This window comes from Saccopteryx bilineata, chromosome 2 (genome assembly GCF_036850765.1).
Source record: "Saccopteryx bilineata isolate mSacBil1 chromosome 2, mSacBil1_pri_phased_curated, whole genome shotgun sequence".
NCBI classification, from domain to species: Eukaryota; Metazoa; Chordata; class Mammalia; order Chiroptera; family Emballonuridae; genus Saccopteryx; species Saccopteryx bilineata.
Window position 1 is genome coordinate 120,313,540 of NC_089491.1, and position 144,179 is coordinate 120,457,718.

The 144,179-nt window shown below is 40.6% G+C and overlaps 2 protein-coding genes across 6 annotated transcripts; one reads left to right on the forward strand and one right to left on the reverse strand.

Annotated features, from left to right (window-relative positions):
• Positions 1-29,207: 29,207 nt before the first annotated feature.
• UBE2N (ubiquitin conjugating enzyme E2 N) lies at positions 29,208-79,177 on the forward strand. 4 transcript variants are annotated; one of them, XM_066257757.1, is made up of 4 exons: positions 29,247-29,566; positions 74,935-75,181; positions 75,365-75,505; positions 76,599-79,177. In XM_066257757.1, exons 1-4 carry the CDS (start codon positions 29,537-29,539, stop codon positions 76,637-76,639), a joined length of 459 nt encoding a protein of 152 aa, XP_066113854.1. In that variant the 5' UTR covers positions 29,247-29,536; the 3' UTR covers positions 76,640-79,177. The 4 variants fall into 4 exon arrangements, with proteins under 4 accessions (XP_066113850.1, XP_066113852.1, XP_066113854.1 ...); XM_066257753.1 differs by lacking the exons at positions 74,935-75,181; positions 75,365-75,505; positions 76,599-79,177 and adding exons at positions 37,684-37,834; positions 56,893-57,742 and having other exon boundaries at positions 29,208-29,566; XM_066257755.1 differs by lacking the exons at positions 74,935-75,181; positions 75,365-75,505; positions 76,599-79,177 and adding exons at positions 37,684-37,834; positions 56,972-57,742 and having other exon boundaries at positions 29,208-29,566.
• Positions 79,178-87,259: 8,082 nt separating this feature from the next.
• Positions 87,260-102,880, reverse strand: NUDT4 (nudix hydrolase 4). Of its 2 annotated transcripts, none has more exons than XM_066257759.1 (5): positions 102,750-102,880; positions 94,564-94,674; positions 92,869-92,913; positions 90,373-90,457; positions 87,260-90,087 (listed from the first exon to the last, which is right to left on the reverse strand). In XM_066257759.1, exons 1-5 carry the CDS (start codon positions 102,846-102,848, stop codon positions 89,885-89,887), a joined length of 543 nt encoding a protein of 180 aa, XP_066113856.1. In that variant the 5' UTR covers positions 102,849-102,880; the 3' UTR covers positions 87,260-89,884. The 2 variants fall into 2 exon arrangements, with proteins under 2 accessions (XP_066113856.1, XP_066113855.1); XM_066257758.1 differs by having other exon boundaries at positions 90,373-90,460.
• Positions 102,881-144,179: the final 41,299 nt, after the last annotated feature.

Genomic DNA, 144,179 nt, shown 5'->3' on the forward strand with positions numbered 1-144,179 from the left:
AAGGAGAGGGGGAGGGTAGAAAAGGAGATGGGTGCTTCTCCTGTGTGCCCTGACGGGGAATCAAACCCAGGACTTCCACATGCCAGGCCAATGCTCTACCGCTGAGCCAGCCGGCCAGGGCCCATGGGTTTTTCTATGTGCAATATCATGTCATCAGCAAATAATGACAGTTGTACTTCCTTCTTTTTAATTTAGATGTTTTTTGTTTCTCCTTCCTGTCTGATTGCCAGGACTTTGAGTACTATGTTGAATAAGAATCATGAAAGTGGACCTCCCTGTCTTGTTCCTGATCTTAAGGGAAAAAATTTTAGTTTTTTCCCATTGAGTCCTATGCTGGTTGTAGGTTTGTCATATATGACCTTTATTATGGTGAGGTATGATCTCTTTATTCCCACTTTGCTGAGAGTTTTTTTTTTTTTATCATAAATGAGTGCTGTGTTTTATCAAAAGCTTTTTTTGCATCTTTTGATATGATCATGTGATTTTTATCCTTTATTTTGTTTACGTGATATATTACATTTATTGATTTGTGAGTTTTGTACCAGCCTTGCATCCCTGGCATAAATCTCACTTGATCATAGTGTATGATTAATTTAGTATATTGCTGGATTCAGTTTGCTAATATTTTGTTGAGAGCTTTAGCATTTATATTCATCAGGGATATTGGCCTATAATTTTCTTCCTTTGTGGTGTCTTTATCTGGTTTTGGAATTAATATAATGTTGGCCTCATAAAATGAGCTTGAGAATCTTCCCTCCTCTTGAAGTTTTTGGAATAGTTTGAAAAGGATAGATGTTAGTTCTTTGAATTTGCTAGAGAAGCCATCTGGTCCAGGATTTTTGTTTGCTAGGAGGGTTTTTCTGTTTTTGTTTTTGTTTTTGCTTTGCTTGTTTGTTTGTTTAGAGAGAGACTGAAAAGTTAACTTTTGAAAAGCTAAACAAGATTGATGGACCTTTAACCAGATTTATCAAGAAAAAAAGAGAGAGGACCCAAATACATAGAATCAGAAATGAAAGAGAAGTGACAACTAACATCACAGATATACAAAAGATTGTAAGAAAATACTAAGAACATGTCTGAAAGACAGACAGACAAGAAGGGAGCAAGATAAGAAGCATCAACTCATATTTGCGGCACGTTAGCTGTTCATTGATTGTTTTTCATACGTGCCTTGAACAAGGGGCTCCAGCTGAGCCAGTGACTCCACGCTCAAGCTGGTGAGCCTGCACTCAAGCTGGCTCAAGCCTTGGAGGCTTGAGTACAAAACAAAAACCTTGGAGTTTTGAACCTGGGACCACAGTGTTCCGGGTCAGCGTCCTAGCTACTGCACCACCACCAGTCAGGGGAGAGTTTTAACTTTTTTATTACTGCTTTAGTTTCATTAATTGTAATTAGTCATTCAGGTTTTCTGATTCTTCCTAATTCAGTTTTAGAAGATTGTATGTTTCTAGGAATTTATCTATTTCTCCCAGGTTGTCCAATTTGTTGGCATATAGTTGTTCTTAGTATTTTCTTACAATCTTTTGTATATCCGTGATGTTAGTTGTCACTTCTCTTTTATTTCTGATTTTATGTATTTGGGTCCTCTATCTTTTTTTCTTGATAAATCTGGTTAAAGGTTCATCAATCTTGTTTAACTTTTCAAAAAAAACCCAGTTCTTGGTTTCATTGACATTTTGTATTGTTTTTTAGTCTCTATGTAATTTATTTCTACTTGGATCTTTATTATTGCCTTCCTCTTACTTACTCTGGGCTGGTTTATTGTTCTTTTTATAGTTCTTTTAGTTGTACGATTGGATTGTTTGAGATCTTCTTTGCTTCTTGAAGTAGAAATTTAATGCTATGAACTTCCCCCTCAAGACTGCTTTTGCTGTTTCTCATAGATTTTGGTTGTTGTGTGTTCATTTTCATTTGTTTTCAGTTAATTTTTTATTCCTTCCTTGATCTCGTTAACCTATTTTTTATATTGATTTTTTTTTTTTTTTTTTTTTTTTTTGAGAGAGAGGAAAGGAGAGGTCAAGAGAAAGACAGAAACATCGATCTGTTTCTGTATGTGCTCTGACCGGGGATCAAACTGGCAACCTCTGTGCTTCAGGATATTGCTCTAACCAATGAGCTATCTGGTCAGGGCTGTTAACCCATTTTTGTATAATAACATACTATTTAGCCTCCATGTGTTTGAATATTTTTAGTTTTTTTATTGTAATTGATTTCTAGTTTCATGCCATTATGGTCACAGAAGATACTTGATATGATTTCAATCTTCTTGAATTTGTTAAGACTTATTTTGTGCCCTAACATGTGGCCTATCTTTGAGAATGTTCCATGTGCACTTGAGAAGAGTGTATGTTCTGCTACTCTGGGATGAAGTGTTCTGTAAATATCAATTAAATCCATCTGATCCACTGTGTTTAAAGTCGCTATTGCCGGCCCTGGCCGGTTGGCTCAGCGGTAGAGCGTCGGCCTAGCGTGCGGAGGACCCGGGTTCGATTCCCGGCCAGGGCACACAGGAGAAGCGTCCATTTGCTTCTCCACCCCTCCGCCGCGATTTCCTCTCTGTCTTTCTCTTCCCCTCCCGCAGCCAAGGCTCCATTGGAGCAAAGATGGCCCGGGCGCTGGGGATGGCTCTGTGGCCTCTGCCTCAGGCGCTAGAGTGGCTCTGGTCGCAACATGGCGACACCCAGGGTGGGCAGAGCATCGCCCCCTGGTGGGCAGAGCATCACCCCTGGTGGGCGTGCCGGGTGGATCCCGGTCGGGCGCATGCGGGAGTCTGTCTAACTGTCTCTCCCTATTTCCAGCTTCAGAAAAATGAAAAACAAAACAAAACAAAAAAAAAAACGCTATTGCCTTGTTGATTTTTTGTCTGGAAGATGTATTCGCTGATATCAGTGGGCTGTTAAAAATCCCTACTATACTTGCATTGCTGTCAATCTGTCTGTTAATGTCCATCAAGATTTTCTTTATATATTTAGGTACTCTTACGTTGATGCATATATGCTTGCAAGGGTTATATCCTCTTGTTGGATTGATTCCTTTAGTATTATGTGTCTTTGTCTCTTGTTATGGCCTTTGTTTTTTTTTATATATAAATAAATTTTTATTTTAATGGGGTGACATCAATAAATCAGGGTACATATATTCAAAGAAAACATTTCCAGGTTATCTTGTCATTTAGTTCTGTTGCATACCCATCACCCAAAGAGAGATCGTCCTCTGTCACCCTCTATCCAGTTTTCTTTGTACCCCTCCCCTCCCACTCTTCTACCTCCCCTCCCCCCACCCCCCCATAACCACCCCACTCCTGTCCATGTCTCTTAGTCTCGTTTTTATGTCCCACCAATGTATGGAATCCTGCAGTTCTTGTTTTTTTCTGATTCACTTATTTCACTCCACATAATGTTATCAAGATTCCACCATTCTGCTGCAAGCGATCTGATGTCATCATTTCTTCTAGCTGAATAGTATACCATGTTGTATATGTGCCCCATCTTCTTTACCCAGTCTTCTATTTTTTTTACAGTGATTAAAAGCCTTTAAGCAAACTCTTGGCCAATACAGCAAGAATCCATAAAAGAGTAGTGTCCTTAAGATGTTCACCAAGTCCAAGTTGGCCCCTGCACCATGCCAAATTCCTGAAAAATGCAACCCAACCACAGTTCAGTCTGTTAGGAGCTGTCACAGGGAGCAGGAGTTCAGGAAAAGTCCACATCCAGGAAAAGTCCACATGGCACTGGAATTGTTGTCACCATTCTATACTTTGCAGCTCATGTCCAAGTCCCAATGACCGCTGCTTCTAGCTGGTAATGATTCAGGTAGACTGGAAAAGCCATTTGCAGCATGCGTGGATATGGAGCTTCTGTTCTCCTCTGCCTGGAGAGATGAGACCAGGTTGCTTTTCCCTGGAGCTCTGCGACTGTGGCATGGTAAAGAGAACCTTGGGATACACTAAACTGGGTGGCAAAGGTAGATTCATAATAGAAGTTGGCAAAAGGGGGAAAGAGAGCTCTAAATTAGGAGTAGGTCCCAGCCTGAAATATGAGTGGGGCATTGAGGTAGGAGGGATAAAGGAAACACTATATATTAAGCAAAGCAGCAGAAAATAGGACTATCAACCCCCACAACAGAGATCTTTGAGGGAAGAATAAAAAACCTGACTATTCAGGCAAAACATAGTTAAGTGGGCCTTGTGCAAATGAGATCAGTTTACCTGCTTCTTGGAAGAAATACCCTAGGCTCATCCACAGTGTCATAGATGGGGCTGACGGCCCTGGGCACCTTCAGCCTTCAGTGGCAAACCCCAGCATTCTGGGCAAGGTTAGGTCATAGGTGGCTGGAGCAGGGCTGGAAGAGACTGAACCCTCCCTTAGAGGAGCGAGGGGAAAGCCTACCTTCCAGTGTTCCTGTTTCCTCACAGCAGAGGCATGGAAGCCTGGCAGGCTTTAGCTCAATGACCTTCCTTTCCACTATTGAAGCAGGACCCAGATGGCATCCTATGAGACCCCTTTGGGGCGTTGGAGCCTTTAAGGGTGTATCCTAAAAGCTAGTAGTTCCCCTGATCTCTATTGGGCTTTTTCTGCCTCTAGGTATCATAAAAGCCATGCTCAGAAGATCTCGCTGAGGGGTTTGAGGATCCCATCCGCCTATATAAATCTTTTTCATATATCTGATGCTATTTGGAAAAAGACAAAACAGTGTTATTAGCTGGATCTAATAAAGAAGAAAGTAGTTTGCAGGCAAAAAAGATTTGGTGTCTCCTGTTCATCAGCATTCAAAAGAAATGTAATTTTTTTTTTTTTTAAGTAAGAAACGTGATATGGTAGACCCATAGGAGTTCCAGGATATGACTACCCCCTTTAAAAAATTTTTTTTAAATTGACCTTAAAATGTTTGCTGAGTACACTTTAATAATACCTTCACTTTAAAGATTGTAAGCATGACAAAATACAGTAAATGTTTTTGCTCCATATGCAGGAGCATTTTCAGTTTAGCCAGTTTAGGAAATCCAATAATAGAACAATGCATACAGACAATGAGCTATAACATGCTTAGCAACCTCTCCTGTTCTGACAGAGGTTACTATAGATCCGGAATATGTATCCACTGTAATGTGGACATACGACTGTTTGCCAAATGAAGGTATATGAGTAACAACCATCTGCCAAAGTTGTCCTGGTAGGGGTCCTTGAGGGTTAACTCCAAATGAAGGGGCAGTATAGGTCCCCTTGGACAGGAATTCCCAATCTGCCGTGCTGCTTCCCGAGAAAGTTGAAACTGTTTACACCGGGCTGCAGCGTTCTGGTGATGAATAGTATGAGACTGACTTGCTCGGTCTGTCATGGTTGCTCCATATAATTTTCTTTTGGGTAGCTTGATCAACAAGGGCATTCCTAGGCCCTGGTCGGTTGGCTCAGTGGTAGAGCATTGGCCTGGTGTGCAGGATTCCCGGGTTCGATTCCCAGTCAGAGCACACAGAAGAAGCAACCATCTACTTCTCCACCCCTCCCCCTCTCCTTCCTCTCTGTCTCTCTCTTCCCCTCCCGCAGCCAAGGCTCCACCAGAGCAAAGCCACCCCGGGCACTAAGGATGGCCCCATGGCCTCTGCCTCAGGCGCTAGAATGGCTCTGGTTGCAACAGAGCAACACCCCAGATTGGCAGAGCATCCCCCACCCAGGCATGCCAGGCGGATCCTGGTCAGGCGCATGCGGTAGTCTGTCTGACTGCCTCCCCATTTCCATCTTCAGAAAAATACAAAAAATAAATAAATAAAAGAAAACATACAACAAAAAAAAAAGAAAAAAAGAAAAGAGAGAGAAAAAAAAGGGCATTCCTTTGTGCTAAAGCTCCAGGGAGCATGGAGTGAGCTTGAGTATGTCCTATGAAACATGGATCTCTATGTTGACATATAAGTCTTTGAAGAAGGAGGAACTGCTGAAATAGTTCATCAGCATTTGTCCCTAAGACAGCAGTCTTTATAGTGGAAACACCATAAGTAAATATTTGCTGTCTGTCTATAGATTAAGGGGGGAATATGGCAAATGCTGAAAAGCATGATCTTTGTGCACCTCCCCTCCCCCTAGACCCTCTCTCTCCTCCCCCCACCCTGTTGTCCATGTCTCTGAGTCTCATCTTTATGTCCCACCTATGTATGGAATCATATAGTTCTTAGTTTTTTCTGATTTTCTTCTTTCGCTCAGTATAATGTTATCAAGGCCCATCCATGTTGTTGTAAAAGATCCTATGTCATCATTTTTTATGGCTGAGTAGTATTCCATAGTATATATATACCAAAGCTTTTTAATCCACTCGTCCTCTGATGGACACTAGGACTGTTTCCAGATCTTTGCTATTGTGAACAATGCTGCCATAAACATGGGGGGTGCATTTCTTCTTTTCAAGCAGTGCTATGGTGTTCTTGGGGTATATTTCTAACAGTGGTATAGCTGGGTCAAAAGGCAGTTCAATTTTTAATTTCTTGAGGAATCTCCATACTGTTTTCCACAGTGGCTGCACCAGTCTGCATTCCCACCCGCAGTGCAGGAGGGTTCCCTTTTCTCCACATCCTCGCCAGCACTTATTCTGTGTTGTTTTGTTGATAAGCGCCATTCTGACTGGTGTGAGGTGATATCTCATTGTGGTATTAATTTGCATTTCTCTAATGATTAGTGATGTTGAGCATTTTTTCATATGCCTATTGGCCATCTGTGTGTCCTCTTTGGAGAAGTGTCTATTCATTTCTTTTGCCCATTTTTGGATTGGATTGTTTGTCTTCGTGGTATAAAGTTTTACAAGTTCTTTATAAATTTTGGTTATTAACCCCTTATCAGATGCAATGTCAAATATATTCTCCCATTGTGTAGTTTGTATTTTTATTCTGTTCTTATTGTCTTTAGCTGTGCAGAAGCTTTTTAGTTTGTTAAAGTCCCATTTGTTTATCCTGTTTTTTGTTTCACTTGCCTGTGGAGACATATCAGCAAATATATTGCTGCGAGAGATGTCAGAGAGCTTACTGCCTATGTTTTCTTCTAAGATGCTTATGGTTTCACGGCTTACATTTAAGTCTTTTATCCATTTTGAGTTTATTTTTGTGAGTGGTGTAAGTTGGTGGTCTAGTTTCATTTTTTTGCAGGTAGCTGTCCAATTTTCCCAACACCATTTGTTGAAGAGGCTGTCTTTACTCCATTGTATTTTCTTACCTCCTTTATCAAATATCAGTTGTCCATAGAGCTGTGGGTTTATTTCTGGGTTCTCTGTTCTGTTCTATTGATCTATGTGCCTGTTCTTATGCCAGTACCATGCTGTTTTGAGTACAATGGCCTTATAATATAACTTGATATCCGGAAGTGTGATACCTCCCGCTTTATTCTTCCTTTTCAAGATTGCTGAGGCTATTCGTGTTCTCTTTTGGTTCCATATAAATTTTTGGAATATGTGTTCTATATCTTTGAAGTAAGTCATTGGTATTTTAATCAGTATTGCATTGAATTTATAAATTGCTTTGGGTAATATAGACATTTTAATGATGTTTATTCTTCCTAACCATGAGCACGGTATATGCCTCCATTTATTTGTATCTTCCCTGATTTCTTTTATCAATGTTTTATAATTTTCCGAGTACAAGTCTTTAATCTCCTTGGTTAGATTTATTCCTAGGTACTTTATTTTTTTGGTTGCAATGGTAAAGGGGATTGATTCCTTGATTTCTCTTTCTGACAGTTCATTATTAGTGTATAAAAATGCCTCTGGTTTCTGAGTATTGATTTTATATCCCCCCACCTTGCCGAATTCATTTATCAGGTCTAGTAGTTTTTTTACTGAGACTTTAGAGATTTCTATATACAATATCATATCATCTGCAAATAATGATAGTTTTACTTCTTCTTTTCCAATTTGGATACCTTTTATTTCTTTTTCTTGTCTGATTGCTGTGGCTAGGACTTCCAGAACTATGTTGAATAAGAGTGGTGAAAGGGGGCACCCCTGCCTTGTTCCTGATCTTAAGGGGATTGCTTTTAATTTTAGCCCATTGAGTATGTTGTTGGTTGTGGGTTTGTCATAGATGGTCTTTATCATGTTGAGGTATGTTCCCTGTATTCCCACTTTGCTGAGAGTTTTGTTCATGAATGGGCGCTGTACTTTATCAAATGCTTTTTCTGCATCTATTGAAATTATCATGTGGTTTTTCTCCTTTCTTTTGTTTATGTGATGAATCACATTGATTGATTTGCGAACATTGTACCAACCTTGCCTCCCCAGAATAAATCCCACTTGATCATGGTGTATGATTTTTTTCATATATTGTTGGATCCGGTTTGCTAATATTTTGTTGACGATTTTTGCATCTAAGTTCATCAGGGATATTGGCCTATAATTTTCTTTTTTTGTGTTGTCTTTGCCTGGTTTTGGAATCAGAATTATGTTTGCCTCATAAAAGGAGCTTGGAAGTCTTCCTTCCTCTTGAATTTTTTGAAATATCTTGAGAAGGATAGGAGTTAGTTCTTCTTTGAATATTTGGTAGAATTCACTTGTGAAGCCATCAGGCCCTGGACTTTTCTTTTTTGGGAGTCTTTTTGATAGCTGTTTCAATCTCATTTGTTGTAATTGGTCTGTTTAGGTTTTCTGATTCTTCCAGATTGATTTTTGGAAGATTATATGATTTAAGGAATTTTTCCATTTCATCTAGGTTGTCTAGTTTTTTGGCATACAGTTCTTCATAGTATTTTCTTACAATATTTTGTACTTCTGTTGTGTCAGTTGTTATTTCTCCACTCTCATTTCTAATTTTATTTATTTGAGTCCTTTCTTTTTTTTTCTTGGTGAGTCTCGTTAAAGGTTCATTGATCTTGTTTACCTTTTCAAAGAACCAACTCCTGGTATCATTGATCCTCTGTATTGTTTCTTTAGCCTCTATGTCATTTATTTCTTCTCTGATCTTTATTATTTCCTTCCTTCTACTAGCTCTGGGCTTTACTTGCTGTTCTTTTTCTAGTTCTTTTAGATGCAGGGTTAAGTTGTTTATTTGAGCTTTTTCTAGTTTTTTGAGGTATGTCTGTAATGCTATAAACTTCCCTCTCAGGACTGCTTTTGCTGTGTCCCATAAATTTTGAGTTGATGTATGCTCATTATCGTTTGTTTCTAGGAATTTTAAAATTTCTTCTTTGATCTCAATGTTAACCCATTCATTATTTAATAACGTGCTATTTAGTTTCCAAGTGTTTGAATGTTTTTCAATTTTTCTATTGTGGTTGATTTCTAGTTTAATGCCATTGTGATCAGAGAAGGTGCTCGATATGATTTCAATCTTCTTCAATTTGTTGAGACCGCTTTTGTGCCCTAACATGTGGTCTATTCGAGATAATGTACCATGAGCGCTTGAAAATAATGTATATTCTGCGGCTTTAGGGTGAAAGGTTCTGAAGATATCTATTATAATTGAGTTGATCTAATATGTCCTTTAAGTCTGCTGTTTCTTTGTTAATTTTCTTTCTTGAGGATCTATCTAATGATGTTAATGGGGTATTGAAATCCCCTACTATTATAGTATTGCTGTTGATCTCGCCCTTTAAGTCTATCAAAGTCTGCTTTATATATTTAGGTGCTCCTATATTAGGTGCGTAGATATTTATAATGGTTATATCTTCCTTTTGGATTGCTCCCTTTATCATTATGTAGTGACCTTCTTTATCTCTAACTATGGTCTTTGTTTTAAAGTCCATTTTGTCTGATATAAGCATTGCTACCCCAGCTTTTTTTTCATTTCCATTTGCGTGAAATATTTTTTTCCATCCTTTTATCTTCAGTCTGTGTGCATCTTTTGATTTAAGGTGTGTCTCTTGTAGACAGCATATGTATGGGTCCTGTTTTCTTATCCACGCAGCTACCCTATGTCTCTTGATTGGATCATTTAATCCATTAACATTTAAAGTTATTACTGATATGTAATTGTTTATTGCCATTTTTTTCCTTTAAAGCTGTATGCCTCTTTTGCTATATTCTTTTTTTCCTTTGATCTGTTTACAACAGGTCCCTTAGCATTTCTTGCAGCCTTGGTTTGGTTGCAGTGAAATCCTTGAGTTTTTTTTTTGTCTGTAAAGCTTTTTATTTCTCCTTCAATTTTAAATGATAGCCTTGCTGGATAAAGTAGTCTTGGTTGTAGGTTCTTATTCTGCATTACTTTCAATATTTCTTGCCATTCCCTTCTGGCCTCAAGTGTTTCTGTTGAGAAGTCAGAAGTCATCCTTATGGGGGCTCCTTTGTAGGTGATAGTCTTTTTTTCTCTAGCAGCTTTTAATATTTTCTCTTTATCATTTAGCTTTGGTATTTTAATTATGATGTGTCTTGGTGTTGGTTTCTTTGGGTTTCTCCTTAATGGAGTTCTCTGTGCTTCCTGAACATGTGAAATGTTTTCCTGCCTTAATTGGGGGAAGTTTTCCGCTATGATATGTTTGAACAGAGTCTCTATCCCTTGTTCTTTCTCTTCTTCTTCAGGAACCCCTATGATGCAGATGTTATTTCTCTTCGTGTTGTCACAGAGCTCTCTTAGAGTTTCCTCAGACTTTTTGAGTCTCTTTTCTTTTTTCTGCTCTGCTTCCATGCCTTTATTTATCGTGTCCTCTAACTCGCTGATTCGGTTCTCTGCTTCATCCATCCTGCTTTTAATTTCTTCCATTATATTTTTTATTTCAGATATTGTATTTTTCATTTCTGACTGATTCTTTTTTATTATTTCAATGTCCTTTTTTACATTTGTTATCTCTTTATTTAGGTTTTCATAATGACCATCTATGGTTGTTCTAATATCTTTGAGCATCCTAACAATCGTTATTTTAAACTCTGCATCTGATAATTTGGTTATATCTGATTCACTTAGGTCCTTTTCTGGGGATTTCTCTTGGTTTATTTGTGTTGTATTTCTCTGCTTCTGCATTTTTTCTTCACGGGAGTGGTTGTGATCGTGCGCTCGGCTGCACAAGTGTTTGTGGTCTTGGCCTGTGCTGCGCCCCCCTGTGTGACGTTATGCTTGGTCCTGAGGGCACTAGTGAGCACTTTTGCTCAGCTGCGGGTCTCTGCCTGTTTCCGGGCTTTCGCCCTGCCCTTGCATGAGGAGCCCACTCGAGGAACAGCTGCTAGCCTTGGCTCTACCGCTGGGCAGGACTGCATGCCCAAGCTCAACTCAGTAGCGAAACTCCGCCTCTTCTGGGCCTTTGGCTCCACCCTCGTGGGAGGAGCCGGCTACCAAGTCAGACCGCAAGCCTGGGTTGCACAGGCGGGGCAAGGCTGTGCTCCTCTGCCCTTGCTCAGGGGCTGGTCTCCACCCTTTCCGGGGTTCCCACTCTTTTCCCGGGGGCTGGATTACAGGCTGCTGGCAGCTGAGCTTGACCACTTTTGCACACCCCCTTCTCCCCAGCCTGGCAAGATTGAGCTCACACCTGAGCTCAGTGTTGGCCACCGGGCTTCTGCCCCTGGCAGCAGAACCGCGCTTTTGTCTCCTGCTGCCACCCGCTCTCCGGCGCCCTCAGCCGCGTGGGTGGGGGCGTTGCAACTCGGACCCTAAGACTCACTACTGTTGACCCAAAAGCTCCCTCCTTCTATGCGACTCTGCTCTGAATGCCGTGGGGGAGCTTGTTTGACTGCTCTCCTGCTTCCCTTTGCTGGTCTTGCTGTTTCTGGGGGAAATATTCACTTCAGCTTTGGGAATGACTCTTCCTGGGGGTTAGAGTGGCTATCTCCCAAGATGTTTCTCCCTGTGCCTCCTAGATTACACTCTCTTCCTGTTACTCTGGTCCTCTCCTCTCTCTCCCCATCCCTAGGAGCCCCGGGTGAGTGGTTGTGAGAGAGATGTTCTGCATGGTCCCTTTAAGAAGGATCCTGGGTCTGAGAAATCAGACTCTTTCTCACAAACAGTATCCTGACTTGTTTCCAGCTAAATACTGTCCTTACGCCTCTTCTGGGCTCTGGGGCTGCAGGGTGGGGCTTTGTTCCTGGGGCTCAGGACCCTTTCCCCTCTGCTAAAGTCACTTCCCACCACGCGAGTCTCTCCTTGCTGCCATTCGCTCCAGGGAGCTGGGCAGCCCTCCCCGCTTTTCCGCTTTTCCTACCAGTCTCAGTGTGGCTTCTTCAGTGTTCCTAGGTTGAAGAGTCCTCTTAGTTTAGTCCAAAGTTGGTTTTTCCAGATGATAGTTCATAAAATTAGTTTGTAATCCACTTTGGTTCTGGGAGGTAGATGTTGGTACGTCCGCCTACTCCAGCGCCATCTTGTCTCAGTGCTGAGTCTTTTTCTCAGGGGGAACCCAAGTGAAGATGATTATCCTCTCTGTTGGGCCTTACTCCTTGACAGGATTAATGTCCCCCTCGATCAGCCACGTGTAGAAGAAATGCTTCCTCAGCATCTGTTAATATCCCCAGTGGTACTCATAAGCTGGCCTTTGTTTTGAAGTCATCTTGTCAGATATAAGTATTGCTACCCCTCCATTTTTTCATTTACATGGAATATTTTTTCCATTCCTTCACTTTCAGTCTGTGTGTATCTTTTATTCTGAAGTGGGTCTCTTGTAAGCAGCATAAGTGTGGGTCATGTTTTTGTTGTTGTTGTTGCTGTTGTTAATTGAGAGAGACAGACAGACAGACAGGTAGACAGGGACAGATAGACAGGAAAGGAGAGAGATGAGAAGCATTAACTCATCACTGTGGCACTTTAGTTGTTCATTGATTGCTTTCTCATATGTGCCTTGATCTGGGGGCTCCAGCCAGGCTAGTGACCCCTTGCTCAAGCCAGCAACCTTGGGCTTCAAGCCAGTGAATTTTGGGCTCAAGCCAGTGACCATGGGATCATGTTTATGATCCCATGCTCAAGCTATCACCCCACATTCAATCTGGTCACCCCGTGCTCAAGCCAAACGAACCTGCACTCAAGCTAGTGACCTCAAGTTTCGAGCTGTGTCCTCAACGTACCAGGTAAATGCTTTATCCACTACACCACCACCTGGTCAGGCCAGTCATATTTTCTTATTCATTCCACTATCCTATGTCTTTTGGTTGGAGCATTTAATCTGTTTACATTTAAGGTTATTATTGATATGTACTTATTTATTTCTATTTATTCTTTATACCTACAGTTTTCTCTCTTGGTTTCCTTTTTTCTTTCCTTTTTTTTTTTGACAGAGACAAAGAGAGAGAGAGGGACCGATAGGGACAGACAGACAGGAAGGGTGATGAGAAGCATCAGTTCTTTGCTGTGGCATCTTAGTTGTTCATTGAATGCTTTCTCATATGTGCCTTGACCAGGAGGCTACAGCAGAATGAGTGACCCTTTGCTCAAGCCAGCAACCTTGGGCTTCAAGCCAGCGACGTTGGGGTCACATCTATGATCCCACACTCAAGCCAGCGACCCCACACTCAAACTGATGAGCCTGCACTCAAGCCAGACGAGCCCACACTCAAGCCTGTGATGCCAGAGTTTACAACCTGTCAGGCTCTTTCCTCTTCTTAAAGCAGGCCATTTAACATTTCTTGCAATACTGGTTTGATTGTAATGAACTCTTTTAGCACTTTTTTTTGTCTGGGAAGCTCTTTATTTCACTTTATATTTTAAATAATAGCCTTGCTGGATAGTGTAGTCTTGGTTGAAGATCTTTGCTTTTCCTCACCTTGAATATTTCATACCAATGCCTTCTGGCTTGAAGTATTTCTGTTGAGAAATCAGCTGACAGATTTAGGGGGACTCCTTTGTAGGTAATGTTGCTTTTCTCTTGTGGCTTTTAAGATTCTCTCTTTGTTTTTAGTTTTTGGCTTTTTAATTATGATGTGTCTTTGTTAGGGCCTTTTTAGGTTTATCATGATTGGGATTCTCTGTGCTTCCTGAACTTGTGTGACTTTTTCCTTCATCAGGTTCAGGAAATTTTCAGCCACTATTTCAATTTTTTTATTTTTTTTATTTTTCTGAAGTGAGAAGCCAGGAGGCAAAGAGACAGACTCTGGATCCACTGGGATCCACCCGGCATGCCCACTAGGAGGTGATGCTCTGCCCATCTGGTTTGTTGCTCCATTGTAACCAGAGCCATTTTTTAGCACCTGAGGCGGAGGCCATGGAGCCATTCTCAGTACTCGGGCCAACTTTGCTCCAATGGAGCCTTGGCTGAGGGAGGGGAAGAGAGAGATAGAGAGAAAGGAGAGAGGGAAGGGTGGAGAAGCAGATGGACACTTTTCCTGTGTGCCTCGGCTGTGAATCAAACCCAGGACTTCCACATGTCAGGATGACACTTTACCACTGAGCCAACTGGCCAGGGCCTCACCCACGATTTCTTAAACCAGCTTCTCTATCTCTTGTTCACCTTTTCCTCCTTCTGGTATTCCTATCATGTGGATGTTATGCTTGATGTTGTCCCAGAGGTCCCTTAGACTTCCTTCATTTTTCTTAATTCTCTCTCTCTCTATCTCTCTCTTTTGATACTATTCTTGTGTACTTGCTATTATCTTGTCCTTTAAATTGCTGATTTAATCCTCTGTTTCATCTAACCTGCTGTTGATTTCTTCTAGTGTATTCTTTCAGATATTGTATTCTTAATTTTGGACTGGTTCTTTTTTGTGGTTTCTATGTCCTTTTTTTTTTAATGCTTACTGTCTTTTTGTTTAAGTTTTCACCAAGATCATCCTTGAGCATCTTTATAATCATTGTTTTAAGCTCTGCATCTGGTAATCTAGTTGCTTCCATTTTATTTAATATTTTTTCTGGGGATTTTTCTTATTTTATTTCATTTTTTAAAAAAGACTTTACTTATTGATTTTAGAGAGGAGAGAGAGAGAGAGAGAAATACCATGGGAGAGGAGCAGGTATGAGACTTGACTGGGCAAGCCCAGGGTTTTGAACCAGCAACCTCAATGTTCCAGGTCAACTCTTTATTGACTGTACCACCACATGTGAGGCTGGGGTTTTCTCTTGTTCTCTCATTTGAGGCATATTTCTTTGTCTCCCCATTTGTCTCTGTATATTAGGTAGATATGCTATGACTCCCAAACTTTTCGTGATGTCTTTATGATGATGTCTTGTTGGGCTTAGTGGCATGAACTTACAGATCACTTGAACTCGGTGCTCCTGAATTATATTTCTTGTGGGTTATGTCCACTCTCCTGTTGTAGTTGAGTCTTGAATGCTGTTGGCTGTTTCTTGGGTGAGTTAACTCTTCAGGCTGACTGACTATAATGGTACATCTCGATTACCATTTATGAGACACTGTGCAGGGCTGCCCCTCAAGGTGGAGTTGTTCCCAGAAGAATCTGGTGCCTACCGGAATCTGCCTTTGTGTGTGCTGCTTATTGGCTAGTTGGGCCGATTTCTGATGTAGTCTGAAGCCCACTACTGGTTGTGCTGGTTCTGGGTCCACTTGGGCAGGGTTCAGGTACAGGTCAATGTCAGAGGTTGTGTGTAACTAGCCCTAGGCTATCTGTCTGGAAGCTGTTCCTATAGTTTTTATTTTAAAGTTATTTCATTATTAAGTGTTTTCCTGCTACTTTTAAATTTATTCTATACTCATTCATTTAACAAATACTTATTGAGCACATATTAGATATACAAGACACCAGAACAACAGTTTTATAGATTGTATATCAAATGGGGATGACAGATATTAAGTATATAATTTTGTAATTAATTATTTTATTATCATTATGCTGAGTGTATCAAAAGAAAAGAATGTCATAGAGCATATAACTAGTCTTTTGGCATTTGACTAGTCTATTAGGGTTAAGAAAGGCTTCTCTGAGCATATAAATTTAAGCAGCTATCTGAAGGGTAGAAGTTAGAAAGAGGAAAAGGGTAAGAGGGAATGATCTGTGTGAGGGCCCTAAGACAGGAAGTGGTATGATTCTTTCAAGAATCAAAAATAAGGTCAATATCAATAGAATATGGGGTGCTGGCAAAAACAGTAGAGTTGGTGATGAAAACAGATCTAGTATATGTTTCTTAAGAAATATTTTACACATGTCAGGTAGTAGTGTAAAAGGAGTTTCTGTGTGTCTTTTCTGGAAAAATGTCTATTCATATCCTTTGCCCATTTTAAAATCATCACTATTTGTTTTTTGGTTCTTGAGACCTACCGATGGCCAACAGGCACATGAAAAAAAGTTCAACATCATTAATTATTAGGGAAGTGCAAATCACAACCACAGTGAGATATAACTTCACATCTGTTAAAATGCCTCATATCAAAAAGACAAGAATAACAAGTGTTGGAGAGGATGTGGGAAAAGCAAACCCTATTCACTGCTGGTAAGAATGTACTTTAGTACAGCCACTGTGGAAAACAGTATAGAGAATCCTCAAAAATTAAGAATAGAACTATGATATGATTCAGCTATTTCACTGCTGGGTATTTATCTAAAATGTGGCTAGAATATGTGCATATATCATTATATATATGAAATATTATTCAGTCATAAAAAGCAATGAAATCTTGCCATTTGTGACAATGTGGATGGAACTTGAGGGTACTATGGTAAGTGAAAAAAGTAAGATGGAAAAAGACAAATAAGTATAATGTCATTCATATGCAGAATCTAAAAAAACTTAAAAAAAACTTATAGGTACAGAGAACAGATGTGTGTGGTGGTTACCAGTGGGAAAGGGTTGGGAGGGGGGCAAAATGAGTGAAGGGGGTCAATTGTATGAAAATGGATGGTAACTAGATTTTTGGTGAAGATCACTTTATAGTATATACAGATATTGTATACCTAAAACTTACATGATATTACCTCAAGTAAAGAAAAAAGCTCTCTAAGAGACCACATCTATTTGAAACTTAACCAAAAAAACCCTGTTTTTCTAATAAGCATTGAGTGTTCTCTTTAAGAAGTGTTTGCTTAGCTTTGTTAGAATAAATTTTATATCTTTAATCACATTGTTAAATGACCTCACCAGAAACTGTGAGAAATTTACAGTGGAAACTGCTAGTTATTCCCCAACAGCTATTTCTCTCTTTCCTTCATATTAATAGAACTCATAGTCTTTGACTGAATGTATGGCTATGCGGCATTCAAAAATCCACATTTTCGCCTGACCAGGCGATGGCGCAGTGGATAGAGCATCAGACTGGGATGCAGAGGACCCAGGTTCAAGACCCCGAGGTCGCCAGCTTGAGCGCGGGCTCATTTGGTTTGAGCAAAAAAGCCCACCAACTTGAACCCAAGGTCACTGGCTCCAGCAAGGGGTTACTTGGTCTGTTGAAGGCCCGTGGTCAAGGCACATATGAGAAAGCAATCAATGAACAACTAGGGTGTTGCAACGCGCAATGAAAAACTAATGATTGATGCTTCTCATCTCTCTCCGTTCCTGTCTGTCTGTCCCTGTCTATCCCTCTCTCTGACTCACTCTCTGTCTTTGTAAAAAATAAATAAAATTAAATAATTCAACCTTTAAAAAAAATACACATTTTCCACCTCCCTTGTGATCATAGGTGTGGCCATGTGACTAAGTGCCGGCCAATGAAATGTAAACAAATGTGTCTTGCAGCAGCTTTAGGGCTCTTCCTTAAAGGCAACTGGTATGCACTCCTTGCCCCTTTTACTTTGTCCCTTCTGCATCCTTTCTCCTGGAGTGTGGATGTTCTGTTCAATACCTTAGAACACTAGGATAAGGGCCTTTTCTTTGGAATGAGGATCAGTTCGCAGAAAAGAGGCTGGATCTTTGTGGACCAGAGATCCCAGTTCTGGATATCTTATTTTTGGATTTTTACAATAGAGAGAAGTAAACTTTTATGGTATTTATTTATTTATTTTTTAATTTTATTTATTGATTTGAGAGGGAGAGAGAGAGTGATATCATAGTTGTTTCACTTTAGTTGTTCATCGTCTGTGCCTTGACCAGGTGAGCACTGAGGTTTAGAACCGATAACCTTAGCGTTCCAGGTTGACACTCTATCCACTGTGCCACCACAGGTCAGGCAACTTTTATGGTATTGAAATCAATGTTACTTTGAGCCTCTTTTACTTCTAGTGGAACCTAATCCTAACTGAAATGATAGAATGAAAATAATTCAAATCACAAGTGAGTCAAGAAAAATGTATCCAAAGGATCAGTACTAATTAAAATATAAATGCCTCCCTAATAGTAAGTACAGTACAAACCACAGATTATAAGCTATGTTTCCTTCAAAAACTCTCTTATCAACACTCCAAGTGATTTTTACATTTATGTCCTCTCTCCCCGTAAGGCCTTAGGCTTCCTGCAGGTAGGCCCGTTTTATTTCTCATCGGTGTACTCCTAGAGGTCCAGCGTAATGGTAGGGAGGCAGTAGAGTGCAAAGCTTAACACGTGGATTCTGAGAATCGCTTTACCTAAATTTGAAACTTGACCCCCTCACTTCTTACGTTATTTGGAACAATTTATATACTTAATATTTTTGAGTCTCAGTTTATTTTTTGTCAAAGAAAAATAATAATGATATCTCCTACTTTATTAAATTGTCGGGTAGAGGGTAAGTAGAATGCTTAGTAAAGAACCTGACATGTAGCAAGCACTCAATGCTATCAATAATTGTACATTGTAGGTGCTTAATAAATACTTGTATAATAAATTTTTAATGAATATCTCACCCAAGGAGATTACTTGTTTCTTAGGCTTTAAAATATAATCCTTTTCTTTTGCCTGTCAGGAATAATCTGATAAATGTAATTAAAAATAAATTTAGGCCTGACCTGTGGTGGCGCAGTGGATAAAGCATTGACCTGGAATGCTGAGGTTGCTGGTTCAAAACCCTGGGCTTGCCTGGTCAAGGCACATATGGGAGTTGAAGCTTCCTGCTCCTCCCCCCCTTCTCTCTCTCTCTCTCTCTCTCTCTCCCCCCCTCTAAAAAAATGAATAAATAAATAAAAATAATTTTAAAAAATAAATAAATAAATAAATAAATTTAGCCTGAAAAGTACAGTAATTATTTCTAGCTTTAACTTGGTATATCAATTAGGGTCTCAGCAAAAACAGATGACATACTCAATTGGTATAATCCCAGAGGGGTTATATGCAGAGGGATCTTGATAGAGGTGTGAGCAGAGTCACAAGGAGGAGGAGGAAGAGAAGGAGGAGTATAACCAGAGCTTACTAGCACTGGCTGTTCCTTCTAGGCCAGAAGGGACAAAGAGAAGGAGCAGTTGCTGGGCCCCAGAGGAGAGAATCCTGTAACTGGCTACTTTGAAGGGAGCAGTAATTTTCTGTTGAAGGGCATAGCCAGCCAGAGCTGACTTTGCAAGGAGCAACCTTCACATCCCTCTCTTTGCAGTGCCCTGAAGGGGCTCCTCATGGCCCAAACCAATCAGAAACCAGAGAGCAAGGAATCCCTTTCATGCAAGTGTAGTCCATTCAGATCAACGTTTTGGGCAGAGAGCAGGATGGACAAGGTAAAGAGTGGGTCTGGAGGAGAGAAAGAGAAATAACTGTCACCATGTCAGAGTAAGTGTTGTTATCATGCTTTTGATGTTGTGACTGTAAGACTGGAGATGGGTATAGAATACAATTGGATGTCTTTTATTTATTTTTCCTTAAGTGAGAAGTGGGGGGCAGAGAGACAGACTCCTGTACCCCGACTGGGATCCCCTCGGCCAACCCTCTATGGGGTAATGCTCTGCCCATCTGGGGCTGTTGCTCCATTGCTCAGCAACAGAGCTATTTTAGAGCCTGAGGCCAGGTCATGGAGCCATCCTCAGTGCCAGGGGCCAACTTACTCCAACCAAGCCATGGCTGTGAGAAGGAAAGAGAGAGAGATGAAGAGAGAGAAGGGAGAGGGAGAGGCATGGAGAAGCAGATGATTGCTTCTCCTGTGTGCCCTGATTGGAATCAAACCCGAGACATCCACATGCTGGGCTGATGCTCTATGGCTGAGCCAACTGGCTAGGGCTGGATGTCATTTAAATATAAGCAGTGTAAGCCTCCCCTGTTGATAGAATGTGAACAGAATTCTGATTAACTTCAAATAGTAAATAGCTTTATTGAATATGTTGGTAAATCAAATAGTGAAACAACCTGGGTAGGAAGTTAGAGGCTCACATCACACTTGGAACTTAGGTTATATGTGTTACCTGAATTCATGTGACAATGGTGGTGAGACCACCCCATTTAGAGGGCTTGGAATTGTATTAGGTCTGGAAGCAGAATTAGATTATTTAATAGATGGCTCACTATATTTTTTAATTTGTAAGAGTTATTAGGTACTTGTCCATCAGAAAATTGAAGGACTGGAAAAGAAAATTTAATATTTTAAGTTTATAAGTGCAATTTCAAATGCTTAAATGTATTTAATTTACTTTTACAAAAGGTTCTCTTGAGAGTTTTATTTTATATAGCTGCTAGCCTTATAACTAGAATGATAAGAATTGTAAATTGAACCTGAAAGCATAAGGAAAATGTAGACTTTACTGTTGCTTAAAAAACTGAATGTTAATTAAAAACTAATCTGTGAGTAATCTCCTTGTGCAGGAAAGCTGCCTCAAAGACACCAAAATACTCATATCAGCATAAATATGTTTTTGTTCTCTTCTCTCAGAGATCACACCTGAACCATGCGAACACGGATGGAAGCCAGCAGAGGTAGGCATGGCACCTGACATAGCAGAACACAGGATAGTTAAGCTCAGATCCCACCAAGGCTCAAATAATCGGTGGCACCAAGTATTTAGGAAGAAGGAATGAGGAGCGGGTTGAGACTTATGAAATGTTTGAAAATCAGTGTAAGTTAAGATTAGATCTCAGACTCCCATTGCCATGAGCCCACCCTAGTTAGAAATGGGAATCGTAACTAGAGAGGCTCAGAACTCAGGAACAGCATACCAGGAGGAGGACCAGGGAGAAGTGTTGAACCAAAAACTGGTGATTCCCCCTGGCTCTCTTCCTCTCCCAGCTCCAGATATGCCTCCTGTGTTCTGAGTCTGAATGACCCAATGTTCTTCCATTGAATTCCTTTTCTGTTTAAGTTAGTCTGAGTCAGTTTCTGTGCCTGTAACCAAGAATCCTGAATAAAATTTCATATTTATAATAATTTTACCCATATGTGTCTGCATCTGTTCTCTGTGAGGGGAATTCCATGTCTGATTTGGCTCACCATTTTACCTGCAGATTCTTGCACAATGCCTGGCACTTGGCACTCACTAAATGTTTATTGAATAATTGAGTGGATGAAGCCTCCCTTGTATCTTTTATATACTCTTCACTGTATCTAAATGTTACAGTCGCAGAACTTATCACATCAAATAGATTAATATAAATGTCTGTTTTCCCTGTTAGAAAGTAAGTTCAAGATCAGAGATTCTACCTTGCCCAAATTTAAAACTTAGTTCCTAGGGAGGGTCTATTTCATACAAGGTAGAGAATGAAGGAGACAGGAGGGACAGAACATGTGCCAGGATGATGTTACTGCTGGACACACAGCACAAAGAATATTGTGCTTTCTGCCTTAGAAGGGTGTCTGGTAAACAGATGTGTTAATACAGCGGACATTTGTTAGAACATAATGTGCAAGATGCCCTTTGTGGAGGATGGAAAGACCAGCAGGCAGATGGAGTAGGGAACTGCAGGTGAAAAGGAAACATGATGTGAGTGAAAAGACAACAAGATGTGAAAATTATGTTAGAGTGTAGGTATGATGATCACAGGATATTCGGAGCAATGAGATTGTCCAGGCTGTGATTTGAGGTTGGCTTTGAGATGAAAAGTAAGCAGTAGGTTAAGAAAATGTCAAGTGCTTTTGTGATTAGAGGGTATGAGGAGTAAGTTTTCTGACTAGTGAATTTACGATAATGAACTGGGTCTGCTCATCCTTATCTCTCTTCCTCCTTTCATTCTTTCTGTCCCTTTTCCTCTAAGTGACTGGGTGGCTATGCCTGAAATTGGGGAGCTTGTGAGGGTGTAATTAATTAGTAAACCCAAGTTACTGCTCACTTAGGGCTGTATTCTCCAATCGGCATTATTGGTCATGAAGGCAATATTTTATCTCCATTTCTTTCCATTGTTTATGATTTCAAGAGGGGAAGGGAGTGCTATTTATTGGCAAGGAAAAAGTGAAGATAGAGAATATATAAAATGAAGTCACTTTAACTAAGCTGCTACAATTGTTAACATTATGATGGTTGAGGCATGAGGAAATGGTCTGTTCTTGTTCTAACTAGCCTGGGATATTAAACTTTTTGAATTTTCTTGTCCGGTGTCAGTGCCTGGATATATACATCTGGACATACACCATATCTCCAAATAACCCTCTGATTACTCCCCTGAAGGACTCATGTATTCAGACCACCTGACATCTATTACTCGGACCACAGGATATGGTCAGACCATATCCATCCTCTGGACCTGGCACCTATCATCCAGACTGCCTGACAGCTGACTGATAACCATCCTGAACCAATCCTGGGGATAAGAATGCAGAACTGATAATTGTCAAGAATGTACCTTTTACTGTAAGAACTCTTTTCTTTCTTCTTTGGAACACTTCTGGGTTTTGTTTGGAAACTAAGACCCTTTTCTAAATCTTCATAATTTATTTTTAGGCAAAACCTCCAAACTCTTTTTTCTTTTCTTTTCTTTTCTTTTTTTGGCAAGCATGCGCACACACATGCGTAAGAGAGAGAGAGAGAGAGAGAGAGAGAGAGAGAGAGGCAGACAGACAGGGATAGTGACAGGAAGAAAGAGAGATTAGAAGCATCAACTTGTATTTGTAGCACTTTAGTTGTTCATTGATTACTTCTCATACATGCCTTGAGTGGGGGACAGGCTCCAGCTGAGTCAGTGACCCCTTGCTCAAGCCTTGGGCTTAAGCCAGTAACCTTGGGCTTCAAGCCAGCAACCTTTAGGCTCAAGCCAGTGACCACGGGGTCATGTTTATGATCCCATGCTCCAGCCAGTGACCCTGTGCTCAAGCTGGCCACCTCGGGGTTTCAAATCTGGGTCCTCAGCATCCCAGGTCGATGCTCTGCCCACTGTGCCACCACCTGGTCAGGCTCCAAACTCTTTTTGAGTTCAACATTGGCTTCCTTAAAACCTGGAATACTGAACACTTGGGCCAATTTAAGCCCCAACAATCTAGAATATCTAACACTTGGAGCAAGAGAATTAGAATAGGCAGGAGTAAATAAGAATCAAAAGGATGTAGAAAAACAGGAACAAGAAAGTGTAAGTCAAGGTTATGGCAGCTGTTTTGTTTTTTTGAGCATATCAATGTGGGACAGTGACTCTCAAGCTTCAGCGACTCTGTTGATCCTGTGGAGCTAAAGCTCCCAGATACATGGTGCCTGTGACTGGCACTCAGGAGCTCGGGTGGGGCCCCTGCAGCTGGATGTTTAACCAGCCTCTGAGGTGATTAGCATTCCAAAGTTTGAAAACCTCTGCTCAAGAGTATATTGGATCCCAAATTACTGTACTCAGAAGCAAAACAAAGTTTTCAAAAACATTTTTAATCATACTGGAACCAGGTGGGCAGTTTTCTGCAGAAAGCAAGTGACACAACTGAGAAGCCTATTAGAAAGAGAGGCAGGTGATGGTGTTGGAAGAAAGGTGATGGGAGTGTCCTGGAAAGAAACTTGGGTGGGGCACTGCAGGTGGGAAGGAGTGGGGGAAGGGAGGAAGGAAGGAAGGCAGGCTGGGCAGACTGAGCCACAGGTGGCATTATGCCGCAACTGCAACCCAAGGACACGGAATGCAAACAATTCTCTTGAGAAGAACCTGAAGGGATGGCACACAGAGGCAGGGAAAAGAGCTTTGCTTTCAGAATTCCTGTTTCTGCCAGGCTTCTGGCCAAATGTCTTGAGTCACCATCTCTGGAATCCTGTTTCCACTGGGAACTGACCCAGAGAAAGGAACACCCCCCGCCATTTGCCTTTATAGGAACGTCACAGAATCAATGATGGGCCCTACAGAATGCCTCCAGGGTGAGTGGACTTAAAGGCTCCATGGATGAGAAAACATTCAAAAATGCTGTGCAAAGCATAAAGCAAGTGTTTACCAGCTCTTAGAAGGCAAGTTAGTCTGCAGAAGAAAATAGTGCACTATTTTTATATATAATAGCTATCAATGTCAGCCTATTTTGATTGTATAACAGAATTTTTTTAAGTATTGGTGATAGGAAAAATAATGGATAGTATTAGAACTAATATATCTTTTATGTGTAAAAAAGAAAAAATGTAAATCACTACACTAAGGTGAGCCTCATTACTCTGACTCTCCTGCGTCTCATCTTTCCTGAGGCTTTCAACCTCAAGATCGTGCTCCTATGAGCATGGATGTACCTACTCAGATCCTTCTTACAGGCTGGTGTTGTGTGGGTTAACAGTGTGTAAATGCTCAGCTATTTTCAATGAAGTCACAAATATGAGGTGGCAGGTGTTCCTTTTTTAAAAACATCAGTATGCAATCTTTTCTTCCTCCACACCCACTTCCTCCTTGAGAGTGTTCATGAACCTTCATCTCACAGATAGTTCTGTCTTGATCGCCCACAAAACAATTTTGCTATGTTGCAAGAAACAATAAGACTAGTTGCAAGCAAACACTTCTGCCTGATAGCTATTATAGCTTATGATTTGAAACAGGGCCTCTGTTAAAGGTAACTGATTTCCAAACTGATCTACTCTGTTGTCTCTGAAAAGCATTAGTCGGCTTGTGAGAAAAGCTCTGATGCCATACAGAAAATCAAGTTGAAAAGTTCAGAGATGAACATAAACATCCTACGCTTTCTGTCAACATCTACTTATAAATCATGAAGCTACATCAACCATTCTCAAACAGGTATTTATTTTCAGCCTGCAGTCATTGATTCATTCCCTTGACAAATATTTTTTGTGAGCTCTCATGTCACAGGCCCTAGTGGCCAAGATGGGAGAAATCCATGACTCTGAAGAGCTCAGGTATAAATGTTTCAAGATATTACAATACATACAGTGTTATGCATCTGCTATTATAGGGCAAATTAGGAAACCTGAAATATTAAGGGGTAGGAAATTTACAGGAGGCAGTAAAATAAAAAGTAAAAGATTTGCATAGAGCAAGATTCCTCTAATTCTGCAACAAAGCATTCTTGCTACTGCTTTCTCTATATCATATTTCAAAGGCATTTGTAGTTTGAGTCCGGGAAGGAACAAAGACTGGGAAAAAAACCAAAAAACAATAAAATGGTTGAGAGCAAGGCCTGACAAAGAGCTCAAGAAGATGAATTAGCTAAGAGTTTTGCATAGCACTGTTCAGCTTAGTGAGGCTATAAGTAACTGTTATATATTCAATACGATGGACTAGAATCTTTTTTATAAGTTATCAGTGGTATAATATCAATCTTGATTGGTGTTGAGAGATCTTTGAATATCTCTTAGACTGTTGAAATTCATGAGTTGGACTCTTTTTTTTTTTTTTTACAGAGACAGCTAGATAGTCAGAGAGAGGGATAGACAGGGACAGACAGACAGGAATGGAGAAATGAGAAGCATCAATTATTAGTTTCTCATTGCGCATTGTGATACCTTAGTTGTTCATTGATTGCTTTCTCATATGTGCCTTGACTGCGGGCCTTCAGCAGACCGAGTAACCCCTTGCTCGAGCCAGCGACCTTGAGTCCAAGCTGGTGAGCTTTTGCTCAAAGCAGATGAGCCAGCGCTCAAGCTGGTGAGCTTGGGGTCTCGAACCTGGGTCCTTGGCATTCCAGTCCGATGCTCTATCCACTGCGCCACTGCCTGGTCCGGCTGGACTCTTATTTTATGCTTTGTATAGGTAACTTAATGGTTTAAAGTCCAAAAGGTACAAGAATATAGAGAGAATCTTCCTTTTTCCTCTGTTCTCCAGCTGCCCAGCACCTTTCCCCTGCAGAAATCGATTCAACTAGTTTTGTCAATATCCTTTTTTTATTCATATTTTATGGATATAGTAGGTAGGATTCTAAACCAGCTTTCTAAATTGAGAATAAACCTCATCTTAGCCCTGTGGCAACCTGTCCCTCTGGAATTTATTCTGTTCTGCAAAACTTTCATGAATCAGAAGTTCAGATTTTATTTTCCTGATGAGTATAATATGAGCTGTTCTTAAGGAGGAAAAGAGTGGGAAAAACAACTAAAAGAGCCACGAATACCTCTCTCTCTCTCTCTCTCTCTCTCTCTCTCTCTCTCCCTCTCTCCCTCCCTCCCTCAATCTCTCTCTCTCTCTCTGTATATCTATATATCTATATAACACTATATATCTATATCTATATATCTACATCTATGTATCGATCTATCTATAAAGAGTGTGAATACTCTAACAGAGTGTCACTCCAACCAGTCTCTGCCAAACAAGGTTATACTGTCAAGTTTTAAAAATCTGGTTTCCTAAGGTAACTATATTTGGTTCTATTAAGATTACAAAATAATAGCCTTTGCTATGTCATCTTTTGTATAGATAATTGAAATGTCACAACAATCACAATAAAGTAAATACATTTTATAGAGGAAGAAGATGAAGAACAAGCAACTTTTCAAATCTGGGCCTGGGCTCCAAACACTTCACTCTTTTTTTTTTTTTTTTAGAGAGAGAAAGAGACAGAGAGAGAGAGAGAGAGAGAGAGCCTGAGAGTGCCAGACAGGGAAAGACAGGAAAGGAGAGAGATGAGAAACATCAACTCCTAGTTGCAGCACCTTAAGTATTCATTGATTGCATTCTCATACGTGCCTTGACCTGGGAGGGGGGGGGTTCCAGGTGAGTCTGTGACCCCTTGCTCAAGCCCGTGACTTTGGGCTTCAATCCAGCGACCTTTGGACTCAAGCCAGCAACCATGGGGTCATGTCCATGATCCCACACCCAAGGTGGTGACCTCACGTTAAAGCTGGTGAGCCCGTGCTCAAGCCTGCATCCTCTGGGTTTTGAACCTGGGTCCTCAGAGTTTCAGGTCCATGTTCTATCCAATGTGCTATCACCTGGTCAGGCAAACACCTCACTCTTAACCTGCATGATACTCACTCTCCATTCTGTTGGAGAAGAGCTGAAAGAAGGCACGTGACAATATTTTTTGTCTATGTAGTTTGTTCTTGTTTACTCAAAAATTTTCATTCTCAAATTTTAAGATTCATCAAAATTATCCATGGTGTTTAAATGCAGATACCCAGGCCTCATCACCCATCTTAAGAATTAGGATTTCTGGGAAAAGGGCTCCAGGAATGCTTATTTTAACCAGCACTTAAAATCACAGGCAGATGATTCTCTAGTAGGTGTGTTATAAGCTTACTCTGACAAATATACCTGTGAAACAGTTTATGTTTTCCAAAGTTGGCCACAACCAAAATCTCCTATCACACATACTCTGCTAGTTTTTAGAATCTTGCCATTCCACTTTCAAGAGGTAGAGTCCAGGCCCCCTAACCTTTGTAATTGGGTGAACTTTTGTAACTTTGTTGACCAGTAGGCTATGGTGTGAGGGTTGCTACGTGACTTCAAGGCTAGGCCAAAAAAGATGATTCAGCTTCTGCATCTGGTTTTGCTAGCTAGGACACCAACTCTTGGAACCCAGCCACCCTGCAATGAGGAAGCCTAAGCTGTCCTAGGGAGAGGCCCACGGGAAAGCAGCTAACAGCCAGCACCAACTTGCCAGATACATGAACCATGTTGGAAGTGGGTCTGCCCCCAGCTTGACTGCCCAGACTGAAACAAAGATGTGCCTTCTCTGCCAAGTCCTGCCCAAAATGCAGATCCTAGAACTAAATAAATGACTGTTGTCATTTTAAGCACTAAGTGAGCTTGTTTGTTAAGCAATAATACACTTCGAACTCAATATTCACTCTGCCTTTTTTCCTATCAGGGTGAATTCTCCTGGGTCCTCTCTAAATGTTCTGAAAGTATCCTTGTCCAATGTCATTTACTTTCCCAGATTCTCCTAATTACAGAACCACACAGTTCAGACTTTTGGTTATCTGATATTATTACCTCTGAGATTTGGTCTCTCATCTAGAAAATACTGTTGATAAGAAAGCCTACCTTATACACTTTATAATTGAGATAATACATGTAATCATTTAGCACTGTGCCTAGCACAAAATGTTTTCTGTTATTCTTAGTAGGTTTCTTGCATTCGTATTCCTAATTTCTTTAATGCACTTTTATTTTTTTCTTATAGCTCAATGCTATTTCACAAGCTATTTCCTATGACTGGCATGGTCTTCCCTACCAGGCAGTTAGACTCTTAACCTCATCCTTTAGGACTCCACTTCTCCTTTGGGAAGCCTTTTCTGACTTCTCAAGCAATTAATGCCTCCCTGTGTTCAAATAGCACCTTGGAATACATATTATAGCCCTTAAAACATTGGGTTATAATTAATTATTTGTCTCTCTTCACTGGACTCTATAAGTTCCTGGAAGATAGCATCAGCGTAATCGAATTCTTATCCTATAACATAACACCTGGCGCATCTTCATTCTTCAGTCTATTCTGTACTACTGTGCTAGGAAACACTGTAGTTAAGCAGTTGAGAGGTCCATGGTTTGGCAGTTCTGCCTGGGGTTAAAACAGCTCCACTTTCTTCTGCATAACTTTGGAAAATGTTAGTTAAACCTCTCTGAGCCTCATCTGCGAGGTGGAAATGAAGTAAAATAAAATCTGTAAAAAGCCCACCACAGAGCAATGAATCATCAGGATGTCACGAAATGCTTCCCCAACAACCCCATTTTGGGCACCCTCACTCTAATCCTCCTTTAGTCCCCTCCACCCCCCTCAAGCTATGGGTAGTCTCTCTAAAAAAGAAAGACTACATAGAGTAATCCCTTGGAGAGATTACTAATCTGGGCTCTAATCCTCTCCCTGGTCTTTCCTCTAGCTAGCTTCTCTGAGCCTCAACCATTAGGTCCAGGCAGGCGTTCAGAAACGATTCTTCTTCCCTACTCCACCTTTCCCCAAACCCTTGTGTTTTAGCCTTCCCTAGTTAAAAAGGCCCAATTTATGCAAACTTTAAACATCAAAACTCTCTGGCTAGGGTTTTCTTCGGTAACTTGCGAGACCCAGTTAGTTTTGCTATCAAATTTCGTTCTCTCTCTCAGTGAGAAAGGAGCCGGGGTTTCAACTTGACCACAGACAATCCCTGCAACGCCCGCCAACCTGGCGGAGCGCAGTACAGGAATGTTGAATGAACAAACGAACGAACGAATGAATGGGCTACGTAGGCGGCCGGGCCTCCGTTACGTCGCCCGTGGCGTGGGCGTGGCCTCGGGCAGGAGGCCGGCGGGAACGGACCGCCCAGTCCCACTGTTGCGCGGCAGGCTCGGTTACAAGCGCCGGCGCTCCGCGCCTTCCCGCGCTGGCTCCCCCAATTCCCTGCCCCGTCGCGTTGTGTCACTTCCGCCACCTTCAGGCCGGGGCTGGGGCGGAGAGCGCGGGGGAGGAGGCCAGGTCTGGGGAAGACCGCCCGCGCCCGCGCCCGAGCAGGGACTACATTTCCCGAGGGGCCTCGGCGGCGGCGGCGGCGGGCGCGGCAACGTCCCCCGGAAGTGGAGCCTGGGACTTCCACTCGTGCGTGAGGCGAGCGGAGCCGGAGACTAGACCAGAGGCCGAACTTGGGATCTGACAAGATGGCCGGGCTGCCCCGCAGGATTATCAAGGTAACCGCCCAGGCCGGTCTCTGGCTCCCAGTTCTGCTCTTGCCCCGTCGGCGGGCCGGGCTACGGGGCCCCTCGCTTCCGCTCTCCGTGCTAGGAGGTCGGAGGCAGTGCGGAGAGGGTCTGGCCGCGGCCGGGAGGGAAGTCTGGCGCTGGGGAGGGGGCGCGGGGAGACTTCCGGCCGTGGTGGGGCCGCCCGGCGGCGGAGACCCGGGGCTTTTAGGCGGCCCCTTGAGAGCGGGGAGGGCTTGGCCCGCGCCCTGGTGGAGGGTGGGGTAGTGGTCCTGGGCTCAGGCCTCCGCGGTCTTTTAGACCACCTCCGGCGGAGGCCGCGGTCGCGCGGGAATCGCAGCGGGGCCCGGACTCTGGGCGGGGGTTGTGGCCTGACACGGCCCCTCGGTCCCGGATCCCCCTCTCGACCCGGGCGGGGGTGCGGCAGCCCCAGCCTCAGAATGAATGAACCGGTCGGACGAGGCCGGGCCAGGCCTTGCACCCCGAGAGGGCCGCGCGTCCCGCCGCCGTGGGCACATGCTCGCCCCTGGCATCCGGGGTCCGGGGACGTGGGGCTCCGCGCACCATTGCTTCCGCAGTCTCTTTCGGTAGTTCTCCGTCGTTATCTCCATGAACTGATTTAGTCTGGTTTGCAAACTTGGAGCTGTTTCGGTTCAGGGAAAATAGTTGAATTCATTTCCTCTGAACTGGGGGTTTGTAGGTACGGGGACCTTGTGAAATCTTTTGCGTTTGGATATTGTGATTAGACCGTTTTTCAGCTTCTTATTATTAATATACTTGGAAAAGTACATATGGAACTGTGAAACATTCGGAATCATGGTTTTGTAAGTTCTCAGATGTGTTATTTTACTTGCAACTCACAATAGCAAAGCCTTGAATTTCTTGGTCAGTTATTATGAAGGAAATGAATTGAATTTCTGTTTCTCTGTGTTCAATACAAGGTGGGGCAAAAGTAGGTTTACACTTGTGAGTACGTGAAACAGTTTACTCTTTTGTTATTATTTATTAATCATTGTATTTCCATATGAACAACTGTAAACCTATATTTGCCCCACCCTGTATATAAGGTAAACTGAGTAAATTGCAGCATCACTTTGCTTGGTGTAACCTGGTCAACGTGTATTTATTTACTCTAGTTTGTTTCAAAGTTTGGGGGAGATGCTTACTAAATGAAAGACCTGTTGAAGGATGATATTGGGTAGTGCTTCCTGCATTTGAAATTAAATATATCTGCGATGGGTGGGGGGTGTTTCTGACCTAAAGTTGCTTAATGTAGAGAAACAAGACATGTTAGGAGGTAGAAATTCTAAATAATAATGTGAAACTTCATAGTACAAAGTTTGTTGTACTGTATTATAGATTTGTCTCAGACCTTGTCCAAGGAAGTGCAGTTGCTCGATGCATTGTAAGGGCCTTACTGTGTGCTTTTAGTTTTAACGCAGTCACATAGCTCCAATGGGCATGTTTTTTGAGGCCCCAGTTGAAAATGGGAGGGGGGTGGAGATAGAGCTGTATACCAGATATCCTCAAATTATTTACTGTTGTTCTGGTTATCGGCTAAGTACAGAGCATAATTTTGACATTCAAGGTACTCTCCAAAAATATATAGTGAACTAAAGACAACATATATTTTCTATTTCTGCTTTATTCTGGAGATATTCTGCAGTAATATGAAAGCCTTGGATGGAAAAATAAATTTTGTGAAACCTTATTTAAGGTGATTATGATTTAAGGTAATCAGTTGAGGTCCTCATAAGTCATTTGGCACACAATAATTTAGTTTACATTAGGCATTTACATTTTACTATTGAAACCAAGACAGTGATAACTCCTCATTTTAATTTTGCAGGATTTCGTTGATAGCATCTCTTTAATAAAAGGTTCTGTGATTTAGGTTTTTAGGTTTTATCTTATAAAACTTGGGTGGTTCTGCTTTAATGCCATTTATAGTTTAAAAGAACTGCTTTCTCCAGTTCTTAGGAAGAATTATGCTGATGGTGTTTGTGTGTGCGTGCGCACCTGCCCATGCTTATATTATGTAGATTTTTCCATAATCAGTGAAAATGTCTATTTAAAAGTTTTTTTTTAATTGACTTAGAGAGGAAGAGGGAGGGAGAGAGAGAGAGACAGACAGAGACAGGAACATAAATCTGTTCTTTATATGTGCACTGACCGGGGATTGAATCTGCAACCTCTGCACTTCCATATGAAGCTCTAACCCAGCAAGCTATCTAGCCAGGATGAAGATGTCTATTTTTTAAGTATTAGAAGAAGAAAAAAGTTTGCCTCTTCTCTGACAACCACAGTACAAATTTCTTTGTGGAATATAATGATGGTGGGGTTGAGGGTAACTCTACCATCCTGAATGATAGGAACATACTATCTTTCATTGGACAACTATAATATGCCATCTAGTTCAAAATGCTCATCAGTTCTATTTGCAGAATTCTTTCTAATATTTTATTTATTGATTTTTAGAGAGAGAGGAGTGAGAGAGAGAGAGAAGGGGGGAGGAGCAGGAAGCATTAACTCCCATATGTGCCTTGACCAGGCAAGCCCAAGGTTTCGAACCGGCGACCTCAGTGTCCCAGGTTTACGCTTTATCCCACTGCGCCACCACAGGTCAGGCTATTTGCAGAATTCTTTAACCATTTGATACTTGTGGGAATCTTGTGATGTAGGCAATACATTTAGTATAGAAACCCATTGAAATGACTTTTTTAGGGTCTTAAAACTGGCAAGAGGAAGAATTTGGATCTTGACTCAGTTTGACCTTCCCTAGTCTCTTGTTACTATGAAATAAAATAATGCATTTAAAGGAATTTGAGACCTATAATAAGTACCTATACAAATATAAGACTTATTATTCACTGACCTGTGGTGGTATAGTGGATAAAATGTAAATCCGGAATGTGAGATCCTGGGTTCGGAACCTGGGCTTTGCCTGGTCAGGGCACATAGAAGAGGCAACTGCTACAAGTTGATGCTTCCTACTCCTCCCCTCCTTTCTCTGTCTCTCCTCTCTCTAAGAATCAATTAATAAAATGTGTATATACAGTGTGTCCGTAAAGTCATGGTGCACTTTTTACCGGTCACAGGAAAGCAACAAAAGACGATAGAAATATGAAATCACCAAATAAAAGGAAAACCCTCCCAGTTTCTGTAGGATGATGTGGCAGCATGTGCGCATGCGCAGATGATGACGTAACACTGTGTATACAACGGAGCAGCCCACGGCCATGCCAGTCGAGATGTGGACAGTACAGAGGAAAGTTCAGTGTGTTCTGTGGCTCGCTAAATTCGAATCCGTGCCTAAAGTGCAGTGTGAATATCGGTGTGTTTATAACAAAGCGCCACCACAGAGGAATAACACTACTCGGTGGGATAAGCAGTTGAAGGAAACCAGCAGTTCGGTGGAGAAACCCCGTCTGGTAGGCCATCAGTCAGTGATGAGTCTGTAGAGGCTATATGGGATAGCTACCTAAAAAATCTGTGCATGAGCCTACATCGAACTGCACTGAATAGGTATGAAACTGGGAGAGTTTTCCTTTTATTTGGTGCAGATTTCACATTTCTATCGTCTTTTGTTGCTTTCCTGTGACTGGTCAAAAGTGCACCATGACTTTACGGACACACTGTATATAAAAAAGACAAAAAATAAGAATTACTATTCACCTAGTTGGATTCCTGTTTTCAATCCAGTAGTCAATTCTGTAGGCTCTACTTGCAAAATATATCCTGAATTCAAACACATTTCTTCCATCTCTCTCAAACCAGTGTTCAATTCCATCATTTGTTACCTGGCCTATTTTAATAACTACTGCTTAAAAGGAGACTTTTTAAAATATAGACCATATCACTCCCCTGTCCAGGACTTTACAAAGGTTCTTCATCACAATTAGATTAAAATACTGACTTGTTTCTCCTACCTGTAAGGTCTTTCATGCTACTGGGATCTGCCTACCTCTGAGATTATCTCTTGCATGTCTCTTCTTGCGTTGTTCCACTTCAGCCACACTGTTACTTTGCTATATCCTGTGCACTGAACCTTTTTTTTTTTCCAGTTACAGGGACGGCTTTTCTCCTGTTTATTGCATTGCTTTGTCATAATCAGTTCATGGCTTAGGTGTCATGTCCTCTGGAAGGTTTATCTTAAGAGCCCTAAAACACAGTTTCCCTCTGCCCCTCCCCCTAGCTTCTCCTCATCCTCATATTCCCCTCTCTTCTGTCTAGCACTTTCCACTACTACAGGTTGTATTCTTTACTTTTTATCTCTATTCCTACTAAAGCTCCATGAAGGCAAAGACTTGAGTGATTTGGGTACTGCTCTAATGCCTGGAACATGTTAATAGGCACTGATATATTGATTGGATGAATGGATGTGCCTCAGTCTCTTTGGAAAAAAGTTTTAGGAAAGTTAATCTATATCATAATTTGATATTGTTACTGCTTAGTAGATTCTATTTGAATGATCACTGAGTTAAAAGTTAGTCTCTAATTCTACCCATGAATTCATTAAAAAACAAGTCATTATTTTATTGCCTAGGAAATACATAGACCACAACATTTGAAAGGTTCTAAAGCAGGGGTCCCCAAACTACGGCCTACAGGCCGCATGCTGCCCCCTGAGGCCATTTAACCGGCCCACTGCTCTTCTGGAAAGGGCACCTCTTTCATTGGTGGTCAGTGAGCGGCATCGCTCATGTACAGTACTACTTCCAGTGACGCGGGATGCACGCGTCCCAGCTCTGGAAGCGCGTCATATCACTTGCTACGGCTAGCAGTGACAAATATGGAACTGGACATTGACCATCTCATTAGTCAAAGCAGGCCCATAGTTTGTTTTTTTACTTTAAAATAAGATATGTGTGGTGTGCATAGGGATTTGTTCATAGTTATTTTTATAGTCCGGCCCTCCAACTGTCTGAGGGACAGTGAACTGGCCCCCTGTGTAAAAAGTTTGGGGACCCCTGTTAAAGGGTACATAGAGGAAAATTCAAGACTCTCAACTGACCATCAGCATTCTAGTTCTCCTCCCTAGATAATCAGTTTCTATTGTGTATCTTTCCAGAAAGACCGGAGAGACTTAGTGCATGCATGTATGTTAGGCTTATTCCCTTCCTCATGCAAATACCTTGATCCCCCCAATATATATTTGAGCTGAATCTTTTTTGAGAGAGACAGGAACATCTAGCTGCTACTGTATGTGCCCTAACTGGGGAATCAAACTGGCAACCTCTGCACTCCGGGATGACACTCCAACCAACCAAGCTATTGGACCAGGGCTTAATTTTTTAATTTATTGATTGATTCTTAGAGAGACAGAGAGGAAGGCAGAGTGAGGGGAGGGGAAAGGGAAGCATTCATTTGTTGCTCCACTCAGTCGTGCATTCATTGGTTGCTTCCCGCGTGTGCCCTGACCTGGGATCCAACCTGCAACCTTGTCGTTTCTAGATGATGCTCTTAACCGATTGAGCTAACCTAACTGGTCAGGGCCAAGCTGAGTCATTTTTTTTTTTTTTTTTCATTTTTCTGAAGCTGGAAACAGGGAGAGACAGTCAGACAGACTCCCGCATGCGCCCCACCGGGATCCGCCCGGCACGCCCACCAGGGGCGGTGCTCTGCCCCCCAGGGGGCGATGCTCTGCCCCCCAGGGGGCGATGCTCTGCCCATCCTGGGCGTCGCCATATTGCGACCAGAGCCACTCTAGCGCCTGAGGCAGAGGCCACAGAGCCATGCCCAGCGCCTGGGCCATCTTTGCTCCAATGGAGCCTTGGCTGCGGGAGGGGAAGAGAGAGACAGTGAGGAAAGCGCGGCGGAGGGGTGGAGAAGCAAATGGGCGCTTCTCCTATGTGCCCTGGCCGGGAATCGAACCCGGGTCCTCCGCACGCTAGGCCGACGCTCTACCGCTGAGCCAACCGGCCAGGGCCTGAGTCATTTTTTAAAGGGCGTTTTGTGGAACCTTGTGGTTAGACAAATTGCTTGTTGATAACTTAGATTGTCCCCAAATTTTTGCTATATAAATTGAATTAATAGTCCTATATATAGTGGTATTTTGCATATGTGTGAATTAATACTGAATCTTGGCAGTTCTGTGTTCAATAGATGTTTTAGAACTTTCTTTTCTCTCTCTTCCCTTCTGGACCAGAGCTAGTTTAGTACTAGCTTTGGCTGAGCAATTTTAAAGCTTCAAGTCATATAGGTTAAAAGGTAGCTAAAATAAGAGGTCCTCTCTAATCCCTCTGTCATAAAGAAGAACCAGAGTTATTTTGGGAACAAATAAATGAGGTATTTGTGGCCTTGGTCAAAAACAAATTTATTTCAGCTTTATCTGTTGCATATACAGTGACTTTCCTTTAATTGTCTTAAAATTAATTATGAAAACAGTATAACCTTAGGAAATAGTAGTTAATTTACTCTGAGGAGTTGACTGACTTGAGTAAAAAACCTAGCAAACTAATCTGAGATTAGAATTTCACTAGTCTTTCCTAAAGTTTATTTTTCTGTTCAATGAAGTTTAGTTTCAAATTCTTAAAAACCTAATATGATCTGACTTTGTATTGAGGCTTGAGTTGTATATAATTTTGATTTTAAATATATAGATAGCACTTTTTTCTATCACTTTAAAATTTACTCGTTTAATTATGTATTTTAGTCCATAAGGTAGGTTGTAGTAAGAAAAGTATTCAGAAAACTGAGCCTTTTTTAAGCCCTGAAAATCTTTGGCTTATAATATCCGCCCCCCTTCCTTTAAAAAAAAAAAAAAAAAGACTTGAAAAACTTAACATGATGAGGATGGACTTGTTAAAAATTGTAATTAAAACATCCTTAGGTAACAGATAAACTTATAGTGAAATTTTGTCTAGAAACATTATGGTTCTTAGCCCCTTTGATTGCCCCAATTGTTTTCTGACCTTCCTAGGACATAAAAAATATGTTTTGCATATGACTTCTGGGGATTCTTGTTCTTGACAAGTTTATTTGTGAATTCCTTCCATCTTCCTGGATTTTAGGTTGAGAATCCCTGGACTACTTTTAGTAATGATTATACTTTTTTGCCTAATATGTTCCCTAATGTTTTGATCATGAAATCTGGGCATAATTGAAAGTTAAAAATTAGTAGTCAGTTAAATGTTATTTTTGAGCTCCTCTGTGTCAATCACTTTCTTCAGTTCAAATCAATCAACTCACAATAGAAATTGAGTTTTGTCAAATCATCAATCACTTTCTGAATATCCCCCATGCTGAATGACATAAAAAATGTTATGTGTTTGCTTAGTGGAATTCTTGAGTTTTTTCAGTCTTGTTACCATTTACAACCATAGAGTTTTACACAGTAAAGGACACCATCCTTTTTTTTTCTCTCTGAGTCTGTAGGCCAAAGAAGTCTGATCACTAAGGAGTCCCGACTTGCAAGTCAGTACCTTTGCTTTTTTTCTTATACCTAGTAATTTGTTTTACCTGTGGGTAAATAGGTTTAAGAAAAGAATTTATAGTATAGATTCAAATAGAATATGTTCTGAACATACATTTAAATCTGTTATTGTAAATTATGGATGCATTTGGTTCCAGAAATGAGAAAATAAGGTTAGCATCCAGCTGGGGCTTTGGAAGTTACAGTTGTAGTCAGTCATCAGTTGTGATGTGGGTGCCTGACTACTGTTACATAATTTTACAAACAAAAAAGATTCAAAAGGCATAGTATATGTAGTAATGTGATAATCAAGAAATAAAAATTAGTTTTTTGTGTGTGAAAAATGAATCAGACTGGTATTTTCTTATACAGTTGAAATTTTCTTTGCAAATGTAATGTGTGAAGGATGAAATAATAGGGAGTCACTGAACTTCAGCTAAATCTTAGCAAATTTTAAGAATGCTTCCCAAGTGGAATTTTTATTTTAATGTTAAATATTATCTTTAATTTATGGGTTAGAAAGGCTGTAGGGTCACCATCGCCATATAAACAGTCCTCAGGTTATGAACAAGGTAGGTTCTATAAGTTTGTTCTAGGTTGAATTTGTATGTAAGTTGGAACAAGTTCATTTACCTATTAAATGCCACTTAGATGTTTGTCTTAACATAGTATTTATTTTTACCTTTCTGTGCAGATAAATACTTAAACATGTTCAAATACAACCTTAAACAATCTTGGATGATGCAGAAGATGATGGACTTGCCGGAGAGGATGGGACTGGTGGTAGAGAGTCAGGGTTTGATTCTGCTGCTGAAGTCAGTTTCTTGAAGTAGACATCAAGGGAGGTTTGTACAGAGCTTTTCTTTTTCTCATCATAATGGCCCTGTAGCATCTTAGGCCTTCGGTAATTGTACGGTAAACTTTGGTGACCCTCTCTGTGTCAGGATCTTGCTCTTCTGACTTTGCTATTCCTGTCTCAATGAGACAGAAAACATCAGCTCACTCTTTTTGTTTAAACCTTTTTTGGTTCTAGAGTTTCTAGGTCCCTGTTTTCTTCTCTAAATGCTATCATCTGCTGCTCTAGTTCCAGGAGGTCTTCATTGGTTAGTTGTTGGGCATGGGAGCAAGTAACTCTGACATCATTTTTACTGATATCCAACTGCAGCTGATTACCAGTAGGTCTTGTGGTGCTCCGTCCCTAAGAGCAAGTTGTACCTAAGTTGGGTGTTTGTAACTCAGGGACTTGCTGTGGTCTAAGAGAGTAAGAACCATGGCCCTAGCATATCTGGTGGCAGAAGCCATTAATGTGTGGTTGGAAGAACTGGATAACTGGTTAAGAGCCCTCAGAGAATCAGCAGAAAGAATTCTTTATTAGTCATTCTTTCCAGAGCTCCACCACATCATTCAGAACATTGTATATTTAGTAAAGTCTTTGATAAAGCTTTTCTAAAATCTCCTAAGGGTTCTTAGGCATCGATATTTTTATAATTCTGACTTGGCTTGTAATTCACCTGTTTCTAAATAATTAGAATTCAGCTATAATATAAAGTATTTTAGTTATTAGTTTCAGAATCTGATGTTGAAATATTTTACCTTTTTAAAAAGTTGGCTATTTTCTCGTCAGATTTCTTAACTTCTTTGGTTTTCTTGTTTGTTTTCCTTGTGACAGAGACAGAGAGAGGGACAGATAGGGACAGACAGACAGGAAGGAAGCGATGAGAAGCATCAATTCTTCATTGCAGCATCTTAGTTGTTCATTGATTGCTTTCTCATATGTGCCTTGACAGGGGGTGGAGGGGAGGGCTACAGCAGACTGAGTGACCCCTTGCTCAAGCCAGTGTGACCCTGGGGTCATAGATATGACCCCACATTCAAGCTAGCGACCCAGCACTCAAGCTGATGAGCCCACGCTCAAGCCATACGAGCCTGCGCTCAAGCCAGTGACCTCAGGGTTTCAAACCTGGGTCCTCTTTATTTCAGTCTGATGCTCTATCCACTGTGCCACCGCCTGCTCGGGCTCCTTTAGTTTTCAGTAACTTCACAATATGTCACTGTTGGAAGTTTGGTTTATTTTGGACAAATCAGTTCTTATTTTCAAAGTCTTTACAGTCCAGTAATTGAAGGCGTTGTCATCAAGAGAATACTACTAGAAAAAAATATAACGTTATTTTTGTGTCTTGAGATTGTGGGCACTTTTTATTTCTTTGCGACTTTCTAAGATTTCTTTATAGTTATACTAAGGAAAATTTTGTTCCTGTAAAGTCAGTGTGGTTTTAGTGACCCTTAAGAATTGGGGTCTGTCCCCTACACCTTCTTACTATGGTGCAGCAGCAAAAGAGGCTTACTAAGCTAGTAAGAGCCCAAGGCCAAATTTCTGTCTTTCATAACTCTGATTTGTCTGCCTTTTTATTACTTATTCATAAGACTCATTTCAGTTCAGTTAAATGAACATTTATTGAATGCGTAATATGTATTCAGCACTAAGCCAGGTGAATGAGGTAGGCGTCCATGCTTAGTGGAAAACACAGTTGTGAAACAAGTTACAGTGAGGTGTGTTATCAAAGAAGACATGCATGAGATTTAAGGATGTCTAAGGATTAAAAAAGCTACCTGTTTAAGGAAGTGTTTTTAAATTTGAAGGGGAGGAAGAGTGAGTTTGGGGCAAAAGGAATAGCAAATATATAAAAACTGGGAGGTGGGAGATGGATGAATGAGAATATATATTAATTCATAGCATATACCAAAAATCCAGTGTGTGTGGTGCATAGTATATAGTTATTAGTGTCCCATTAAGAATGACTACTGTTGCCTGACCTGTGGTGGCACAGTGGATAAAGCGTCGACCTGGAAATGCTGAGGTCGCCGGTTCGAAACCCTGGGCTTGCCTGGTCAAGGCACATATGGGAGTTGATGCTTCCAGCTCCTCCCCCACTTCTCTCTCTCTGTCTCTTCTTCTCTCTCTCTCTCTCTCTCTCTCTCTCTCTGTCTCTGTCTCTCCCTCTCCTCTCTAAAAAAAAAAAATGAATAAATAAAAAAAATAAATAAAATAAAATAAAATTTGTTTAAAAAAAAAAAAAAGAATGACTACTGTTTAAGTACAACTTAGGGGAGTTGGCATCAAGTATTGTTGGGCAAACAAAGCATTGTTGCGCTTTGAATTGTTCAATTAATACTTAGTCTTAAATCATTTACCAGAGTGTGGTGTGACAGCTGTTCTTGAAGTGGGATTGGTCATACAGTTTTTATTATGTTAACAATAGACATTTCTTATTGAGCACTTACCATGTACTAGGCACTGTTCTAAGCATGTTACATGCATTGATTAATTTTAACAGCAATTCTGTGATGTGGATACAGTTTATGTCTATATTACAGATATGGAAACCTGCACAGAGAGGTTAAGTAGTTGGTGGAACTGTGATATGATCCCAGGCAATTTGATTCTATAAACTGTGGGTACTGTAGGTAGAATGTGCTAGAACATATCTGTCCCTACATAATAACTGGCAGTGCATGTGTTTTTATACTTTATTATTTGGACCCATGAGATAAAAATGTTCATGTGCAGAGTCTTAAGTGCTTATTTAGGTTTTTTTTTTTTTGTAAATCAGAAGTCTTCTTATTGTAGTTTAATTGGAGGCTTTTGCACAAGTGAGTCCCTGTTAGCAATACAGTTTGCCTTAAGTTGGTATGTCCCTGGTCTGGTAGTATATTCCTCATCTTCCCTCCTGGGTGTCTGGATTTAGGGAAGTTTGGGTTTCTGGTGAGAGGCACTAAAGAGCAGCTATTTCTCTTTCCTGCTGTTTCTTACTTACGCATTTGAGGTATCACTGTGTCAGACCATACTGCTCTTAATGTTCATTTTAAACAAAATTTTTTCATTCAGTAAGCCTAGAAGTAAATTAAAGTTAAGTTGAATTTTGTGTTTTCTACTCAGGGAAGGTATTAATTTCCTCTTTACCATTTGCAGAGAATAAGGAAAAGTGTTTTCCAGTATAACCCCCACTATACTTGCACATATTGTAATTCTTGCTTTGGCTTTTTTTTTTTACAATTGGAGGCACAATGATTTACAGCTATAAAGTTTGAAGCTTTGGCTCTGGCCAGTTTGATCAGTGGTAGAGCATCAGCCTGGCATGTGGATGTCCCGGTTTGATTCCCAGTTAGGACACACAAGAGAAGGGACCATCTGCTTCTCCACCTCTACCCCTTCCCTTTCTCTCTGTTTCCTTCTCTCTCTCTTCACTGGTTCTTGGTTTGAGGACATCGGCCTCCTGGGCACTGAGGATGGCTCCATGAACTTCCACCTCGGGCGTTAAAAATAGCTGGGTTGAGAGCATGGGCCCCAGATGGGGGTTGCCAGGGTGAGGGTGGATCCCAATCAGGGTGCATGTGGGAGTCTGTCTCTCTGTCTCCACTCCTCTCACTTGGAAAAAGAAGAAGAAGAAAAAAGTTTAAAGCTTCTTTAGATGTAAAAGAGGTATTCCCATTTGTGTATATATTTTTTTAGCTACTGCAATGCGTCCATCCTGTCTTTATTGTTGCCCGTCAGATATGGGGTAAACCACAAGTGCTGCAAGCTCCATTCAAGTTTCACCGCTGACTGTGGTTAGAGATCAGTGAATACTTGGCCAAACGTTGCCTATTTCTTATCAGAATCTTTTCCCAGTGTCATTGTGTGGGATGCTGATGTATTGAATGGTAGGAACTAGGAGATACTTTCTATGAACACTTCGTTTTTATTTTTTATTTTTCAAACTATAAGAGAAAGTTTACTTAGAGAGTCACAGAGGTAGAATAAGTGAGTCATAAAAGAAACGGGCTCAGAAAACAAGTTACAGAGGCAAAAGAAGGGGCTCTTGGAGTTTAGAAGATGAAAAGGTAAAGGTAACTCACCTGGGGGTTGGAAAAGGCATAGGTGTGCTTCTGAGAAGGGGAGAGCCTATGAACACTTGTTTTTACTCTGAGTATTACTTCATGATTGTGTATCAGAATTATCTGTTTAATAATTGCTGGCCCCACTTGGTTTTTTATGGTTTGTTTTAAGATCTCCAGATGATTTTAGTGTGCACCTTGCACAATGGCCTCCTATGGACTTAGCTTGTGCACAAAGATGGGTAGAATGTGGGGGATAAAAGTAAAATAATGAAGCCAGTACCTTCTCATATATATATAAAAAACAAAGGCAGTGGTGAGAACACTGAAGATGTGACAGCCTGGGTGGGGGGAACCCTCAAGATTGGTTTAGGGCAGTGGTCAGCAAACTCATTAGTCAACAGAGCCAAATATCAACAGTACAATGATTGAAATTTCTTTTGAGAACCAAATTTTTTAAACTTAAACTATATAAGTAGGTACATTCCTTAGAGAGGTAGCGCCCGCACGTGGTTTGTTTGGGGTTTTTTTTTTGTATTTTTCTGAGGTTGGAAATGGGGAGGCAGTCAGACAGACTCTCACATGTGCCCAACCAGGATCCACCTGGCATGCCCACCGGGGGCGATGCTCTGCCCTTCTGGGGTGTTGCTCTGTTGCAGCCAGGACCATTCTAGCACCGGAGGCAGAGGCCACAGAGCCATCCTCAGCGCCCTGGCCAACTTTGCTCCAATGGAGCCTTGGCTGTGGGAGGGAAAGGGAGAGACAGAGAGGAAGGAGAGGGGGAGGGGTGGAGAAGCAGATGGGCGCTTCTCCTGTGTGCCCTGGCCGGGAATCGAACCTGGGACTCCTGCACACCAGGCTGACGCTCCGCATGTGGTATTTTGTGGAAGAGCCACACTCAAGGGCCAAAGAGCTGCATGTGGCTTGTGAGCCGCGGTTTGCCGACCACTGGTTTAGGGAAAGATTTTTAGAGAGGTAGGATTTGAGTTAAATTTTGGAAGATAAGTAGAAAAGTGGAGTAGGCGAGGACAGTGTCATTCCAGGTTAACATATCAAACTCTGGGAAGATAATTTGAGCAGTGCTAAAACTGAAATATGAGCCAACATGCCTTTGCTTGGGCCACCAACACTTCAAATGTGATCTTTTAACTTGAAACGTTTTTCTTCAGAAGTTTATGAATTCATGTATTCATTACTAAAAATTCAGTTTGTATAATGTTATTTACTGAAAATAATCAAGTAGTACAAATAATTATTTCCCCTTTACCTTTTTTGGATACTCTAATTTTCACTACATAAAATACTTAAATTTTACTGAATATGAAATATTTCATTAATTTTTTTGAGAAATAATTTACATACCAAAAAATTTTACAATTCACTGGTTTTAACATATTAAAGTTGTGCAACCATCACCACTATCTAAACAGAACATTTTCATCAGCCCCAAAAAGCAGCTCTTACCTGTTAATTGTCAAACCTCAACCTCTGGCATCCACTTACTATCTTTCTGTCTATGGATTTGCATATTCTGGATATTTCACATAAAGGCAATCATATACTATATATGGCTTTTTGTGTCTAGCTTCTTTCACTTAGCATGCTTTCAAAGGTAATCAGTATTGTAGTATGGGTCCGCACTTCATTCCTTTGAAAAATTTTTAGCTGAAGTTTTCAGGCACAACTCACTCTCTAGTTGGCCCACATCCACTCTGATGCATACTTTTCACTTTTTTAACAGTGACACCCATGCCCTGGCCTACCTGAATAAAACTTGCTTTATGCTCACTCCTGTTTGTTTGTATAATCTTTTCCTGAGTCAAGTACCTGAAGGTTGCCAGACACACAGAAGGTTCTGGAGTTTGTGCCTGGGTAGGGCCAGCCCCCAGCATGGAAGCCGTCAGGTAAACAGATGGAGTCCATCCACATAATGGAGGATAATCTGCTTTACTCAAGTCTACTGATTTGAATGTTAATCACATATAAAATATCTTTATAGCAAAGAAAAAGTTTCTAATACTATTAAGAAATGAAAGAAATGACAGTGCTGAGTGAACCAAAGCAGAAGTTTCAGCAGGTAGAATATCTGTATTGGGTCTTAAAATGAGTCACATTTGAAACTTGCGTTGCTTTAGAAAATATCTTTTGGCCCTGCTTGGTTGGCTTAGTGATAGAACACCAACCTGGCGTGTGAATGTCCTGGGTTCTATTCCTGGTAAGGGCACACAGGAGAAGCCACCCACGCCCCTCACTCTGTCTCTTTCTTTTTTCCTCCCACAGCCATGGCTCGGTTGATTTGAGTGCATTGGTCCTGGATGCTCAGAATGGCTCTGTGGAGCCTCTGCCTTAGGCACTAAAAATATAGTGCTCACAAAAATTAGGGGATATTTCAAAATGAATATGAAGTGATAAAAAGAAGCATGTGTGTGTAACAGAGGGGGACAGATAGAGATAGACAGACAGGAAGGGAGAGATGAGAAGCATCAATTCTTTGTTGTGGCATCTTAGTTGTTCATTGATTACTTTCTCATGTGCTTTGACTGGGTGCTACAGCAGATTGAGTGACCCCTTGCTCAAGCCAGCAACCTTGCGCTCAAGCTGGTGAGCCTTACTCAAACCAGATGATCCTGCGCCCAGGCTGGCACACTCGGTTTCAAACCTGGGTCCTCCGTGTCCCAATCTGACACTCTATCCCCTGCACCCATCACCTGGTCAGGTTTATGTTTTTATTTATTAAACAAGAACATCAGAAGAGCAAATGACAAGTCAAAGAAAGTTAGATTATGCAAATGAGATGCAAAACCAACCTTTTTTTCATTGGTGAAAATGCACTACACAAAAGGCTAAAAGTACTGGAGTATCTGCACATTCCCTGATCCCCTAATTTTTGTGAGCAGTCTAATTGCAAGCATGGCCCTAGATGGGCAGAGAGAGCATTGGCCCAGATGTGGGTTGCTGGGTGATTCCTGGTCGGGGCGCGTGTGGAAATCTGTCTGTCACCCCTCCTCTCACTTAAATTAAAAAAAGAAAGAAAGAAAATATTTGTCAGCCTTATGAGCCTCCCCTTTATTTTTCCAGGAGAAGACTACATTTATTATATAGAAGTGGGAATTTTAAAGACTGATTTACTAGAACAGGGTTCTGAGAAAGCATTTTATATAAGAGGTATTCCATTTAATATGCTGAATCCCCTCCCCCTCCTTTTGAAATTTATCAGTGGTAGTACATTTTTATTTTATTTTTTTTACTTGATTTATTGTTTTTTAGAGAGACAGAGAGAAAGGGAGATAGAAGCATTCATTTGTTGTTCCACTTGTTTGTTCATTGGTTGCTTCCCACAGGTACCCTGACTGGGGATCAAACCTGCAACCTTGGTGTTTTGGGGTGATGCTCTAACTGACTAAGCTAACTTGCTAGTGTTGTTAATCTTTATTTAAAGATTAAATTTGCTGGACACTGAGAAATTTGAGACAATTCTGGTGAATAAAATTGATTTTTATTCTTGAGGATTAAGAAAATTTGTTACCTTGGCTAAGTCACTTTTCTGGGCCTCAATTTTTTCTAATTTCTTTTTTAAAATGATGTTTATATGTGTGCTTTGGCTGGAATTTGAAATAATGAGAAGCCATGTTCATACAATCCTGGAACTGATTTTTCCTTTTGGCTTTTAAACTGGCTCTTATGCAATTTAAAATAAATTGGGCAAATGCTGAGTAATAGCAGTATTCTGAAATAAGCATATAGCTTTCTAGTAGAAGGTCTGTTTCCTATCTGCTGTGATAGTATTAAAGCGTTTAAATGTCCGTTTTGGCTCTGGCTGGTTAGCTCAGTGGTAGAGCATCAGCCTGGTGTGTGGAAGTCCTGGGTTTGATTCCCTGTCAGGGCACACAGGAGAAGCAACTATCTGCTTTTCCATCCCTTCCCCTCCTCTTTCTCTCTTTTCTGTCCTCCTCCCCCCACAGCCATGCTCCATTTGAGCAAGGTGGTTTTGGGCACTGAGAAGAGCTCCATGCTTCTCCTCAGGCAGTGAAGTAGCTTGGTTGCTGAGCAACAGAACAGCAGCCTCAGATGGGCAAAGCATCATCCTTTAGGAGCAGGCGTCCCCAAACTACGGCCCGCGTAATGCGGCCCCCTGAGGCCATTTATCCAGCCCCCACTGCACTCTGGAAGGGGCACCTCTTTCATTGGTAGTCAGTGAGAGGAGCACTGTATGTGGTGGCCCTCCAATGGTCTGAGGGACAGTGAACTGGCCCCCTGTGTAAAAAGTTTGGGGACCCCTGCGGCATGTTGGGTGGATCCTAGTCAGGGCGCATGCAGGAGTCTTTCTGCCTCCCCGCCTTTCAATAAATGTATATATGTATGTATGTATGTATGTATGTATGTATATGTTATCTTGAGGGATCAGACCTTGGGCCTTTTCACTTGTATTCTCCCAAACACATGTATTTCCTTACTTTGGCTTAGTTTATATTGATCACTGATTCTAAAATCCAGCGCTGAGATTCAGGTTTCTTCAGTTCTCTATTTTTATAACCACTTAGATGTCTTGCAGACATTTTAAAATCATTTTTATTTTCAAGGAATGTATTCATTTTGGTTTCTCTCTCATGTGCCTCGGTACTTCTAGTGTTTATTATTATATCAACATAAACCCTGAGATTTACCCCTCCTTGCTTTTTTCTCCTCTTCCTCTCTTCTCTTCCACATAGAGTTGTTACTAAGCTCAATTGATTCAACCTCAGAAATGTCTCTGCTTCTAACTGTGTTTTTCAACCACCGCTCTGCAGACCAATGATTTTAGACTATAAATCTTCATACAACATCAGGATGGTTAACTCTTTTTTTGGACCAGCAGTTGGAAAACACTGTTTAGGCCCTGGCTGGATAACTCAGTTATTTAGAGCATCCTCTGGAAGTGCCGAGGTTGTCAGTTTGATACCCAGTCAGGGCAGAAAGAGAAACAGATCGATGTTCCTATCTGTCTCTCTCCCTTCCTCTCTCACTAAAATCATCTCCCCTTCTCCCAATTATCTTTGTATGTGGGCTTAATAATTTCAGAACTCCTCATCCTCACTTACACAGTCTGTCTCTCCTTCCCTCCCTCCCTTCCACCTCCCTCTTTCCCTCTTCTTCCCTTCTCCAACCTCTCCCCCGCAAATTTTTCACACTGCCACGTTATTCTGAAAACAGAGATGTCATCATGTGGCTCTCCACAATGTATAATTGAGTTCAAACTCATTAACCTAGTGTATGAAGCCTTTTCACAACCTGATCTTTCCATCTTAATTTCATTGACAGCTCCTTCTTTGTCTCTCCCCTCTTTATTTATAGCTTTTGATATGGATACTATTTACCAGTTAAAGGAGAATGTGTTTTCTAATTCCTGAGTTATGCTGTGTTTGCAGGGGAATGTACTGTTGAATACTCCGTGTTGGTTGGATTTGTTTCCTATGCTTTTCTGGGAGAACCTTGATTGTCGTCATCTTGTTTGTAGCTCTGATACTAAGTAAACTATGGTTTAAGAACTAGAAATATTATATTCTACAGATTCCATGAAAAGAAAATTGGGGACAAAATTTAAGTCACTTGCTTTATTTTCTAGGATCCTGTTAAGGCACTTTGGGGAACAAATGTTGGTCTTGTTGAGTCATTAACTGCAGTAAATTTTTTTTTTACTTTTTAATGGCAAAAATTGTACATATTTAATGTGTACAGGTGATGTTTTGATATACCTATATATGTTGTGAAATTATCACCACAAACTAACATATTAATCATTTCCTATAATTACCTTTTTTTACCAGAACAACTTGAGATCTATTCTTATAGTAAATTTCAAGTATACAAACATTGTCTCTCATATATATGTGTGTGTGTGTGTGTGTATATATATATATTTTTTTTTTTTTAAAGAGAGGAGGGAGGAATAAAGAGAAATATCAATTTGTTCTACTTATTTGCATTCATTGGTTGATTTTTGTATGTGCCCCAATCAGGGATTGAACCTGCAACCTTGGCGTGTTGGGACAACGCTCTAACCAACTAAGCTATTTATAATACATTAAGTTAGTGGTTCTCAAAGTGTGCGCAAGGGCACACTGGTGCGCCCTAGAAGATTTCCAGGTGTGCCCTATGGTATTCCAGAGAAATGTGTGCATGTTGGGGACCAAAAAACCCAACAGCGTTTTTGGAGTTTAGATTTTGGGAGGACAGAGGTGTGTTGAATTGGCTGTAAGCTGACAGTCTGCCCAACCCCCCACCTCACTTTCCTGATTAGGTTGCAAAAGGCTGTTGAACTGTGGGGCTGGATTGTTTACACTACCCCCCATGTTCCCCGAAAAGACTGGAGGCAAGTTTCTTCTATCCTTTGTTTGGTGTAAAGTTAAGATGATATGTATGGTAGGGGTTTTGAATTGATGAATAAACATAAGGAATTGTCTCTTGAAGCCTTTTGGATTTCTATAAAAGAAGAATATGTGGCAATATCTAAAAAAGCGTTGAACGTTTTACTACAATTTTCAACATCCTATTTATGTAAATTAGGATTTTCTACCGTCAACACAATTAAGAGTAAAAAGAGAGGAATTCTTCAATGTATTGACGAGGAAATGAGAGTTTGCCTTTCAAATATATGCCCAAACATTGAAGAAATCACTAGGACAGACACATCAGGCTCATGTTTCTCATAAACACAAGAATCAAAAACTTAACACATTTGTGCCGGGACCTGCCGAATTTACTAAATCTTACTAAGAATGTATCTATATAAAGATAACATTTTTGTAGTTTTTAAAAATTTTTTAACCCCTCTTTTTTACGAATTCTCAAAAACATAACTCAAAAAGATGTAACATAAAAATGTTTTTTAATGTCAGAATAAATTCACTTTTGTTGTATTTATTTAATTACCATAAAAGCACGCTTGGACTTCATATTTTTTTTCTTTAATCTTTGACTTAATTATTATATTTCTGAGAAAGTTGTATTAGTGCGCCTACAATTATTTGTAGGATTTTAAATGCGCCCCGACTTCAAAAAGTTTGAGAACCACTGCATTAAGTATAGTCATTATTGCTATACCTTAGGTCTCCAGAGCTTTACTCATATTATAACTGAAAGTTTGTTCCCTTTAATCAATATCTTCTTTCCCCTGTTTCCCAGCCTGTGGTAACTGCCATTCTCTGTTACTGAGAGTTTGACTATTTTTGTTTTTTTTGAAGATTTTACACATAAGCGAGATTCTGTATATTTGTCTTTCTATGTCTGGTTTATTTTGCTTAGCATAATTTCCTCCAGGTTTATCTTGGTTGCTGCAAGTCGCATGATTCTTTTTTTAAAGCTGATGAAAAATATTTTAATTTGTTCTCTGTAACCATCAGAAAAATAAACTGACACTTCCTGGGTCAAAGTTTTGAGCATCATATATACTTTTTTTTTTTTTTTTTGTAACGAGAGAGAGACAGGAAGGGAGAGAGATAAGCATCAACTCACAGTTGCGGCACTTTAATAGTTCATTGACTGCTTCTCATATGTGCCTTGACCAGAGGGCTCCAGCCAAGCAGGTGACCCCTTGCTCAAGCCAGTGACCATGGGATTATGTCTAGGATCCTGCGCTGAAGGCAGTGATCCCATGCTCAAGCCAGCGACTTCAGGGTTTCAAACCTGGGTCCTCAGTGTCCCAGGTTGGTGCTTTATCCACTGTACCACCACCAGTCAGGTGCATCATATATACCTTTTTAAAAGCCTCTGTATGCCCTGGCTGGATAGCCCAGTTGGTTGAACATCACCCCAAAGGACAGAAGTGGCTGGTTTGATTCCAGTTCATGGTTCACGGACATCATACACATAAGTGTTTTGTTTTCAAGCACTTAAAATGTAACTTTAGGTTGATTATTCATAACAGGGTTATATAAAAGGGGGTTGTTGGAGAACTCCATTGTCATCCCCCGTCATTGTAGGGATTGCCCTAGCAGGTTTTCCTGTTTTAGGTTGCTGCAGGACCCTGCTAGCCAAGAACCCAGTCCTAGTCTGAGCAGGCTTTAGCTTTCTATGTCCCAGAGGTGTGTTTAAAAAATGCACATATTTAGGCTTACTATCAATGAAGAAAGTAAAAAACTAGCACTTCCTCTTAATGAATAATTAGTTACAGCAATTTTAATATTCTGAGAAATTGCACGCACACACTTCATAATACTTTATTGAGTTGGATCATCAGGCCAGTTATGATTATATATATATTTATGTATATAAGTTATGACTGGTGTATGTTAATCTTTTAAACATTACCAGTGTTAGGATGTTGAATGTTTACTGTGGTCCTTATACTGATTGTAGACAGTTCCCCCTATTTATGGCAGACTGGAAAAAAATAACTGAAGTTAATTCTTTCTGCTTGGTATATATATGTCAGCCACTTCATTTTACTATTAGCTGCATATGTAGTCAGATAATGATTTCATTGAGGTATTTGACTTTAGTAAGAAGAGAGCAAATGTATGGTTAGAGCAAGACCAAGGGGATAATGTAGAAATACCAATACTCATTTAAGAAAAAAGAAGATTGTTTCTTTTTTTAAAGCCCCAAAGTTTGCATTCCAAGTCTGGAGATTTGCTTTATAATTATAAAAAAGTAGCTGTTTATTCTTTCTTTTATATCATAGAGTTAAGTATGTAACTTCTGTTGGAAAATAGAAGTGTCTTGAAAAAATGTGATTAATTGCGAACAACAGAAGTGTTGCTCTTTTTGCTTAGATAAGAATTATACTGTTAATCACATCTCAATTGAAAAAGCTTTATGCCCTGGTGGAATTGCTCAGCTCAGTTGGTTAGACTGCCATTTTGATCCCTGGTCAGGGCACATACAGGAACAGATAGAGGTTCTTGCCTCCTTCTCTCTCTTCCTCTCTCTCTAAAATCAATAAAATAAACATTTAAAAAAACAGAAAGAAAAAGCTTTATAGTGGAACTGAGAAAGATTGAGAGAGTATATTTATATCCTTTGGCAGGAAGATCCCAGAGTTTATTCCCTTCCTAAATCTTGATTTTTGCTCCTTACCTGTTTTCTTTAGATTCCTATGATTATCAAATATGTGAAGGTGTTACCTTAAAGCATTGGCTAAGCTGTATATACAATGGCTGGGCCCTAAATCTTTTATCAGGGGAACAAGAGAAGCATGGTTGTGGAGAAGTTGGTTGTGTGGTGTTTGGGAATCTCAAAAATCTTCCCAGATTATGAAATTCTGTTTGGGTCATTCACACTTGGGCATGGCTTATTTGACCATACTTATCAAATTCTCTGAAGAGCGTCTAGCTGGGTGGGGTGTGCTGCTTTGAAAAATGGATAAGGGATCTTGGTACAGGATTCATCTTGACTCATGTTCATAGCAGTAAACCAACTTTTGAATCAGGAATTTGATTATTTTTTAGTTGTTGTATCTAGGCGTTGTTGCTTCTGCCCATGGAAGGACTCCCAGACATCTGGGGACCTGAGGCACTTGCATGATTACCCTCTAGGCTCAGTGTTTCTTTAACTGACCTAATTGCCCCTCTCCTTCCCAGCTGTCCTTTGTATCCTTTTGTGAGTGGAGGGCAAGAGGGGTGGAGTAGTACTGGGATAGTACTAGGAGGTTTGCAGGCCGCTGGGCCAGTTCCTGCTCTGGCAATTCTGTGAACATGTGGGAACTGTCACATACATACAATTGTTACTTAGGTGACAGAAAGGGAGAAAAGATAACTATTAGGTGTTTTGGAGTTGGTAACTACCGGATATTTTACTCCATAAGACTCACCTTTTTTCCCCAAAGTGGAGGGGGAAATGCCCATGCGTCTTATGGAGCGAATGTTTGGTTTTTTTTTTAGCTGCTGCAGGTTCCAAGACAACGAGAAGAGTATTTGAATGTCAAAGTCTCTTCTCATTTGTTAATAACAGTGCTAATGGTTGTTAATATTGCTGTTGAGTTTACATTGTTGAACTATTATTGTGTTATATTTTATTAAATATTTTAACACACCATTTGGTTCAGAATATTTTTTTCCTTATTTTTCTCCTTAAAACCCTAGATGTGTCTGTCTTATGGTCAGGTGCATCTTATGGAGCGAAAAAATACAGTATATAAAGCAACTACCAATTCTAAGTCAGAGGAGAAAACAAGGAGAAAAGATTGAAGTTATTAAAATTTAGAAACTTGGGAGAAGTAGCCCCAGCTGGGATCCAGATCCAAAGAGAGTCTGGTCCTCTAGGGCAGGGGTCCCCAAACTTTTTACACAGGACGCCAGTTCTCCGTCCCTCAGACCATTGGAGGGCCGGACTATAAAAAAAGCCATGAACAAATCCCTATGCACACTGCACATATCTTATTTTAAAGTAAAAAAACAAAATGGGAACAAATACAATATTTAAAATAAAGAACAAGTAAATTTAAATCAACAAACTGACCAGTAGTTCAATGGGAACTATGCTTCTCTCACTGACCACCAATGAAAGAGGTGCCCCTTCCGGAAGTGCGGTGGGGGCCGGATAAATGGCCTCAGGGGGCTGCATGCACCTGTGGGCCGTAGTTTGGGGACCCCTGCTCTAGGGAGTAGGGTGATGATTAAGCTGGCTGTCAGTATGAGATAAATTGTAGTTTGGATGAATGTGTTACAAGGGTGTTGGATGATTCTCATAGGCACCTCAGGGGCCTAAGAAGCCCAAAAGAGGCAAGTCCTCTCTTGCAGCTTCCTTTTAGCAACCCCCATCTCCACCCCCCACCCCCACATCTGTGGAGTTTAACAGGGGTCCGTGGCAAAGCAGAAATGTGGTTTTCAGAGCCTCACACCCAGAATCACAAAGTAAGAAGGATAAGTGAGAAAAAATTACAGTATTTTACATCTGGTACAGATGTAAATTTTCCAGTGTAGAGCTTTTACAGAGAGAAAGCTGCCTGACCACCTGGCCCAGCCCTTGAGATGTGGCAGTACTTGGCTTGACTTGAGTCTTGCAGAATTAGAAAATGTATATGGTTTTTTATCAATTTGTTTCTGTTTTGATTAACCTTAAGGGAAGGATTTTCATCCCCCACTCACATCCCTTGCTTGACTGTTAGTTTTTTGTTTGTTTTAAGAGAGAGGAAGAGATGAGAAGCATCACCTCATAATTGCTGCTCTCCAGTTGTTCATTGATTGCTTCTCATACAAGCCTTGGCCAGGGTACCCCTGCCAAGCCAGCGACCAAGGAATCATATTTATGACCCTGCACTCAAACTGTTGACCTTACACTCAAGCTGGGTGAACTCTCACTCAAGCTGGCAACCTCAGGGTTTCAAACCTGGAACCTCAGTGTCCCTGGTTGATGTGCTATCCACTGCACCACCACCGATCAGGCTCAGTCCCCCTCCCCTTTTTAATTTACACGGTAAAGAAATGCCTTTGTTTAAATCTTTTCTCCACTTTATTGGGCCATCCCTCAAATCTCAAGCATAACTGCATGCCTTCAAGCTAAGACAGTGATGGGCAATCTTTTGAGCTTGGTGTGTCAAAATTTGCCAAAAAAACCGAGCATAACTCGGGTGGTGTGTCACTTCAAGAAAAAAAACCATAATTTCGCGATATTTATAGTTTAAATAACAAAAATGTATAATTGTAATATATAACTGTATTTAATAAACCAAAAACTAATTATTTAACTTACCTGCTTAGTGACTGCTTTGTTCATCTGTCAGTCAGTTTCTTTTGTTGGTCTTGATATTATTTAACTTGTGTGGGTGCTGTGAACTAAGATAAGTGAGGGGAGGGGGAATTCTTTAACTAACCTGCCTATTAGTGACTTTTTTGTTGCTGAATTTCATTGGCTAAGTCTTCAATTGAAGGTTAGTATTTTGTACACTTCAAGCCCAAGCAAGCGCTACTAACTTCATCTGTCAGTATTTCTTTTGTTGGTTTTGATATTATTTAACGCTGAGAATAAGGTCTCACAAAAAAGTACGTAGAGGGAAAAATTGTGAGTAAAGCCATTGCTATATTTTTCAGGGTGCTAAAAGTGTCTGGTAATTGGTTCCAGACACTCCAAATTTCCTGTTTGTAGTGGCACTCCTCTTGATTCTCCAAGAGGCACCTTTCCAGATTCTCAAGCTTTGACCTCAAGTCAACAAACACCTGAGCCCAGATGCTGTCTTGAAATTCTACAAGTTGCATCTTATGTAAATTAAGATGGCTGCCGCTATTTCTAATGGTGGGAAACGGTGCCCATAGCACAGGCCCTCGCCTTTCCCAGCCTCCCCCTCACTTACCTCAGTAATGATGATCATTCAGAAATCCACAACACCCCAGACAGTAGATTGGATGATGGTTGCTGTGGTTATGTGGTTGCTGGTAATGGCGATCACAGGGCCCCCAGAGATGTGTCCCCGTGGCATTCTGCTGCTCCCTGCTCCGCTGGCCGGAAGTGAGGTCAAAGATCCTCTGATGGCCTAACTGGAAGTCCCAGAACTGGATGCTCTGTGCTGGAGTTCTGTTTTTTTGGCCTACAGACCTCTGGCACAGAGTGTCTACACTACAGCAAATGTTTTATCCTCGGCTACTGCACCTGGCCTTGCAGGAGCTGAGGATGAAACGTCCTTCTCGGCATCGGCCCCATACTTCTCTGGTATGCGGCTGCGTGTCATCGAAAATGGCTACGCGTGTCAGTGCTGACACGTGTGTCATAGATTCACCATCATGGAGCTAGGATGTTAGAAAAGAAAGGATTAGAGAGAAAATGCCAAGGGATCGAGGCAAATGGTGCCAAGAGTTTATCCTTTCCCCTATCCTTGGTAACTCCCTTTGCATCAGCTCTAATGACACTTCCTACTATAAGAACAAATTAAAGAAATGTTTTCTACTTTTAGCTCTCATACATCTTTTTTAGTTAAAACTATTGCCCATTCACTGAACATGAATACATAGGTGTAAAAAGCACTGCTGCCCCTGACCGGATAGCTCAGCTGGGTAGAGTATCCTCCCAATAGGCCAAGGTTGTGGGTTCGATCTTCGGTCAGGGCACATGCAAGCATCAACCAGTGAATGCATAAGTAAATGGAACAACAAATCAGTGTTTTTCTCTCTCTTTCTTCCTCTCTCTCCAAAAATCAATCAGTCAATAATTTGAGGGGGGTGAAAGCAGTGCTGGATGTTTAGGATTACAAATTCTAGCTGTGAGGTGTGAAAGAGAGACCTATGTTCTGCCATACATATGTGAACATTCGAGTCACTAGTAAGGATTAATCCACATGTGAATCCTTCACCTTGGAGTTCTAACTAAATTTTTCTAGCTCTCCAGTTCATTAGCCTCTGAAAGGCTAGTGTCCTGCCCAAAGTTTGGACCTTTCTTGAGGTTTCCTTTTGTCTGTGGTTCTAGGATTATACGTAAATGCTGTTCACCCAGACACGCAGCCCAGCACTTTCAACAGTTTGCGCAAAAGAAACCACTAATTGCAAACATTTTCTAAGTTAAATGATTTTTATTGAAGATTTAGTTTAGCAACAAATGGCCATAGCTAACCTCATTGGCTCTTGGTATTTTTTCCTCTTTTTTCCCATTTCTTTCCTCCTGCATTGTTCTTTTGCTCAAATTTCAAATGGCTGTCAAACAGTATAGTTCCTACCCTCAAATCTCAACAAGTACTCAGGTGAATAAAGATCCCTGCCTCCCCAAATTTGAGACCCAGTGCCTACCCACAGTAAGCTCAAGGTGCACATCACACACATTTTCCCCTTTTAAACCAACTTCCATAGATTAAATATACCTATTTTAAATGTGTACAGTTTGAGTTTTGACAAATGTGTACAGCTGTAAAACCATTATCTCAGTTAAGATTTAGAAAATTTCTGTTACCACAGCACAACACTAATTAAAAGATTATACTGTTTGGAGTGTGTTTTCACTTTGTATAGAAGGGATATTTTTCTATAGTGTTACCCATTACATTTATATCATCTTTTCCCCATAAGCTTTTGATGTAAGCATTCATTATTTCTGGAGGTGTACTTTTGAGCACATACTCAGTTTTTCCTTAGATTAAATTTCAAGACATGGAATTGTTAAAGGTTAGGCCAGCTTGTAGTCCCAACCAGCCATGCTTATGTTCAGTTTTCTCTACAACTCTAAATAGTATTTTTTTATCTTTGTTCTGAGTTTAAAATTGCCTTGATGATAAGGCACTGTCACTTTCAAAACAGGCTTACTCAAATTGATTATTCAGTTTACTTAGGTGATTTTGTTTAAAACAGTTTTTTGTTAATTTCTTGGGTAAGTAGTACTTGCACATGTTACAAATTCAACAAAAGGTTACTCATGAAAAAATGTCTTCACCTCTTTGTCCTAGTTACTTAATTCTTTTCCTCAAAGAAACCTATGTTTACTTGAACCATTTAAATCAGTTATTTCATGATTTTGTAACCTGTTACTTTTTGTTCAGGTACAGTTTTACATAGTATCTTATTAGCTCACATTGCTAGCAAGCCCAAAGTCCAGCATTCATATTTTTTAATTTTTTAAATGTATTGTTGCATTGTTTCAGGGACTCTGGCTATTCACATGAAGTGAATGAATTTGACTCAGTATTATTGTGAACAGAATTCTGTCATATAACACATCTGCTGCAGTGTATATATTTGTGTTTAAGTTGTACGACACACCTTGTCTTACTGTGCTTTGTGTTATTACACTTACAGAACAAAGGTGTTTTTTTATAAATTGAAGGCAAGACCCTCCCAGTAAAAAGATTACAATTTGCTTTTTTGTGACACTTTATTGCTGCAGTTTGGTACTGAACCCACAGTATATCTGAGATATACCTGTACTAAAATCTGAGTAGTCTGGGTCATTTCTTCCTCTGGCTTAGTGGCAGAGGACAAAATATTGGGTTGGGGAATAAGTTTGTAGCGTTTTTATATTTTCTTTTATTTTACGATTTGTTTGCTGTTTGGCAAAGGGTAAGTATTCATTCGATAAAACTCTTTCTGCTCTACAAAACTATGTTAATTGTATTTTTGAGTTATTTAATTTTTATTAGTTTTGAGGCTTAGAAATGGAATACCCAGGAGGCAAAAATCAACATTTTCGACACCTGCTCTTCTTTGCTTTTCATCGAGGTCAAAAAGCTGCCGAAGCAGACCGGGACATTTGCGACATGTATGGAGAAGGTGTCATAGGCGAGTCTACAGCACGGAAATGGTTTGCAAAGTTCAAAAATGGTGACTTTTCAAAAATGGCGACTTTTCAAAAATGGCGACTTTGACATCGACACGTGCCGCAGCGGAAGGCCTTCTGAATTCGATGAAGAACTGGGAAATGCTCGAAAAGAATGCCACGGTGCCACGGTCAACAAGGAGCTCTACATTGCCCAGCTACACCGCGTGAATGAGGCTATTCGACTGAAAAGACCTGATCGACATGGTCAAACCATACTCCTTCACGACAACGCCAGGCCCCATGTTGCACAAGTCGTCAAAGCTGCACTCCAAGAGCTCGAATGGGAGGTCCTTCAGCATCCGCCGTATTCTCCGGACCTTACACCGACAGATTACCATCTTTTCCGCTCCTTGTCAAACCATATGAAGGGCGTTACCTTCGATAACAAAGAGGTCCTTAAAAACTGGCCCAACAACTTCTTTGACACCAGACCAGGCAATTTTTGGCGGAACGGCATCAACAAATTGGTCGAGAGGTGGGAAGAGGTTGTAAACAGCAACGGCAAATATATAATTGATTAACTTATTGATATAATTATTGTTTTTTGTTTAAATAAAAGTCTTCGGTAAAAATGCTACGAACTTATTCCCCAACCCAATAAATAATCATCTGAAATTACAGAAGAATAAAAAAATCTAATGAGCTATATACTCCAGCTGGATCTCTTAAGATTATTTAACTTTCAAAGCAAATCCATATTCTGTAAAATATTAAAATTTCTAATTTTGTGTTAATTTTGGTTTCTTGAATAATTTTGTTTTAAATTCTTCTAAAAAACCTTGAGGTAAAGGATTATATTTTTAATATACTGACTAGTCAGTACTGAGCAAGTGATCATTATTAAAATAGAGGGAAATGACTGTTAGATCATCAGAGCTTCTAATGGGCAAAAGAAACTTAAAAGCCTGATCTCTCTGGTGCTTAGTTTTTTTGCTCCTTTAAGTGTAGAATCTATAGGGCCAAGGCTTTTGAGCAAAAGTATGAAATAATTTGAGAAGACTGGGTTTGGAATTTTTAAAAGTTCTTTTCTTCAGTGTATACTCCTGCAGTTTACAGCCACCATCAGGCTCCTTGGGCCTAGCATTTTTGGAAGTTATGGAAGGTATATCTGTTTGTTCAACTGGTGTAGAATGTGAGATACTCTGTAGTACTCAAGATTGGGGCTGCAAACCTTGGACCTGGGCCTTGACCTGTAGGAATTAGTATACAGTAGTTGGGGAGACAAGACAGTAGAGTGGCGGAGTGTGTAAGGGATGTCTTTTACTGAAGGTGCGCTCCTATACTTTCCAGCAGAGTTCAGTAGTGTTTAGTAAGTTTCTTACCTTTTAACTAACAGGTGGCTTTCAAAATGGTAGAAATGCTGCTTTGTGAGCAAAATAACCTTTTATGGTTTAAATGGTCTAGGTCTTCCAGTTCTCAAGAGCAAAAGATTTTGGGGTATGTGGATGGATATGTGAGAGTAGCACAGAATTGGGGGCCAAGATCTCTGTACTTCTAGCTTAGCCAAACACTAGCTTGGACATCCTCACTTGACCTCATTGTTTCTTTATCTGCTTAATAAACTAATCTATCTCTAAGGTTGTTGAGAGGCTTAGAGTGCAGAAAATAGGTTCTTACATAACAGTGAGCCATATTTAATATGTGGTTTTACAAAAATTCTGCATCATAAATCTAAAAAGAATTTATGCCTTTTCAGTGTGGAAAGACTGTATTCATTTATGTATTACTCCCACAAAATAGGTAACATTAGACATACCCCTGTGAAGTGGGACATAAACTTTTAAAGCACAGTGAATGCCCATTTATCACCAATAAGTAGGATAAGGGGATGTTTGGAGTAAATATGTTTCGAATTTATTAGAATTATCATATATTGTCCTGGCTGGATAGCGCAGTTGGTTAGAGCGTCGTCCCAAAGTGCAGGGGTTGCTGGTTCGATCCCTGGTCAGGGCACATATAGGAACAGCTTGATGTTCCTATCTCTCTCTCTCCCTTCCTCATTTGCTGAAATCAATAAATAAATAATAAAAAAGAATAATCATGTATAATCAATTTTTCCATGAGTTAAGACAATAATAAAGTTGATTTTTATAGTTGCTAGACTGAAGTTTTATTTTTTAATCCCAAAATATTTAGGATCTTGCACTGCACAACTTCATGGAGTGTGATTTTTGCAGACTGTGCTGTGAATGGTCCTCTCTCAGAGCTGTCCAGCATGGCCAACTTGTTAAAGAAAGCTTATTTTGGAGGAGACAGAACCCCTGATATCTAATTATGTCCCATTTTATCTCAGTATGCAGAAGATTTTGGACAAAATTATGTTATTAGCACAATTGGATTGCAAATGTGGAACAACTATAACTTGTTTTTATTTGCTTCATCGAAAATTTCAATTGCTCTACTTCCATTTGTCTTGTCTGTTACTATAAGCCTAAGCCTTTCCTGTAAGTGGAGTCTTCCAGCATTTGGACTTAAACTTGAAATAGCTAGTGATCAAGGAAAGGACTAAATAGTACAGGCTCATTATAGAAGTATAGTCAATTCTTGTGGCATATAGGCTAGGAAAAATGCCTGTTTATCCACATGGTTTGCAAAACATGTTAATTCATTTACTTATAAAGAACCAGGAAAACAGTGTAGTGACAAAGTAAATGAAAAATATGTAAGCTTATTAAACTTTTTAGGGGCTTTGTCTTTATCAGAACAAAATATAAACATACTGTTAACCAGGTTTTGGTTATTAGGATTATGGCTAATTTTTTTTTAATGTATTGATTTTAGAGAGGAGGAAGGAGGGGAGAGAGAAGAACAGTGATTTGTTGTTCCACCTATTTATGCATTCATTAATTGATTCTTGTATGTGCCCTGAGTATCGAACTCACATCCTTGATGTATCTGGACAACACTCGACCCAACTGAGCACCTGTCCAGGGCCAAAGTATGGATAATTTAAAATTGATTTTATATTTCTTTTCTGTAATCAGGTAGAAAACAAAAAAACTGGAGGGAAAAGCAGGTAACATTAGCAAAAAATTTCTTCCTTAGATATTGTCCATTGGCATGGATGCTGGGGATGTAGTCTAATATTTCTCCCCTCAACAAGGAGGACAAAATATTGAACAGTAATTACAAGGTTAAAGACTTACAAAAAACCCTGGCCAGACAGTGGCGCAGTGGATAGAGTGTTGGCCTAGGATGCTGAGGACCCAGGTTCAAAACCCTGAGGTCTCCAGTTGAGCCCAAAGGTCACTAGCTCAGCTGGAGCCCCCTGATCAAGGCACATAAGAAAAAGCAAGCAATGAACAGCTAAGGTGCTGCAACTATGAATTGATGCTTCTCATCCCTCTCCCTGCCTGTTTGTTCTTGCCTGCCTGTCTGTCTGTCTGTCTCTCACTTAAAAAAAGAAAGAGTATTACTCATTCCAGTAATGAAATGTTCAAGGAACTAAATTATAGAGGGCTGGCGAAGTAAATAATTGGTGTGGTTGCGTAATGGTTGGTGCATTTAGAATTGGGATCAAATTTAGATGTCCTAGCTCTGACTTTTTTCCTAGTAGGTACAACAGGCTGCCTACTTGAAGTTAGCCCTCTAATGTGAAATTAGCTCCCTCTGTAAAGGCTCTTATACTGGGTAGAAGTTCTTTGCTAAAGAGGTTATCTGGCTTTAGTGCTCTCCTCCTGTGATACTATTTAATCCCAAAGAGATATTTTCGCTTCTTAACCTCCTCACACACACACTCTATTAGCTCTTACTATTTCTTCACTTTCTTCCCTAATTTAGACTTTGTATTTTTAGCAAGCAATGAAAGCCAACTTTGTAAGTAGAAATAATATTCAATTATTGATACCTCATACAATCTTAAGGAGCACCAAAGAAAGAGGCAGCCAGGAATAAGACTCAGAAATCAAATCATGAGACTTGACTGCTGGAATTGTGTGTAACAAGCTCTGCAGTGTGCTTGCTGATGCTGAGTACCGGATGCTCCACCAGAACCTCTTTTCATTGCTGTCTAAGGTAACTACTGCTATTCTCTTCTGAATGGAACCCCTTTAGTAGTTTTGCTTCTGATGCACAATTTTTGAGCCTAGGTCTCACATGCTCAGCTGCAAGAGAAGAAATAAAACTAAAGCTTGTAGTAGGGAAGGTGGAAATCCATAAAGTTTGGAGAGAGAGGGTTGTCATTCCCAAACAAGGATGTTCTAGTTACTGGACAGCCAAAAGAAACATGATGAATGCTCACTTTGAACCTCATTTTGCCTTAAGCTGCCAGACAGTCTTTCTCTGTGATAGTAGGTAAGTTTTTCTATTTTCTACAAGTTACTTTACATTCTTGCATTCTTCTTAAGTTCTCAACTCCAACATTATACTGGGGGGTGGGGTGACAGATATGAGCAAATGGGGGAATTGTTACTATTGCTTAATAGTAGATAAATTTATAGACAGCTGATTAAATTACACATAGGGCCTTAAAATGAATTATCAACCTCAAATAACCAGTTAAAATCTCAACCAAGAAACTCAAATTTAAACAATTTCTAATTTAAAAGCTGATTTTTATAAAGTACAGGTTCACTAGTTTTTGCTAATGCAAAGCTCATAATTTTACTGTACATCATACAGAAACAGGCATCCTAATTTTCATTTAGATGAATGCGAAAGACCTTTCTTCCCCTACCTACTATTATTATATACAGTCGTCCCTCAACATATCATGGTTCATTTTTTGTGGTTTCACTATATGGTGGATTTTAAAATTGTGTATATCTAATTTTGTATCAGATTTTTCACTATATCATGGGATTTTGCAGTATACAGGTATTTTTATATATTATTTAAACTATTTTTGCGGTAAAATAAGTGTGGGAAAGGTTAATAACAGTGTGGAAAAGGTTTATAAGAGTGTGGGGAGGGATTATAAAGCCTTAAAAATATATAAATAAAATAAATATAAGGTCGCTCCTTCGTGGATTTTTGCCTATTGCAGGTGATTCTGGAACCTAACTCCCACAATAGATGAAGGACCACTGTACTTCCCCGAATCTAACATATGCCAGTGTTTTTGTTCGTTTGTTTTGTTTTTAATGCTTTTTAGTGGGTTTGTTAACAGTGCCTAAGGACCTTGGCATAACAGTGATCTTTTTTTTTTTTTTTTTTTTTTTTTTTTGTATTTTTCTGAAGCTAGAAACCGGGAGAGACAGACTGACTCCCGCATGCGCCCAACCGGGATTCACCCGGCACGCCCACCAGGGGGCAACGCTCTGCCTCTCCGGGGCTTGGCTCTGCCGCGACCAGAGCCACTCTAGCACCTGGGGTAGAGGCTAAGGAGCCATCCCCAGCGCCCAGGCCATTTTTGCTCCAATGGAGCCTGGGCTGCGGGAGGGGAAGAGAGAGACAGAGAGGAAGGAGAGGGGGAGGGGTGGAGAAGCAGATGGGCGCTTCTCCTGTGTGCCCTGGCCGGGAATCGAACCCGGGACTTCTGCACGCCAGGCCGACGCTCTACCACTGAGCCAACGGGCCAGGGCCAACAGTGATCTTTAAGTGTTACTAAGTTAGGTCCTCCATTCATTGTTTTAAGACATTATTCCTAAGACACAGAATTCATTAAGACAGTAAGATAGTTGCATTATTCAAACCACTAAAGGCTTATTTTTATTTTTTGAGCTGGAGGAAAAGAAAGTCCTGGCTATGAAGTGTTATATCATTATCAACTCAGAAACCAAGAGGAAATGAAGACGCTTAGCTTCCATGAGTATATTAATTACTGTGCTGGGTATTCAAAAAACATTCTTAACCACCAAGAATTTTATGAGTGCATGAGTATATTATAAAATAGGAGTAGTTGACACTGTCTTTAACTGGGATGCCAATATTTAGAAATTTTTAAAAAACACAGGAAAAAAGATGGAGGTGTAAAGTTCTTAACTTTCCAGAAAACAAAATATCTTTACAAATAAACAAGAACATAATATGCCCTGAATCTAGTTGTTTTTATATAGTAATGCATACTCTTGTACCTTCTCTAAGACCTTGACATACCCAATCTGAAATATATCTTTCAAACAGTGACTTATGTACGCTTTATATTCACAATGAAATAAATTCCTGGGGTTAAGGCACTCGTTCAGCTCTTCCTTTGAGTTACTTGATACCACAATGCCATGTGTAAAATAAGTGAATGAACATTTGTTTATTAATAGTGGTTTCATTTAGTATCAAAAGTAGGCAAAATGGCTTACCATGTAGTAGATAATTCCAGGTAAAATGGTATATACCAATTTTTAATCAAATACAGCAGATTTTTTTTCCTATTTCACTTACCATAATAAGACTGTACAGGCAGTCCCCTGGATATGAACAAGATAGGTTCTATAGGTTTGTTCTTAAGTCGAATTTGTATGTAAGTTGGAACAGGTATATTTACCTATTAAATGCAACTTAGATGTTTGTCTTAACATAGTATTTATTTTTACCTTTCTGTGTGTAAAAACACTGTTGGTCAAATAAGTTTGTAAAATATGATTTTTCATGTTTGCTCACTTATAGTTTGCATTGGGGGCTGGGCAGCACCAGGTATATGTGGTCTGTGAAATTGCAAATTACCTTCCTGCTTGGGAAGGGCCATTGTTTTGCTAATGTTTGTTGGAGGAGAGGTTTTCATGCCAGAAAGTTTTGAAAAGAGAGAAAGAAGAGTGCTGAGAAAGAAGCCATGTTTGCAGAGTGAGTTAGAATGCAGAGTGCTGAGGAAGAAGCCAGTTTGTGCAGAGAGAGAGGTGTGCAGATGGAGATCCAGAGGTGAGGGGCTTTGCGAGCTCCTCTGAGACTAGTGAGGCCTTTGATTCCAGGAGAAACTGGAGAAGATTCTCCTGGTTGTGGAACCTGAGAATGTGTCAGGACTTTGGGTGCAGTGAATGAATGAAAATGGAAGTGTTTTCCCTGTGTGTTTGCTCGTGGGCCATTGCGAGACTTTATTTTTTCTGTTTTGTTTTTTGTTTTGTCAGGCTTTTTTTTTGTATTTTTCCAAAGTGAGAAGTGGGGGAGAGTTATACAGACAGACTCCTGCATGCACCCAACTGGAATCCACCCGGCATGTCCACCAGGAGGCAATGCTCGGCCCCTCTGGGGCATTGCTCCGCTGCAATTGGAGCCATTCTAGCGCCTGAGGCATAGGCCACGGAGCCATCCTCAGCACCGGGGCCAACTTTGCTCCAATGGAACCATGCGGGAGGGGAAGAGAGAGATAGAAAGGAAGGAGAGGGGAGGGGTGGAGAAGCAGATGGGCGCTTCTCCTGTGTGCCCTGGCCGGGAATTGAACATGGGACTTCCACATGCTGGGCCGACGCTCTACCACTGAGCCAACCGGTCAGAGCCGGTGCGAGACTTTAATTAAGGAATGGGCCACCATTTTTTGGCTCCACTGTTTCTTTACTGTCTGCTTGAATCCAAGAAGAACCTGCATGTGATTGGCTACGATGGCGGTGGCCCCTGGTCTTACAAACACTTAAACATTTTTAGGTACAGGGGGTCCTTGGGTTACTCGATATACCTGTACCATGTTTTGAGTTTATGATGTTCACTCCCATAAGAACTTAAAAAAATTGAGAAGTGAGTGTTTTGGCTTACATCATTAACATTGTACTTACGGATTACGTTTTGTTGTGCATGGTGGAAGAATACCTGGTAACACCATATGAATGAGGGAGTTGGCATCCTCCAGGACGCTTACCTACGCCATTTTGGACTGTTAAAAGCACAAGTGTTAAAAAAAAAAAAAGCACAAGTGTTCCCTTTGTGTTAGGCTAGGGTATGTTTCGACGTTCACCAAAATTCGGGTTATGTCGCTGTCATAGGAACAGAACTGTGTCATAACCCGAGGACCCCCCTGTACAATCTTAAACCATCTTGGATGATGCAGAAGATGATGAACTTGCCGGAGAGGATGGGACTGGTGGTAGAGAGTCAGAGTTTGATTCTGCTGCTGGAGTCAGTTTCTTGTAGTAGACATCAAGGGAGGTTTGTACAGAGCTTTTCTTTTTCTCATCATAATGGCCCTGTAGCATCTCAGGCCTTCGGTAACTGAATGGTAAACTTTGGTGAACTTTCTGTGCCAGGATCTTGGTCCTTTTAACTTTACTGTTCCTGTCTCAATGAGACAAAAAGCAGCAACGTTATAACGCCTTTTGTTGAAAACTTCAATTCTGGAATTTCTAGGTCCCTCTTTCCTTCCCTAAATGCTATATCATTTGCTGCTTTAGTGCCATGATGTCTTCATTGATTAGTTCTTCGTGTGGGAGTAACTCTGTGATATCATTTTCAGTGTTGTTCAACTGCAGTTGATAACCAGTACTAGCCCTTATGGTGCTCCGTTCATAAATATGAGTTGTACTTAAATTGTTTGTAACTTGGGGATTTACTATATACTTCTTTAATTTCAGGCCCAAAAGAAAAAAGGAGGGGGGCGCTATCTTTCTATATACCATTGAGATTAAGAAAACAAGCTCTGAGGGCAGGCTGAATAGAGCCCAGTAAGCCTGGATTTCCATCTTGGCTCTGCCATTTGCTAGCTTTGGTTGTATTCTTAAGTGATCACTCTTCCTCACTTGTAAAATGGGTATGAGGATTAAATGAGTTAATGATACATGTAAAGTCTGCATTGGCACTGTTAGTTTTTATTGTTACTTGAGCTTCTGTTGATTTTCTGCATATCTGGCAATAGTGCTTGATAATTGCATAGAGTCCCTGACAGGAATTTATGAAGTAGTGGGGGGGGGGGGGGGAGACAGACTACAAGATAGCCGATGTGTTTAGTGGGGCAGAAGAATTGGGGGATGGTAATCAAGGAAATTAAGGAATTCGGTTTATTTTATTTATTTTAATAATTGGTTGGGTTTTTTTTTATTTTTAATTATTTTTATTTATTTATTCATTTTAGAGGAGAGAGAGAGAGAGAAGGGGGGAGGAGCAGGAAGCTTCAACTCCCATATGTGCCTTGACCGGGCAACCCCAGGGTTTTGAACCAGCAACCTCAGCATTTCCAGATCGAGGCTTTATCCACTGCGCCACCACAGGTCAGGCGGTTTTTTTTTATTTTTATTTTTTACAGAGACAGAGAGTCAGAGAGAGGGATAGCTAAGGACAGACACAGGAATGAAGAGAGATGAGAAGCATCAATCATCAGTTTTTCGTTGCGACATCTTCGTTCATTGATTGCTTTCTCATATGTGCCTTGACCACGGGCCTTCAGCAGACCAAGTAACCCCTTTCTCGAGTCAGCAACCTTGAGTCCAAGCTGGTGAGCTTTTGCTCAAACCAGATGAGCCCGCGCTCAAGCTGGCGACCTCGGGATCTCGAACCTGGGTCCTCTGCATCCCAGTCCGACGCTCTATCCACTGCACCACTACCTGGTCAGGCAAGGAATTCAGTTTTAACAGTTTTCCTTGTTAAAGGCACAGTTTGTTGGTAGGATTATCAGATTTTTGTTTATTGTTGGTGATTGTATTAGCCTTAAATGCCATCCTTGGGGTGGAAGTTAATCAACTACCACAGCAGGTGTAGTAATCCTTCTCATCAGCTCTGTGTGGTAGCTAAGCATGCATGCATTTATTCATTGAACAAGCATTTATTTAGCACTTACCACCACATGCTGCTAGCTGGAGGTTCCATCTTTAAGTAATTGAGAGTCTGAGAAGTAAACCAACAAGTTCTGTGCTAGTTACAGTAAGAAAAGTGGTGGTAATGCACAGTAAATTGGAAGTACAGGGGTGGCACTTTCAAACTAGTTCAGATCTGAGAAACAGCTTGGTTAGATACTCTCAGTCTTTCACCAGTCCCTCTCTGGCTTCCAAGTCTTTGTTCGTTTTACTGAACTTCACAGGAGCATTGATCTGGTCTTGGGTGAGGGACATTAGAGCGTAGATATTTCTAGCCCAGGTCGTTTTACCCCATCTCTTGGAATATGATGTTCTTTCCTATTACTTATCCATGCAACTGGGAATAAAGCATTTCAACAAAGAGATACCTTGGTCTAAAATCTAAGATTTAATCCTTGGTGTACTCAGAGACTTTGATAAAGGTTTGTCCCATTTTCCTTCTCTGAATCTTTCTGCCATGTAAGAAGTCATGAGGTTTAAGTGTATGGGTGGGAGAAAAAAGAAAAAGGAAGGTATACCTTGAGAATTATTATTCTCATCTGACTTTAGGATAAGCAGTTTTTTTAAAAGTTAGTGAATTAAGGTAAAATAGCTTTTATGGGCACCAGTTTTTTCATTTGCAAAGGAAATGAGGTTGAAATAAGTAGATGATGTTTTATGTCCACTAGGGGGTAGTGTGGGCTGTAAAAAATAAAATTATTCCTCAACAATTAACATACATTTAACATTATCATGCATTTTGCCTTGTTTTAATTAATTTTTGTCCATGCAGTTTTTTTGAAATCGCTACAAGTCATTTTCAAATAGTCTTGTAATTATCAAAAACATTTATGCACATCCTTGTTACAGTGATTCAGACGTTCTGGTGTTATTTTTTGAGTGGAAAATAGTGACAAAGTTTCTCTACCAAATTTTTCTCACTATATTAAATAAGTAAAATTATTCATAATGATCTGTAAGTAACATTATAACAGGGTAGTTTTGTGTTTTAACTGCCCTATATGATAGCAACTAGTCCCATGTGGCTGTTGAGCAGTTGAAATGTGGCTAGTTCAAATTGATGTGCTGTAAGTATAAAGTACACACTGGGTTTTGAAGAATTAGTATGGAAAAGGATTGTGAAATGTATCACTAATTTTTATATTGATTACATGTTGAAATGATACTGTTTTGAATTACCTTTTTAATTTCAATGTGACTACTAGAATATTTAAAATAACATGTGGCTTACGTATTTTTGTTGGGCAGGGCTGCTATAGAGGAAAACATTCATCAACCATTTTTATCATGGTGTATCTTTAGCTGGTCTTACGATTTGTTAAGTAAGTAGCATAGTTAGTAAATTGTGTGCCACTTTGGTTGTGTTACTACTCCCAACTAGACTACATACAGTCAGTTCTATAATGAGACATATGTGTTCATAAAATTCACCGTGTTAAGCAAAATTGTGCAATAAAAATCCACACGGGTAAAATGTCAGGGACATGACCCTCAAAATCATTGTTGGTAACATTTTTTAAATGCCCACTCATGTATGCAGGGTGACCTAGATGCCCTCAAGTAGTTTACAGTTGAGTGCATAATAAAAGATTGACTTTTGCTTTATTTGTAACCCCCCTCAAAGGAGCCCCTGTTTGTTAATATTTTAGAATCACTTAAAATTGGTAGTGATAAGTTGGAGTAGAAAGAGTAGGCATTAAGACATCTCTTAATTTTATAAGACATTTTTGTGATAACATGGGCGAGATGAAATAAAAGATCTACAGTTGGCATTATTAATCAGACATTGCAATTTTGTTTCCAATAATACTCTAAATGGAGAAGAATGTAATTGCTATACAGGTGATCTGGTCTTGGGTGAGGGACATTAGAGCATAGATATTTCTAGCCCAGGTCGTTTTACCCCAGGTGATGTGTATGTGTTGGGTATATATAGACAGTGACAAATTGGACCAGCTTTTCTTTTATGTTTTTGGACCAGCTTTTCTTAACATAAATTACCACTCTTTTTCTAAGACTACTGTTTAGTTTATTATCTAAAATTTTATTGTACATAATTCAATTACTGCCTTACAATATTTATACATTTTGACCTTACATTGCTTCATAACTCATACAAAAATTGTTTTTAATATATAAACAAAGTGGCCCTGGCTGGTTGGCTCAGTGGTAGAGCGTCAGCCTGGCGTGCAGAAGTCCCAGGTTCGATTCCTGGCCAGGGCACACAGGAGAAGCGCCCATCTGCTTCTCAACCCCTCCCCCTCTCCTTCCTCTCTGTCTCTCTCTTCCCCTCCCGCAGCCCAGGCTCCATTGGAGCAAGGATGGCCCAGGCGCTGCCGCTGCCGGGGATGGATCCTCCCTGGCCTCTGCCCCAGGCGCTAGAGTGGCTCTGGTCGCGACAGAGCGACGCCCGGGAGGGGCAGAGCATCGCCCCCTGGTGGGCAGAGCTTCGCCCCCTGGTGGGCGTGCCAGGTGGATCCCGGTCGGGCTCATGCCGGAGTCTGCCCAACAACAACAACAACAAAAATATATATATATAAACAAAGTTATTTCTCATAGTTCTGGAGACTGGAAGTCTGAAATCATGGTACTACCTTGATTAAATGAGGGCCCTCTTCTGGGTAATGGATTTTTCATTGTATCCTCATGTGACATAAAGGGCCACAAATAGTTAATGAACTTAAAAATGGGAAAGTCCCAGTTAATGCAGTTTAACTGACAGAGTGCCAGGTGTTAAAGTTTACTGTGGTATAATTTTGGAATTTGCTCTTTGGGGATCAATTTGATGTTTAAAGTATTTGCAGCATGAACTGCTGTTATACACATTCTGCAAGATGAGTGTTTCCTTGACACTTAATCTTTTTGCCTCTTTTTTTCCCCCCCCAGAGACAGAGAATCAGAGAGAGAGAGATAGACAGGGACAGACAGACAGGAACGGAGAGATGAGAAGCACCAATTATTAGTTTTTCATTGCGCGTTGCAACACCTTAGTTCATTGATTGCTTTCTCATATGTGCCTTGACCGCGGGCCTTCAGCAGACCAAGTAACCCCTTGCTTGAGCCAGCGACCTTGGGTCCAAGCTGGTGAGCTTTTGCTCAAACCAGATGAGCCCGTGCTCAAGCTGGCAACCTCGGGGTCTGGAACCTGGGTCCTCAGCATCCCAGTCTGATGCTCTATCCACTGCACCACCGCTGGTCAGGCATCTTGTTGTCTCTTATATTCATACTCTATTCCTTTTCTACTTCTCAGTAACTAATTTCCTTAACATAGTCTATAGTGCTTTCTGTTCTGCATGGCTTACATTCTACCTGTGATCAGTCCTAGGATAGATAGCTTTTTTTTTCTTTTTAATTGAATTTGTTGGGGTGACACTGGTTAACAAAACAAGATTACTTTTAAATAAATAGAATGACAAAATGCAGCTAAAAGTTATCTCTGTTTTTATTTAAAAAAAAAAAACTTATTTAATAAATCTGGAAATTTGTATTGTGCTTTTGTTCCTAGCCTGCATTCTCTTTTAGTTGGTTGTTTATGACTAAGGCCTTCTTATGTGATCCATGTAAGTCTTTTTGCAATGTTCTCATTTGACCTTGATAGCATCTCTGCATGGGAGTAATGGTAACTACATAGATGAGGAAGCTGAGGCTCAGCAATGAAAATTACTTGCTCAAAAATATAGTTAAGTAAGTGCAATAGGAATTTGAACTTGTTCTGTCTAGACGTGAAGAAACCACACTATACTTCACTGTCTTTCTACCAAAGAGTAGTGTAAAACTAGAAGGAGTTTTACAGTTAATCCTGTGTGAATAGTAAGTAGCAGGAAGGATTTTATTTACTACCTAGTTTTTGCCTTTTTTTGTTTGTTTGTTTTTAGGGAAAAAAAGTATTGACACCAGCTTCTGTGGATGAGACTTGTCCATTTGGTTTGGATTTTACTCTTTCTTCCTTCTGTAATTTATGCTTTGGGTTTGTTTGGGAAGTCAGTGCCTTGTAGTTAAGTAATTATGCACCTCCTCATTGTATCAAAATCCGTTAGAACTTGAGAGCATATCAAACTACTTCAAAAAGTCTTCCACACCTAAAAACTTATTCTAGAATGTGTTCCAGTGAGATCATATAATCTGATTAGTCTTCATGATATGTTTAGTATGTACATTTTTTAGAGAGACTATCTGATTTTGAGGGTGAACTGAAGATGAGGAAATGAATGCTGTGTCTGTCTCTGACAGTGTGCTGAGAGTGATTTGGAAGCTATTTTGGGATATGATCTTGGAGGCCCTTCTGGCATCTTTTTATAGCTTTGAATAGAGCTGCTACTATTTTGTATAATCAGGGAGTGGTGTTTCAGAGCTCTTGGACCTCAGCTTTATCTTTTTTCCAGTCTTACTCTTTATGGCTTTCTAAAAATATAGAGACCTGGGGCAAAACAAAAGGAGGGTAGAAGTGAGGAGAGGTTAGAATTCAAGGAATTTTAGTATCCATATTTTTTGTCATTCCTTTACTCCTGCTGCTCATCCTTACGGTCTTGACTTCTTTCCCTAAAAATGAAGGCTGGTCGCTGTTCTAGTTAAATATTGGAGGACTTCCCAAGATGGGAGAGGCTTCATTATTGCCTCGTGAGATTTTTAATGCTCTAAAAATGTTTTACTTTGATCCTAAAAAAATTTTGCAGAAAGTATGTAGTTTACAGCATTTTAGTTTTTCATTTGCCCTTGCATTGCCACAATCAACACAAAAAAAATCTAGTCTTGAAGTACTAAAGGCATTACTTTAAATAGTTATGTGTTTAACACATTTTGAGGAAGGAGTTGATTTTGTGTGTCATCTTATGACTATTTCAGTATGTGACTGCTGACAGAGAAATCTTTTTTTAGTATATGCACTGTAGGCTGTAGAATGAAATGGTGTAAGGTTTGTATATTTTTAAGGGAACGCCATGTAAATACATAGTATTCTCATTCATTGCTCTTCATACCTGAAAGCTTACTTATATCAGTGTTCTAAACGTTTTTGACTACACATTGCCTGTTGAAAATGTATTACTAATATATACAGTATACACTTTTTAAAATTTATTTATTTATTTTTAAGTGAGAGGAGGGGAGATAGACAGATTCCCACACGCATCATGGCAGGGATCCACCTGGCAATCCCTGTCGTGGCCAGTGCTTGAATCAACCGAGTTATTTTTAGTGCCTGAGGCTGACATGCTGGTACCAGTGGAGCTATTATTTTCAGCACCCAGGGCTGATGCGCAAACCAATGGAGCCACTGGCTGTGGGAGCAGAAGAGGGAGAGAAGGGGGAGAAGAAAGGGGAGAGAAGCAGATGGTTGCTTTTCTTGTGTGCCCTGACCAGGAATCGCACCCGGAACGTTCATCTGTTGGGCCAGGGCCTACATGTGTTATGTTTAGTTAGTATATTGAATATTAACACTTATTTTTATTTATTTTCTTTATTATTTTTTCTTATCAGGTGAGAGGGAGGGAGGCAGAGAGACAGACTACTGATGCACCCCAACCAGGATCCAGCCATCATCCCCCATCTGGGGCTGATGTTCTTCTGCCCATCTGGGGCCGCTGCTCTGTTGCTTGCAACCTAGCTATTTTAGTGCCTGAGGCATGGTTACAGGGCCATCCTCAGCGCTTCAGGTCAACTTGCTCATTCAAGCCATGGCTGTGGGAGGGGAAGAGAGAGAGAGAAGGAGGAGAGAGAGAGGGGTGTAAAGCAGATGGCTACTTCTCCTGTGTGCTCTGACCAGGAATCGAATCCAGGACTTCCACATGTCGGGTCAATGCTCTACCGCTGAGCCAAGTGGCCAGGGCCAATTAACACTTTTCTAGGTAGAAATAAATTACAAAAAGAAGTTAGATTATTTCTTTCCACACCTGAGATGATGATCCTTTTGTTTTCTCCCTGCAAAGTGCACATTCTGCTTTGAATAACACTGTTTTAATGTTCAAGATGAAACTCTTAAGTTTATTCCTCATTCTTTGTAATATCAAGTAGATTCATAATTCAACAAGTATTTTTTGAACATCTATGGTGCCAGGCACTCTTTCAAAGAGTATCTCCTTTCCTTTAGTGGCACTTCCATTCTGATCTAAGTGATATTTGTAACATGTTAGTAGTGTTGGGGAGATAAAGTTGGGGAGCAAGGATAGGGAGGGTGTGGAATAGGGTAGTTTGGGGCTTGCAGTTTTAAATATGGAGGCTTCACTTAAACACACACACAGAGGAACAAAGATCTTAGGAGCTGAGGAGTGAGTGAGTCTAGAAGGTTGAAGAACAGAGAAGCTAGTCTGGCTGGAACAAAGCTGGTGGGGTGGGCTTGGGGGAGGGTGAGGAAAGCATAGCTAAAGATGAGTAAGAGATGAGTAGAGTGAAAGGATTCTGTAAAGCTATGGGGGGCATTATAAGGACTTTGATTTTAAAAATCAGTGGAATACAGACTTGGGAGGGAGAGGGGAGCAAGATCAGAAGCAGTGAACAAGTTAGGAGACTACTGCAGTATGCCTGATGAGAGCTTGTAGTGGCTTGAATCTGATGTGTAGCAGTGGAGTAGTAAGCAGCAGTCCAATCATGAGGAGATTTCAAAGTTCAAGCTATCAATTTGCTGATCAGATTACATGTGCGGGGTATGAAAGAAAAGATGGTCAGTGGAAGGATGGATTTATGGAAGGCTTTTGGGGTAGGAACAGGTTGAGGGTGGAGTCATGCTAAGTTTCAAGTGTTTATTAGACATTCAAGAGGAGCTGTCAAGCAGGTGATTATGGATAAAAGAAGAGGCATGAATAGGGAGAAATCTGTACTGGATATGATTTTGGAGAGACTTCAGCATGTACAGAATGCATTTAGTATTTAGAATGCATTTAGTATTAAAATTTATTGTGCTAGGTGAGATCACTATGGAAATGTACAGAGAAGAGGCCCTAGGACAGAGTCCTGGCACACTTCAGCATTTGGGTGTTGGGGAGATTAGGGAAGAACCAGCTAGGGGGTTGCTGCCAGACAGATAGGAAGAGAGCCTGGAAACTGTGGCTATAAGAGGCTGGGTGAAACCTTGCAAGGAGGGCAGACCAGTTGGGTAAGGTGTTGCACTTAGTAAGGTGAAGTAAGATGAAGATTAAACATTGGCCATTTCATTTAACCATGGTGACTTCAACAAGCACTTAGTGGCTAAGCCTGATTGGAAAACTGTGTTCAAGATAAGAGGGGAGGAGTTTGGAGACTAGCAAATACAGATAACTTACAAAGAGGACAATGCCATGGGGCCATAGTCTTGGGTTAGGTCAAGGTCAGTTTCTCTTATTGGGAGAAATTCCAGCAAGTTTGTACAGTTTAGGTAAAGAGCCACTAAAAATAGAAAAACTGATGATTCAGGAGAGGAAAGAGATGGATGATAGAGAAATGTCCTTTAGTAAGTGAGGAGTTCAAGTTTTAGTGCTCAAGAGGAGAGGTTGGCCTTAGCCCAGAGTGACAGTTATTTCATCCAGAGTGACAGGAGGAAAGGCAGAGCACAGGTGTGGGTAGGTGTGCAAATACTGCAGTGGGAGTTTCAGGCAGGTTTGGTTTTCTCATGGAATATTGAAAGCAGAGTCATCAGCCAAAACTGAGGATGAAGATGGAGATGTTGGCGGTTTGAAGAAAGGAGGAAGAATGTTACAGTTTTTAGGAGAGTGGGAGAAGGATGGAAAAGAGACCTAATATGATAGTTGGAGATTGGTAGGGGTCCCTTTAAGTTTCATCATCGATCTTAGAGACTTAATTGGCATGGTTGTGTATATTTCTCTAGACCTGATAAGGAGGGGAGGTATTCAATGGCTTTAAAACTAATTTTTAAACTGCTTATTAGTTTTGGTAGTTTTAAACAGGGCAAGTTGCCTTAGCTATGTGATAATCCCACTGTTATTTTCTCTCCCCTACACTTAGTATAAAATCAGTTTCACTAGCCTAATTTATCATCAACGTATTTGTAGGCAGTGTTGCTGGAATGTATGTCCTCAGTATTTACTTGCATTACATTCAACTGACTGGTTATTTAAATTGACTTTTTCTTGAATTTGTGTTTTATAAGCTATATAAAAACCCCACCAGGATAGTGGAGAGATTCAATTATGTTCAGTTTTAAGAGATGAACTTCTAATTTTTATTTTGGTGTTTAGCTGTAAATGACATTTTTGTTTCACAAATGTGTTAACATTTTTGTTTTGTAGGAAACCCAGCGTTTGCTGGCAGAACCAGTTCCCGGCATTAAAGCAGAACCAGATGAGAGCAACGCCCGTTATTTTCATGTGGTCATTGCTGGCCCCCAGGATTCCCCCTTTGAGGGAGGGACTTTTAAACTTGAACTATTCCTTCCAGAAGAATACCCGATGGCAGCACCTAAAGTACGTTTCATGACCAAAATTTATCATCCTAATGTAGACAAGTTGGGAAGAATATGTTTAGATATTTTGAAAGGTAAGTGTACCTTTATCATTATATGCTGTTAAGATTTCTTCATTTTCTCTTAAGCATTGTATATTAAGAATCTGTAGTCATAATCTTGCCTTATCTAAAGACTATAGAGGTCTGTGGGAAGGAAATGCAGCAGTTCTGGCTGTTTTTTAATGCTTGATCATTCTGGGCCTGTTGCCTTCATAGATAAGTGGTCCCCAGCACTGCAGATCCGCACGGTTCTGCTATCGATCCAGGCTTTGTTAAGTGCTCCCAATCCAGATGACCCGTTAGCAAATGACGTAGCCGAGCAGTGGAAGACCAACGAAGCCCAGGCCATAGAAACAGGTATTTGATACTCCTTCTCTTTCATACTACTTCCGCTTTTAAAAACACATTTGTGCTACCTTTTAAACAACATTTTTAGTGTCTTAATAAGAAAAAAATATATATCAAAAGGAACAAATCAGATCTGCTTATAATATGTAAATAAATATTTTAACAAAAGATCTTTGCACTCCATCTTATGATCTACTATGTGACCCCATCTTTTTTTTTTTTTTTTTGTATTTTTCCGAAGCTGAAAACGGGGAGAGACAGTCAGACAGACTCCCGCATGCGCCCAACCAGGATCCACCCGGCACACCCACCAGGGGCGATGCTCTGCCCACGAGGGGGCGATAATCTGCCCCTCCGGGGCATTGCTCTGCTGTGACCAGAGCCACTCTAGCGCCTGGGGCAGAGGCCAAGGAGCCATCCCCAGCGCCCAGGCCATCTTTGCTCCAATGGAGCCTTGGCTGCGGGAGGGGAAGAGAGAGACAGAGAGGAAGGAAGGGGTGGGGGTGGAGAAGCAAATGGGCGCTTCTCCTATGTGCCCTGGCCGGGAATCGAACCTGGGTCCCCCACACGCCAGGCCGACGCTCTACCGCTGAGCCAACCTGCCAGGGCCGTGACCCCATCTTTAAAGACAATATATAATTAGAAGATCTTGGACTCTTGCATAACCACACCCAATTTAACAAATAGTGAGTGTCTCACATTCATCTAGCAAATAAGTAAAGAGAATGGAAAACTTTTGAACTTGTTTTGCAATTCATTTAGTTAAATTACGTTAGTTTATATAACTAGGGAGTTTGAAATCAATAAACTGCTTTTTCAGATCATAACAAAATTAGTGGGGGGCACTATATATCTAAAGATGGAGGCAACAAAAGGAGACAACTCTTTTCATCCTGTTGAATTTTATAGAACTTTTGGTAATTAGACATATAGACAGTCTTTCTGCTCTGATCCAGATGATAGAAAATGGCATGAATTTAAGAGATTACAGCAGGACATTTCCACAATTAACTTCATCGTGTTTGCCTACATTTTATAGAGCTTGGAAAGTAACATAATGAACTAAGTAAAATAATAATTGCATGTTTGTTTTTGTCTGCAGCTAGAGCATGGACTAGGCTATATGCCATGAATAATATTTAAATCGATCTGATCAAGTGTGCATCACTTCTCCTGTTCTGCCAAGACTTCTTCTTTTTTTGTTTGCATTTAATGGACACAGTCTTAGAAACATTACAGAATAAAAGCCCAGACATCTTCAGTCCTTTGGTGATTAAATGCACATTAGCAAATCTGTGTCTTGTCCTGATTCACTGTAATAAAGCATGAGCAGAGGCTAGAAGTATCATCTGGATTGTTGTGAAACGTTCAAAAGCAGTGTGGCCCCTCTCTGCTTTTATTCATTGCTCCCATCATGGTTTAAGTATAAAGCACTGTGAATGAAGGTAGTTGTCAGGGTTAGCTGCAGGGGTGTGGGTGTTTCTCTTTTTTTTTTTTTTTTTTTTTGAGGGGGGTGGTAGTTTTATTTTAATTGTATGGGCTCCTTTCCCCCTTTTTATGGTGATCTAATTGCATTGGTTAAAAGCAGCTAACCAATTCTTTAGAATATGCTCTCTAGCCAAGTCTAACTTTATTTAGACACTGTAGATGACAAGCTTGATTGTTTGAACCAAAATGGGAACATTAAACAAACATCACGGCCCTCACTAATAACATTGTGACTTTGCTGTCAAATGTAGTATCCTCCCTTCAAGAAAAAGCTTGTGACCATTTTGTACGGCTTGTCTGGAAAGTTCTGTAAATCTTATGTTTTAGTAAAATATTTTTTGTTATTCTACTTTGCCTTTGTACAGTTTATTTTACTGTGTTTATTTCATTTTCCCAATGTGACAATCGTATTTAAAAATTAAAACTTATGAAACATTCTGTTTTAGTCTTGACCATCTGACAAGTTGAATAGCAAGAGTTGGATTATGCCAGTTTTTCTCTTCACTGATCCAAATTTGTGTTAAGGTATCATTGAATAGAGTATTTTTAAGCTGGCCCTGAGCATGTGTAAAGCATCCATACCTAACATTTTTTTTACTTCCTAGAAATTTGAAATAAATGTGTTTGTGTTGTCTGGTTAGCTAGACAATTGTTGGTGTCTTGCCACAATGTTTGAAAATTACTGTACATGAGAGTCCCAGCAGAGCAGCTGTGTGAGGACTTTGCATAGGACTTTCAGATGTGCCACATTTGTGACAGGCATCTGGGTTATGACCCTTCTCTTAGTTCTTGTCTGAAAACTTCACATGACCACTGATGTGTTAACTTCAGTATGATAACCATTTGGGGTTTGCTGGGGACTTCGAGGAAATCCCAAGCTACCAGTTTGCAGAAGTGTCATCAAAAAGGCTTCTTCATTTGAGAGCATCAAATCCTCAATTTACTTATTTTCATCCCTCCAGTACTTGCTATGGGAGCTCCATTTATGAGAGTAAATTTTTTCTGCATTAACAGAGTTTTTCCCCCATAAAGCTGGTTTTCCCCACCCCTCTCCATATCTAATTCCTGATTGTTGTTATTTTTCAGTCATCAATGTAGACAGTCCTAAGTATGTATATGTTAATCTACGGGTTGGAGTCCTTGTCTCTTGCATTTTTAAGGTAATAAATATTATAGCCCATCTGAGTTTCCCCCATTCTTAATCTCATAATTTTTGGAGTTTCTTCAGAATGTGGTGTATTTTATTGTGCTCCTATGTAAGATGAATTATCTATTAAAATTATGTTTTCAACATACAAAAGTTTTTGATGAGTGGTAACTGGTATCCTACCAAATAAATGCATTACTTGCAAAACAAATACACATTTAATTCAGAATAAAATTGTTCATGACCCGAGTATTATAACTTAAAAGACTATTAAAGCAGTTATTTATAACAATTCTTCGGCTGTTTAGAGAAAATCTTGCAACTAAGGAAACCAGCCCAGTCTGGGGCCAAAAGGAATGATCAGCTTTATTTATCACTGGTGCCACTGCTCATGGTGATAGTCTCCTGTAGCGATGGTTATAACATTACACACTTAAATCTGTTGCACTATAAAAATCTGTCTAAAATGGGACTGATGTCTTAGTTTGTGAGAGAAGTACTGAGACGGAATAATTTAGTTTTCATTTCAAGTACATTAATTCCTAATTTGATGGTATCATGTTTTTTCCTGTGTAATTTTGAGTTCGAATTGTTTGGTGAAATCTGCTTTTTTGAGCACTGGGTTGAAACGAGCCAGTGTGACCACTGAGCTTTTGCAGGATTTGAGAGTCTCTGACGGTGGCCAAAGTAGAGTTCACAGCTATGTCTGGCTTCTGGGCCTATTTTTCTTGGCCCGTACAATGTGGTTGGTTAACGTTATTAAAGATTGAGAGATTTACATGAAAATCCAGAATTTTGGAAACGAGCTGAATATCTGGCAACAGAGGAAAGAAATGGCCCACCTTTGTTCATGGCACCTGCTGGGAGCTCCCTAACAAGGGCTTGTCCTTTTACCCAGTGACTCTCTGATTGGCTTGAGTTTCCCCAACCCTCCAACCCACCTGCTCCTTTATGTAGTTCTGTTCCCTTGTAAGACTTTGACTTTGTAACTTCTAAGCTTAAGGAAACAGTTAATTTATTTGACAAATAAAAGTGTTTAAAATGTGCTCAGGACTGTACTACTTGTTGGGGTGATAGGTAAATGAGAATGGCATGGAGCTTGCTTTCCCTCACAATTTCCTAATCTAGTGAGGGAGGAGGACATGGAGAACAGTACTAGCAGCTTGTCCTGGAGAAGGGAAGCACTTGGGAGGGGCTGCTGCTCTGTATTCCAGCTGGATGAACACCTGCAGGCAGGGGGAATCTGGGCGTGCAAAGCCCTGGGGGCAAGGGAAAGAATCTGCGTATGTTGATATAGTGTCTTTTTTTTTTTTTTTTTTAACTGAGAGGCAGGGCTGCAGAGATAGACTGCATGTACCCCAAGCAGGATCCACCAGGATCTACCCAGCAAGCCCCCTACAGGATGATGCCCTGCCCATCTGGGGCTGCTGCTCTGTTGCTTGGCAACCAAGTTTATTTCAGCACCTGAGGCAAGGCCATGAAGCCATCCTCAGTGCTCAACTTGCTCGAACTGAGCCATGGCTGTGGGAGATGGAGAAAGAGGAGGGGAAAGGGTGGAAAAGCAGATGGTCGCTTTTCCTGTATGCCCTGACTGGGAATCGAACCCAGGACATCCACATGCTGGGCCTATGACAGTCCACTCTGCCTGTTCATAAACTTTTCTGAAACCCTGAGATGTTGATATGAGCTCTGTGTTAATTGATTTTTAAATTTTGTTGTAGTCTACTTGGCTATTTGGTTCCACAGTAGTTCCCTCAGAGGCAGCCTGATAAGGTCTTTATCTGAAGTATGTAGAACTTAAACCCTACTCTAGACCAAGAATATACTGGTACTTTAATCCATAAATTCAGAAGCATTTTAAAAATAAGAAATACAGGCATGACCTGTGTGGTGTTGCAGTGGATGAAGCGTCTACCTGGAACGCTGAGGTTGCTGGTTCAAAACCTGAACTTACCCAATCAAGATACAAAGGAGAAGCAAAGACTTGATGCTTCTCACTCCTCACCTCCCTTCCTCTCCACCCTTCTCTTTCTCTCTTCTTTCTCTAAAATAAATACAATCTTTTTAAAAAGATATTTCTTGCCCTGGCCAGATAGCTTAGTTGGTTAGTGCATAGTCCTGAAGCACAGAGGCTGCCAATTCGATCCTCAGTTGGGGCGCATACAGGAACTGATCACTGTTCCTGTCTCCTTTCCTCTCTCTAAAATCAATAAAATAAGCAATAAAAAGATACAGGCCCTAGCAGGGTGGTTCAGTGGATAGAGCATTAGCCTAGAGCACTCAGATGTCGCTAATTTGATCACTGGTTGGCACATGTGAGAAACAGCAAGTACACAACTAAAATGGGATAGCTGAGTGGAACAGAGTTGTATTTCTCCCCCGCCCCCCTTCAAATCGGTGGAAAATTAAAAATAAGAACTACAAATCAGCCTGACCAGGCAGTGGCACAGTGGATAGAGCATCGGACTGGCAGTTGGAGGACCCAGTTTCAAAACTCCGAGGTCGCTGGCTTGAGCATGGGCTCACCAGCTTGAGCCCAAGGTCGCTGGCTTGAGCAAGAGGTTACTCACAATCTGCTGTAGCCCCTGGTCAAGGCACATATGAGAAAGCAATCAATGAATAACTAAGGTGCCACAATGAAGATTGATGCTTCTCATCTCTCTCCCTTTCTGTCCCTATTTATCCCTCTCTCTGTCAAAAAAACCACAAAAGCTACAAATCAATACAAACATGTCAGGTGCTATGGTTTAGCACTGTTTGGGAGGGAGGGTAGAAATTTGGTGTTCTACAAGACATTGTAAACACAATTTTAGCTGAATGGAACCAAATGGTATAGTGGAAATAATAATAGGGATTGGCTTTATGTAAAACCAGTAGCCGCAGCCACCATCACAGCCACCTGGCCCATGCAGGTTCGCATTTGATTCAGACAGACGGTAATGAAACAACATAGCCAAGAACTGGTGGGCTGTTACCTTTAATCCTAGCTTGCACCCGGAGGGCGAGAAATACACACAGTGGGAAAACACTTCCCCTTCCATTCAGGGCTCCCAAAGCCACTGACTCATCTGAGTGTTCTAGAATCAAAGGTTTCTACCTCACCAGCCTTATTCGCCTCTGTACCCCATCTCTTCTGCACAAACTGGCTTATTTCAGGACTCTGCCATCTTGGCTGCTTCTCTGCAATGCTCATTTCAGAAACCAAGAGAGAATGAGCCCCCAGTCTGCCCCATTTTATAGTGTATAGGATTCTTCATGAGAGTGCACCATCCCACATCATGCAACAGTCAAAGATGTGGAGGAAAGCTTAGTGTTGAGAAGATCTTGGTATTAAAAGGGTGGGAAAGGCTTAGTCTTAAAACTAAGCCTTAGGCTATAAGGACTTTGCTGGTTTACAGCCTGTCTCCCACACCCAATGCAAATTATAAGCGAGCAAACATATATATCCTATTTACAAACTTATTTGACTGACACTTTATTTTTCTATTTAATGGCCCAGGAATCTTTTGGTTACTCTATAGCCAAATCAGTTTTTGTTGCCATAGCAAAAAAGTTTAAAAATACAGCTTTATCTAGAAAAGTTGGCCAATAATAATAATTTAAAAATGCCATGTTTATAAAGCAGCAAATTCATCAGTCTGTTTAAGAAAAATGTATTTCATTGAAATAATGTATTTTGGGGCCTCGGGCAACATTTCATTTAGCTATTTAGTTTAAGGAATTTTAACTAAATCACAAAAGCAAAACATGTTGAATGTAGTAACTTAAGAGAAATATAAAGAATAAAAATCTGTAATCCACCATCAGGACTGATACTTCATTATCTTATCTATACCCCTGCATTAATTTCCACTTTATCATTGAGGCTAGAATTTGGGAGGATTGGTTCCAAGAAGTTGGCTTTGCTGTAGGTAGTACAGATTGGGCAAGTTCCTATTGGCTGCAAAATTGGTAGTTGGACTAAAATTTTTCCTGTTAAGTGTAGAACTCAACATGAAGCGTTTGGGTCCTCCCTCCCGCCTCCAGTTTCACCTTTGCCACCATCGTTCAGCTGATCTCATTTCTTAGGGGCCTGTGGCACTTCGGGTGTAGGAAATGTAGACTTAAACTGAATGGAGTCTCTATTGACTTACAGTTCTTTGTTTCTGGTTGTAGAAACGTTTAGTGATTGCCTTGCTTATTGTCTCCAGTTGGCAGAGCAACAATTGAAATCCCATTATCTTGTAAAAGTACATTTTGTGCTCATTAAGGAGTTTTAACACTTTTCCCTCTGCTAATCATTTGTATCTGGGACAATACAGATGTTTAGAAATTAAAAGATTGGTAACATCATGTTCCTACCAGGTAGACCAAGTAATGTATTTATTTTTTACACACTCCTGATCCATTCTCACCCATCACATGACTCCTTTTGAAATAGTTCCATTATCTAGATTAGTAAATCCCAATAATTTAAATTACATTACAACCTACCTAGCAAGTTTATAAAGTACTCTGGTTTACGTTCAATAATAGACTATTTAAAACTTCCTCAGACCAGTCAAAAGCAGCTTAGACGTGTTAGGTTGGTTGCACTGGATTTGAACTTGTTTTCCTTAAGTTTTGGCAGGAAACAGGATTGAATAACCAAGGGCTACATTTTTGCAACCCATTTTTTCCCTTCTAAAATAAATATTTTGGGCTTTGCAGGCCATGAATGTCTCCAGTAAATTATTCAACTCTGCCACTGTAGTGAGAAAGCAGCCATAGGCAATTTTAAATAAAAAGACTTATGTGCTCTGATAAAACTTTTAATTTCACATGTCAAAAAGAATTTTTTTAGATGGGGAGTGAGAGAGGGAGTGTGAGAAGCATCAACTCACAGTTGCTTCACTTTAGTTGTGCATTGAATGCTTCTTATAAGAGCCTTGACTGGGTATCTAACCTCAGGCTCAAGCCAAGCCAGCAATTCCTTGCTCAAGCTGGTGACGTTGGGATGCTGTCAATGATCCTGTGCTCAAGTCGGCAAGCCCACACTCAAGCCAGTGACCTTAGGGTTCTTGGTCAGTTCTACCTACTGCACCACCACTGGGTCAGGCATGAAGTATTCTTTTAATCACTCAATGTAAAAAGTGTCATTTTAAGCTTCTCAGTTGTACAAACAGGTCAGGGCTAGGTTTGGCCTGTAGGTTGAACTTCCTTTCCCCTTGGGAGTGACTGATTATTCAGTTGTAGTGTTAGAAGCAAATGTGATACATTACTGTTACTCCAATAACAATTAGAAGAAACATTTGTACAGGTTTCTTCTTTTCCCCTTTGATGTTTATTTTTATGTATATTTATAAAAGTACAGATCATTTATCAAGCCTATTATTTTTCCATGTCTAAGATTATTGAACATTCTCACATTAAGTTTCTCAGGCCTGACCAGGCGGTGGTGCAGTGGATAGAACGTCGGACTGGGATGCGGAGGAACCAGGTTCGAGACCCTGAGGTCGCCAGCTTGAGTGCAGGCTCATCTGGTTTGAACAAAGCTCACCAGCTTGGACCCAAGGTCACTGGCTCGAGCAAGGGAGTACTCGGTCTGAAAGCTCACGATCAAGGCACATATGAGAAAGCAATCAATGAACTAAGGTGTTGCAACGTGCAAACTGATGATTGCCTGACCTGTGGTGGCGCAGTGGATAAAGTGTCGACCTGGAAATGCTGAGGTCGCCGGTTTGAAACCCTGGGCTTGCCTGGTCAAGGCACATATGGGAGTTGATGCTTCCTGCTCCTCCCTCCCTCCCTTCTCTCTCTGTCTCTCTCCTCTCTCTTTCCTTTCTAAAATGAATAAATTAAAAAAAAATAAATTTAAAAAAAATGGGCAAAATATTAAAAAAAAAAAAAAGAAAAACTGATGATTGATGCTTCTCATCTCTCCGTTCCTGTCTGTCCCTATCTATCTATCTATCTATCTATCCATCTATCTATCTATCTCTGTAAAAAAAAAAGTTTCTCAGAATGTTTTATTTTAAAATACAGGTTTTAAAAGAAAATCTGAAATATTATGTACAGGCTTTTAAAAAAATGAACTCAAACAGGTATGCTTTTTAAAATCACAATTATTGAAAGGACCTTGCCTGACCTGTGGTGGCGCAGTGGATAAAGCATCGACTTGGAAACACAGAGGTCGCCAGTTCAAATCCCTGGGCTTGCCTGGTCAAGGCATATATGGGAGTTGATGCTTCCTGCTCCTCCCCCCCCCCCCTCTCTAAAATGAATAAATAAAAAAAAAATTCTTTAAAAAAAAAAAAAAAGAAAAAAGAAAGGACCTCCACCTATGGCAGCAGAATTCTTTGATTGTGGGGTCTATTGATGAGATAACTATAATTTAATTGCATTTGTAATTCAAATGTATACATTTTATAAATCCTGCAATACACATCTTTGACCAGTTTTAACTTGCAGTATCTCCCAGAAATGAAATTCTTGGATTGAAAAGGTTATAGTTCATGTCTATAATAGTCCATTATGTTTTTTGTTTTTTTTTGTATTTTTCTGAAGTTGGAAATGGGAGGCAGTCAGACTCCCTCATGCGCCCGACTGGGATCCACCCAGCATGCCCACCAGGGAGCGATGCTCTGCCTATCTGGGGCGTTGTTCTGTTGCAACCAGAGCCATTCTAGTGCCTGAGGCAGAGGCCACAGAGCCATCCCCAGCGCCCGGGCCAACTTTGCTCCAATGGAGCCTTGGCTGCGGGAGGGGAAGAGAAAGACAGAGAGGAAGGAGAGGGGGAGGGGTGGAGAAGCAAATGGGCGCTTCTCCTGTGTGCCCTGGCTGGGAATCGAACCCGGGACTCCTGCACGCCAGGCTGACACTCTACCACTAAGCCAACTGGCCAGGGCCTGAATATTTTATTTTCATAACTTACCATTTTAGTTGCCTTATCTTGGTACATAAATTTTTGTCCACATTCTTGGAGATCCCTAGTGTAATTATTTCATCAAAAGGTATGTTTGGCCTGACCTGTGGTGGTGCAGGGGATAAAGTGTCGACCTGTAATGCTGAGGTTGCTGGTTCAAAACCCTGCACTTGTCTGGTCAAGGCACATATGGGAGATGCTACTTCCTGCTCCTCCCCCCTTTCTTTCTTTCTCTCTCTCTCTAAAGTGAATAATAAAAAAAAAAAAGGTATGTTTGTCTCTTGGTATACATTGATAGCCAAATAAAGTACTATATTTCACTGATTAAGGAGTGAATTTGAGTAAAAGTTGATATAATTAGGAAGATTTACAATCCATTTACACTTGTCTGATACTAGTGTTTTTGTAGCTAAAGAGAGAAAGAGGGAGAGACAGGGACAGACAGTAAGGGAGAGATGAGAAGCATCAACTCATAGTTGCTGTACTCTAGTTGTTCATTGATTGCTTCTCATACATGCCTTGACCCAGGGGGCTCCAGCTGAGCCAGTGATCCCTTGCTCAAGCAGTGACCTTGAGCTTCAAGCCAGCAACCATAAGGTCATGTCTATGACCCCACGCTCAAGCTGGCAACCCCTTGCTCTAGCTGGTGAGCCTGCACTCAAGCCAGTGACCTCAGGGTTTCAAATCTGGGTCCTCAGTATCCCAGGTTGACAGTAACCACTGTACCACTACCTGGTCAGGCTGGCACTGGTGTTTAATAAGAACCAGGAGATTTACTGCCCAGAGGGTAATATTCCACATATTGGGAAGAGTAACTTTTGGGATCATGGTTGAAATGACCTCGAACAGAGGACTTTAAACTCATTTCTAGTGAACAGACCCTTTTTAAGTAAGTTTGGGCCTTTGCTATAATGCAGTCCTAAAACAAGGCCTAGGGTCTTATCTTACTCCTAGAATTTAGCCAGTGGCACTCAACAGGAAGGTATTAAATATGAGGGAGATAAAGAGTACCAGGGATGAGATCACTTTTCAAGCTGATGTTACAGCTCCACATAAAATGTTGCCAAGTATTTGGTATGGGATCATGTTTTTAAATAAAATTTTGCTTTTGAAGATGGTACATGTAAGCCTTGAAAAAAGTTTGAAATATATTTTAGGAACTTCTGATGTATAAACATCTAGCTAAATTTCTACCCCACTGTAGGTCTGTGCTTAGCCTCACTGCAGGGCAGAGCCGAGGCCAGTTATTGTACAGCTACTGGTAAACACTGAAGAATTTATGCAACAGCATGACTAGGCGGTGGCAACAGTGGACAGAGCTTAGGAACAGGATGCTCAAATATAGTTTCAAAACTGAGGTCACTGGCTTGAGCGTGGGATCATAGACATGACCCCATGGTTGCTGGCTCAAGCTCAAAGGTCACTGGATTGAGCAAGGGGCCACTTGCTCTGCTGGAGCCCCCCAGTCAAGCATATGAGAAAACAGTGAACAAGTAAGGAGCTGCAATGAAGAATTGATGCTTCTCATCTCTCTCCCTTCCTGTCTATCCCCCGTCAAAAAAAAATAATAATAATTAAAAATAAATATATATATAAAACATTGGTCAGAAACTTTTGAGACAAAATCAACTACACAGACACATTCCAGCTATAACCAATTCATTATAAATTATATTTTAACAAACATACTCGTGTTTAGTCCTGTCACTTTTGTCTACAAAATTCTGCCTAAAGAGACCTATAGAAAAAACTCAATGTGAAAATACTGGAAAATACCAAGATCTCCCTTTTCTTACAATTTGAATGAAATTTGAGGAGAACTTTTATGTGAGGAACTAAAGTTGGTCTTGGGGAAACGAAGGCAAGCAGGGTACTATAGCCAGTTACCAATTTAAACAGCAGCTATAATTAAAGCGATGGGAGTCCACAGAAAGCATCTGTAACAGCAAAATACAGAGTAAGTCAGGAGCTTGTAAATTGAAATAATTGAGAAACTGTGCAACACGAGACAACTCCAGCGGTACACCATTAGACCCCTAAGAAGATGGGAAATATCCACTGGGAGAGTAATGGCAACATCTTATTGGTGACCATTAATTCCATGATTAATGGTCATAAGTGTAAGTGTATAATGCACTACTACTGATAACATATATGACCACCAGTGGGAGAACAGCAATGTTACTGTGGAATGCAGACAAGTTTTCACCTAGTTTTATGTTTAAAAAAAAAAAAAGAAAAATAATTTATTTCCATTTTTATTTGATGTTTTCAAATATAAAAAAGTCAAGATTCTTACACCTATTACCTCAAATAAGACCATGCAAAGCAATTCAAAGTGTATACAACAATCACCCCCCCCCCCCCCCTTCAGTTTTGCTGCTTTATACAACTGGGATCAACACCGGAAAACTGAATGGCAAGTGTCTGGTTGGAAAATCTCACCCCTTTACAAAAAACAAAAACCAACAACATGCAGAATAGTGGCTACTTTGTGTCTGCCAAGTCAATTTACAAATCTGTTATTTTATTTAGAAGGCAAATGGGACTGACAATTTTAGCTGTCCAATTTTATCCAACTACCCACAGAAAGCACAAATGACAGTCCCAACACTCTGTAATCTTTGGAAGGTTGAGATAGTAGACACTTTTTGTTATCTGTAGTAGAGTCAACTGTTGAGCCTGCAATGTAGGCTTTTTCTCTGAACAGAAATAAATCCTTAGGACCCTTCTGCTAATCTTGCTAGACTGAATTCCAGAAGAACAATGAAGAACCCCCCATTAGAAATCTAAAGTGTGACAACTGTAAATATTCTGTTGTAGTATACAAATTTCTGCTAGTTGCATAGACTAAGAACAGTTGGTTTGCTAAATGGCACTGAAGAAAATCCTGACTCTAGTGGCACTACTTTGTCCAAATGTTTCTGACCAAAGAAAATTATACAACAATATTTATAGGCTCACTTTTAAGAGATGGCTGACATTAATACTGTACATATTTTACAGGTCAAATACATAGTCTAAGAGTTTATAAAATAAGTTCATGCATCATTAACTCGAAGAATTTCATGTACAAGATACCCCCCCCCCCCAGTACTTGTGACAGCATTTTAGGTGGACACACTCCTATATACAAAAACAATCCAGTTTCTCTGCTGTGTTAAGTATGTAATTCAAAGAAATTTCAGGGATTACCCAGAACAAAAATCTTAGTCCATTGAAGACTGATAGAAAGTGTCAATCTGTGGGATTGAAAATGTTTCTCTTTTTAAAAAAACACCCAGAATACATAACCTCTGTACAAAAAAAATATAAAAATTCTGGATGATCATGTTTGATCACACTACATAATTTAGAATGAAATGTCATTGGTTAATTACTCATTCCTTTGACAGCATTAATTTGTGAACAAATGCTTGTTATCTACTTCAACTGCATTTATGGCACAAGATCTCATTTTTTAAAAGTGGCACCAATTTTCCTCAAGTGTAACAGCACTCTATTTTTAGCAGCAATTATATTTTTAAAGGTTAACAATTTGTAGAACAAATTGTATAACTAGTCTCATTTTCTTCTTGAAACTCACCAGTCACAATATTTACAAAAGGCTAATGTGTATATAGAGAATGATCCTGCCTTTGCCCCTCACCCTACATCTTATCTGTCCCCTCCTATCTCATCTCTGGCCTGCTTGGGGAAATACAGGAGTTCCAGACAAGGTACCTATGTATTTAAGTAATATTCTTGATTTCAATATGTATAAAGACAAGCATAAGACAAAAGAATTCTTAGTTCAGGCATGTTCCAGTGTCCCAAAAGTTAGTTATATGATAAATAGTACCTATTGACAATCTATAAGAGATGAGACATTCTAAAGGTGCCCGAATGATCTAAGTCTGTAACAGCTGAACAGCAAGAAGGCCATTTTAACTGAGACAGTCATCAGTAACTGGCATTTAACCTCTGCGGTTAGACTCCAAACGCACGTGTGGTTATTGGTAACCAACAAGTTGAACTGAAGAGGTGTCACTAAATTAAAAAACTGAAAAAATATTTTTAAAACACAACTTACACTGAGGGAAATTTGGTTCTCAGGTATTTATTCTGTGTAAAGAGATTACGGATAAAGAGAACTGGCAACTGGGCATGCTACTTTAAATTCTATGAGTCCAGGTATCATGGGAAGATGATGTATTTGCTACATGTGTTTGCTTACAACACCTCCCTAAAAATTGCCCACTCTAGAGTTAAAATTGTGTCAAAGGGCTATTGAAGAATAGAGGAATTATGCTAGTGACAATGCCAGTTTGTGAAAACTGAGACAAATGAGTTGACAAATTCCTGAAATTAGAAAATTACGTTTTGTCAAAATAGTTACTGGACCATACAGAAATAGTTCAAATATGGAATTTATGAATTAAAATTATGATCCTATGAAACAAATTTTTGAATGGACGAATACCAAGAATTTTTACAAATTCCCACAACAGAAGGATTTGTTGAATATGTTAATGCTGTGAATGTGAAAAGTTGGGGGCAGGTAAAATATAGCCCCAAGTAAAGTGATCTGACTGAAACCACAGATTGACATCAAATGGATAAAAACTGGAAAAAATGACAACCGAAACAATATGGAGAGTGGGGTTGGGAGCACAGTTAAGGCATCTAAAAAAAATTCCACATGGCTTTGGCTTATTAAAATATTTTACACTATTAAAAAAAATTGAAAGCATCTGAGAAACATGCAAATTGTTTGAAAGCCTTGCATGGCAAATTCAGACAGTTTGCAAGCGTCATTCAGATGTTTGCCAAGGACAATAAAGAAGCCCCTCCACATGAGACTGCACATGGTGGGAGCGGCCCTCTCAGTCTATCTCACACCAGAGGGCAAGCCAGAGGTCTGTGTGGCAGTTACAAACAGGGTGTTATTATCTGCAAGATCAGGGACTGTGGGATTTCCATTGGACGGAGAACAACCCAGCTTGAGCTTTTCCAAGTACTCTGCATGTACAGGCTTATGACACTGGAGAACTTTGATGGCATCTTCTACTTTGAACCACTCTCTCTTCCTTCCTAGAAAATAGTTAATGACATTGGTCACTATACAAGTCAAGTTTAAAAAGTAAGCCACACCCTATGAACAATGCTCCTCACTCTCCCCTCACAAATAATGATTATAATAATGATTATATTTTTTGGCATGGCTTATACAATATATTGAAGAATTTAAAAATAATTCAAATGGAGATATGTGTGGATCTTCCCCTTCTCTAAAAGAAAGGTAGCCAAAAATAATTTAAGACAAAATTGCATACAAGTATACAGACAATCCAGAGAACAAAATGAAAGGGAACATACCTATATTAACAGAATCTTCCCAATCTTCTAATATTTCAGTGACAGTAAGAACATAAACATATGTTCTATGCTTTCGGTCTTGGTTCTGCTTGAATATAAAGAGAAAAGCATTTTAATCTATAGGAGCTAGCCATGTACATATGGTATATATTTTTGAAAGAAAAAAATCAGTTGTGGCATACTGCTAAATTAGCATAGCCTATTTGCCAACATAGGCAAGTATACTCAGTTCTGTAATCCAGTACAGGAGTTTATATAAGAATGCAGTATCCCTACTCAGTTCAAAAAAATTCTTCTTAGGGCTTAATAAGACACACAGCACAGCCCTGCTAACCTAGACTAGGGCTTCTCAACCTTGGCCATGTATGGGTGAAGGGGTTGTTTTTTTGTTTTGTTGTAACGTATTTATTGATTTTTAGAGAGAAAAAGAGAGACAGAAACATCTATCTGTTTCTGTAGGTGCCCTGACTGGGGATTGAACTGGCAACCTCTGTATCGGAAAACACTTTAACCAACTGAGCTATCTGGCCAGGGTAGTGAATGGTTTTTTGAAAAACTAATTCAGTTGGTTTGAGATGAGGCCTAAGTATTGACAGTTTAAAAGCTTCCAGATAAACTATGCACAGCCAAGTTTGAGATTACCTGGGGTTAATCCAACTGTGGAACATTATATTCAGCCCTATATTCAAATTCAATTTTATCTTTTTCTAAAACTGTTACCTAGTCTTGTCTCTGGGTTTAAAATTAAACACAAGTTGACTTTAAGACAAAAGGGTTCACCTTTACCTCAACCAGAGTTAGCCTTGCTTGCTACAGTCTGAGACCACAGATCAGTTCCTTAATTTTTTTCTACCACAAACAACCTGAGTCATCCACGCATTCAAACAATGTATTATGTCTTTGGGAGGAAATAAGAATAGAAATAGACTACAGGTATCTCTTACTTAAACATTATTGTTTCTTATTTTTAAGAATTCATTATCTCTATGCCTGGAAAATAAACACGTTAATTATGCTATGTTTACAAATGCACTGAAATCAGGGGAAGGAATAGGACAATTCTAACCGTCTCTTATATTTTCTAAGGGGAAGTTACAATGATTACCATTTTCTGTTCAAATTCTACGAATTTAAATAGTAAAGCATTTAATACTATTACCTTCTCATGTTACATAAGCTTTATTTATAATGTAAGAAGTTTTCCTCAAAAATCTTGTCAGCATACTGACTTACAGAAAACTCTCAATATGTTTTTTATTTTAACCAGAAGATGGTGCTATGTAACCTGGTAAAGCAGTACTGAATTCTGGAGTTTGAAAGGTATCTTAAAAAAAAAAAAAACCAAAACACTTTTACTCTCTTTAGAATTACTGTATTCTGGGGATCAAATCTACCAAATGCTATACAATCAGAATTTTTTCTAAATTCCTGTAAAAAAAGTTTAAAAATAAAATTTCTATGGTTCTATCAGGACTGAGCTAAGCCTTTAATAGTATCTCGAAAAAAACCACAATGTATGGTACGCCATACACATCTAGGCCTGAATCTTGGGTGAATATCTGTTCGATATAAGGTTGGGCTTCATGGCTTGACCTCATTTCTCCCTACCTTCCACAGAATACCTACCACTTCCAAATTGCCTCCCCATAAATTCCATTCTGCATTCGGTAATAAGGGATTATTCAGAAGCAAATTCTATGCTTTTAACATCTACACTATATATCCAAGCTTTGTATCCTCACACAGCCCTTGAAGGTGAGTCAGTATGTGTATCAGCTAATGCAGGGGTCCCCAAATTTTTTACACAGGGAGCCAGTTAACTGTCCCTCAGACTGTCGGAGGGCCAGACTATAAAAAAAACTATGAACAAATTCCTATGCACACTGCACATATCTTATTTTAAAGTAAAAAAACAAAACGGGAACAAATACAATATTTAAAATAAATAACAAGTAAATTTAAATCAACAAACTGACCAGTATTTCAAAGGGAACTATGCTTCTCTCACTGACCACCAATGAAAGAGGTGCCCCTTCCGGAAGTGTGGCGGGGGCCAGATAAATGGCCTCAGGGTGCAGCATGCGGCTCGCAGGCTGTAGTTTGGGGACTCCTGAGCTAATGTCATGTGCTGAAGTTAAGGGTCCATTTCCAGACAGTATCACAAGACACTTCAGCCCTTAGTTACACTGAGGATAATATACTTCCTAAAAAGTCTATACCTAAACAGTATCTAGTGAGCTAAGAGATAAGTCTTCCTCCATCAACTCCATTGTATTGTCACATGGAAGTCATTACTATTGTAATAATGCTGTATATAGCTGATGGTACAGGAAAGTTAAGTAGTTTTTACTTCCTCCCTTCAAATTCTTATGGCTCACTTGGCCTACTGGTGTTAGAGGAATGTCTAAATTGAGGCTTCTGCCAGATTATCTGGCTGGTTAGGAAGGAATGATTAATTGTTTTATCAGCAAACCAAGGATTACTTTTGTAACTCACCTCAAATATGCCCAGGAGTCTGCCTAATTTTCCTTTGACTCCAGCCTATTAAAAAAAGATGAAATGTAAAGTTTTACCTTTTCATACCAAAATTTATATGAAAATTACTTTCTTACAGTCCCTCCCATACTAAACCTGTTTTTGTGACCTTTTCTGGCTGTGCTAAGATTCACAACTTGTGGTTTGTTATAACATGACTTCTTTTGTTCGACATGCAACTTCCTGTCGACCAGATTTATTATCACTCATTTTATAAGAAATGCCAAGGACTGACCAAAAATTAACTTACTTTCTACAAATTTAGGACAAACCTCCTGAATGAAAACAGACTTTTCTTTATAAACTGATACTCTTCCCCCCTTCTTACTTCAATGCCTATCTTTCTCTTCCCACACGCCTCAGGAAGTCCAATTCTTTATAGATGCTACTCTTCTACTGCAGAGTCCTCGTTATGCTCACCCAGTAAAAGGCTGAGCAGAACGTGAGTGTGCCCCCATTCAAATCCATACTGTGAAGCTATGGCCTGGTACATGCTGTCTTCTCTACCTCTATTGTGCCCTTTCCTCAGGAGGCTACTCATCTTGCAAGACCCATGCCTACGAAACCTCTCCAACTACACACTGAGGCCCAATGAGAGCTTCCGCATTTGTTCCCCTTTTTACACCCTGACTGCTGTTCAGTAACTTTTTTTTTTTAATTTTTTTTAATTTTTATTTATTCAGTTTTTAGAGAGGAGAGGGAGAGACAGAGAGAGGGAGAGAGAGAGAGAGAGAGACAGAGAGAGAGAAGGGGGGGAGGAGCTGGAAGCATCAACTCCCATATGTGCCTTGACCAGACAAGCCCAGGGTTTTGAACCGGCGAGCTCAGCATTTCCAGGTCGACGCTTTATCCACTGTGCCACCACAGGTCAGGCCTGTTCAGTAACTTTTTATGACACTTAATCTATGCTGTTTTGCCTGTGAATAAAAGCAAGTTGTGTACCATCAGGTATAAGAAGAGAAGCAGGCCATGTGTGTTTCTGTGTATTGTGTGTGCATGTGCCAGATTTTACTGAATTTTCAGAGAAAAGTAAAATAAAAGCATTTCTTACTCATTTAAAAAAAATCACAGTACACGATTTATGTCTCTGTATGTTGTTGCTCAGTGTAAACTAACTTTGCTGTGGGCAAGGTCATGTTATATAGACTGTTCACTGATCAGACATAGTGCCTGGCCAGGAGATGGCACAGTGGATAGAGTGTCGGACTGCGACACAGAAGAGCCAGGTTCAAAACCCTAAGGTCGCAGGTCTGAGCACGGGCTCACCAGCTTGAGCTCAGGGTCGCTAGATTGAGTGTGAGATCATAGACGTGACCCCATGGTCACTGGCTTGAGCCCAAAGGTCGCTGGCTTGAGCAAGGGGTCACTCATTCTGCTGTAGCCCCCCAGCCAAGGCACATAAGAGAATGCAATCAATAAACAAGGAGCTGCAATAAAGGATTGATGCTTCTTATCTCTCTCCCTTTCTGTCTGTCCCTCTGTCTCTGTCAAAAAAAAAAGTTAAACTAGTTAAAAAAATTAATCATCCATGTGATCTAAGGCCTTCTTGCCTTCTCAGTGTACGTAAAAGTGTCTTTTTTTGTGAACCAGGAGACTGTCTGTACAATCCCAACACAGTCTGTGTGAAAAGGAAATGCAAACCGCTGTCCACCTCACCTCTTCATACACCTCCCTCACAGCGGCACCGCCAGGCTCCTCCTCCGGCTCCATACCTCCTCCCGGGACAATCCACTGGTCTGGGTACCGACTGCTACTCACCAACAGCACCTGTAAGACCCACCATAACAGTACACTCAGCCTCAGCAGCAATGGCTGGACAAGCCCTTTATAAGACTGTAAATTTCAGTAAAATTATTAGGGGTACACAGTATACCTCAAAAAAGCACTTGATAGCCTTTGTAAACACTGTCTCTGTGAATTCAGAATTCAACAATAACATGATTTCATCACTAAATAATTCTTACCTAATTAAATCATTTAAGCTACCAGATTCAATTAGTAAAACTCTCTCATTCTTAGATATTAACAAAGGATAAAGGCAGAGACCTCATTTACTAGCCCCAGAGCCGTGTGCAGTCAGATCCATTATTCTCTCGTCACAAAATCTTATCCTTCCAAACTTAAGGCTATGAAACCACAGGCAGGTCATCCTGTTCCTTCATCTATAACAGGTAAGAATACTTAGAAAGTAATAGACACTGGAAGAAAGGAATATGGCCTGACCTGTGGTGGCGCAGTGGATAAAGCATCAACCTGGAAATGCTGAGGTAGCCGGTTTGAAACCCTGGGCTTGCCTGGTCAAGGCACATATAGGAGTTGATGCTTCCAGCTCCTCCCCCCCTTCTCTCTCTCTGTCTCTCTCCTCTCTTTCTCTCTGTCTCTCTCCCTCTCTCTCTCCTCTCTACAAATGAATAAATAAAAAAAAAACAACCAAACAAAAACAGAAAGCAATATGGAAATTCATGTAAAGCCAATGCTGGGTACAGAGAGAGAACTCTTGTTATATATTTTTATTCTTAAGATTAGATGGAAAGAGGCACCCTTCATGTTCTAAACCTATATAAATTAGCAAAAGTCGCTCCATTTTGATAACAAGCAGCTTTAACTTATGATCTAACTAAGAATTGTAAGGCTATATAGCCTACTGCCTGTTCCTGAAACAAGTATTATATATCCATCTTCTAAATGAAAACTTGTAGGCTAAGTTAGATTGAAATTCACCCCAAGTTAAAAAAAAAAAGAAAAGAAAAAGTCTATGATAAACAACTAAATGGCATTCATAAGAATAACAGATGTCTTAACTGACCTGAGCAAAAATGTTTGTAAAATTACCTTAGTACACTGCCTTCAAATAAATGTACACAGTTCTCTTCTCACATGATAAATTAATCAATTCAAAGCAAAGTGTATTCCCGGGTGTAGGTCCTACCTTTCTGTCACGCACGCCAGTAGTTCTATCTGCCAGCTCCCTCCCTGCGACCAGACAAACTGTGGGCCTGGAGAACTCAGACAGCACAGGAGTCGCCTCCTCCTCAGGATTTCCCCAACTGGAAAGTTCCAGGTTCACAGTAGTTTGCCAACTCCCAGCTTTCCCCCAAAAGCCTCTACAATGTTGAAGTGGAGGCTAAGGTAAGACCTACTGAGGCACATAACCTCAACTCTAAAAAAAAGCAGGCACCTTTGCCTATGGACATACCATCACCACAGAGCAGTGAGCAATAATGCCAAGGGGCCTGACACTGTTATTCGTTCGTGATCTGAATGGGACTCTCCTGCTCCCACCAGCATCATTCCTCCAAGGAAATAACTGACTAAACAGTGGAAATCAAGAGAAAGCACCGTATATTAAATTAACACAACGGCTAACAAAGCCTTTGCTAAAATACTAATTGCTGATGTCTAAACACAGTATTATTGGGGAAATAAAATGTGAAGTCTTAAATTTAAACTCTCCTAAGTATTATATTAGCAAATAGGGCTTAGATGTCAAAATTGGGAACTAAAAAGCCAGGATAAACATATCTAGCAAGAATCTATGGTATTCAAAGGCTTTTGCCCAATATCAAGACTGGCAAATGAATGCAGGTTTTTAAGTTAAAACAAAAACGTTTCAAGTACACAAGCATTCTATCTTGCCACAAGGGAGAAGGAAATGAAAACTTCTGGCGCTGACTGCACAGTTGAGGGCTGTTTTCCTGGTCACAAGGTGTGGGTTAGGGATAGCCCGATTTCTACTACCTGGATGAAATTCTCTCTAAGCAACTTCCTTGATTACCTTCATAATAAAACAGAATAGTGCAGGTGGCCTGCCACCAGACACTGGAAAAGTACATCTACTCTTAGAAAACAGGCGGTTTTAAAACCATAGATACTCGTAATGTTTGAATCCTGAAAAAATAAAATTCAGTGTCATGTATCTAGGTCAATGGCTGTTATATTCCATTTGTCCAAGATAAGAGCTAAATTATAGAAGGTTAATAATGTTGAAAACCAATTAGTATAGCCTGTGTCTGCTTTTCTGAACTAGTATATAAGCTTCCAATTTGATACCAAACACTTATCTACAGGATTTCATTAACATATGACTAAACTTCTCTTCCAAAGTCAGTGACATGGAACCCCTCCCTGCATGGTTCAACATCTCCCTTGGTAAGTTACTATTTAGAAAGCCTCAAGAAAACAGATTTATATAAGTTTTGGACAAATGAGTTAGCTGAAACCAAGAACATACTGTGCACTGCTATTCTAAAATGATTCAATTGGATCAAGCCATTAACTTGAAATACATCTTTTAAATGATCAATTTAAATGAGTAATTAATACCCATGTACAGAAATGATCAATGTCTGAACTACTAGCTTAAGAGTTGGATAAGGAGACTGGTGATGGCACAGCTCTGAAAACCAGTCTGTTTCATTAAGTACTTGCCTAGTCATCTTCAGTACCTCTTTCCGAGTTCAAATGAGGTCGTGGCCACATTTTTGTATGGAACAAAGGGTGATAATTAAGAAAGAACTGAGGGATATACTCCATTGACAAGAGTAAACAGAGCTATGGCATGGGTCAGTCAGGGCAGAAAAAATGAATCTGAGTAGCACACACAGAGACAAGGACAATTAAACTGCCTCCAACACACTGGGCAAACCTAGACTACCATATCCCGAAGCATAATTACTCAATAGCCCCCCCCCCCAAAGCCATCGAAACACTTCGAGAATATCCCCAATCTGCTAGAATCTATAATACAGCTTTAGCATGCTAACTAATGCTCTGAAAGTAGTATTACTTAGGCTAGGATGTTTTGACTTACACCAAAATTTGGGTTATGTCACCGTCACGGGAACAGAACTGTGTCATAACCCAAGGACCCCCTGTATATCAAAAAAAAATCACAGCCTGTTAGTTCAGTGACAAGATAAGAGAGATGAAAGTAGGCATTCAATGTTCAGGATAAGCTAGAGCTGAACCCAAAGAAAACATTTATGAAAAGGAGGCTAGTCAGCCCTGGCCAACTGGCTCAATGAATAGAGCGTTGGCCCAGTATGTGGATGTCCCAGGTAAGATCCCTGGTCAGGGCACACATGAGAAGTGACCGACCATCTGCTTCTCTTCCCCTCTCGCAGTCAGTGGCTCAATTGGTTTGAGTGCTGGCTCTGGGCGCTGAGAAAAGCAAGGGTGGTCCAAGCATAAGCCCCGGACTGGGTTGCCGGGTGGATTCCCATTGGGGCGCATGCAGGAGTCTATCTCACTATCTCCCCTCCTTTCACACAAAAAACAAACGAACAAAAAACCCCAAACAAACAAGAGGCTAATCAACCCATCAGACTGCAGACTTCAACTTGAACCCTACTCAAACTCCAAAGCCAATGCTGTCAGAGTGGTGAAAAGTGAAGACATTTCTTCTTCGATGCAACCTGACCACTTTCGTATAAGCATTCCTCCTACTACCCTATCAGACCTTACCCCTCTTTTCACATACTGAATGACTATCAGAATAAAATATTTACTTGGCATTACTGAAGAGTCACTTCTCAAACTTGTCTCTTTTTCTTAGATATTAATGTTTTAAACATTTGGAATAGAAGTATTTAAGTAGTGACATGGTCAACTTGGAAACAGCCCTGTACCTGTGAATTGAAATGATCTGTATTATAGATTCTGTACCCTACAATGCCCAATAAATCCTTCACGATGGGGAGATGGAAGAGTGTATAAACTAAAAAGACTGTTCAAATTCTGTGCATTTCAGAAGCTAGAGGTACATGGGATAGTCCTCTACAGCAAGTGGCCCCAAAGTGCCCTTTGAATTTCATCTTTTACTCTTACAACTGCCCTTGGTCAAGGCCTGCCTCTGGGAACCACTAGCCACTGCAGATGACTACTTTCCCAGCAAAAACAAAACTTTCCAGAGAACCTCTTCAGTGAGCCCAAAATCTAAGAATGAAGAGTTTTATTTTGTGAATTTCAACTATTTAAAGCTGTTTTGGGGTGCTTTTCTTGCTTCCCCCATTATTATCATGACCTAGGTTACCTCCAGAGCCATGGCCCAGGGGAAGTATAGTGTGTGTTCTTGGGAGTATGGGGGGAAGTACCTGTGCATCCCCCACCCCACCCCAGCTCAGCTGCTCTGAAACATAAACTGCCCTCTCTTAGAAAAAAGTCAGCTCTGCTCGGACAGCTAGTTGGTTAGATTCAGAGTATTGTCCCAATAAGCGAAGTGTGCAGGTTTGATCACTGGTCAGTGTACATACAGAAACAGATAGATGTTTCTGTCTCTCTCCCTTCTCTCTCTCAAGACAAAAAAAAAAAAAAAAAAGAAAAGAAAAAAGCTTTTAAGACTGTTTTGTCAATGTTTCTCACTTGCAATTGTGCCTGGATGGCACCCAGGATCAAACCATTTCTATTTCTCCCTCAAACACTCTAACCTATTTTGTTGCCAGATCATTCTCAAACTTGAATATATCTAAAATTTAAATGTTAGTTGTTCTAAACTAAAAGTCTCTTTCTTGCCTAGCAATTCTTCAGGCTTACACGGAAAGTGCTCTTTCCAACAATGATTTAACACACGCTGCCGCTCAACCAGACTACTGCAACACCAAGTTTTGCTCTGGGATGTTTGGTCCTTCCTTTCCCACTCACTGAAATCCAACTCCAAATGACTCACACTGGATCTGAACCCTGGAGCACCTGATGGCACTTTCATCTTACTTTTTTCCCCTTTTTATCAGTAATTTATCTAACCTCCTACCACAAAATATGTTCCTTAGGAACTGACACTTCTTATCTTTGCATTCTTGTTAAAACTATCAACCATGCAAAATATGTTCAAAGGAATCCATTTATTACATTTTGTGAATGTATGCCCTCCTTCACTGCACAAGCACAGTATCCCAGCTACTCTGTGGGACATGTATTTGTGGGCTTGTCTGGAACTCCACTTGCCTAAAGAAGGGTGGTTCCACACAGAAGCAACTAGCTGAAGAGAGGATGGTCAAATGAACATAGATTAAGAAATAAACAACCTGAGCTCTAAGTGATCTGCCAGCTTCTGTGACCTTGATAGTAAGTTACTTCTGTTGCCCAACTTCTTCCTCTACAAATGTCATGACTTAGCTCACAAGGCAAAACAATATAAAATGGGAAAATATGTAAAACCACCCCAAAAGTATACAGACTTGTTAGAATAACCTTCACTCCTACAACAACCAGCTCAAAAGAGCTGAGAACTCTGTCAGTACAGGGACAGCCAGCTTGATCACTGCATTGCATAGCTTTCTGGGGTCAAACAGCAATTACTATTTTATTTTAATTTACAATCTATAAATATTTCATCATAAAATAAAGCATACATTTAAATCTTCCAACCAGGATGCAGGTATTCTTAACCTAGCAGGTGAAAATGAAAACTCACCTATTAGCTAGAGAGGTGGGTTCAGGCTGGTTTGTATCCTATCCTTGGAAAGCTAGCAATGTAATTTCAACAGAATGCAAAAAATTCATAGCAAAACACCAAAATGTCCAGGAAAGGTAACTAACAGGGTTCATTCCATAATTATTGTGTAATAGAAGGAGCCCCTAACTATACCCAACTAGAGAAATGAGGGTGATCCTGAGGTGCTAAACCAGACAATAAAAGTGGCCAGGCATTTCATAGCCCAGAGCCCCCTCCCTTAAAGTATATTCTCTAAAAAACTGATTCACTTGATTTCTCAAGTGAATCAATATGCCAGAGATTACCAGATTTACAAAGTTTTATGTAATGGATTTATCTAATAAACTCTCCAAATCTTCCTCCTTACTCTGTTTTATCTAATGGCACTAGTAGTCTTTATTACAGTAGACAATTTCCCAGCACAAGTTTATCTGCTAAGGCAATTTCTGAAGGTCTCAGACTTTGCTTTACCATTCACATAACACAAACCATTTCAATTTCCTCCCATTTCCCATATTTTCCCCTGGGAGCTGTGCTTTACAAAGCCTGGATTCTAAGTTCATGTTATGGCAAGACTTCAAAGTCATTCCTTTCAGAAAGGCCTCCAACTCAGCCTCACAAAATCTCACTCATTCAGCAAACAGTGTGCACCCAATTGCTATGGGCTGGGCCTTGTGCCAAGAGCACAGCATCAGCAGTGGGGACCAGAGGCCTGACTCTACCACTTAATTATGTCATTATGTCAGTACTTATGCTCTGCAACTGTCTCCTCACCTATAAACCAGCACTAAGAGGATTGAGCGTAACAAACTTAAAGGTCTTCAGGCAGTGCCCAGCACATTTTAAGCCCTCAACTAAGAATGTGATTACACAACAGAGAGCATATCAGACAAGATCCTTGACCTATCTTGATCACTTTTGGCTATTATTTTTTTTTTATATTCAAAGTTTGCTTTGTCCTCATGTGGTTCTTCCCTCAAGGACCTTCTAATCATTTTTTTAAAATAAAATGCACTAATGCTTGTTGACTTTATTCTGTAAATGTTAAAAAAACCTCTTCCATTCTACTTTCTAGTTCTCCTAAGTAGGCCCAGCTCATAAACGGCCCAGTTTCTTTTGAAAACTACTTCAAAATGTAGGTTTAACATTTAAAGTCCCCCAGCACTGACCATCACCAAAATGTTTGATTTCCTTAAAAAGTACAAAGACAAGAGTTTGAAGAGCACCATTCTGCAGGACTTTGATTTCTGTTAGCATGCTAAGAACTAGAACTGAGTGTACGCTGTCATCCTAAGTACAGGGTCTGGCAATAAGGGAGCCATTAAATCCTCATCTCCAACCTGAGCCTGGCATTCTATCGTACACAGTTGGTTATGGAAGCACAACTCAGAATGTTATCCCCTTACCCCCACCCCCGGGGTCTAATCTTTAGGAGTGGCAATGCTAAGATCTACACTGGCTATCAATCAACTATTACTGCCCTAAGCAAATTTAAAGCTGTGAGACATTTTTAAAGTAAGTAAATGTAACTGAAGTAAGTAAAAACTGCTCTCCAGGGAAGCCTATCAACTCAATGCAGACAGAAAAATTACCGATTGACTGCTTACTCTTAAAACAAGAAAGACAGTTCCTCTCCAGCTGTCAAACCAAGAAAAGTAAAGTAAAGCAGCTTTGATAAATATACTGAGAGCTAGAGATTACTGTCTGAAAATGGCAACTCCGTCCACCTCTGGTCCATCTCCCTTCTGGCGTTATTCCACATTTTTCACTAACCATTTTTTTCTGCAGTCAGAAAACTTTAAAAGAGATCTTTCAAAAAAAAAATCAAGTATAATTATGACAAGAGCTTGTGAATTAAACAAACCACTTAAACGTGGGTCCAACAGAACTAGAACGAATGGGTTTTTATTTAAAGCACGGGACTTTGGCGACTTCACAAACCAGCCTAGATTTAATACGAAACCGCACATGTAATATGGAAGGGAAATGTCTGAGGCAAAAAGGCTGGGGCTGCAACGCTCACGCCATTTCTACTGCCTCTTTCAGCGCTCGGGCTCAGCTCGCGCGTTAGTAAGATGGTGACGGGACCGACAGTGCAGGGGCCTTCCCGGGGCCAGGAGGCGGCTCGGCCTCCGGTCCGGTCCTCACCACGGCCAAGTCGGAGGACGCTAGGCTGGGCGAGCCCCTTTGTCTCGTCTATCAGCCCAGCGAAAACTATGGAGGAAGGAGGGAGGGAAGGAAGGAGAAAAAGAAGGAAGAAGGAGGGAAGGAGGGAAGCAGGGAGGGGAGAGGGGCTGCTCGCCCCAGACCCGCAGCCAGGAGGGGCAGCGGGGCGAGGGCAGAGCGCAGAGCCGGGGCGTCCCTGCCGCCTGGTGCCCCCGCAGAGAGCACGGGGCGCCGGCCCGCTCACCTCGTCCTCCTGCTCGCTCCGGAAGCACAGGCACGCCGCCCGCTTCTTGAAGCCCTCGCGGTCATAGGTCCGCGTCTGGTTGGGCTTGAACTTCATCATAGAGGCGGGCTCTTGCTGCCGCCCCGGCTCCGGCCGCAGCTGATGTGGCCCGGCCGCCGCCACCCCGCCGGGGAGTGGGGGCGAGGGCGAGTCGGGCGCAGGGGTGTCTGGAAGCGAGGCGGCGGCGCGGGGAGGGGCAGCGAGGCCGGTCAGTCTCGGTGCCGGCGGCCGCTCCGACGCGGGGCAGGGCGTGAGCGCGGGTCACTGGAGCCTGGGTGCCGGGGAGGAAGCGCCGCCTGTACCCGGGCGTCCACAGCTCTCCATGGAGCTCGCCGCCTGCTCGCCTCTGCTCCCGTCTGTCCTCGTCGCCGCCGCCGCCGCCGCCGCCACCTCGGGAAGAGCGAGGCTGGATGGTTGCGCCACGAGGAGTCGGTTGCAGAGACGCGCGCCGACTGAGTAGCAGCACCGCCCCCTCCACCCTGTTTAAGTGGGCCCGCGCACGCTCCACCCCCGCGCGCGCCAACGCGCCTGCGTGCCGGGACCGTGGCGTGGGGAGGGGCCGGGATGAGTAGGGGCGGGGCCTAGACCTCCCGAAGTCCCGAGTTCGGCGTGGTGCTCCAACCCTACGCCGGATGGCCGTGCCCGCGAAAATGCCAGTGAATGGAAGGAAGCAGACCCCCTACCCCACTGTTTGTACATCCTGCGACCTTCTCCGTGATGGCCTTAAATTCCATCTCCGTGAGACGGCTGTCGCTACACACATCCTCAGCGAAGTTGCACCGTGGTCAGGAAATGCCAGGAGGTATCACAGTGATTGCAGTCTTCTCGGTACTGTGTAGACTTGTCCACAATTCTCCCCGAAGGGAGGGAGAGAAAAATGAGGCCTAAAAAGGTGAAGACATTGGTGAAGAGCTTTTATTGTTTCTGTTTGTTTTCCAGAAGGAGGGGAGAAGGAAATATGCCCCATCCCCTTTTGAATGGGTGGTTGAGTAGTGTTTTTATTCTTTCAAGAGTCAGCTCAACCTTAAACATTTCTTCACATAACCTCTCCGCCTGTTTCGCACCGTCCAGAATGTATTTCTTAATGCTGGCAATGGCTAATATTTACTAAGTAGTTTTCTTGTGTATCCTATGCTAACAGGCGCAGCTAGGTGCTGGGGCCACAACACTAACTATAGTGGGATGTCTGCTATTTGAGAGCCGGAAGTCTCCCAGGGACTTGGGACAAACAACCTGTGGATTTCAGAGTGTCACACAGGGGCTAAGATAGGAGCCAAGAGGCTTGGTAGCAATCAAGTGAATCCTTTCCATCCTGCTGTTCCCACAGAGGCCGGGCTGCTTAGGCCCAGGCATCCAGGCACAACTGAATGTTTTTTTACTCCTGGAGGCCTACTGTGTGCCAGGCACTGACGTCTAAAACCAGCCCTCACCCTTCCAGGATTGTAGGTAGGCACCTGAAAGCAGGTAGTCAAATATTAAAAAGTTATACAGGTACATGTAAAATTACAAATGTGATAAGGTGGAAGGTGGTAAAGGGTTTCATAGTGATACGTGACCAGATCTGCAAGTCAGAAAAGGCTTCCTGAGGCAGCCTGGTGGTAGCTGGGGGGGGGGGGGGGGGGGGGCACAGGAGGAGGGGGAGGAGCGAAATAGACTTAGAAGAGCCTACCCTGTTTCCCAAAAATAAGACCCAGTGCAATTTTTTTCAAGCTTAGAAATATAAGGCCTCCCCTGAAAATAAGACCTAGCGCTTCTTTAGCAAAAATTAATATAAGACACTGTCTAATTTTCAGGGTAACAGGGTAGTGAATTTTCAAGACTAAGGGATCTGGGACTTAGGCAATGTACAGGGGAGGAGGGAGCAAGGGGAGTTTGTAGAAATGAAAGAAAAAGGGCAGCAGACAGGTTCGGGGAGAGCTGGGCTCCATCCCTGGCTCAGAGAGGTGTGAGGCCTGACAACTGAGAACCTGGAGGCTCCTGGAGAGCTGAGAGCAGTGCATTGGTCTGTCTTCCCGTTCTAGATTCCCACCTCCTTTAAGTTCAGGACTTCTGTACTAACTGGAATTTCTTACCCCCACGGCCTAGCAAGTACAAACTTTGTAAAATGAGTTAATGTTGAATAAGTGATTTAAAAATGAAGTTTTACCACAGCACAGTTAGAAATCTTATCAAGTCTGTGCAGACATAAGCCTTAGCTTTCTCATGGAAGCCACTGAAATTTATTTCCAGATTTGCAAATAGAGAACACACCTAGCTAGGAACTCTAGTAAGGCATATACTTTTTAGATAATTGGTTACAACTGATAAAGTAATTAATCTCATCATAGTCTTTTTCAGTGACAACAAAGATTACAGTAAGTTTCTCTGTACAACACTTCAAAGTTCTGACTTGCTCTGTGGTGGTGCAGTGGATAAGGTATTGACCTGGAACACTGAGGTTGATAGGGAACTCCAAAAGTTAGAAATTTGTTTTTAGTAATAGCTTTTTAGTTGTTATAAGTAGGAGACATTTAAGGGTTAGGAAGTAGTCAATCTACTTGTTCTCTCTTAATGGCTCCCCTGCCTATCCTTTGAAATGTAGCAATAAGATTACTGTAAGGCCACCATCACAGCCCTGCCCATGCATTTAATTCGGACAGTAATGAAACAATGGAGCCAAGAACTGGTGGGCCATTACCTTTAATCCTAGCTCATACCCAGCGGGCGAGAAATACACACAGTGGGAAAACACTTCCCTTTCCATTCAGGACTCCCAAAGCCACTGACTCATCCGAATATTCCTAGAATCAAAGGTTTCTACCTCACCAGCCTTATGAGCCTCTGTTCCCTATCTCCTTCTCTCTACACAAACTCTGCACAAACTGTCTTCAGCACTCCACCATCTTGGCTGATTCTCCTCTGCAATGCTAATTTTAAGAACAGAGAGAGAGAGAGAGAGAGAGAGAGAGAGAGAGAGAGCGCCCCTGGTCTCCCTTATTTTATAGTGTAGAAACTAAAGCCTTAAAGCCAGTATACAAATAAGGAAGTCTCTGATACAAAGCTACTTATCTGACGCATAAATGGGATTCCTCATAAGAGTGCACCACCCCACATCATGCAACAGTCAAGGGTGTGGAGAAAAGCTTAGTTTTGAGAAGATTTTAGTATTAGAAGGATTTTGAAAAGATCTTAGTATTAAAAGGGTGGGAAAGGCTTAGTCTTAAAACTAAGCCTTAAGGCCTGACCTGTGGTGGTGCAGTGGATAAAGCATCGACCTGGAAATGCTGAGGTCGCCAGTTTGAAACCCTGGGCTTGCCTGGTCAAGGCACATATGGGAGTTGGTGCTTCCAGCTCCTCCCTCCCTGTCTCTTCTCTCCTCTCTCTCTCTCTCTCTCTCTCTCTCTCTCTCTCTCTCCCTCTCCTCTCTAAAAAATGAATAAATAAATAAATAATAAAAAATTAAATAAAAAAAACCCTAAACCTTAAGCCAGTGGCTGGCAAACCGTGGCTTCCAGTCCACATGCGGCTTTTTGGCCCCTTGAGTGTGGCTCTTTCACAAAATACCACATGTAGGCGCTACATCAATAAGGAATGTGCCTACCTATATAGTTTAAGTTTAAAAAAATCGGCTCTCAAAAGAAATTTCAATGTTGTACTTACTGTTGATATTTGGCTCTGTTGACTAATGAGTTTGCTGACCACTAAGGCTTAGGCTATAAGGACCTTGCCAATTTACAGCCTGTCTCTCATACCCAATGCAAACCATAAGCAAGAAAATATATACATCATATTTATAAACTTATTTGACTAACAATTACCTTTGTAAGAATGTCAGGAAAAACTCATGTTGGGAAGGGACCTGACAATTAGGGGAGTTTAAATCACAATAGTTGTTTATAAAAAAACCTAGACACAGGATTTACTGTGAAAAGTTAAAGCCTGTAAATTAATTAGAAACTTAGTTCACCAATCCTAAATCTTTACTTTGTATCCTAAGGAAACAGGGAGTCTCTTCTCAGATGGTCCCGGAGGTGCCAGGTCCCGGCTGTTCCTGGGAGACACCGGACCCCAGCTGTCTTGAAGATTTACCAAGGACACCAGATAGGAGCAGGCTGACTGGGTCTGTGCTACATCAGAGGAACTTGCAGAGGAGATGTTTCTGCAGCTGACCCCCACCTCCTGCACATGGTTACAGGACTAACTGCATGGACTTTTTACTTTTTTATTTTTTCCCCTTGAACCCTATAAAAACTGCCAGCACCAGGAGAGTGTTAAGGCAGCTCTGTGGCCAGGACTCTCCTGCCTTCTCAGGTCTACCAGTATTTCTTTTTTTTTTTTTAATTTTTTAAATTTATTTATTTTAGAGAGGAGGGGGGAGATAGTGAGAGAGCGATAGAGAGAGAGAGAAGGGGGAGGAGCAGGAAGCATCAACTCCCATATGTGCCTTGACCAGGCTAGCCAGGGTTTTGAACTGGCAACCTCAGTGTTTCCAGGTTGACGCTTTATCCACTGCGCCACCACAGGTCAGGCTCTACCAGTATTTCTGATTAAATGACACACCTTGTACCTACTCGGTCCTCATCTCTCTTTATTTTGCAAAAGGATTGACAAGTAATCCCAAATCCGGCTTTGTTTCCAGTTACAAGATAGTGGATTCAAAACGCTGGGCTTGCCCGGTCAAGGCACATAGGAAAAGCAACTACTGTACTATGAGTTGATGCTTCCTGCTCCTCCCCACCCTTCCTTTCTCTCTTTCCTCTCCCTAAAATCAATAAATGAAATCTAAAAAAGCAAAGAACAAAAAGCCTCTTCAAAGGTCTGGCTTCTAGCTGATATTCAATAAATACTAGTTGATTAAATGTTGGTTCACTCAAGACTTTCCCATTCAGTAATTACAGGAGGTGAGGCTCGAATCAGAATTAAATGAGGAAGAAAGGAAAATGTCCTGAACCAAATCCACAAGGGGAGGAAAAGCAGCAGCGCAACACCAGTGAGCATGAGCATGGATGGGACCACTTGCTTCAGGTTCCAGACCACTGGGTGTGGTTAGAAAGATCCTAAATTCAGGTCCCACATGAACTGATTACTATATGTAGCTTTTCCCACCTCTCAATTAGGTATTTGATTTGTACTGTCTTGTACAAGAACACAAAGGGTCTGAAAGTGCTTTCAAAAGGATAAAGTATTTAAAGTAACATAAGATGTTATTAACAAGAAAATTGTCATTGGATACCTCATTCTATCTTCCCTCAAGGAGTATTGTAGAGGACCAGGTGCTTGGAGAGGGTTCTGAATTTTCACACTGAGGGAGAGGGTCTTAATTTAAAAGGAATTCCGCAACAAACTATTTAACCTGAAGAGTGCTTTGACACTATAAATAAACACTTCCCTCCCACTTTTTTGTTAATTAACTAATTTATTAGATTTTTACAATTATTTGAGAGGGACACAACAGAAAAGGAAACGTGTGACCAAAATGAGGGATTAGAGAAAGGCTGAATTTTAGATGCTGGGTTTTCATTTTCCTATGTCAGTTCCTCAGTAATAGGGTGCACACCCCAACCCAAGCTCTTTGTATTGTCGAACATGTATTATGCATCAAAAATGTGCTTAGGACTTGACTGGTGGTGGCGCAGTGAATAGAGTGTTGACCTGGGACTCTGAGGACCCAGGTTCAGAACTCTGAGGTCACCAGCTTGAGCCGGGGTCACCAGCTCAAGTGTGACCCCACGGTCGCTGGCTTGAACCCAGGGTTGCTGGCTTAAACCCAGGGTTGCTGGCTTGAACCCAGGGTTGCTGGCTTGAGCAAGGGGTCACTGGCTCAGCTGAAGCCCCCAGTCAAGGCACATATGGAGAAGCAATCAATGAACAGCTAAAGTGAAGTAACTATAAGTTGATGCTTCTCATCTCTCTCCTTATCTGTTTGCCTGTCTCTCTCTCTACCTCTCACTAAAAAAAGAAAAAAGAAAAGAAATGCACTTAAGCACCCTTCATAGTTTAGATCATATCCAGCCAGATTACAGTTGAGATACACATAGATGCAAGCTTGTTTTTTTCTCTGCAGGGCTGGTAAGGACTGGGTTACACTGGCTGGTTCCCTTGGGGATCAGAGTCCAATTTCAGGTTAATCTCACTTTAGTTCACTTACCACAATATTGTCTCACCTAAAACTTAATATACAGAGTCATTTCTTGTGCTATTTTCAAATATTTGGAACCTCAGCAAGGGAAACGGTTTAACATTGCCTATGCAGCCTACTTCTTTTCCCAGGGTCCTTTTAACAATGTAGCAGAGTACCTGGGAGGCTCTGTGATAAGCATAGCTTGCTGCCTAATTTTGTAACTGACTCATAATGTTACCATAAAATAAGTTCTTTCTCTCATGGTAATACCAATGATGACAAATGATCTCTTATGTCTTTCTAATGATAGTAACAGCTAGTCTTTACTGAGGGTTAGCAAGCACTGGGTACTTCTCATGACCTCATTTGAATGATCCCACAGCAGCCCTATGATGCAGCTACTATTAATTGTCCCCATTTTACAGGCAAAGAAACAGGGCTCAGCATTCTCTCATTGCAGTCCACATTCTTAACTCCTGTGCTGTGTTACTGTGAGCTTTTCCTGCTTCTCCTGTTACATGGCGGTTATTATTGTTTATATGTCTAGGTATTATTGTTTGTACTGTGTCATGTTCTAACACCAAGGTTTCCTTTAATTTTGAAGTGAAAAGGGAGTTTTGTTTAAGGTGAGATCCATTAGAGAAATTCCTTTTGGTGAGAGTCTTGATTAATTTCCTATACCCTGTGATTTTTTTTTTCTTTTACCAGAGGGACAGTCTAGAATGGAGTAAGCAAAGTTTGAAAAGTTTTAAAGCCTTAGGATTAAAGATTCTAAACAGGATTCATCAATCCAACTGGCGCTTACAAAACTTTAAAAGCAGCCACGTATAAGCTTCTCTTTCATTGAAATACATAAGTGATTTTCAGATTAACTCATTTTCTAGTTCCTCAATTCCTATTTACTGCAGAGCACTTTGTCACAAGCATCATGTCTGCATGCAGTTCTCTGGGGCTAATAAAAATGTTTACCAGGAAGCACAGTTCTGCCTTTCCTTCTTTATCTTTCAGGGAAAGGTGTATGTAAAGTGGTTATCTCCTCAGCAAAGGCATGACTTGACATTTCACCGACTTCTTCAGGGCAGCAATTTGCAAGCCTGCTTCATCCAGAGAAGGTTGCTTCTGCTGCATTACAACTCTGCATTTTTGTTTGAGGATAAAGACTAAAGGGAAAAAAAGAATGTTTGTCCATTAGACATGTTAGTCAGAGGCAATGTGTGGACCTTGTTTTGATCTAGATTCAAACAAAAAAGACATTTATAGGACAGTTAGGGAATGTGAACACTGACTGGATATTTTATGATACTAAGCAACTGTTGGAGGCTGAGATAATGTTTAGAAAGGAGAGAGTTCTTACCTCTTAGAGATAGCTACTAAAATATTCAGAGCTGAAGTGATATGACGTTTGAGATTTCCTTCAAAATAATCTAGATTGTTGGAGCGGGAGAATGGATGGGAGTGTGGAGGAAACTAGATAGCCATAAGATAATTATTGTTGAAATTGTAATCAATTAGAAAAATTGGAGAGAAAATGGGGAAGAGAAATGTTCCATGTTTTATGGGGGCATGGAAAAGAATCTTTTCACTGTTAGAATGTAAGTGGTTCACACTTGTTGGGGAGATAAAATATATTATGTTCACTTTGTTAAAGATGGCACTGCCCACGTGGAAGCCGTTGCCCAGGTGATATTTTTTTTTAGATGTTTATTTATTGAATTTAGAGAGAGAGGAAGGAGGAGAGAGAAAGAGAGAGAGAGAGAGAGAGAGAGAGAGAGAGAGAGACAGGAACATCCATCTGTTCCTGTATGTGCCCAGACCAGGGATCAAACCGGCAACCTCTGTGCTTCGGGACGATGTTCTAACCAACTGAGCTAACCGGCCAGGGCCGTTGCCCAGGTGATATTAATGTGTGTTGGGGGCGGGCTGTGGGCAGGAAGGATCCTTGTAGCCTGGGGCTTGGTTTTAGGACTAAGCCTTTCCCACCCTTTTTGATGTGGGGTGGTACAATCCCATCATGACTCAGATAAGTGACTTTGTATTAGAGACTTCCCTATTTTGTATACTGGATTAAAAGGTTTTGATTTCTAGACTATAAAATAGGGGCAGAACAGGAGTTTACTGTCTGGGTTCCTGAGATTAGCGTTAGAGAGCAGAGCAGAGAAAGGCCACGTGGAGGAGGCCTGGAGAAGCAGCCAAGATGGCAAAGTGCTGAAGGAAAAGCCTGTTTGGGCAGAGTTTGTACAGGGAGAAGGAAGGAGATAGGGAACAGAGGTGAATTAGTCTAGTGAGCCTGACCAGGCGTTAGCGCAGTGGATAGAGCATCGGCCTGGGATGCAGAGGACCCAGGTTCGAGACCCCGAGGTCGCCAGCTTGAGTGAGGGCTCATCTGGTTTGAGGAAAAGCCCACCAGCTTGAACCCAAGGTCGCTGGCTCCAGCAAGGGGTTACTCAGTCTGCTGAAGGCCCGCGGTCAAGGCACATATGAGAAAACAATCAATGAAGAACTAAGGAGTCGCAATGCGCAATGAAAAATTAATGATTGATGCTTCTCATCTCTCTCCGTTCCTGTCTGTCTGTCCCTGTCTATTCCTCTCTCTGACTCACTCTCTCTCTCTGTAAAAAATAAATAAATAAAAATTAAAGAAAAAATAAGTCTGGTGAGCTAGAAACCTTTGATTCCAGGAAACTCGGATAAGTCAGTAGCTTTGTGAGCACTGAATGAGTGGGTTTTGGAGCCCAGTGTGTGTTTTTACGTGCCTGCCAGGTGCAAGCTAGGATTAAAGATGATGGCCCACCAGTTTTTGGCTCCGTTGTTTCTTTACCAACTGTTCGAATCCAATGCGAACCTGCATGGGCCAGGTGACTGTGATGGTGGCCATGGCTACTGGCCATACAACACTCATAATACAAGCATTAGAGCAGGGGTCCCCAAATTACGGCCCACGGGCCACATGCGGCCCCCTGAGGCCATCTATCCGGCCCCTGCCGCACTTCAGAAGGGGCCCCTCTTTCATTGGTGGTCAGTGAGAGGAGCCTAGTTCCTATTGAAATACTGGTCAGTTTGTTAATTTAAATTTACTTGGTCTTTATTTTAAATATTGTATTTGTTCCCATTTTGTTTTGTTTTGTTTTTTTACTTTAAAATAAGATATGTGCAGTGTGCATAGGGATTTATTCATAGTTGTTTTTTTTTTTATAGTCCGGCCCTCCAACGGTCTGAGGTACAGTGAACTGGCCCCCTGTGTAAAAAGTTTGGGGACCCCTGCATTAGAGTCTAGAATGGTTGGAATAATAAAAAATGCAGTTTGCAAATTATACATTGTTTTATATAAAATATTGTTGGGCAGATAAAATGTATTATGTTCACTTTGTTAAAGATGGTGCTGCCCACACAGAAGCCGTCGCCCAGGTGATATTAATGTGTGTTGGGGGCAGGCGGTGGGCAGGCAGAATCCTTGTAGCCTGGGGCTTGGTTTTAGGATTAAGCCTTTCCCACCCTTTTTGATGTGGGGTGGTACAATCCCATCATGTCCCAGATAAGTGACTTTGTATTAGAGACTTCCCTATTTTGTATATTGGATTAAAGGTTTGGATTTCTACACTATAAAATAGGGGCAGAGGCCTGACCTGTGGTGGCTCAGTGGATAAAGCGTCGACCTGGAAATGCTGAGGTTGCCGGTTTGAAACCCTGGGCTTGCCTGGTCAAGGCACATATAGGAGTTGATGCTTCCAGCTCCTCCCCACCCTTCTCTCTCTCTGTCTCTCTCCTCTCTCTCTCTGTCTCTCCCTCTCCTCTCTAAAATGAATAAATTTAAAAAAATTTTAAAAATGTGGCTTTTTAGCCTGACCAGGTGGTGGCGCAGTGGATAGAGCGTCGGACTGGGATGCGGAAGGACCCAGGTTCGAGACCCCGAGGTCGCCAGCTTGAGCGCAGGCTCATCTGGCTTGAGCAAAAAGCTCATCAGCTTGGAGCCAAGGTTGCTGGCTCCAGCAAGGGGTTACTCGGTCTGCTGAAGGCCCGCGGTCAAGGCACATATGAGAAAGCAATCAATGAACAACTAAGAAGTCGCAATGCGCAACGAAAAACTAATGATTGATGCTTCTCATCTCTCTCTGTTCCTGTCTGTCTATCTCTGCCTCTGTAAAAAAAAAAAAAAAAAAAAAAAATAGAGGCAGAACGGGAGCTTGTGCTCTTGGTTCCTGAGACCAATATTAGAGGAGAGAGCAGAGAGGAGAGCAGAGAAAGGCCACGTGGAGGAGGCCAGGAGAAGCAGCCAAGATGGCGGAGTGTTGAGTGAGAAGTCAGTTTGTGCAGAGTTTGTGCAGGGAGAAGGAAGGAGATGGGGAACAGAGGTGAATAAGTCTGGTGAGCTAGAAACCTTTGATTCTAGGAAACTCGGATAAGTCAGTAGCTTTGTGAGCACTGAATGCGAGTGGGTTTTGGAGCCCAGTGCGTGTTCTTACTTGCCCACCGGGTGCAAGCTAGGATTAAAGATGATGGCCCATCAGTTTTTGGCTCCGTTGTTTCTTTATCGACTGTCCGAATCCAATGCAAACCTGCTGTGATAGTGGCCATGGCCACTGGCTTTAGAAATATAAATACAAAATACATAAAAATCACTCACCTAATCCTAAAATTTTAACCAATATTATTACATTTTTTTATTATATATATATTTTTTTAATTTGAATTTATTGGAGTCACACTAGGTAACAAAATTATACAAGTTTCAGGGGCACAATTCTACAACACATCTCTGTCTGCTGTATTGTGTGCTCTACCCTCCTACCCCTTATATCATCACATTTCTTAACAGTCTTTTCTATGTAAAAATTTAATAGTGATTGATTTGGTTTTTAGCATTCATTCTCTTTTTTTTTTTTTTTTTTTTTACAGATAGAGTCAGAGAGAGGGAGAGAGGGATAGATAGGGACAGACAGACAGGAATGGAGAGAGATGAGAAGCATCAATCATCAGTTTTTCATTGCGACACCTTAGTTGTTCATTGATTGCTTTCTCATATGTGCCTTGACTGCGGGCCTTCAGCAGACCGAGTAACCCCTTGCTCGAGCCAGAGACCTTGGGTCCAAGCTGGTGAGCTTTTGCTCAAACCAGATGAGCCTGTGCTCAAACTGGCAACCTTGGGGTCTCGAACCTGGGTCCTCCGCATCCCAGTCCAATGCTCTATCCACTGAGCCACCGCCTGGTCAGGCTATCAGCATTCACTCTTGCCTGGTGAAACAAAATTTCATTCTTGTAAATAAACTACAAGCCCCAGGAGGGCAGAGAGCTGGGTGATCCAATGGTGCTTTTGTTTCCACTGAGTATTTAGGCTGCTAGGCAGTTCATAGTTACTTGTTACTGATTTCTTCTCCCGACATAGTAACTAGTATATCATGTATCATATTCCTCCTGTAGAGCAAATGTAAAAATAATAGTCTCTTTCTCTCTTCCCTTTTCTCTCTTATTATTTATACTAATTTTTAAATCGTCTTGATTTTTGCATCTTGTTTTGTTTTTTGATTTGGGGACTTCAGGAGTGAAAGAATGAGTTGATTGTATTTCTTAAGGTAAATGTATATATTATTTGCCTTTTCTTTTTTTCATTTTATTTAGTGATTTTTATAGGGGGAGAATAAGAAGTGTCAACTCATAGTTGCTACCCATCAGTTACTCTTTGCTTGCTTGTTGCTTGTTGTTTGTGCCCTGACCGGGCAAGCCCGAGGTTTTGAACCATTGACCTCAGCATTTCAGGTTGACACTGTATCCACTATACTACCATAGGCCAAGCATTGTTCTTAAATATTATTGCAAACTATATATTGTTTTATGTGGATATATTTTTAACTTATGCAATTAGGAATTCATATCTTAGTTTTGTCACCCAATGAATAAAACAAGTTATTTCCTGTAGATTCAGTTTCCTAGTTAATTGAATTGGATTTCCCTTTCCTCAGTGAAGAATTCATAAATAGAAAGAAAAAAAATATATATTCAAATAAAGAGGGAGTATTACTTAACTGTTTCCGAGTGCTTTAGGTTCCTATTAAAATAGTATAAGAATCCCATCTTCTTTGCAACAGCAGTAAAACATTACCCAAAGCACCACTTGTTAGAGTTAGAAAAAGAAATTACATCAACCTTTTTTTTTTCAGATGTAGCTTAGGAGGACTTCTGCTTCTACGTTCAAAAGTAAAATGGCCTTTTTCATAGAAGTCAGAGGTAGGTACTCACTGCTGAGGTCTAGACAATATTAGAAGCAACCAGTTAGAAGCACACACAATAACATGGATTAAAAACAACGACATTGGATAGATCTAAAAGACAGAATTCTTTTGAGAAACCCAAGGAGTATAAGGTATATAATTATTGACTGCATGAGTTAAAATACTTTTACATAAAACAATGCATAGTTTGCAATATGTGTAAGAACAAAACATATTGATATATACTTTACCTAGAAGAATGGCTGTGATTGGCAGGGGATGCGGGGAGAGTTTTGAGTGGGTTTTGAGTTCAATGGGACATAAATAAATGGGGCCTCTCAAGGACCAATGATAAGAACGTGCCTGTCTTAGTCTGTTCAGTCTGCTACAACAGAGTACCATAAACTCGATGGGTTATAAACCATAGATATTTATTTCGCACAGTTCTGGAGATTGGACAATCCAAGATCAAGGTGCCAGCTGATTTGGTCTCTGGTGAGAACTTGCTTCCTGCTTTATAAATACCATATTTCTTCATGTATAAGATGCTCCCATGTATAAGACGCACCTTAATTTTGAGGCCTGAAATTTGAAAAAAAAAAAAAAAAGAGAACAATCGCAAAAAAGCAGGAAATGCCAGTAAAGAACTACAACCACTGTATAAGACGCACCCAGTGTTTAGACCCCAAATTTTTTGTAAAAGGGTGCATCTTATACATGGGGAAATATGATACTTCCTGGTTCACTGTGGTCTTTATTTAGCAAATGGGTACGGGAGCTCATTCTTGTCTCTTATAACAGCAGTAATCCCATTCATTAGGGCAGAGCCCTCATGACCTAATCACTTTCTAAAGGCTCACCTCCTAATACCATCACATTGGGGGTTAGGATTTAACATGTGAATTTTGAGGGGACACGAGCATTCAATCGATAGCAGGTACCTACAGGAGGGACTTGAGAATTTCTCTTCAGGTAGAACTCAGGGATGATGATCTGGTTGGAAGAGGGGATTTTTAGAGGCAGAGTTTGAGAAAACATCAATGATATATATATAAAAGCACTGTGACTACTTTAGTGAGCATTACTGGCAGTTTACGTACCTCTCAAACTACCCTTTCTGCTGCCTCCAGCTGAATCTCATTTAGCAGGGGTCAAGCCATGGCAGGGTGGGTCAGCTGGGTTTCACAGATCAGACAGCAGAGTCCTACAACTTTGGAACTGTGGGACATTTCAGAGATCAGAGTCAAAATCCACAGTCAAAATTCATATTTTGCAAACATAACCTCTTTCTCCGGCTCTAACCCTCTTTGGCTGACTCCTGAGTCGGGACTGAATTCTGAGATCCTTCCCCTGGGAGTCACTGCCTCCCTCCCCGCAGAGTCTGCTCAAGGTTCCCGTTTAAGTACCCTGTTCTGTCTCCATGGTCGCACTAATGGCTTGATATTGCCAATACTTTTTCTTTTTATTTCTTTTTGGTCTGTTGCTCCCAAAAGACTCTTTAATACTTGAGGGCAGAGCCTCTCTCATTTCCAGGGATAAGTGTATGGCCTGTACACAGTCATTGTCAAAAAATATCAACTGAATAAAAATGCACTTGAAAAAAATCTGGAGCAAAACCAAAAAAAACTAAAAAAAACATCTGAGGCAGAATCATTTAAGTACAGTATAGGGTGAATTAGCTAGGGTACAACAGACCAACAGTGACAACAGAATGAACAAAGCAGAAAATTTCGTGGGGTTTTCTACTGAGTGTGTCCTAGGTGATAGATACTCTGTGTTCTACATATTTCACAGCTGTGAACTCACTTATTCTCCATCACCATTTCCACTTCAAATGAGAACACTGGAACAGAGGTGAGTTAGGTATCTTGTCTGTATCGCAAAACTAAAAGGTGGCAGTGGAGTCAGGGGTTGAACTCAGGTGGTCAGATTCCAGAAGTATAACCATCACCACAGTGACGAACACTAAGAGCAGAGCTAACACCCAGAAGACACAGTAGTCATTTTTGATGGATGTCTTGCTTTCAGCTGGAGTCCTGGCTGTGTATTGATGCTGAGGCTGGCAGGTAAATTTGCAGCCAGAGTTCCAAAGTATGTAGGCCGAGGCCAAAGTTTCTATACCCCTGAAGATGGAATTAAGTCTTTGGTTCTTTTATAAAATTTCAGGAGACCTTAAAGGAAAGAGCTTCTGGAAATCTAGCAACTATGAATGAGAAAAGACTGGAAATTTTTGCTAAGATATTGACAACGGGCTATCTTTAGTGCTGGAAATGTGGGTGATTTAAAAATTCTGATGTCTGCTTTTCCATACTTTCCAACATTTCTACAACATACATTTATTATTCCGGTGATTTAAAAAACTTTTTTGACTTAATTATTTTTATTGAATGCACTGGGGTGACATCGGCTAATAAAATTATATGGATTTCAGTTGTATAATTCTCTAATATGTCATCTGTATATTGACTGTATTGTGTGTTCACCACCTCAGTTTTGGTGATCTAGTTTTTTTTGTTGTTGTTTTGTTTTTGTGACAGAGACAGAGAGAGACAGAGAGAGGGACAGATAGGTACAGACAGACAGGAAGGGAGAGAGATGAGAAGCATCAATACATTCTTTCATTGCGGTTCCTTAGTTGTTCATTGATTGCTTTCTCATATGTGCCTTGACCGGGGGCTACAGCAGAGCGAGTGACCCCTTGCTCAAGCCAGCGACCTTGTGCTCAAGCTGGTGAGCCTTACTCAAACCAGATGAGCCCGCACTCAAGCTGGCGACCTCAGCGTCTCAAACCTGGGTCCTCTGCTTCCCAGTCTGATGCTTTATCTACTGCGCCAGTGCCTAGTCAGGCTGGTGATCTATTTTTTAAGAAGGAAAATCTTGAATGTGATAAAGACAGGCAGTAGCTTTTCTCAAACTCCGCTAAAGCTCCATCGCATCTGTCTGTAGTGCCTAAAACAAAGTGAGTCTTTAGGCTTGTCTAAATGTTCAGAGATTTATTTGATCAGGATTAGAAAAAAAATCATACAATTTCATTCATTTGGTTCTGGCTAGCTGACTTTACCTCTTTTTCCCTTCTATCTAAAAGCTGAAAGGAAGTTATTCATTGTTAGGTATAAAAATGGACCCTAGAGTCTTATGGGTGTGCATTGTTTTGTAGTTTATTTTAAATTACACTATAAGTTACTACCAGCAGAAGATTCTCAAAAGGAGCCTCTAAGGGATCATGAAACTCTTGATATTGTGTGCAATTTTTTTGTGTTTGTGTGCATGTATACATTTTTTTTTTTCAGGGGATGAATTAGTAGTTTTCATACATTTTCAGGAACGCTTCTAAAGGATTAAGAACAACTACTTGAAATGGATCAACCTGTAAATCCCAGAAAAAGCCTGTAGGAGTCTGATATGTTTTTAGGAAGTTAGGGTCAAAATTGGAATCAGGTGACAATGTCAACAACCCAGGCGCAAGGTTCAGGAAAAAGATATTATAGTTATAGAGCAGGGGTCAGGAACCTATGGCTCGTGAGCCAGATGTGGCTCTTTTTTTTTTTTTAATAAATTTTTATTAATGGTAATGGGATGACATTAATAAATCAGGGTACATATATTCAAAGAAAACATGTCTAGATTATTTTGTCATTAAATTATGTTGCGTACCCCTCGCCCAAAGTCAGATTGTCCTCCGCCACCCTCTATCTAGTTCTCTGTGCCCCTCCTCCTCCCCCTAACTCTCTCCCTCCCTCCCTCCCATGTCCTCCCTCCCCCCACCCCTGGTAACCACCACACTCTTGTCCATGTCTCTTAGTCTCATTTTTATGTTCCACCAATGTATGGAATCATGTAGTTCTTGTTTTTTTCTGATTTACTGATTTCACTCCTTATAATGTTATCAAGATCCCACCATTTTGCTGTAAATGATCTGATGTCATCATTTCTTATGGCTGAGTAGTATTCCATAGTGTATATGTGCCACATCTTCTTTATCCAGTCTTCTATTGAAGGGCTTTTTGGTTGTTTCCATGTCTTGGCCACTGTGAACAGTGCTGCAATGAACATGGGGCTACATGTGTCTTCACGTATCAATGTTTCTGAGGTTTTGGGGTATATACCCAGTAGAGGGATTGCTGGGTCATAAGGTAGTTCTATTTGCAGTTTTTTGAGGAACCACCATACTTTCCTCCATAATGGTTGTACTACTTTACAGTCCCACCAACAGTGAATGAGGGTTCCTTTTTCTCCACAGCCTCTCCAACATTTGCTATTACCCGTCTTGTTGATAATAGCTAATCTAACAGGGGTGAGGTGGTATCTCATTGTAGTTTTGATTTGCATTTCTCTAATAACTAATGAAGCTGAGCATCTTTTCATATATCTGTTGGCCATTTGTATCTCTTCCTGGGAGAAGTGTCTGTTCATGTCCTCTTCCCATTTTTTTTTTTTTTAATTTTTTTTTTTTTTTTTTTTTTTTTTTTTGCATTTTTCTGAAGCTGGAAACAGGGAGAGACAGTCAGACAGACTCCCGCATGCGCCCGACCGGGATCCACCCGGCACGCCCACCAGGGGCGAAGCTCTGCCCACCAGGGGGCGATGCTCTGCCCATCCTGGGCGTCGCCATGTTGCGACCAGAGCCACTCTAGCGCCTGAGGCAGAGGCCACAGAGCCATCCCCAGCGCCCGGGCCATCTTTGCTCCAATGGAGCCTTGGCTGCAGGAGGGGAAGAGAGAGACAGAGAGGAAAGCGCGGCGGAGGGGTGGAGAAGCAAATGGGTGCTTCTCCTGTGTGCCCTGGCCGGGAATCGAACCCGGGTCCTCCGCACACTAGGCCGACGCTCTACCGCTGAGCCAACCGGCCAGGGCCCCATTTTTTTATGGGATTGTTTGTTGTTGAATTTTATGAGTTCTTTGTAAATTTTGGAAATTAGGCCCTTATCTGAGCTGTTGTTTGTAAATATCATTTCCCATTTAGTTGGCTGTCTGTTTATTTTTATATCAGTTTCTCTTGCTGAGCAAAAACTTTTTATTCTGATGTAGTCCCATTCATTTATCTTTGCCTTCACTTCTCTTGCCATTGGAGTCAAGTTCATAAAATGTTCTTTAAAACCCAGGTCCATGATTTTAGTACCTATGTCTTCTTCTATGTACTTTATTGTTTCAGGTCTTATATTTAGGTCTTTGATCCATTTTGAATTAATTTTAGTACACGGGGACAGGCTATAGTCGAGTTTCATTCTTTTGCATGTGGCTTTCCAGTTTTCCCAACACCATTTGTTGAAGAGGCTTTCTTTTCTCCATTGTGTGTTGTTGGCCCCTTTATCAAAGATTATTTGACCATATATATGTGGTTTTATTTCTGGGCTTTCTATTCTGTTCCATTGGTCTGAGTGTCTATTTTTCTGCCAATACCATGCTGTTTTGATTATCGTGGCCCTATAATATAGTTTAAAGTCAGGTATTGTAATGCCCCCAGCTTCATTCTTTTTCCTTAGGATTGTTTTGGCTATTCGGGGTTTTTTATAGTTCCATATAAATCTGATGATTTTTTGTTCCATTTCTTTAAAAAATCTCATAGGGATTTTGATGGGAATTGCATTAAATTTATATATTGCTTTGGGTAATATGGCCATTTTGATTATATTTATTCTTCCTATCCAAGAACAAGGAATATTTTTCTATCTCATTGTATCTTTTTCGATTTCCCTTAACAATGCTTTGTAATTTTCATTATATAGGTCCTTTACATTCTTTGTTATGTTTATTCCTAGGTATTTTATTTTTTTTGTTGCAATCGTGAAGGGGATTAATTTTTTGAGTTCGTTTTCTAATATTTCATTGTTGGCATATAGAAAGGCTATGGACTTTTGTATGTTAATTTTGTATCCTGCGACCTTACTGTATTGGTTTATTGTTTCTAATAATCTTTTTGTGGAGTCCTTCGGGTTTTCGATGTATAGGATCATATCATCAGCAAAAAGTGATAGCTTTACTTCTTCTTTTCCGATATGGATGCCTTTTATTTCTTTGTCTTGTCTGATTGCTCTGGCCAGAACTTCTAGCACCACATTAAATAAGAGTGGAGAGAGTGGACAACCCTGTCTTGTTCCTGATTTAAGGTAGAAAGTCCTCAGTTTTATGCCGTTTAATAGGATGTTGGCTGATGGTTTATCATATATGGCCTTTATCATGTTGAGATATTTTCCTTCTATACCCATTTTGTTGAGAGTCTTAAACATAAAATTGTGTTGTATTTTATCAAAAGCCTTTTCTGCATCTATTGATAAGATCATGTGGTTTTTGTTCTTTGTTTTGTTGATATGGTGTATTACGTTAACCGTTTTGCATATGTTGAACCATCCTTGAGATTCTGGGATGAATCCCACTTGATCATGATGTATTATTTTTTTAATATGTTGTTGTATTTGGTTTGCCAGTATTTTGTTTAGTATTTTAGCATCTGTATTCATTAGAGATATTGGTCTGTAGTTTTCTTTCTTTGTGCCATCCTTGCCAGGTTTGGTATGAGGGTTATGTTGGCCTCATAAAATGTGTTTGGAAGTATTGCTTCTTCTTCAATTTTTTGGAAGACTTTGAGTAGAATAGGAACCAAGTCTTCTTTGAATGTTTGATAGAATTCACTAGTATAACCGTCTGGGCCTGGACTTTTATTTTTGGGGAGGTTTTTAATAGTTTTTTCTATTTCCTCCCTGCTGATTGGTCTGTTTAGGCTTTCTGCTTCTTCATGACTCAGTCTAGGAAGGTTGTATTGTTCTAGGAATTTATCCATTTCTTCTAGATTGTTGTATTTGGTGGCATATAGTTTTTCATAGTATTCTACAATAATTCTTTGTATATCTATGATGTCTGTGGTGATCTCTCCTCTTTCATTTTGGATTTTATTTATTTGAGTCCTGTGCCTTTTTTCCTTGGTGAGTCTTGCCAAGGGTTTGTCAATTTTGTTGATCTTTTCAAAGAACCAGCTCCTTGTTTTATTTATTTTTTCTATAGTTTTTCTGTTCTCTATTTCATTTATTTCTGCTCTGATTTTTATTATCTCCTTTCTTCGGCTGGTTTTGGGTTGTCTTTGTTCTTCTTTTTCTAGTTCCTTAAGGTGTGAAGTTAAGTGGTTTACTTCGGCTCTCTCTTGTTTGTTCATATAGGCCTGAAGTGATATGAACTTTCCTCTTATTACTGCTTTTGCTGCATCCCAGAGATTCCATCCCAGAGATATGTCGTATTTTCATTTTCATTTGTCTGTATATATCTTTTGATCTCTGCGCTTATTTCTTCTTTGACCCATTCATTTTTTAGAAGTATGTTGTTTAGTTTCCACATTTTTGTGTGGTTTTCCCCCTCTTTTTTGCAGTTGAATTCTAGTTTCAAGGCTTTATGATCAGAAAATATGCTTGGTACAATTTCAATTTTTCTAAATTTGCTGATATTGTCTTTGTGGCCCAACATATGGTCAATTCTTGAGAATGTTCCATGTACACTAGAGAAAAATGTATACTCTGTCGCTTTGGGATGAAGTGTCCTGTAGATGTCTATCATATCCAGGTGTTCTAGTATTTCGTTTAAGGCCACTATATCTTTATTGATTCTCTGTTTGGATGACCGATCTAGAGCCGTCAGCGGTGTATTGAGGTCTCCAAGTATGATTGTATTTTTGTTAGTTTTTGTTTTAAGGTCAATAAGTAGCTGTCTTATATATTTTGGTGCTCCTTGGTTTGGTGCATATATATTAAGGATTGTTATGTCTTCTTGATTCAACTTCCCCTTAATCATTATGAAATGACCATTTTTGTCTCTGAGTACTTTTTCTGTCTTGTAGTCAGCATTATTAGATATGAGTATTGCTACGCCTGCTTTTTTTTGGGTGTTGTTTGCTTGGAGTATTGTTTTCCAGCCTTTCACTTTGAATTTGTTTTTATCCTTGTTGCTTAGATGTGTTTCTTGTAGGCAGCATATAGTTGGATTTTCTTTTTTAACCCATTCTGCTACTCTGTGTCTTTTTATTGGTAAGTTTAATCCATTTACATTTAGTGTAATTATTGACACTTGTGGGTTCCCTACTGCCATTTTATAAATTGCTTTCTGTTAGTTTTGTATCTAGTTTGATTCTTCTCCTTTGTTTTTCTATCATTTGTTTTTGTTTGTTTGTGTTCCATACTTCTTTCCTCTGTTGCTACCTTTTTTAAGTCAAGTGTTTTTGTGGTGGTTTTTTCAAGGGTGGTTACCATTAAGTAATGAAAAGGGTACCTACCATATTCATTGTAGTACCCTATCTTATAAGTATTTCTGCACTTCATCGTCCTTTGCTACTGTTAATCTCCATCCTCTCCCCCCTTTTTTTCCTTTGTTGTCACAGTTTAAGTTTGGTTTTATTGTGTTCTTGGTGGAGCTGTTACTTGTGGTGTTGTTTTCTTTTGTCCTTTGAATCTGGTTCGAAAACCCCCTTTAGTATTTCCTGGAGTGGGGGCTTTCTGTTGATAAATTCTCTCATCTTTTCTGTATTTGTGAATGTTTTTATATCTCCTTCATACTTGAAGGATAGCTTTGATGGGTATAGTATTCTTGGCTGAAAGTTCCTCTCTTTCAGGGCTTTAAATATTGGGGTCCACTCTCTTCTAGCTTGTAGAGTTTCTGCTGAGAAGTCTGATGATAATCTAATTGGCCTTCCTTTATATGTTGTACTCTTCATTTCCCTGGCTGCCTTGAGAATTTTTTCTTTGTCATTGGTTTGTGTCATCTTTATTATGATGTGCCTTGGAGTGGGTTTGTTGGGGTTAAGAAAACTCGGTGTTCTGTTTGCTTCTTGAATTCGAGGCTTTAGTTCTTTCCACAGGCTTGGGAAGTTCTCGTCTATTATTTGTTTGAGTATATTCTCCATTCCATTTTCTTTCTCTTCTCCCTCTGATATACCTATTATTCTTATGTTATTCTTTCTGATGGAGTCAGACAATTCCTGTAGGGCTTTCTCGTTTTTTATTATTTTTGAGTCTCTTTCTTCTTCTCTCTGTTGTGCCTCAAGTTGTTTGTCTTCTATTTCACTAATCCTATCCTCAATCTGGGCTGTTCTGTTAGCTAAGCTTGTTACCTCGTTTTTCAGCTCGTGAATTGAGTTTTTCATTTCTGTTTGATTTGTTTTAATAGTTTCAATTTCCTTGGTAATATATTCTTTGTGTTCATTGTGTTGTTTTCTGATCTCCCTATATTGCCTTTCTGTGTTTTCTTGTATATCTCTGAGTATTTTTAAGATTTCTATTTTAAATTCTCTGTCATTTAGCTCCAAGGCTTCCAATATGTTAAGTCTTTTCTCCATAGATTTTTCCACATCTATTTGTGTTACCTCTCTTTCTTTTGTATCCATAATATTCGATTTCCTCTTTCTTATCGGCATCTGAGGGTGGTCTTGTTGATAGCACTAATTAGAATTAATGAAGAGTAAAAAAAAAAAAAAAAAAAAAGGTAAAACACCCCAGAAAAAAAAACAGTAATAATTTATTATTTCCCCCTTTTTTTCTTTCTTCTCTTTCCCTCCTCTCCCCTCCTCAGGGAAATATCGTGCCTATAATGGAGGGCCTGATTTGGGGTGAAGAGTTCAAGGGGCAAAAAAAGGGAGTAGGGACCTATTAAATGCAAAAAAAAAAAAAAAAAGGAAGAAAATTTTAGACAAGCATAAGATGATTTGCTTGTAAGTGATGGTCAACTAAGAGATATGATGAGAGGGATAAGAGGGAACCAGAAAAAATGACCAAAAAAAGAATAATAAAGAAGAAAAAATAAAAATAATAAGTAAAAATCTGTTGTATTAAGTGGAGCGAAGACTAAATACAATGGAGACCTTGGGTTGGGAGGACCCAAAATGCCACAAAAATAAACAAACAAGAAAAAAACAAAAACAAAAGCAAAAAAGAACAATAAAGCCAAAAAAAGCCTTGAGTCCCAAATTAACTAATTTGTTCGTGATTGAGGATTAAATGGGAGGAAAGTAAAACGAGAAAAGAAAAAACGAATAGAAAGGAAAAAATAAGAAAAAGAGAAAAACGAAGGAAGTAATAAAAAAGGAAGAGAAAAAAACAAAATAAAGCAAATCAAAAAAAAACAAACAAAAGAGGAGAGAGTGAGAGTTAAGTGTTTTGGAGTATAACCTTAAAGGAGGGTGAGGATGAAGAAGAGAAATAAAATGTAACACTCATGGGTAGTGTAGTTCAAGAAAAGGGAAGCATAAGATGGGCAGAGAATAGACGGACCGAGGTGGAGGAAATAAAGGCAATAAGATAGAAGAAACAAACAACAACAACAAAAAAATTAGTGGAACAAGTTGTAAAGGCTGTGGATTTTTCTTGATTTTGAGAGGTTAACTTCTTTCTTTTTCTTTTCTCTCCCTCTTCCTGGTCGGTGACTCTGTACCCCAGGCTCTGCCCCTGTGTCACACTTAGGTAGGGATTTGCAGTTGATGGGATTCTATGGCAATGTCATATAATTGGCTTTAGTCTTGCTGGTAGTCAAGGCTTGTTGGCGTTTGCAGGGTCCAACGATGAGAGAGTTTGCTTTCCTGGATTCTCTCTCCTAGTCCCCCCTTTCTGAATTAGCAGCCTGGTGATCCAGCTATAAGGCTGCAACTGCTTCTGCCTGGGGAGTAAGAGGCTCAAAGAGCTGGGAAATCCCCACTCTATCCCCACTCAGTGCAAGGCTTTGGGAAAGGCTCTGGCAGTCAGGGCCTCCAGTGTAATCAGGCGGGGGTGGGAGTCAATTGTTGTCAAGGTGACTGTTCAGCGCCTAGCATTCAGTTGGACCTCTCAACCCAGGCTTTCCACACTTTGTAGCCTGTTTTGGCTGGGAAGAAGAGGCACTAGTCTCTGCTTGCGACTAGTGTAGTATAGATCTTATTATCTGCCATGTCCCTCTTGTTAGCGTTTATCCCTGAATATGGAGGCTCTATCAATCAGAAGTTGCCCCCGCCCCTTTAGCGAGAGGCACTAAAAAATATCACGCCTCTTGTCTTGGGTCGCTGAACTGAGAGAGATCTTATCAATTAGAACTGAGGGTGCGCAGATTTCATGGGTTAAGCTAATTTCAGTGATTGGGTCGCAGCTGTGCTCCCGAAGGTATTTTAGGCTGCCTGCGCGCGCCCCTCCCCCAACGCTTGATTGTTAGCTTGAATGGCTGGGTGAGGTGCCCCGCCCACGGAGAGAATCTCCCAAGTAGAAGACCACCCTGGTGCCTCTCCCGCTCGCCCTGCCGCTGGCGGCTGAATCGCACCAGGCGCAGGATAATGGGGCACCCTGGGTGTGCGGGCCAGTAAGGCGCTCTGGGCGTGTGGAATGCCCAGGGCACGCGCGCAAATGGGGTGCTCCGGGCACCGGTGGCTGGCGTCTCTCACTCGCAGTGCGCCGGCCGCTGGGAATGTTAGCGGTGCTCGCTCTGCAACCGGACCGGGCACGCCGGTGGCTGCTTGCGCTCTGGAGTGTGGGCTGACTCACCACAGGCGCACTCCCTCGCAGCTTGAATGAACGTCGCTGGTCGCTGCGGTAGCTTCCTCCACACCCTCGTCTCTCAGATTCAAGTGATAACAGTCCTTTCGCTTTCAGTTTGTGTGGAACTCCGGAATGCTCCGAGGATAAATTTTTCTGTTTCTAGTTGATAAATTTGTTGTGATTTAGGGGAGATCTGTCGGACGCGCTGCTCACGGTGCCATTTCCGTGACGTCACTAATCCAGATGTGGCTCTTTTGATGGCTGCATCTGGCTCACAGACAAATCTTTAATAAAAAAAGTAATAACATTAAAAATATAAAACATTCTCAGGTATTACAATCCATTCATTTCCTATTGTTCATGTTCATGGTTTCGGGTGGCTGGAGCCAATCACAGCTGTCCTCTGGGACAACACCAAATTTTTTTTTTTTAATAATTTTATTTTTTTAATGGGGTGACATCAATAAATCAGGATACATATATTCAAAGATAACAAGTCCAGGTTATCTTGTCGTTCAATTATGTTGCATACCCATCACCCAAAGTCAGATTGTCCTCTGTCACCTTCTATCTTGTTTTCTTTGTGCCACTCCCCGTCCCCCTTTCCCTCTCCCATTCCTCCCTCCCCCCCTTAACCACCACATTCTTAGCAATGTCTCTTAGTTTCACTTTTATGTCCCACCTACGTATGGAATAATGCAGTTCCTGGTTTTTTCTGATTTATTTATTTCACTTCGTATAATGTTATCAAGATCCCACCATTTTGCTGTAAATGATCCGATGTCATCATTTTTTATGGCTGAGTAGTATTCCATAGTGTATATGTGCCACATCTTCTTTATCCAGTCATCTATTGACGGGCTTTTTGGTTGTTTCCATGTCCTGGCCACTGTGAACAATGCTGCAATGAACATGGGGCTGCATGTGCCTTTATGTATCAATGTTTCTGAGTTTTTGGGGTATATACCCAGTAGAGGGATTGCTGGGTCATAAGGTAGTTCTATTTTCAGTTTTTTTTGAGGAACCACCATATTTTCTTCCATAATGGTTGTACTACTTTACATTTCCACCAACAGTGTATGAGGGTTCCTTTTTCTCCACAGCCTCTCCAACATTTGCTATTACCTGTCTTGTTGATAATAGCTAATCTAACAGGTGTGAGGTGGTATCTCATTGCAGTTTTGATTTGCATTTCTCTAATAGCTAAAGAAGATGAGCATCTTTTCATATATCTGTTGGCCATTTGTATTTCTTCCTGGGAGAAGTGTCTGTTCATATCCTCTTCCCATTTTTTTATTGGATTGTTTGTTTGTTTGTTGTTGAATTTTATGAGTTCTTTGTATATTTTGGATATTAGGCCCTTATCTGAGCTGTTGTTTGTAAATATCATTTCCCATTTAGTTGGCTTTCTGTTTATTTTGATATGAGTTTCTCTTGCTGGGCAAAAACTTCTTAGTCTGATGTAGTCCCATTCACTAATTTTTGCCTTCACTTCTCTTGCCTGACAACACCAAATTTTTATTGGATAATGTGTAATGTACACGGGTCGTTGTATGGCTCTCATGGAATTACATTTTAAAATATGTGGTGTTAATGGCTCTCAGCCAAAAAGGTTCCTGACCCCTGGTGTAGAGCATAAGTTTGTAAGTTGAAATCCAGATGCAGGGACAGGAACTGTTTGGAACTGGGAAAGAAGAACAGAAGGAACACAGCAAAGGCAGTCTTAATAGACACCTCTTGCTTCAAAAGGAATTGATTTTGGATGTGGATAAGCAAGAAGTTTTCTAGTAACAATTATGGATTCCAATATGAGTTAATGTCCCTGAGGTCCCAGATAACTAACTATATGATGACTCCAACTCTCTTTCCTAAGAAATCTCACCATATTCTTACAACCAATCTACAAAAGAATCAGGGATGATGGAATACTCCTTGCTTTCTATCACTTATCCCTATTCACTACATTTATAAAATTATATCTGAGGCTTTAAAAATCATTAAGGATGCCTGACCAGGTGGTGGCACAGTGGATAGAGCATCGCCCCAGGGTGCAGAGGACCTAGGCTTGAAACCTCGAAGTTGCCAGCTTAAGCATGGGCTCGCCAGCTTAAGCGTGGGCTCTCCAGCTTTAGCATGGGGTCACTGGCTTGAGTGTGGGGTCATAGACACTACCCCATGGTTGCTGGCTTGAATCCTAAGGTCATTGGCTTGAGCCCAAGGTTGCTAGCTCGAGAAAGGGGTCATTGGCTTGGCTAGAGCCCCCCAGTCAAGACATATATGAGAAAGCGATCAATGGACAACTAAGGTGCTGCAATGAAGAATTGATGCTTCTCATCTCTCTTCCTTCCTGTCTGTCTGTCTCTGTCTCCTCTCTCTCTTAGAAAAAAATTGTCAAGGATCAAGCACAAAAAAATCCAATTATTTTTCACAATAATAATATTTGCAACTGTATCATACAAAGGCAAATTATTGTAAGGTTAAGATATTCCACAAAATGATATTAACATTAAATTTTATAGTTTAAAAGATCAGAACAATTCATTTCAAAGATTGGATGATTAGTGGAGCAGGTTTTCTGGGAACATTGGATAAACCAATATCTTTAAATTCAATATAAATATTGTGGCAGATACTGTAGGGGATACAAAAGAAACAGAAGATAGAGTTCTTAATCTCAAGGCACTTACAGTCTTTTTAGGAAACATAACAATATCAGTCTGTATCGCAGCATAAAGTATTAAACTCAGTGTGGTCTAGTGCCAAATTGTAACTATATTCAGAAGCTGGTTGAGGTCTCTTGGAAACTGTTCTTCAATGACAGTAACACGTGTGCATACATGTGCACACACACATCCCTAATGAAAGTAGCTTTCAATATCACATTTCCTTTCATTTTTAAAAAGGGAGTAAAAAATACATTAAAGTGTGATATATAGAAGATGTATTCTATTTCAGCCATGTGTTTTCTAAGAGTCTTATATAGTCATGTTTAATAGAGAAATCACATTATTTTAAAAGGCAAGTGTTCATATACCAATGAATTTCCTATGTATTAATTTTTCAGACTGAGCCCTTACATATTTAGTCATTAAAAAAAAAAAGGCCTGACCTGTGGTGGCGCAGTGGATAAAGCGTCAACCTGGAAACGCCGAGGTCACCAGTTCGAAACCCTGGGTTTGCCTGGTCAAGGCACATATGGGAGTTGATGCTTCCTGCTCCTCCCCTCATTTCTCTCTCTTCCTCTCTCTCTCCTTTCTAAAAATGAATAAATAAAAAGTATTAAAAGAATAATTTGTTAAAAATAAGTATTTTGTCCTGGCCGAATAGCTCAGTTGGTTAGAGCATCTTCCTGAAGCACAGAGGTTGCTGGTTCAATCCCCAGTCAGGGCACATGCCAGAACAGATCGATGTTCCTGTCTCTCTCTCCCTTCCACTCTCTAAAAATCAATAAAATAAACATTTTTTTAAAAAGTATTTTTCTGCTTTATTTGACAGGGTTTGGTAATATTAAGAGATATATTCCCTTATTTATTTAAACCATACAAAGATTTTTCGGCTTTTAAGAAATACATTTGCATTTCTCAGTTTTGTTTGTCACTTAAATCTCAACCATAGTTTTTCAAATATGTTACTGTATGTAAACATTCATCTTTATTCCTTTTACCTATTGTAAAAATGAAAGCTAAAATTATCTTTGATTCCTACTTCTATATTTGAAGAAATTGGAGATGCTTTAAGACAGAGCACATCTATGCATGCTTCAGGAAAATACTCATGTTTATTATGCCACTTTTTAAACAGGTTTAAGACTGTTCTGAGATGTCGGATCACAGAAGCCCAGCCATGTCTCTGAGGACTCTAAGAATGTCTGCAGGAGAAGGCACACCGGCCTAAAGACAAGACATCTGGGCGCTGGTGGCAGCACCTGAACTCTCCATCTGTTTTTCTTGTCTCTGAAACAAAGATAATAATATCTGCCCTACCCGCCTTTCAGGGTTTTATGAAGACAAACTGTGATCATAAATAACTGAAAACACTTTGGGCAAAGTGCACAGAGCAAATTCAAACTTTTACAATAACTTTCTAAGAAAATATTCATTTAGGTGAGAATCAAATGAAAGTATATACAGTGTGTCTGTAAAGTCAAGGTGCATTTTTGACCAGTCACAGGAAAGCAACAAAAGATGATAGAAATGTGAAATCTGCACCAAATAAAAGGAAAACTCTCCCAGTTTCATACCTATTCAGTGCAGTTCGATGTGGGCTCACGCACAGATTTTTTAGGGCTCCTTAGGTAGCTATCCCGTATAGCCTCTACAGACTCATCACTGACTGATGGCCTACCAGAATGGAGTTTCTCCACCAAACTGCTGGTTTCCTTCAACTGCTTATCCCACCAAGTAATGTTATTCCTATGTGGTGGCACTTCGTTATAAATGCGCCGATATTCACGTTGCACTTTGGTCACAGATCCGAATTTAGTGAGCCACAGAACACACTGAACTTTCCTCTGTACCGTCCACATCTTGACTGGCATGGCCGTGGGCTGCTCCGCTGTATACACGGTGTTACATCATCATCTGCGCGTAAGCACATGCTGCCACATCCTCCTACAGAAACTGGAAGGGTTTTCCTTTTATTTGGTGCAGATTTCACATTTCTATCGTCTTCTGTTGCTTTCCTGTGACTGGTCAAAAGTGCACCATGACTTTACGAACACACTGTAGATACGTAGCATTGTGTTTTCCCAGATTGCCACAAAAGTCCAGGGAAATTGAGTTTTAGGAAGACTCTAAATTCCTTATCATTTTAAAAGCATTCACACGGTGGGGATTCCAGCCATGTGGGTTCTGTGAAAGAATTCTGATCACCTACTCTGTTGCTGAAGAACATGAGAAAAGATGAATTAGTTTGTGAAATGACACTTGGTAGGTAGGCGCTTACTATTAACAACTCGTTGTTCAAGTTTTTTCTGTTTAAGAAAATGTTTCTCAGAGATTTAATTACTTGTGGCAAGCTTATCAGAGAGTCTAGTCACCAACAAAAGCAGCAATGGGTGGAAAACTATGCTAGTGTCACAGTAAGAGCTTGAGGTTTCTTTGCCCAACTTCAGTTCTTTACACTACTTGGCACATACATGTGCTCCCTTTTTGACACTCCTCTCTTCTCCCAAAGCCTTCTGGAAACTGGTCCCCCATCAAGTCAACAGAGGCTGAAGAAATACAGCATTCTTAAGGAAATTCAATGCATTTCCTGCTTTTGTCTATAACTTGGGTGATATTGTACCTGTTTTTCTTGGCTAAAGGAAACCAATGACTAAAATGCTTCCTAAACTTTTCTCCTAAATAATTTCTTTGGAGAGTTCTCTTTTACTCATTGCTGGTATTGAGTGATTTTAAAAGGTTTAAATTCAGATTATTATTCCAAATATATTTGATAAAAGACTAAATGATTATAGTATAATTATGGTTATATAAATTACAATACATCCACATAAAGAGTACTTTGTAGCTATAAAAATAATGCTAAAAGGCTCTGGCCAAGTAGCTCAGTTGGTCAGAGCTTCGTCCCTATTTTGAGTTCAATCCCTGGTCAAAGCACATAAAAGCATCAACCAATGAATGCAAACATAAGTGGAACAACACACTGATTTCGGTCTTGCTCTCTTCTCTCTCTCTCTCACTAAGAAAGAAAAAAACAACCCAATGCTTTAAGCGGTTTCTAAAAACAAGGCAAGAGCTTGTTACAAAGATAATTTTTCAACTGTAAAAAGTAAACATCATGCAATCATAATTAAATTAAGACTCCTGAGTATAGGTAGGTTTTTCTTTTCTTTACATTTGCTTGGGTGGAGTCTCCTCGTGAGTTTTTTCTAGTCAATATCAAGTAAATTTCTTTCACATTGGTTAATAAGAATAAAAGCACTTATAATTCCAACAATAATGATAAAAATATATAATAATCTAGGAGGAACTGGTGTATAACGAATGACTTCACCCTGGACCCTCAACTTTAAATCCAACCCAGAGCTCAACCAGTTAGTTATAGTGCAAAGTAGGAAGTGGTGAGCTTCCTGGAGCTTTGCGGTTGACTTCATTTAACCTCAGCCACTACAGGCATAGCTACATCAACAGTCCCTTTTACTGTCCGCCCCTTCATCCTTCACTACCTCTTCCCTTTCAACTTCCCGTTGTATTTCCATACCTCCCCGAAGGCTTAAATCAACGGACAGGAAGGGAGGAAAATATAAGGCAGGTCAAACTTAAAGGTACAGGAAAGATTCTTTTTTCCTTACTTCTATCTCTGTAGGCAGAAAAGGTCCCTTTGGGAAAGTTCTGAGAAAAAGAAGTATTTCATGTGAATGAGCACGCAACTACTTCAGCCAATGGAACTGTGATCCAGTTGTGGGGTGGAGTTGAATTCCCTTTATTTCTTAGAGTGACTTTTTAAAAGGCACTGGAGCATGTAACAGTTTCTTATTTCCTTTCTTTTTTTTTTTAGTACTGGAAATTCATGATAATAATTAATATTACCCCATTTGCATTTTTGTGAAATTGATCAAGGTCTGAAGCAGCTTTTCTGTCATACGATTGTTGCAATGTCATACATAGTCAATAAAGGTTTAGTGAGCAGAGACTGTCTCAGGACAGAGTAGTACATATTTGGAGGCCCCTCTAAGTCTCCTTGACGAACATCTAGAATTTAAAATAATTGTATTCTGTGATATAGACAAGATTTTCTTGATCTTATTTAAAATGTTAGGGAGGAAGATTGTCTATATGAAATTTGTCTTTGCTGTTTGATTGTTTGTTTGTTTATTTATTTATTTGAGAGAGAGAGAGAGAGAGAAAGACAGAAGGAAACAGACAGCAAGAGAGAAAGATGAGAAGCATCAACTTGTAGTTGAGTCACTTTAGTTCTTCATTGATTGCTTTTCATATGGGTCTTGACAGGGTGCAGGGGTCCTGCCAAGCCAGTGACCCCTTACTAAAGCTAGCGACCTTAGCCTGATCTGTGGTGGCACAATGGATAAAGCATCGACCTAGAACACTGAGGTCATTGGTTCAAAACCCTGGCTTCCCTGGTCAAGGCACATATGGGAGTTGATGCTTCCTGCTCCCCCCTTCTCTCTCTCTCTCTCTCTCTCCTCTCTAAAATGAATAAAATTGAAAAAAAAAAAAAGCTAGCAACCTTGTGCTCAAGCCAGTGACCATGAAATCACATCTATGATCCCACACCCAAGTTAGTGACCCCATGCATGTAAGCCTGTGCTCAAATTGGCGACCTTGGGGTTTCAAACCCGGGTCCTCAGCATCCCAGGTTGATGCTCTATCCACTGTACCACCACCTGGTCAGGTTTTGCTGTTTATTTTGCAACATATAATTTGTGAAATTATAAGACAAGTCCTCTAAGTACTATCTAGTAAGGAAGAAAAAGTAAATATCTGCAAGCTGAGAAAAAACAATAACAGATGTTATGTCCAGGGTACAACACCGCCCAGGGCTCTGGGAAGGCTCCCAATGAAGATCTCAAAAAGAGTCTAAACAAGGTAGAAAAAGAAGAAAGGCCCAGATCTTGTGCAAAGGCTCTGCTGTGTGAATCTTCAGGAAAACAAAAGCTGCTTGCTGAGAATAGCTGAAGACAAAAGCAAAGAAGCAGGCATCCACTATATCACAGACTTTTATAGAGAGTTTGGACTCTGAAGAGTCCAACCAGGAGTACCAGAATGGCCCCAGAATAAAACTGACTAGGTTGGCGCAGTTGTTTTTTTTAATTTTATTTTTATTTTTTACAGAGACAGAGAGTGAGTCAGAGAGAGGGATAGACAGGGACAGACAGACAGGAACGGAGAGAGATGAGAAACATCAATCATTAGTTTTTCATTGCGTGTTGCAACACCTTTGTTGTTCATTGATTGCTTTCTCATATGTGCCTTGACCACGGGCCTTCAGCAGACCGAGTAACCCCTTGCTGGAGCCAGCGACCCTGGGTTCAAGCTGGTGGGCTTTTTGCTCAAACCAGATGAGCCCGCGCTCAAGCTGGCGACCTCAGGGTCTCGAACCTGGGTCCTCTGCAGCCCAGTCCGACGCTCTATCCACTGCGCCACTGCCTGGTCAGGCTAGCGCAGTTGTTTTAAAATAGTTTTAGATTTGAATGCCTTTAAATGGGACGAGTCTTGTTTTGGTCCATTCTGCCTCCTACTTTGCTATACGTATTAAACCCTGTGACTTCGTATATTAAAATATCTGGTATTGAAGGCATTTGAGATGGTATCAAGAGGTCTGTGGGTAGACAATAGAAACTGGAAGGTCTAGGATAGGCTCATAGCATGATCATATTTGCAACCAACGAAGGTCATTCAGGCAGTGAAGCAGAGAAAAGGTTTTGTGACAGTTGGTGGCATGAACAGGAGGGAAAGGCTGATCAGAAAGATACTTAGAAGATAGAAGCTACAGGACCTGGTAACTGAACCTATGAGGAAGATAAAGAAGGAGGTCTAAAAGGCTTCTAGGTATTGCTCCAGTAAAGAGGTGTCACTCACTGAGATGGGGTCTTTGCTAAAAGAGTAGCAGGGCGGGGCCATGAAGGGATATTTAGTTAACACAGGTAAGTCTGCTGGGCTGTTGAGACATTTTTGGCAAACTGTCCAGTGGACTGAAGATATGGATTCTGTGGGCATTTGGCTTTACCCTTCATCCCAATCCAAGCCAGGTGTTTGGTTCAAGCTTCTCTTAGCACTTATTCATGTTCATCAGCTTCTTTGGTTATGTCTGAAGGAAAAACTAAATTTCTGTCTGACTTTTTCCCACCTATCTCAGTTCTCAATCTGTAACCATCCTGAGAGGTTTTAAGGAAGAGGAGTATAATTATGTTTCATCTTCTTGTGACTACTCCCTTCCTCTTCCACCCATCAACTAACTGCCCCCTGCTTGTGCTGTTATTGTCAGTCAGTAGGTAATGTGCCTGCATGGTTAACCGCCCAGCAGCCCATGCTGAGATTTGTGGTCTACATGTGAACATGAGCTGCTTACCAGCCAGAGGTGGCAAACACCCCGCTCTCACCATGAGCACATCTGGCATAGCAGGCTTTCCTATCCCATAAAAACTGGCTGATTTACCTATATGTAATAGGTCTGTTGAAGGGGATGTGGCTCAAGCTGGGCTGCTCGTGGGGTTGCAGCTAATTGTAAAACCATTCTTAGAAACTTGGCATGGCCCATGCTAAGGGACAGCTACTTCTCAGCCACAAGCATTTGTGTTGCCTTTGATAATTTGAAGCTTTCTCTTCTGGACCTGAGATGAGTTTGGGTTCTATAAATAAAGTCTTCTTAAAGCCATGCCTGAAAATGACCACATTCTTGGTGTAACTTTGACAGTTGAAGCTGGAGAGATGAAACAAATGACCAAATAAGTATATACCATACAGACCTCCACAACCCCTTTTATATTCCTCCGTGAAAGCATAGGGCACTGAACCCTGGGGTGGTTCCATGATGCTTGGATAATCCACATACTAACCTTTGAACAGGGGGAGGGAATATTTGGATTAAGAGCAAGAGAGGCTCATTGAAGCACATTTGAACACATTTGTATATTTGTGTTCATTTTAACTATTACAATTCTTATTGACAAGTTAAAAAAGAAAGGAAAAATACCCATTATTTCACCATCCAAAAAACTCTTCAAATCCTTTTCCATCACTCCACAAAGTTCCCTAACCTCTTTGCAAATCTCTCCCTACTCTCCACCCTGCCAGGCAAGCACTATTCTGATTTCTATCACTACAGATTGGTTTTGCCTGTTGTTGAACTTCATATAAAGGCAAACATACAGTTATAAAAATTTTTGTATATTTTTAAAAAAACAACCTAGTAACATATGTGAATGATTTCTATTTTAATAATATTTATCCACAACATCACTTTTAATGAAAAAATAATATTGCTTTTTATGAATGCACTGGACCTTATTTATTTATTTTTAATGTTTATTTTAGTGATTTTATAGAGAGAGGAAAGCAGAGAGACAGACACAGATGACAGGAACATTGATCTGTTCCTCTATGTGCCCTGACTGGGGATCGAACTAACAACCTCTGCTTCAGTACAATGCTCTAGCCAACCGAGCTATCCGGTCAGGGTAGACCATATTTATTTATTGAGCCCATTCCTATTGATGAAAATTTTGATTTTTAAAATTGTTTCCCTGGCAATGAGATACCACCTCACACCTGTTCGATTAGCTGTTATTAGCAAGTCAGGTAATAGCAAATGTTGGAGAGGCTGTGGAGAAAAAGGAACCCTCATACAATGTTGGTGGAAATGTAAAGTAGTACAACCATTATGGAAGAAAGTATGGTGGTTCCTCAAAAAACTGAAAATAGAACTACCTTATGACCCAGCAATCCCTCTACTGGGTATATATCCCCAAAACTCAGAAACATTGATACGTAAAGACACATGCAGCCCCATGTTTATTGCAGCATTGTTCACAGTGGCCAGGACATGGAAACAACCAAAAAGCCCATCAATAGATGACTGGATAAAGAAGATGTGGCACATATACACTATGGAATACTACTCAGCCATAAGAAATGATGACATCGGAACATTTACAGCAAAATGGTGGGATCTTGATAACATGATACGAAGCGAAATAAGTAAATCAGAAAAAAACAGGAACTGTATTATTCCATACGTAGGTGGGACATAATAGTGAAACTAAGAGACATTGATAAGAGTGTGGTGGTTACGGGGGGAGGGGGGAATAGGAGAGGGAAAGGGGGAGGGGGAGGGGCACAGAGAGAACAAGATAGAGGGTGACGGAGGACAATCTGACTTTGGGTGGTGGGTATGCAACATAATTGAACGACAAGATAACCTGGACTTGTTATCTTTGAATATATGTATCCTGATTTATTGATGTCACCCCATTAAAAAAATAAAATTATAAAAATAAATAAATAAATAAAAAAAAGATATAAATAAATAAATAAATAAATAAAATTGTTTCCCTTCATCTTTTACTTTCTTCCTTGCTATTATAAACATCTGTTATCAATCTCATTATAGGTAAGTCTTTACACATAAGGCAATATATTACGTTCCTAGAAGTGGAATTGCTGTGAAAAAAATGCACATTTAAAAAAAAATGCTCACTTTTCCCTGGCCAAGTAGCTCAGTTGCTTAAAGCATCATCCTGATACATCAAGGTTATAGGTTCAATCCCTGGTCGGGGCACATACAAGAATCAACCAGTAAATGTATACTCCAGTAAACAAACCAATGTTTCTCTCTAAAATCAATTTTTTTTTTTTTTTTTTTTTTTTTTTACAGAGGCAGAGATAGACAGGGACAGACAGACAGGAACGGAGAGAGATGAGAAGCATCAATCATCAGTTTCTCGTTGCGCATTGCGACTTCTTAGTTGTTCATTGATTGCTTTCTCACATGTGCCTTGACCATGGGCCCTCAGCAGACCGAGTAACCCCCTGCTGGAGCCAGCGACCTTGGGTCCAAGCTGGTGAGCTCTTTGCTCAAGCCAGATGAGCCCGCGCTCAAGCTGGCGACCTCGGGGTCTCGAACCTGGGTCCTTTCGCATCCCAGTTCGACGCTCCATCCACTGCGCCACCACCTGGTCAGGCTCTAAAATCAATTTTAAAAATTGAGGGGTAATGCCCGTGGCCTCCAGAAAGACCGCCTTAGTTTATTTCTTAGTATTGTTAAAACATCATATAAGCTTGTTTTCTCACACTCCCACCAACATTGAGAATAGGGGAAAAAATGTCTTTGATCTCAATTTCAACCTGATATCTTTTAAATCTGTATTTATTTTATTATTAATGAGGTTGAAGTCTTTTTCTTCTGAGGAAGATTTTATTTTGTTATTTTACAGTGGCAATAAATGGTCTTTTAAAAAAAATTTCCAAGTGATCAATAAACTGGTTATGGAAAAAATTACCCTAATAAAGAAGGGAGTGCAAAGATAAATCAATGAGAAAAGTCACAAGCCAAACTTTCTGTTACTCTTAGAGAACTGCTTTAGTCTATAATGATCGGCACTGGCCTTATTCTATAAGTAATTTTGCCCAGTTTTTGCTTTTCAGAAAATGTTTTTTGTTTTCAATTACTTTTAGAAAGGTTTTACTGCTGCTTGAGGAGAAAATTAAATTAAATATTGGATGGCCAGGTTTTTAAATAAAAATTAATCCACTAGTGCTACTTTTAAACCAGAACATATCTTTGATGTTTTAAGAATAATTAAGGAAGCCTGACTGGTGGCTCAGTGGATAGAGGGTCAACCTGGGATGCTGAGGTCCCAGGTTTGAAACCCCAAGGTCATGGACTTGAGCATGGGCTCACCAGCATGAGTGTGGGATTGCTGGCTTGAGTGTGGGATCATAGACATGACCCCATGGTTGCTAGCTTGAGCCTAAAGGTTGCTGGCTTGAGTAAGGGGTCACTGGCTCGGGCTGAGCACCCCCCTCCACCCCCGTCAAGGCACGTATGAGAAAGCAATCAGTGAACAAGTAAAGTGACGTGACTACAATTTGATGCTTCATATCTTTTTCTCTTCCTCTTTATCTCTCTCTTAAAAAAGTAATAATAAAGAGGGAGCCAGATGACCAGGAAGCCATTTGCTTTTTGCCATGTTGTTCAGCACAAAGTTAGTAAGAGTGGTTTGAAAACATCCCAGCCTTTTGTGTCAAATCCCAGGGTAAGCTGTCACCGTCTTCTTAGTATACCATCATTTTATTTCAAACTACAATTATCACCATCATCAGCAAATATATACAAAGAGGTCCATTTTATCTAACTTTTTAAAAAAGATTTTATTTATTGATTTTACAGAGAGAAGAGGGAGGGTTGTTGAATGAGAAATATCAAGTCACAGTTGCTTCACTTTAGTTGTTCATTGATTGCTTGTTGTATGTACCTTGACTTGGCAAGCCCGGGGTTTCAAACCAGTGGCCTCACACATTCCAGATTGATGCTCTGTCCACTGCGCCACCACAGGCCAACCTTGGTGAACATTCTTAAGAGGATCATTGGTGTTTTATTTGTAGCTCATTTGAACTTGAAATAGATTAGTTTCTTATTTGTAGAATTGAGGGGGTTAAGTTTAACTCAAAGTTGTTTTTGAGACATAAAACTCTTTAGATATAGAAAATTATCAATGTTATAGCAAATGTTATTATATTTTTATGATAACAGAGATTAATAAATAAATAACACTTTGATAAGTGTGTGGTTTTGGAATACCCACAAAGCTATTTAGAGATTCAGTAAGCATATAGGAGAGAATGCAGGTTCTGGAGGTGACGGCATTTCTGGGTCTGAAACCCAGCCCTGCCACTTCCTCCCTGTGTGGTCTTCAGCGAGTTTAACTCTCATTTCTTGTATCATTCATTTAAAGGGGGGATAATAATATTGTCTTTCTTGTAGGTTGTTGTAAAAATCAAATACTAAGCACTTATAAAGAAACAAACAGAAATACTAAACACTTAAATAATCATCTGACACATAGAAAATACAGAGGATATGGCAGCCATTATTTATTATTATTTTATTATCATCACCACAATCAGGAATGCATAGAATCAAACAGAAGAAGCCATCATTTTATTCTTTATCAAGTTACTCTACTTTATTTTTGAGAGTTTTAGGCCGGTTATTTGTATTATATAATATACAATGGACCTGATTTCCTCATCATCTGGGAGGATCTATCAACAGAAAACTTCCTCTACTCCCTTGCACATTCTCTTTTCTAACTAAATTGCTTTCTCAAATTGGTGGTGTTTAAGGTCAGCTATACCGTGAAGGTCCAGCTGATCTGAAAAGAAGCCCGGAACCCCTTGTGGCCTGACTGCACCTACTTCTCAGACCACTCCCCTTCTGAGTCCCAGTCACAATGATGATAGAGTGACCGCAGCAAGTATCCAGATGGGGAGCAACTGTTCTCCACTTCTTATTCCTAGAGAGACTGATATGAACCATTCTCATGTCCCTGAAACTCCCCTGTAATGTCCTTCTACTAAACCCTCTCTCTGACCATATGTGACTCAACCTGAAATGACCTCTCTTGTTTTGGGGACCTTGCTAATTGTCACCTCCAACCCTCCCTTAATTCCTTCAACAGAGTGATAGCACTGTGCCTTATAGTTAGAGTTACTTACAGATGAGTCTTTCTCTGGTCTAGATAAAAATAAGCTCATTAAACATGATAAATGAATGCAAAAACAAAAACAATTGCCATTCTTGCCTGACCAGGCAGTGGCACAGTGGATAGAGCGTCGGACCGGGATGTGGAAGACCCAGGCTGACACCCCAAGGTCACCAGCTTGAGCACGGGCTCACCTGATTTGAGCACAGCTCACCAGCTTGGACCCAAGGTTGCTGGCTTGAGCAAGGGGTTCCTCAGTCTGCTGAAGGCCCATGGTCAAGGCACATATGAGAAAGCAATCAATGAACAACTAAGGTGTTGCAACGAAAAACTGATGATTGATGCTTCTCATCTCTCTCCGTTCCTGTCTGTCTGTCCCTATCTATCCCTCTCTCTGACTCTCTCTCTGTCCCTGTAAAAAACAAAACAAAACAAAACAAAATTGCCATTTAAAAAAATTTTTTTTATCTATTGATTGCTGTTAGGAGAAGAAGGGAGAGATGGAGAAAAAGAGAAACATCAATTAGTTGTTCTACTTATTGATACATTTATCAGTTGATTCTTGTATGTGTCCTGACAAGGGATCAAACCTGCAACTTTGGCAGGATGATGGTCTAACCAGCTGAGCTACCAAGGCACAGCCAGGGCTCAATTCTCATGCCTTTATTTATTTATTTATTTATTTATTTATTTATTTATTTATTTTAGAGAGAGGAGAGAGAGAGAAAAAGAGGGAAGGGGAACAGGAAGCATCAACTTGTAGTAGTTGCTTTTCGCATGTGCCTTGACTGAGCAAGCCTGGGGTTTTGAACTAGCGATCTTAGCATTCCAGGTAGGTGCTCTATTCACTGCACCACCACAGGTCTCAGTTTTCAGAGACTTCATAAATACTTCTTTCATTTCAAAAATTGAACACCAGTTTGCCTGACTGGTGGTGGCACAGTAGATAGAACATCAACGTGGGATGCTGATGTCCCACATTCAAAACCCCGAGGTCCCCGGCTTGAGCACAGGCTCATCTGGCTTAAGTACCGGCTTGCCAACTTGAGTATGGGTGGCCGGTGATGATCCCAAAGTTGCTGGCTCAAGCCCAATGTCTTAAACCAAGGGGTCCCTGGCTTGGCTTAAGTACCCCACCCTCATCAAGGCAAGTATGAGAAGCAATTAGTGAACAACTAAAGTGATGCAACTACAAGTTGATGCTGCTGCTCCTTTTCCCTTCCTGTCTCTCTCTAAAAAAAAAAAATTTTTTTGAACCTGTTCTACTTCCCCCAGTAGGAAGATGCCCTCCTGCCTACCCTTCTCTGTTATCACTCTGCCTACAGCTCTACATCTGTTATCTTATCTTCACTATCACCCTGAAGGCTGGTTTTATTTTCCCCATCAACCGATGAGGTCACCTGAAGCTCAGAGAGATATAAAGTACTAGCCCAAGACTAAATATTAGCAAATGGATTGAATTAAATAGATTGAATTCCAAGTTTGTCTGACTCCGAGGCCCAGTACTCTTTCCACCATACTACACTGTGCCTCCGGAAAAGAGGACTGACCGGTGGTGAGGTCCATCAGCCCGTTGTCCCATGTCCTCAGGTGTATATAGGTGCTAGGACTCGAAAGCTTTCACAAGTGGGTAGTACTGTTTTGAAATGTGTGAGAAAGTGAGTGGTGACATTTTAAATGTAGCCGAAGAACTAAAATGTCACCACAAGCTTCTTATTGATATTTTAGTTTCTTTTGGCTCAAGGGATTGTTGTTTCCTATTAAAATAATTAAATCAACCTGGGAGGAGCAAGGCATTTGTGGTATGTCATTTATATCTTATATACCTTATCAGTTCAAGACCAAATGATTCTGGTTTGGACAACGACATATACATAATTATCAACTTAACTAAATAGGTAAACTGAGGCAAGCTCAAATAACCAGAAATTGCATTTATTTGAGAATAGCAGAGGGATTGCAAATCAGGAAATAGATGCTGTAGCAAGCTACAGGCCAGCCTGTTGAGGGATTGGCATGGCTGTATTTATGGGCAAGGGGTGTACAGAGAGGAAAGTCCAGCCACTCCCCTTTTTTACTGGCTTGAGGATAGTCGTAAGAGTTCACTGCCTTGAGAATGGGGAAGATTCTTGACAGGTGTTCTTTGGTCAGTAGATAATCTTGCTTTTCTGTAAGTCAGGCATTTAATGGAAATCAATCTCTTGGTTCTTGTCTGGCTGTAAAGCCAGTAGCCACGGTTACCATCACAGCTGCCTGGCCCATGCAGGTTTGTATTAGATTTGGACAGACGGTAATGAAACAATGGAGCCAAGAACTGGTGGGCCATTAGCTTTAATCCTAGCTTGCACCCAGCGGGCAAGTAATAACACATACTGGGCTCCAAAACCCACTCATTCAGTGCTCACAAAGCTACTGACTTATCTGAGTTTCCTAGAATCAAAAGTTTCTAACCTCAGCAGTCTTATTCACCTCTGTTCCCCATCTCCTTCCTTCTCCCTGCACAAACTCTGCATCAACTGGTTTCTCCTTCAACACTCCACCATCTTGGCTGCTTCTCCTCTCCTCCACGTGGCCTTACTATGCTCTCCTCTCTAATGCTAATCTAAGGAACCGAGAGAGAGCAAGCTCCTAGTCTGCCCCATTTTTATAGTGTAGAAATCAAAACCTTTAATTCAATATGCAAATAAGGAAGTCTCTGATACAAAGTCACTTATTTGAGGCATAATGGGATTCCTCATGAGTGTACCACCCCACATCATGCAATCAGTCAAGGGTGTGGGGAAAAGCTTAGTCTTAAAACTAAGCCTTAGGCTGTAATGACCTGGCCTGCTTACAGCCTGCGCCCCACACCCAATACAAACTTTTTTTTTTAATTTTTATTTTATTTATTCACTTTTAGAGAGGAAAGAGAGAGAGAGAGAGAGAGAGAGAAGGGGGGAGGAGCTGGAAGCATCAACTCCCATATGTGCCTTGACCAGGCAAGCCCAGGGTTTCGAATCGGCGACCTCAGCATTTCCAGGTCGACGCTTTATCCACTGAGCCATCACAGGTTAGGCCCCAATACAAACTTTAAGCAAGCAAACACACACACACACACACACACACACACACACAGAGACATATATATATATATATATATATATATATATCATATTTACAAACTTATTTGATCAACATTCCACCCCTTTTGCTCGCTTCACAATCTAAAGCACAAGTATTCCTGCACAAGTAAATTAAGCACATTACACAAATTAAAACAACATGACAAATCATACAATTTCAACAATTACAAAGATACACTTCAGTCTCTGAGCACTTTGCCGAAAGCACAAAATGTCCTCTGACTTTTTTCTAGCCGTGAGAGAAGCTTTCCAGGGCAGGAGAGTGTTTCCAGCAAAGCTGCCCCCCACCCCCATCAGGATATTTCATATTGTCCAAAATCCGTAAGTCC

Coding starts and splice junctions, on each gene's coding strand:
- UBE2N (XM_066257753.1), top strand. CDS start 57,071: ATGGTGACTTTTCAAAAATGGCGACTTTTCAAAAATGGCGACTTTGAC.
- NUDT4 (XM_066257758.1), bottom strand. CDS start 102,848: ATGATGAAGTTCAAGCCCAACCAGACGCGGACCTATGACCGCGAGGGC. Junction 92,914..94,563: donor TGAGGGAGGTGTATGAAGAG/GTGAGGTGGACA, acceptor TTTTTTTAATAG/GCTGGAGTCAAAGGAAAATT. Junction 90,461..92,868: donor GACTCCTGGGCATATTTGAG/GTGAGTTACAAA, acceptor TTTATATTCAAG/CAGAACCAAGACCGAAAGCA.